Source organism: Peromyscus eremicus, chromosome 8a (genome assembly GCF_949786415.1).
Source record: "Peromyscus eremicus chromosome 8a, PerEre_H2_v1, whole genome shotgun sequence".
NCBI lineage: Eukaryota > Metazoa > Chordata > Mammalia > Rodentia > Cricetidae > Peromyscus > Peromyscus eremicus.
This window is the reverse complement of record NC_081423.1, coordinates 96,626,751-96,754,115: the sequence shown is the minus strand read 5'-3', so window position 1 is coordinate 96,754,115 and position 127,365 is coordinate 96,626,751. Positions and strand designations below refer to the sequence as shown.

The window sequence follows — 127,365 nt, the reverse complement described above, 5'->3', positions numbered from 1 at the left end:
GAGTAAATAAGAAATTCACCCCAGAGTCAGCCGAGAGGTCTGAAGTGAGAAGCTTTGGTTTACAATGGGAAGGCCCTGGAAGGGAGCTGAGGAGATCTGCTCTAAGTGACTCTATATTGAGCTTTGTCCTGGGCGACTTCATTTTACAAAGCAGCATTTGTGCAGATGTAGACGTGGATTGGTTGGTGCTGCATGTCAAGCACACAGACACTACTACCTGTAAGACACAGACTGATAAAGAACTCATCCCTGAAAGTAAAAAGATTCTACCTACAAACCTGTCAACGTTGATTGGGAACCTATGGGCACATGGGCTTATCCAAAACATGTTTGGATGTCCTAGCAGGAGAATGCAGCTACTTGCATTCCCTGGACCCCAAGGCATGCAGCTTTGGAAAGAACACGGGTGAAACAGAGAGGAAGCAAGCAGACACCCGCCTTGACAGCCAGTCAGTGGAGTCACGTGTTGTAGCCAAGTCGCTTTCACATCCCACGTGGACATGTGAAAACTGTATTGGCCTAGGCGTAGTTGTGCAGGCAGATCTCTGTGAGTTTGAGGCCAGCCTGGTCTATATAGTGAGTTCCAGAACAGCCAGGGGTACATAGTGAGACCCTGTCTCATAATAAAATAGAATAAAATTAGGGGCTGGGGAAATGGCTTAGTGGCTAAGAGCACATATTGCTCTTCCAGAGTACCTGGGTTCTGTTTCCAGAACCTATGTTGCGTGTTGGATGGCCCACAACTACCTATAACTTGACTCCAAGGGATCTAACGCCCTCTTCAAGCCTCCATGGGTATCCTCAAATGTATGTGCACACACACAGAGAAATGTTTTTTAAATGAGAGGGCTAGAGAGATGGCTCTGAGCTTAAGAGCACTGGCTGCTTTACAGAGGACCCAGGTTCGGTTCCCAGCCCCTACATGGTGGCTCACAACCTTCTGTAACTCCAGCTCTGATGTCCTCTTCTGACCTCTATAGGAAGCCACATACTTGGCATTCACTCATGCAGACACACATACACATACAAATAAAAATAATAAAAGTAAAACAAAATAAAAAACCAGAATAACCAGGCTAAGACCTTACCAACCACTCCAGACTCAGGAAGGCAACAGCACTCTCACTGGATGCCCTAAAGAAGAAGGCATCAAATACTATGTTGATAACGGCTCCCACCAACGGGTCATGTGAACGCAGGGTGTGTGTGTGAAGGAACCAATGGGTAAAGGCACAATTGTCTAAGCTTTAGTTCAGCTCAGTCCCTACTGCTGATGTGTCCTAGTCAAGTGCTGTCCATCTGCCTGTCCATCCACCTACCTGGATGAAGTTCTATACTTTGTCTTATGGCTCAGCCCAACCTCCAGGGCTGGCTCAACCCATGACCCAGAAGCTAGGCTCCGAGTTTCTCTGTATCTTATCTCCCATCAGCACAGGCGCCTGCCTCCATCTTTATCAGCTCTCTGTCTCTTATAGCAACTTTGAACTCTTTAGGATCCTTAGGCCATCTGTAGCCATTCTGTTACACACTCACACATGCACACATGCACGCATGCACGCACACATGTTATATATACATGAACATCATTACTTTGCATATGTAATCTGTGATCTGAGAATTAATTTAATAATAATTAAGACTGGAAAAAAGAAGTATTGTTTGCCAATGACCAGCTATCGGGGCAAACTGGAACGCCTCAACAAATTGCAGCCGATGAGACTGACGTATTTTCTGAATTTATTTTTATTCAATAAATTCTGACACTGTGGGAAGCCATGAATGCATCCATCTTTTTTCTTTCCTTCTGACATCTGACATCACATCATGTGCTCATGACCAGGGCAGGAAGCAGGGGTAGGGATCACGGGCCAGTGCAAACCCTCATAAACATTTTCTAGTTATCAAAAGCTGTTATCAGGCCTGGGACACGGATCAGTGGGTAAGGGCACTTGCTGTGAAAGCCTGGCGACCTGAATTTGTTCCTCAGAACCAGTGTAAAAGCAGAAGGAGAGAACTGACTCCACACACCGGGGGCTCGGCACAACTTAGACCCTGATGACAATTCAGGGTCAACCATACCCAGTAACCTTTCTTCACGTTTTCCAGGCATACCTGGCTGGGAGGAGTCACCAGAAAGCTGGGAGCACACCTGGAGGCTCTTTGCATCCAGTTTTTATAAGGATCCCAGAGGCAAATGCCACTAACTACTGGGATTTCCTGCCTCTGCCCCCACCCCACCGCCTCTGCCTCTGTCACTCAACCACTCACCGCTTCCTGCTCTTAGGTGGTAGGCAGGAGCCTCAGACTCAGAAGAAAAAAGAGAGTGGGCAGTTTTTCCACGCAGGCCTGAGGCTCCCAGGCCTTGAGCTTCTTCAAGGTCACTTTTATCGCTCACACTAAAGCAGCCAGCCCAGAGCAGTGGAACAGTAGAGATTTACTCCCGACAGCCCTTTCGCCCTAATACCATATTGCATTTCAAAACAGTTGTCTTGCTCACTGGGCCATTTCCTAACTAGGCCCTGCAAACAGCGGCCGCTCAGCAACTTCCCTGTCCTTGGACCTGCTTTGGTGATGAAATGTGATCCAGGACAGCCCCTCTCAGGCTTGGAGGCGCTGTGCCCTCGCTCTCTGCCTGCTCATGCAGGGTATAAAGGGCTCTTTGCCAGCAGCGTGTTAGTTGCTCTTAATTATTTTTGAGACAGGATCTCAAGTAGCCCAGGCTGGCCTTGAACTTGACATGCCGCCAAGGACGACATTGAACTTCCCATCTTCCTGCCTCCACCTCTTGAGAGCTGGTACTGTGAGCGTATGCCACTATACCCAGTTGGGTTTTTTTTTTTTCTTGCTTTTAAAGATTTACTTATTTTGATTTTAGTGTGTGTTTGTCTGCACGTACATCATTGTGTATCATTTGTGTGTAGTACCCACAGAGGTCAGAAGAGGGCATCAGATCCCTTGCAACTGGAGTTACAGACAGTTGTGAGCTGCCAAGTGGGTGCTGGGAACTAAACCCTGGTCCTCTGCAAGAGCAACTCGTGCTCTTAATCACTGGGTCATCTCTCCAGGCCCAGCATCCAATTTTTTTTGCAATACCAGGATTCAAACCCAAGGCTTTGTACATGCTAGGCAAGCCCTCTACCTCTGAGCTACATTCCCAGCCCTATTAGATATTAGTTAGCTCCTTCCAATGGTCCCTTTTGGTGGAGGAAGGGCACCCTTGGAGACTAGGTCTTACTGTGTAGGCCAGGCTGGCTAACATCTCTTTGGCCCTTGTCTCCCTCTGTGTTTCTGAAATCAAACCACTAGCTTTCTAAAAGTTCTATTTTGAGTAGAGTCCACTCCAAGGCACACTGCCCAGACCCTTGTTCCTGGTGCTCACTGACTCCTTTTCAAATGCGGCCCCTAGCCATGTCGGCCTGGAAATGAAGAATCAGAAAGTAGCCTCTGGTGCCATTGGCTGGGGGTTGGGGGAGCTCAGGTTTGTCCTCTTCCTGCTATCATGGCTTCCTGATCTGCAGATAGCATGCATTCTGTCCTCACACAGAGCCACTTCCTCTATGCAGTCAGTCCAGTCCCAGAGTCAGTCACTTCCCTCAGGCTCACAGAGCTCTCCACAGTTCACCCTTTGTACTGGCTGGTTTTGTGTCATCTTGACACAAGCTGGAGTCATCGGGGAGGAAGAAGCCGCAGTTGAGGAAATGCTTCCATGAGATCCAGCTGTAAGGCATTTTCTCAATTAGTGACCGATGGGGAGGGCCCAGTCCGTTGTGGGCGGTGCCATCCCTGGGCTGGTGGTCCTGGGTTCTATAAGAAAGCAGACTGAGCAAGCCAGGGGGAAGCAAGCTAGTAAGCAGCACCCTCCATGGCCTCTGCATCAGCTCCTGCCTCCAGGTTCCTGCCCTGCTTGAGTTCCTGCCCTGGCTTCATTCAGTGATGAACAGTGATGGGAAAGTGTAAGTTAAATAAACCCTTTCCTCCCCAACTTGCTTTTGGGTCATGGTATCTCATTTCGAAAATAGAAACCTTAAGACACCCCCACTTGCTGATGGGGAAACTGAGACCTGGAAAAGTTAACTACTACTAATTACAAGTAATGCCTGAGCCACCACTGATTCCTAGAAGTGATGCCGGTACCCAGAACAACCCTTGTTGTGCTCCTAGCTCCATTCCTTCAATCTGGCAAAACCAGGCCTGCCCAGGTCCAAAACTGCTCCCCACGATGGCTTGGGGATAGCTAGGGTGTTAAGCAAAAGAGACCTGCAGACAGTAGACACACGACCTGGCTCTGCTAGTCCTTGACTGTGGGGCCCATGATGTCATTTCCTGCCCAGGAACAAAGGCAGCCTTGCTGCCTGCTCCCTGTGCTGGTTGTCCTGGGTGGAGTGGACGTCGTCATGTTAAGAGTGCTCAGAAAGCTGCTTAATGCTCTTCAAATAAAAGGTATTGTCAGCCCCTTGGGTTCCTTGGAGAGCCATGAGTGTCTAGCTGCTTTACAAATATTTGTTGGCTTCAATGAAAGGGCTTCCTACCAGGCCCAGAAGGAGCAAGGCCACCCTTACATTCTGCTCTGTAACCACAGCTGGTCAGCAAAGCTAGGGAGACCACTGGGTCAAACCGCTAAGGTGGGACATGAATGTGTTATCCCTCCTCCCTCCCTAGGATCCAGTGTACAAGGATGGCAGAGATGGTAAATCTTCCACATTATTCCATGAATTGGTGGCTATATAAACAAGATATTCTAAATTTAGCACCGTAAAACAATAATATCTATTTATTTAGTGAGATAAACTCTTAGGCAGCCCAGGCTAGCCTCCAGCTCAGCTAAACATATAGTCGAGAATGACCTTGATCTCCTGATTCTCCTGACTGCTAGCATTACAAGGCATTCAGCATCGTGCCTGGTTTTCTATGATGCTGAGAATCAAAATCTAGGGCTTTGTGCATGCTGGGCAAGTAATCTGCCACCTGAGCTGTGACTCCAGCCCCACTGATTTTTTTCTGTCTGTCATGGTCCTACGAGTCGGCAGGACTCAGCAGGTGGGTTCTTCCTTGGGTCACTACGCACTTGCAGTGTGGTAGCAGCTAGGGCTGTGGTCATCTGAAGACCCAACTCATCTGGATGGACAAGATGGCAGCTTGTGGCCTCTCCCCAGGGCCTCTGTCCAACAGTATAGTCCAGACCTCTAAATGGCAGCTCAAGGTCCCGATTTCAGCTAGTCTTCAAGAGGATGTAACTGTGTCCCAAGGTGGCACTGCCACATTCTGTAGGAGGCACTCATAAGTCAGTCCATGTTGAAGGAGGTGGAGGAAGGGACTTCCTCTACCCATGGACCAGTGACAGAGGGAAGAAAGTGAAGTCTGATGCCTTCAGAGACAAATGCCACCCAGAACCAGAGACAGCCTCCATTTCTAAGGCTCCTGAGCTGCCTAGCTTATCAGAGCTGTTGTTATGGCAACATGGAAGCCCTGGCTATGGTGGAGGATGTAGATAAAGGCTGAGTTTCATTTCCTGAACAGAAAAACCATTGGGCATCCCTTTCCTGGAGTCACTCAGGTTCTGTTACCAGGACAATGGGTGTTATGGTCCTGGAGGCACCAAGATGCGGGTGTCTGAAGTTGGGCATCATCACCCTTGTCCCACTTCCGTGTCCTGACGTATCCATTCAGTGTGATAGCTACATGGGTGTTTCCACTGGACAGCTGTGTAGGCCTAAACACCGTGGCTAACCAAATGACTGTCTGGCTTCTCTCTTCAATAAAGAACTTGTCACTAGTTCTATCTGCAGTTTTCAGGGCTGGAGGGGAGGAGCCTGTGCTTGGTCAGCCACACCTCTCCTAACAGTCTCTGACCTTGATTTCTAACTGTGTTGTAGCCTCGGCTTTTCAAGCCACCCCCCTCCCATCCCAGCTGATTTCTCCTTTTCTTTGCCCCCTTTCCTGTTCACCCTCTTATCCTACCAGCATTGTGCATGCTTCAGAGCTGACTGGTTATAAGAGACGGCGGAACGACCCTGCAAAGAGCACATAGAATGTATTAGTTTCTTGCGGCTGCTGTGACACACTGGGTGACTTTAGGCCAGAAGTCAGACAGTCTGGGAGGTGGGCAGAAACTCAAATCAAAACGTCTATAGGACTAGTTCCTTCTGGTAGCTCTGCAAAGTATGCAGTCCTCCCCTCTCTCCCAGCTGCTAGCGGATGCTGGAAGTCTTTAGCATTCCTTGGCTTTTAGTACCACAAAGCATCACTCCCATCTCTGCCTCAGTCATCATGTGACCTTTCCAGGTCTCTAGGTAGCCTCCTAGCCATCACTGGTTCTAATTCAGACAGTCTTCATCACACTTAGGGTTCCTTCTAATCTACTATTATTATTATTATTAGGCTGTTGGTTGCTATTTTGTTTGCTTTTGTTTTGTTTTTTAATGTGCGTTGGTGTTTCACATGTGTGTCTCTGTGAGGGAGTCAGATTCCCTGAAAGTGGAGTTACAGACAGTTGTGAGCTGCCATGTGGGTGCTGGGAATTGAACCTGGGTCCTCTAGAAGAACAGCCAGTGCTTTTAACCACTGAGCCATCTCTCCTCCAGCCTATTTTTTGTTTGTTTGTTTGTTTTTGAGATAGAGTCGAATGTATCCCAGGGTGCCTGGAGCTCACTACATAGTCATTGATGACCTTGAACTTCTGTTCCTCCTGCCTCCTCTTCTTAAATACTGGGAAAACAAGTATAAACCACATGCATGATTTATGCTGGGGAGTCAAAATCAGGGCTTCATACATGCTAGGCAAGCCTTCGAGTCATGGAACTACATGCCCAGCTCAAATACAATCTCTTTTAAGATAAGGTCTCCCTGTGTGGTACAGGCTGGCCTCGAACTCATGATCCCTCTAGACTCAGCCCCCAGGTGCTGGGATTATAGGTGTATGCCACCACACCCTGGGATCCATCTAAGTCTTATCTCAGTACTTAGTTATATTTATCAAGGCCCAGATTCCAATAAGGGTGTGGTGGTACAGGACTGCTATCTAAACATGGCCTAACAGCAGACACTCACACACACTGAGGACCACAGAGGGACACTGTACAATACACAGCCTCTAGGTGTCTATCCCACTAATGTCCAAAGGTCTTTCCACCCAGGACAGTCTCAGCTTTCCCAGGAGAGACCAGTAGCATATGGTGGCTCAGGGGCAGCTGAGTTCTCTGTCCCTGCATGAACTGAAACCACAGTCCCTGCAAGCTACCAATGTGCCTACTATCTGCAGAAGCAGGACCCCGGGTTCCTCACTCCGTCCTTTTCTGGAATATCAGCATTCACAGTTCCCCTCTGATTGTAGTTAAATTTGTGTGGTTTTGGACAACTAACTGCTTCCCTAAGCCTGGGTTTCCTCTCTGTAAAATGGGAACCAAGATCGCTGCCTCATAGCATGGCTACTTAGAGACCCGGAAAGGTCACATGATGACTGAGTTAGAGATGAGAGTGATGCTTTGTGGTACTAAAAGCCAAGGAATGCTAAAGACTTCTGGCATCTGTGGGTTTACACAGTGACTTCTAGACCAGCCAGAGTTACATAGTGAGACCCTGTCTCAAACAAGATGCAGGGCAGGAGCCAGACATGATGGCACATGCCTTAATCCCAGCCACTCTAGAGGCTGAGGCAAGCATATCATTCTAAAACTGAAACCAGGCTGGACTAAGAAGCCAAGTATTATCTCAATAAAAACAAACTATGTGGCTGGTCGGTGGTGGCACATGCCTTTAATCCTAGCACTCCAGAGGCAGAGGCAAGTGAATCTCTGAGTTTGAGGCCAAACTGGTCTTCAGAGTGAGTTCCAGGACAGCCAGGGCTACACAGAGAAACCCTGTCTCAAAAATACAAAACCAATCAACCAAGAAAAAGGATGTAAGGTTGTAGCTCAGTGGTAGAGCACTTGTCTAGCATATGTGAGGCCCTGGATTAAAGTCTCCCAGTACCTCTAAAAAGAAAAAAAAGGCCCTTTCTAGGATGTGGGAGGTATCCAATGGGTAATCTACTACCCTGCCTGTGTGCATATCAGGTATTGTGGTATGTACCTTAGAGGTGTTATCTTTCTCAACCTAGAGCCAAATGCAAATCTTGTCTCCCCCACTGCAAACCCCCCCCCCCCGCCCCGTGTGTGTGTGTGTGTGTGTGTGTGTGTGTGTGTGTGTGTGTGTGTAATTCTGTTGGTCACAGAGATGGGGATCTTTAAAAAAATATTTATTTTAATTTGTGTATGAGTGTTTAGACTACATATATATACATACATATATGTATACACACACACACACACACACACACACACACACACACACACCACATACACGCCTCAGAGGCTGGAGGAGAGGAACCTGGAGTATGAGCCACCACATGGGTGCTGGGAATTGAACTCTGGTCCTCTGGAAGAGGAGCCAGTGCTCTTTTTTTTTTTTTTTTTTTGGTTTTTTGAGACAGGGTTTCTCTGTGTAGCTTTGCGCCTTTCCTGGAACTCACTTGGTAGCCCAAGCTGGCCTCGAACTCACAGAGATCCGCCTGGCTCTGCCTCCCAAGTGCTGGGATTAAAGGCGTGCGCCACCACCGCCTGGCGAGCCAGTGCTCTTAACTGCTGCCTCTGCCCTGGGATCTCTTTTGACACTGTATTCTAGGCTGAATCTGGACCTCACAGTGTAGTCCAGGCTGGCCTCAAACTCACTATGCACCAGAAGATGCCCCCAAACTTCTGACCCTCCTTCCTCCACCTCCGTGTGCTGAGGTGACGGGCACGCCCCACCTCTCCCAGTTTTTTATGGTATGGAACGGAACCCAGGGCTTTGTGCATGCTGAGCAGGCTGAATGACTGAGTCATATCCCCAGGCCCACCATTTGTCCTTACAAAGCTCTGTGGATTTATTGACTATTGACTCCCTCTGCTTTCACGCTACATTACACAGCAGTGGTGGAGATCACCTGACTGGGAAATTAAATATCCTTGCTATCTGGCCCTTTACAGAATCTTTGACCACCCTGAATAAGGGCAGTTGCCAACCTGCCAGGCTTGCCCTCTGCATCAGACCGTTCTACAGTGGGCTTCCATCGGGCCATAGAGGAGCATAAGAGGTTCCTCTTTACAATGGGTCTTGAGGACCGTAATCAGCTGGCGAGGATGTGTTGGTGTCAGGATTTATTCAGGACCAGAGCCTAGTTAGGGCCCAGTTAGCCCAGTCTCTGCCTTCACCGATGCCCTGAGACTGCCACTGGGTACCCAAGCAGCCAAAGTGCAGCCTTGGCCTCTGGGCAGCAACCAGAACAAAACCCAGCCCCCCCACCACATGCCTCATATCCCACAGCCCTGGACGACAGGAAAGGACTTGTTCACAACTCATAGGAATTCCCCAAACTGACTTCCGAGCCTGGGGCAGAAGGTGAATTTTCCCTGCCTGAGACTGAGCAAGGCTGTAACCAGATCGCTGTATTAGTTAGTGTGACCTGGTTGAAGTGCCTGTCTGGCACTCCCCTCCCCCATTCCTCTCCTCTCCTCTCTGTCCACTCCAGGAAGAGCAAGGTCTAGGGAGGCTGCTCTCCTGTTATTGGTCAGAATGACAGTAGGCCGGGATTGCCTGATTAGGAGCAACAGCGATCTTCTTACTTGGTCCCTTTTCTTGCTTCCGGGGTGTCCTGGATTCTCCTGGACTGTGACCCCTGCAGCTTTCCGGAGCTGGCAGAGCATCTGAAGAAGTGGGGGAGGGCCTGCTCTTCAGGGATTTCACAGAGGAAAATCCGAGCACCCACTACCTTACCTGCTTCTGGCTTCAAACAGGAAATAAACAAGGGCATAGACCCGGGGCCCCTCCTCCTCCCTGCCCAGTGAAGTGTGCCAGCCCTGGCTGTGCCTTTGGGTGCAGAGAGCTGCTGGCTCAGGCTGACCACAGCTCCTGCTGAGCCATCAGCGTCCCCAGAACTCCGGCTGCAGCTGGCTCCTGGGGAGGATGCCTTGGCGCCCAGTCCCCTTACTATGGTGGGTTGCTGCTCTAGCCATTGATTTTTTTTTTCTCTAATGTATTCTGTGCTGAGTATTCTGTCCTTCTCTCTGGCACCACAAGGCCTGCCTGCTGGCTGGTCTGGCCAGTTTGCCAGGAAGCAGCATATGTCCCATGCCTAGGAGGCCAAGAGCAAGGAGAGAAGAGCCATTATCCCTCCGGAACATGGGGTCCCACTGGAGCCCATGGCTCTTCCCACCACCCCGGTTCACTGTCACCCTCAGATTTCCAGGGCCTGGGAAGTCTGTTGTTGGCTGTGAAATCAGTCTGATAAATCCCGAGCCAAGCAGTTCTCAGTACAGACTCCAAAGACGAAGGCACAGTTTCACAGGGCTGGAAGCTCCGTGAATATTTACAAATTGGTGTCCGGTGTGTTTTGCTTTTGGCACCAGGGATGGATCCCAGGACCTTCAGTCTGCAAGGCACAGAAGCCACATCCCTAGCCCTACACCACTTTTAAATCATAAAGGGAATCCACACCTGTTTGGAAGGTTGAAACCCAGTCAGATTTTATTGAAGGTAAAAGCAGACATTCCCTCAGCTCCCTCTACTCTCCTGCTGTGTTTCCTGGGAAGCCACCTGAATTTTCAGTTTCAGCTAGTGGTTCTCAACCTATGGGTCAAGACCCCACAGGGGGTCACATATCACACATCCTGCATATCAGATATTTACATTATGATGTGTAACAGTAGCAAAGTTACAGTTATGAAATAGCAATGAAAGAATATTACGATTGAGGGGGTCACCACAACACGAGGAACTGCGTTAAAGGGTCACAGTCTTAGGAAGGTTGAGAACCACTGGTTAGGGCAGTCTCTTTCCAGAAATTTCTTGTGCTTAATTATTTGCATCTTGCAATAATCCCATGAGATGAGCAGGTCAGAACACAGAGTAGCTGGTTTACAAATGAGCAAAGGAGGTTGGGGCTATAGCTCAGTAGGCAGAGTGCTTGCCTAGCATGCATGGAGCCCTGGGTTCAATTACCCAGCATCACATAAACACTCACTTATAAGCTGGGCATAGTGGTGCACGCCTTTAATTCCAGAACTAGGAGGCACTGGGAGGCGGATTTGAGTTCAAAGCCAGCCTAGTCTACAGAGGGAGTGCCAGGATAGCCAGGGCTACACAGAGAAATCCTGTCTCGAAAAACAAATAACAAAAACTATTCACCTATAATCTAAGCACTTGGGAAGTGGAGGGAGGAGGGTCAGAATATATGACAAGTTTGAAAATCCTGTCTATAAACAAACAAAACAAAACAAAAAACCCCACCACAAACAACAACCATTAAGAAAGCAAAAGGCGCCCAAGGAAGTCAAGTTCTCTGTGTGGGCCTAAGAGCAAGCTACAGGGACTAAGTATGTCACTCCAACTACATAACCGAAGCCTGGCCTGCTACCTCTGCCCCTGAGGTTAGTCCTGATGAATGCTTTCATCTCCCCAAGTAGATCATCTGGCCCCACAGCTACAAACCCAGAGACCTTCCTCACATAGCCCAGATTGGCCTTGAACTTGATATGTTAGGATAGTCTTCATCTTCTGATCCTCTGGCCTCCACTTCCCAAGTGCTGAGATTATAAGTGAGTGCCACCAAGTCTAGTTTACCAGTGTAGCACTGACACAGAGTGGCCACCTCCCGGAAGGCCTCACTTAGCAAGCATGGCCAGAGTTGAAGAGTCCTCCCTCAGGCAGAAAGGAAGAGCTGGGAGGCTAGGGGCAGGACAGTGGACTCCAGTGCCAGTAAGAAAGCTGATGGGACCTCTGGTGGCCCTAGCAAGGCCCTCAGAGCCAGCTGTTCCTATTCCCTCTTAATGAGTCCCCTCACCAGAAAATTGGAGCGCATCTAATGAATTCCAACCGGACAATCACAAGACAGGTTGCATTCCCACAGCATCTGTAGGAGAATTGTGCAATTGTAGTCAAGTCATTAGACCTGATGAAAAGCACATTTCAGAGCCAGGCATGGTGGCACACACCTTTAATCCCAGCACTCAGGAGGTAGAGGCAGGCGGGTCTCTGTGGGTTCGAGGCCAGCCTGGTCTACAAAGTTGAGTACCAGGACAGCCAGAGAAATCCTGTCTCAAAAAGAACAAAACAAAACAAACAAAAACAAAAATTAAAAAGAAAAAAAAAAGATGAGTATATTTCCAACAGCTAAGTGATATTCTACAGGACACGACAAAGGACTGCCACCATTTTTGCTGACAAAACCCAAATGCTAACTAACTTGCCACGGCAAACTGGCACAGTGGTTTGTAGTCTGAGTCTTTTTATAAACATGGATCAATGCCAAGTGAGTAGAGGAAAGCAAATTTGCATTTTTCATGGTCCTTCGGGCAAAATACAACCTGCTCTACCAGAGGAAGGTGAGTGGCCATTCCCAAAGAACTTTCCATAAAAAAAAAATCAGCATGTCTCATTCACAACTGTAACTCCAGTTCCAGGGGATCTGACACCCTCACAGACATATGTACAGACAAAATACCAATGCACATTTAAAAAAAAAATCAGCCGGGCGGTGGTGGCGCACGCCTTTAATCCCAGCACTCGGGAGGCAGAGCCAGGTGGATCTCTGTGAGTTCGAGGCCAGCCTGGACTACCAAGTGAGTTCCAGGAAAGGTGCAAAGCTACACAGAGAAACCCTGTCTTGAAAAACCAAAAAAAATAAAAATAAAAAAAAATAAAAATAAAAATAAAAATAAAAAAAAAATCATTGCCAGGTGGTGGCGGCACACACCTTTAATCCCAGCACTTGGAAGGCAGAGGCAGTCAGATCTTTGTGAGTTCAAGGCCGGCCTGGTCTACGGAGTGAGTTCCAGGACAGGCTCCAAAGCTACACAGAGAAACCCTGTCTCAACACCCCCCCCCCAAAAAAAGAAAACCATTAAAAAATTATTTTAGATCAGCATTTCTCTTCACTATATAACTCTGGCTGGCCTCAAACTCACAGAGATCTTCCTGCCTCTACCTCCTGAGTGCTGGGATTAAAGATGTGTGCCATCACACCTGGCTTCTAAAAATATTTTTCAAAAAGAAAATAAAAACTTAAGTTTTGCCCTTGGTCATAACAGATCTCTGTTTAGGTGACCAGCAAGTTATCACCCAAGCTTTTCCTTTAAAAACATTTATTTATTTTTATGTTACGTATGTGGGTGTTTTGCCTGCATGTATGAATGTGTACCACATATGTGCAGTGCTCACAAAGGCCAGAAGATAGCATTAGATCCCCTGGAAGTGAAATTATAGATGGTTGTGAGGGCCCTGTGGATGCTGGGGACTGAACCCCAGACCTCTGCCAGAACAGCCAGTGCTCTAACCACTGAGCCATCTTTCCAGTCCCTTTTTCTTTTTTTAGAGGAAGAAAAGCTCGTGTCTCTTCTGAGCCTGTTCCTTTCCACCTGTTTCTATTTGAGCATAACTTTCAGGCGAAACAAATATTTGAATATTTATGTTGTTGAGAGGGTGAGAAAAGGCAGAAGTAGACTCTGACATTCCTCCCTCCTTCCTGCTCGCCCTAGGGCTGGCTGGGGTCCCTGTCCACAGTCTGAAGCCCACAGTGGTGGTGCATGCCTGTGATCCCGGCACTCAGGAGGTGGCCACAAGACCCTCTGGGAGTGTTCAAGGCCTGAACTGTGTCAAAAAACCAAACTACTGAACCTGGGTCCTCTGCAAGAGCAACTGATGCTCTTCATTGCTGAGTTATCTCTTGAGTCCCCTTAAGACAGTCCTTTCTGAGCCGGGAGTGGTGGTGCACGCCTTTAATCTCAGCACTCTAAGGAGGCAGAGACAGGCCAGCCTGGTCTACAGAGAAAGTTCCAGGACAGCCAGGGCTAAAAAGAGAAACCTTGTCTTGAAAAAAACCAATCAATCAACCAACAAACAAAAAACACTAAAAAACAAAAAGCCAAATTACTACTGAGGAGGGGTCTTGGTGCTTAAAGTGTGCGAGGGTGAGGACCACAGGGCTTTGGATGCCCAGAACCCCTGTAAATGCCTGGTGAATGTGGCTGCACACCTGTGATTCCAGTTTTGGAAGGTGGAGACGGAATCCCCAGAGCAAGACTAGCCACATAGGCAAGCCCTGGGTTTGACTGAGAGACCCCGCCTTAATTAAGTGAGGTGGAAGGGTGCATGACTCCTGATATGAACCTCAGGCTTCCACAGGCATGCTCACACATGTGCATTCACACCTACAACACACACTTGTACCTACACACATGCAAACACACATGTGAAAATGAGGGTGGGAACAGCAAAACAGAACTAACTCAAAGAAACAAACATGAACTTGAAGGTCAGAGAGTCCGTCCTTCAGACTGTGTAGGTCCAGCTGAGGGCGAGAAGAAAGAGCTAAGCGGGAACAAGAGCCGGGGAGGAGAAAAGAGCATCCTGCAGCCCCTGGCAAGCTGACAATGCAAAAACATGCTCCAGTGAGCGCAAAGAATGTTCTTTCTCGTTTCCACAACAGCCCACAGCAGAGCGGGAAACCTGGGCTGTGTGCGCCTCTGGGCTGCTCTTTCCTTAGACTTTGCTCATGCTGTCCTGTGAGGCAGATGTTACTCCTGTTTCACAGATGGAGAGCTATGGAAAGCCTGGGTTTGCCCATGCAGGATGCCAGAACAAATACCTCAGGCTGGGCAATTTATTTTTATTTTTATTGTTTTGATTTTCAAGACAGGGTTTCTCTGTTGTAGCTCTAGCTGTCCTGGAACTTGCTCAGTAGACCAGGCTGGCCTCAAACTCACAGAGATCCACAGGCCTCTGGCTCCCTCCTGAGTGCTGGGATTAAAGGCATGTGCCGCCACCACCCAGCTAGGCTGGGCAGTTTATAAGGGACACGAAGGTAACAGCAGCCACTTCTGGAGGCTGGGAAGTTCAAGATCATGGTGCCCACTGACTTAGCAGCTTGTGAGGACTTTCGGCTTCTCCCATCTCCATATGGAAAAGGGGGACAGGTATTCCTCAGCCTCTTTTTGTCTTTAAAACATTTTTTATTATTTACTTATGTGTATGTGTGTGTGCCTGCATGAATTTATATGTACTAAGTGTGCAGAGATGCCCAAGGAGGCTAGGAGAGGGTGTTAAATGCCCCAGAATTGAGGCTACAGGTGGTGTGAGCCACCATGTGGGTTCTGGGAGCAGAACCAGGATTTCTCTGCAAGAGCAGTAAGTGTATTTAACTGATGAGCCATCTCTCCAGCCTGCCTCTTTTTTTCTTTGAAGAAATCTATTTATTACTACTACTACCGTTGTTATTAGGGTGTGTGTGGTGTGTCTGTGTCTGTGTGTGCCGTGGCACAACAGGTGTGGGGCGGGGGACAGCTTTGTACAGCCAGAAATTTCCTTTTCTCCTTTATGTGGGTTCTGAGAATTGAACTCAGACCACCAGCTTATGCAGCGAGCACTTTACCCCGGAGCTGTCTCTCTGGCTCCTCTCTTCCTTCCTCCCTCCCTCCCCCTTCCTCCCTCCCTCCCCCTCCCTCCCTCCCTCCCTCCCTCCCTCCCTCCCTCCCTCCCTCCCTGTCTCTCCCCCCACACACACACAGGGCCTTAAACTTAGTATGTAGCTGAGGATGACCTCGAACTTCTGATCTTCTTGCCTCTACCTCCTGAGTGTTAGGCTTCTTTTACAAAGACATTGTTGCCTTTCAAATACCCTACCTCTTAATCACATCACATTAAGGATTAAGTTTCAGTCGGGTGGTGGTGGCACACACCTTTAATCCCAGCACTTGGGAGTCAGAGCCAGGCTGATCTCTGTGAGTTTGAGGCCAACCTGGTCTACAGAGCAAGATCCAGGACAGGCACCAAAAGTACACGGAGAAACCCTGTCTTGAAAAACCAAAAAAAAAAAAAAAAAAAAAAAAAAAAAAAAAGAAAGAAAAAGAAAAGAAAAAAAGGGAGGGATTAAGTTTCAATTCATGAATTTGGGGAGACACAACACTCAGATTCTAGCACAGCCCCATTAGGCAAACTTGCCCAGAGTCACTCAGGTAGGAGCCCGCTGAGTTCTGAGGGTCCAAACTCTGGTCCTCACACTTACACTGCAAATACTATATCCACTGAGCCATCTCATCACCCTGGCCCATTTTAAACTAGATTTCAACATTTAGTTCACTTCTCTGTCGCTGTGATAAATACCATGACCAGAAACAGCTCAGGGAGGAGGAACTTACAGGTTACAGCCTACAGGTTACAATTCCACAATTTGAAGGTTATAACAATGTCTGTTGCCAAAATAGTGACTCTTGTAAAACCAATGCAACCTGTTTCTCAGGTAGCCCATGCAGGGATGTTCTTATAACACACAGCGGACATGTGTGTGTGTGTCGCTCTTCTTTGATCCTGTGGAAGCGGCCAGTTTCATTCGTTCCCTGGGACCTAAAGCCGGACAGCCCGGTTCTCCATTACCTCACTTGTTTGATTCGTGGCTTCATTGTGTTCCCAGAACTTGGTTCTGTATTCAGGCCTTGCAGATCTAATTCTTTTGTCTCTCTCTCAATTGCAGTCTTTCACGGGAGTGTAGCCCAAGGGTGGAACCTCCTACCTTTACCATTGTCATAAAAAAAACACCACCAGCCCAATTCCCAAACATGCACACACCAGTGGATGCTTCACTGCGGGAAGAGGAATGCCGGGGTCCTCGAGTTTGTGTGCCCTGGGTAGAATGTGCCAAATTGCCCTCCACAGAAGCTGTATTGGTTTGCAGTCCGGCCAGTGGAGAGCACCCTTTCAATGTGCTGTCAAACCTTTCAAAGTCTTTGTCAATCTTCCCTGTGGAAAATGGGCTCCAGATGAAGTTTCCTTGCAGTTCTTTGACCAACAATGACCCCAAATATCTTTTCAGCACTCGCCCCTCTGACCAGCCCCAGTACCTCCCATACACAGGCGTAAGGCCTTGTGCCCGATTCCACCTTCAAGATGCAGGAGTAGATGTGCGTCGCCATCTCCCAGCCTCTCTCCCAGCTTCTTGCTGAGTCACTCCCAAGAGGGAAAGGGCAGTGGGCTCAGGTTATCTCTCCCCTGGGAACCACTTGAGTTTCTGGCTTGGGGGAAGACCTTGGACTCTGGCATTCCTTGTCGTTTAGTACCCTGGGCAGTGTGCCTGTCAAACCTAGGCTTCCTGGTCGAGGTAGATGCTACAGGAAGGAATCCAGGTATGTTTATGAACCAGGGCATGGAAAGGACCCAGGAAGAGTGGGAGCAGAAACCGATGAGCAAAGTCCTAAGCTGTAAAACAGAAGGAACGGAACCAGACTAAGGGTAGAGAATGGTGTCAGTGGACAGAGAGGCCCTTGGGGAGGTTGAGGAGCCTCTGCGCACTGTTGGGGGTACTTAGGAAACAACTTCCCTGGAAATCCCAGGAGATGCACTTTCCATGCCTGGCTCCGCTGCTCATCACGGATGCAGGGCTAACACTACGAGCTGTCTGCAGGAGGGGACTGAGATGCTCCATAGCTATGTGGGGAGAATTCAAGACCCTTTGTGCAAACAGACCAGAGAGAAGCCTGGTTACCCACTGGCCCTCCCTGAGTGGGTCTCCGTGTCTGTGGGGCAGCCCAGGTCAGGCCCATCTAATTCGACCTTGGTGCTCTCCTATACATCTGGCTGAGTTTTGCCAATGTAAGGACGGACAGGAGGAGCCAGTGGCTGGATTCCTGGGCCCCTGGGGAGTCTGCAGCCTGTCATTTCCTGACTCAAACAAGCAGCAAATTTGCTCTGGAAATTGCTGAGGCAGAGGCCTCCCAGAGCCCCTTGAAGGATGGGCTGTGTCACTTTCTAACCTCGGAGCATTTGACTCTGGAGAAGCTGGGCCTTTGTCTCTGCCAGTTACAGTGGAGACCCTATCTAAAATCCAGCCCTCTGTCAGGTCCAGAGCCAGACTCCGGGAATGGGTGGTACCTGTGGCAAGGGGCCCCATGCTATGCCTGGCCCCATGGTACCCCATGGAGGGAGGGCCAAAGCAGGCAGGGTGGGGCTCTTTTCTGTAGCTGGCTTCCCCAGCTTCCCAAAGCCACAGTTCAAAGCAGAGTTTTCTTAGAACTGCAGGCAGAGATGATCCCCACCCCTTGCCTCCCTGGGGGAAAAGCACAAAACGTTGAGTGGTCCCTGGGGCTCCCAAGAAATGCTTAATTGCTTTCTGAGAGAATTGTCACCTTCTTTTGGTGTCCCCCCCCTCCCCCGCGCGCGCCAACTGCCCTCCCTAGCCCTGCCCCCAACCTCCGGAGGCTCTAGCTTGGGGAGCAGGGCTGAGGTTCACAGATCCTTTGGCTGCCTCCCAAAGTAACCAGCAGCTATGTGCAGAATAGCAGCTTGCTTCTCCAAATACATCGCCGCACCACCTCTGCTGAAAAAAGAACCCTATGTTTGGGGAATAAATGTGCATTTTGCTAGGAGCCAGGCACTCATTGACAGCAGATGGATGGTGGCCCAGGCTGGCTGAGTGGGCCAGACTTCAGCGCAGGCAGACAGTGTGAACCAGGATGGGGATGGGAGCCAGCCGAGGAAAGCGGAACATCGGGCTGGTTGGAGGTTTGCATCCCAAGAGCTTCGTCAGCATCTTGTGAAGCTTGATGTAGTCGAGAGCCACTCAGAGGGATATGTCTGAGGAAGGGCAGGCTAAAGAGAATCACAAAGAGACACTGACTGTGTAACAGTTCAGGTGTCTTAGAATAGTGACTCCCAACCTTCCTAATGCTGCGACCCTTCAGTACAGTTCTTCATGTTGTGGTGACCCCCAACCATAACATTATTTTTGTTGCTGCTTCGTAACTGTAATTTTGCTACTATGAATCATAACGTAAATATTTTTGGAGATAGAGGCTTGCCAAAGGAATCGCAACCCACAGGTTGAGAACCACCACTTTAGAACTTATTTCTGGGGACAGGAGAGATGGCTCAGCAGTTAAGAGCACTGGCTGCTCTTCCAGAGGACCTGGGTTCAATTCCCAGCACCCACTACAGTTCTAGAGGATCCAGTGTCCTCCTCTGAGCTCTGTAGGCACCAAGCACATACATGCTAACAAAACACTCATACACATAAAAATAAAATGCTAATATAATCAAAACTTTTTTTCTTGCATAATAGAAGAAGTGGGTGATGACTTTTCCCCTCACTGTGATTGATCTTGGGGGTTACCCACAACTGGCAGAAGAGGAACTATGGAGGAAGATGCGTTCTTATGGCCTTGGCTCAGAGGAGGTGCGCTTGTGTCTGCTCACAGTCTAGTGAGGAGAACTTAGTCACAAGGGTGCTGGGGATGCAGTCTTTGCTCTTCAGTGAGGACAAGAGTGAGCGTTCTGGCAGATAGTTAGCCATCTCTGCCGCCTGCTATCAGGGCACGAAGGAAGAGCAACTCATGCTGAGGTATTTTGCTGCCTGATTGATGTTATTTTGCTTTCTTTGGGTTTATTTGGGAGCTGGAGAGAGCCTGGGGCCTCACACATGCTAAAGGAGAGCTTTACCTTTGAGTCCTATCACAACCTTGTCCCCACTGTTAAGAAGTGACAGGTCACTCATATACATAAGTGAAATAAGTATTAAAAAAAAAAAAAAGGAAAGAAAGTTTCTCTCAGCCGGGCATGGTGGCACACGCCTTTAATCCCAGCACTCAGGAGGCAGAGGCAAGAGAATCTCTGTGAGTTCCAGGCCAGCCTGGTCTACAAAGTGAGTTCCAGAAGCTTACACCAGCACTGTTGCCTTTTGTTTTGTTTTGTTTCTGTTTTTCGTTTTTTAAGAAAGTGTCTAAGAAGGAGTCTTCTGCTTCAGTTAGGAAGTCCTGTGAAGGATTGATGGAGCTGAAGAGCTGGCTCAGCGCTTGTGTGTGTGGCTTTTTTTTTTTAAAAGATGTATTTATTTATTTATTTATTTATTTATTTATTTATTTATTTATTTATTTATTATGTATACAGTGTTCTGTCTGTACACCAGAAGAGGGCACTAGATCTCATTATAGATGGTTGTGAGCCACCATGTGGTTGCTGGGAATTGAACTCATGACCTCTGGAAGAACAGCCAGTGCTCTTAACCTCTGAGCCATCTCTCCAGCTCCCAGTGTGTGTAGCTTTTTCAGACGACCTAGGTTCAAGTCCCAGCACCTACATCAGGGGGTTGGCAACAGTCTAACTCCAGCTCCAGGTAGTCTAACGCCTTCTTTTGGACTCTGAGGGCATCTGCACTCACACATCCACATATCCACATGTACACATGATTAAGAATAAGCCTTTGAAAGAAAAAGAAATTTATGAGCTCCTGGTTGAGTCTCTAGAGGGTTCTACAGGATCCTTAGGGCATCCCAAGGTCAAGATCTAGGCACTGGTTTGCTTGAGCTCTCCTGGAGCCTTGAGGAATGTGGTGGTTTGAAAGAAAATGACCCCCAAAGGGAGTGGTACTATAGGAAGTGTGGCCTTGCTGGAGGAAGTGTGTCACTGTGGGGGCGGGCTTTGAGGTCTCTTTTGCTCAAGCTTCCCTCAGTGTGACAGTCAGTCAACTTCCTGTTGCCTGCAAGATGTAGGATTCTCAGCTCCAGCATCATGTCTGCCTGACAGCCGCCATGCTCCCCACCATGATGATAATGGACTGAACCTCTGAAACTGTAAGCTGTCACCTCAATGAAATGTTTTCATTTATAAGAGTTGCCATGGTCATGGTGTCTCTTCACAACAATAAAAACTTAATTAAGACAAGGAAGAATCCCCTTTCAAGGTCATTTGGGCATTGACATCTGGTCCCTTGAGATGGGAGGACTGAGGTCCCTGTTCCTGTGTTGACTACTGGCTGAAGAAATAAAATGTTCCATGTGGCCCACTTAAGATGCTTCAATCTCTATTGTTCTTGGGATCTCTTGACTTCTGCTGCTAAAGAATTCACTGCTGTTAATGAAGTCCTGTGATTTGATCAGGCCCACATAAGCAACCATCCTATTTAAAGATTTACGCGATTATTTTATGTGTCTGAGTGTTTTCCCTGTGGGTATAGATGGATGTGTATGTTCATGTTCCTGGTGTCCCCAAGAGATCAGAAGAAGGTGTCAGATCCCTTGGAACTGGAGTTTCAAATGATTATGAGCTGCCGTGTGTGTGTTAAGAATCAAACCCGGGTCCTCTGGAAGAATAGCAAGTGCTCTTAACTGCTGAGCCATTGCTCCCGTTCCAGGACCATGTTCATTAAAGCTAAACTGACTTTTGTTTTCTGCCTGGAGAGCTATTCACTTGGAGTGACAGATGGGCCTGGCCATGGCCTTTGCCATATACAGGGGCCATCTGGGAACAGAGAGGAAATGTCCCTTCCCCCTGCAAGCTCCTCTCTCTAAAGCTTCATAGAGACCACTCCCTCAGGAAGAGGCTCAAGATGGAATAGAACACATTGACCCCAGAGGAACACTCCTGGCCCTGCCACTGGGGGTCTGCTGGACACTCCTTCCTTCTTAGGCAGGCCTGGACTCGGTGTCTACAGGACTTGGCAGCTCCCCGGACATTGACTGGCCTACTTTTGATCTAGTCCGGAGTGGTAGCTGCTGATTTGTTCCCATACACGGTCCAACATAGAAAGGACGGGGAGCTGGATGACCCTGCTTGTGAGGCTCCCCCACAACCATCTCAGCACGGTCTCTTGCCAGACTATTGGCTTCCAGATTCCTTAAAGGCCTTTAGAGCACCTCCAGGCGTTTTCTAAGTGTGATTCTAGCTCCTCCCCCAGCCAGCCCCTGCTCTCCCACTGGGCCTGCCCCCTGTAGTTACACAAGAATGTGGGCACCTGTAGCAACAAGCTCTAGGAATGTTTTCTTAGCTGCAGGGGAGGGGGGTGGAGGGGGCGCTGTCCTGGGGTGCCAGGGAGCTAAAGGACCCCTTTGTGTAGCTCTCTCCTTCCAGCCTGGAGCTGCCTTCTCACATTTATCTTCTTTCTCTCCTCCCTGGGGAGTTTGGGGTCTTGGGGAATTTCAACAAGGTCCCTCTCATTGCACCAAACACCTGATGCTTAACTTCCCATGAGACACCTGTGTGATCTCACGCCTTCCCTTTCTCCTGGGTACCATGGAAAGCAGCAAGAGGCATGGCAGAATTCTCTGAAGGGAATAGGACCAAGGTAGTTGAAGGACCCCAGCAGACCCCAAAGTTCTGCAGGATTGATGCATCGACTGCAGAACCAGACTGGACAGGAGGCAGTACAACCTCAGCAGCGAGGTGTGTGTGTCTTGCCTTTGCTGCACTTCAAAGCCGCAAGGACAGTGGTGGATAGATGTCCTACATGCCGGATAGCTTGTTACCACCCATGTATTTGTCAGGTGCTGTGTTAGGTGCTGAGAATTGTGTGGGCAATCCGCAGGCTCGGAGTCTGTTGGGAGCTGTTTTAGGGAGAGGTGGGAATGAGAAGCTGGGAAATCAGGGAAGCAGGGTTGGCCATACTGAGTTACAGGATTCATCCTGGAGGCCTGAGAAGCCACTAGAAGACTTTATGCTGTGACAGGGTCAGGAATGCTTCGGGAAAGATGACTGACCACAGAGAAGAGGCAACCTGCCACCAAAATGCTGCTGCTGTGACAGAGGCCACAGGCAAGGTTCTCCCCGTAAGCACCCATAATCCACTATCAATTCGTAATGGAAATAGCGTGTGCCCTTTCAGTCTGACTAGGCACCGAGCAACTGGTTTGCCACCCGAGTCTGCTGTTACTGCACTTTGTCATCCTGTCTCCACCAAGCCTTCTGGCTTCTAGACAAACATCCACCCACCCACCCCCCTTCCTGCAATCTGATCCTCTTGGCATCCTTAAACCTCTCCATTGTCTCTCTCCTCCTCTGCCTGTCCAGCCACACAGGCATTTCCCCCCTCAGCCCTCGCTGAACTTTCTGCAGAAAAGGAGAGAGAAGGGAGGTTGAATGACGTCAGTAACGCAGGCAGTTGTAGAGGGAGCTTCCACCCCAGAACCCCCTTGCTTTGAGCTCCATACATGTTCCTTTCCTAACCGAGCACTTAGTACCTGGGATCCTGTTTCATTTCTGTTGATATGATAAAAATAGCTGAGCAAAGCAACCTAGAGAAGAAAGTCCTGTCCCCCACCCCCATCCCACTTCCCGGTTCCAGTCCATCACTGAAGGGTAGTTCCACACAGTGGTAGCAGACAACTGGTCACATTACATCCATAGTCAAGAGGCAGAGAGCAAGGACCGCTGTATTCAGCTCCCTCTCCCTCTTTTCTTTCTTTCTTTTTCTTTTTCTTTTTTCTTGAGACAGCATTTCCCTGTGTAGCCCTGGCTGTAGACCGTAGACCAGGCTGGCCTCAAACTCAGAGATCACACGCCTCTGTCTTCCGAGTGCTGGGATTAAAGGTGTGTGCCACCATGCCTGGCTTCCCCTTTTCATTCCATCCAGGGTCCAGTCTGTGAAATGATGTGATCCATACTCGGGGTGGGGGTGGGGTGGGGGTGGGGTGGGGTGGAGCCTTCCCACTTCATTTAACCTAGTTGAGAAACTCCCTCATCAGTGCATCCACAGGCCAACCTAATACAGACAATCCCTCGTTGAGCCTCCCTTCCCAGGTGAGTCTAGATTCTGTTAAATCGACACTAACTACCACAGACCCCCCCTACACACACACACACACACACACACACACACACACACACACACACACACTCCTTGCTGCATGCTTGCCCAGAGCCCACTGCTTGCTCACAGTGGATCCACTCTGGACTCTCACTTTGCTTCCCAACAAAACCCCCTTAAGGCTTTGCTGTTTGCGAGTACTCCTTCAGTTCTTTGAACTAGACTCCAAAAAATCCCCAAAGAACAGTTGGTCTAGACAGACCACCTCGAATAGCCTCATCTACCCAAGGCTGCATACAATCTCCCTGCTCACCCCAAGCCCTGCCCCTGTGTGATAGTCTGCAAGGCTATGATGGGGTGTGCGGGCACTACACTTGCCTGGACTCACTCAGGTGATGGGCTGCATCCTGTGTAACCAGGAGGTTGGCTGGATGTCCTCAAGCTCTGGGATTGGAGAAGTCTTCCTCAGATTGCCACCACAGCCCTTCTGCATGGCCTGGGGAAGGTGTTCAGCCAGCAGTAAGCAGAACTGGAGTTCTGGAAAAATCCATGGCCTGCACCTGTTGCTCACCAGTATCTTTTCTCCTCCTAGGTGTGGTCCTCTTCCTGAGCTCCTCCCCCCGAGGTCACTCTTAGGGGAACCGGGGAGGAGGTAGCCGGAAGTAGTGAGAATCTAAAAGGCTGCCCACACTGTAGCCACATAGGAAGTGGTTTCTGCTTTTTTTTTTTTTTTTTTTTTTTTTTTTAATTATGTTCACAGAACCAAGGCACCGCCTGCATGCACCTGACCAGGGGAGCCCAGGGGAGCCGGCCTTAATCCTAGCTTCTCTTGGGCTCTAAAGAATTCCGAAGACAAAAGGTTGGCTTAGATTACTTGGGTCAGCGCCTGCTTCTGCTTCCCAGATGCCAAAACTGGGCCTTGAGGAGGGATGGTGGCCTAGGCCACATGGCCATGGCAGGACAAGTCAGGTCACCTGATACCCAGGCACCACCGGCTCCCTGTGGCTGGTGCCTACAGGGTAAGACTCCTTTACTATGTAACCACAGATGAAATAGTCTCAGGAGTCACATGGGTCAGCACAGAGACTATGGGGGCATCACGGAGTTCTGTCCACCCAATGTCTGAGGGTTGAGTCCCTCCCTATTACTGGGGTTATTAAGATCGGAGCCTGGTCCCGGTCAGCTCTCACAGGCCAGTCTCCATCACCCATCCCCACCAGGCCAATTAGACAAGTTGACAAAAAGCAGAAAAAGGAGATTGACTCAATGTGACTACAGTGGGGAGGTAAACTGAGGACCAGTGAGGCTTTTCCCCCAAGTTCACCTTCAGGGTCCCCGCAGGAGGTTTAGTTTAGCTGGTTTGTTTGTTTGTTTTTACTTTCTTTCACTTTTGAGATTATAATACAGTTACATCATTAGATAACTTCCCCTCCCCTTTCTGCTCTCATGTTTAGATCTGAAGAGGGCAAGAGCTGTGTACGGCTAGCAGTCCTGGGTAAGGTGTCGCATCCCTCATCGTCCGGGCTCCGGTCTCTTCTACAAGCTGTCAGAGCTGTGTGAAATCTCTTCCTGGGAAACACACATTCCTCCTCTGCCTGGCACTGGATTTCCAGGGAAATTCCAGTTTCTCAGGGAACCATAGCTTCCATAGTCACAGGGAAGGGCTCACGTAACTCTTTAGAGCAGTGATTCTCAACCTTTGGGGGTGGAATGACCCTTTCCCAGGAGTTGAATATCAGATAGCCTGCCTATCAGATATTTACATTATGATTCATAACAGCAGCAAAATCCCAGTTATGAAGTAGCAACACAAATAATTATGTTGGGGGTCACCACAACATAAGGAACCGTATTAAATAAAGGGTCCCGGCATTAGGAGGGTGAGAACCCCCACTCTAGATTATCTTCTGCCAGACCCCAGGCCAGCACCTAGCAGGATGTGTCCTCGTTTGAGTCGGTCGGGTAGACAGGCCTGTATCTGACTACTTTGGCCTCCCTCTCCCCGAGGCCGGATCCCTTGCCGGGATTTATACTCTTCAGTCTCACTCTGATTAGTCCAGGAAGCCACAAAGGGAGTGTCCAAGAGCAAAGCTGTTTTAATCCCGGGGTTCCCATTCTGTTTGCATTTCTAGCAGGTTCTCTCATTGGGATCATGAAAATCAGGTATTGAGACCTTAGCCAAAGGCCTGGAACAGGAGTAGGGGGCAAGGCAGACGTGGACCTCACCTCCCGAAGCCTGGAGATGGTTTAAAAGCTAACAAGCTCAGAACCAGAGGCTCCTGTGTGTGTGTGTGTGTGTGTGTGTGTGTGTGTGTACTTGCACATGCACCTGCATGTGCACATATACACTCATGTGCACAGTCAGACTCATCAGTCTATCTTCTGAAATGTTACTAGGAACATTTTTTCCATTCATATTCTCTTTCTCTCTCCCTCCTTCCCTCCCTCCTTCCCTCCCTCCCTCCCTCCCTCCCTCCCTCCCTCCCTCCCACACTGTCTCTGTCCCCTGAGGGCCAGGGTCTCGTACTCATGTATCCCAGGCTGTCCTCAAACTTGTGATGTATCTGAGGATGACCTTGGACTTATCCTCCTGCCTCCACCTCCAAGTGCTGTGATTTCGGCTGTACACCACCACACCTGTTTTCTCTGCCTTGCTGAAGATGGACCTCAGAGCTTTATGAATGCTAAGTAAGCACTCAGCAACAGAGGAGCTACATCCCCACCACCAATGAGTTCTTTCTGGAAGACAACACTCAAACCTCCAGAGGCTTGCTCTGTCAGCCCTCAGTGCTGGCACCAGTCCACTCTCCCAAGTTTATCTGTCACCATCACCCGAGCCCCCGCCGGACTCTGGCCACACTAAAACACTCAACCAGTCATCTGACTGGGTTGACATGACCTCTTCCCTCTCTTCTGGATCCCGGCTTGGGTGGCCCTGGCTTCTGTGCCTGGCACCTGGGACTTGGATTCAAGTCCTTCATTTCAGCCTGGCGGTGGCGGCGCACGCCTTTAATCCCAGCACTCGGGAGGCAGAGGCAGGCAGATCTCCGTGAGTTCGAGGCCAGCCTGGTCTCCAAAGCGAGTTCCAGGACAGGCACCAAAACTACACAGAGAAACCCTGTCTCGAAAAAACAAAACAAAACAACAAGTCCTTCATTTCCTGCTAACTAGCTGTGTGTGTGTGTGTGTGTGTGTGTGTGTGTGTGTGTGTGTGTGTACACGCACGTGTGCACACATGCCGTTGTCAGTATGGAGGCCAAAGGATAACTGAGTGTCATTTGTTTCTCAGGCATCACTTGTGTGTGTTTGTTTTAACGGGTGGGTTGGCGAGATGGCTGGGTGGGTAAAGGTGCTTACCACACAGACCCGACAGTGTGAGTTCAGTCCTTGAACTCTGGTGAAGACAGGAGAGAACTGACTCCAAAAAGTCGTCCTCTGAACCCCATCAGCAAGCTGCGGCATTCACATACCGTCTTACAAAATTAATTTTGTATTTATTATTATTGTGTATTTGGAGGATGTAGGTACAAATACACATGCCACAGCCTGCTTGTGGCACTCGGAGGATGATTTTGTGATGTTAGATTAGTTCTCTTACCTTAATGTGGGTTTCTTTCAGGGATCAAACTCATGACATCAGGGTTGTGCCTTTACCAACTGAGCCACCTCCCTGGCTCCCCTCACCAGTTTTTCTTGTCTTCTCTCCTGTCCTCTTCTCTTCTCTTCTCTTTCTTTTCTCTTCCTCCTCCTCCTCCTCCTCCTCCTCCTCCTCCTCCTCCTCGTCCTCGTCCTCCTCGTCCTCCTCGTCCTCCTCGTCCTCCTCCTCCTCCTTCTTTTTGAGATGAGTTCTCTCACTGGCCTGGAACTCCCACCGATTAGGCTAGTCCGATGGCCATGAAGCCCCAGGGATCTGCTTGATTCTGTTTTCCCAGCACTGGGATCACAAGTATAAGCCACCACACCCAGATTTTTCTAACATGGATTCTGGGGAACAAACTTGGATCCTTGTGCTTGCCAGGCAAACTCCTTGTTTTTCTTTCTTTCTTTCTTTTTTTTTTAATTAAGGAATGTTTATTCATTTTACATACTAACCACAGATCCCCTTCTCCTCCCTCCTCCTGTGCCTCGAGCCTCCCCACGCCTCATTCCCTCCTTCGAAAGAGACCATCACTGAGGGGAGCCAAGGCAAGAACCTGGAGGCAGGAACTGAAGCAGAAGTCGTGGAGGAACACTGCCTACTGGCTTGTTCTCTGTGGCGTGCTCAGTCTGCTTTCTTAGACAGCCCAGGATCCCCTGCCTAGGGGCACTGTCTACACGGGCTGGGTTCTCTCACATCAATCATCCACCAAGAAAATGGCCCACAGACGTTTTGCCCACATGCCAATCTGAGGGAGGCGTTTTCTCAGTTGAGGTTCCCTCTTCCCAGATGACCCTAGCCTGTGTCAGGTTAATAAAAAACTAAAAAAAGGTAGATTTCCTTTTCTGGCTCCTATTTGTTGTTATTTTGTGATAGAGTCTCTTGTATCTCAGGCTAACCTTGAACTTTCTGTGTAAGCAAGGCTAGCCTGAACTCCTGAGTGTCCTCTGCCTCCCAAATGCTGGGATTACAGGTATGTGCTCATGTGCTATACTGCACCTGTCTGTTTGGTTTTGTTGTTGTTGTTTTGTTTTGTTTTTTCAAGACAGGGTTTTTCTGTGTAGCCCTGGCTGTCCTGGAACTCACTCTGTAGACCAGGATGGCCTTGAACTCACAGAGATCTGCCTGCCTCTGCCTCCTGAGTGCTGGGATTAAAGGTGTGCACCACCACCCTCTGACTTTGTTGTTGTTTATTTTGTAAAATTTATTTATTTATGTATATGAATGCTCTCTTTGCATGTATGCCTGCAGGCCAGAAGAGGGCACCAGATCCCATTACAGACAGTTGTGAGCCACCATGTGGGTGATGGGAATTGAACTCAGGACCTCTGGAAGAGCCGCCAGTGCTCTTAACCTCTGAGCCACCTCTCCAGCCCTGTTGTATTTTAATTCAGTGCTGGGGATCAAACCCAGGGCTTCTCTTCTTGCACACTAGGCAAGCAGTCTACTGACTAAGCTAAATACCCAGTTCTGTCTGTCTATCTCTCTATCTGTCTGTCTGTCTTTCTCTCTGTTTGTCTGTCTCTCTGTCTGTATCTATCTATCTATCTATCTATCTATCTATCTATCTATCTATCTATCTATATCTATCCATCCATCCATCCATCTTTGCCTGAGGCAGGGCCTTTGTGTATAGCTGAGGCTGGCTTCGAACTCATTATAGCCCATGCACTTCTTGAACTCATGATTCTCTTGCCTCCGTCTCCCCAGTCTCAAGATTGTAGGCATGCACCACCATGCCCAGCCTTCTAGGCTCTTTGAATAGAAGCTGGGGACTCTGGAGCAGGTCTCAGCTGGAGAGGGATCCTGGATGGCCACCCATCCTTCTGCTTGAGTCTTCTTGCAATTCTTTCCCACACAAGGAGCTCTAGAACTCAGCAGCCCACCACAGCCTACAGACTTGGCAGGGTGGGTAGAAGACTCCTTCCTGCTTTGGGGCAAGAGGAAGGGTCCCAGCAGAGACTCTGGGGGCATCTCTAGGGACAACAGTGGTGGATGTGGGATGCAGTGAGTTCAGTCCTTTTCCTACTCACTGTGTCGTGACTCACCTTCCTGTCAGATCAAATCCCCTTGGAGGGCAAATGCCCAAGAGCTGCCCCAGACAGAAATCATTCTCATGGGGTAGGGGTAAAGGTCCTGGTGGAGACGGGGTGGTGTGGAGCAAATGAGACCCCAGAGACATGGACTGGACCTAGATGGACCAAACTCCCCATCGTGGAAAGGGAGACAAGCATTGCTGGGGTCAGCAAGAGGGCCTGGACCCTGCTAGTGAAGAGGTAGTGAAAGGAGCATTCTCCATACAGCCACGCTCAGGAAATCACCAGAGCGCTGCATGTGAGAAAGGCACGGGGACCCTGGGCTAGCCAACCCTGGTGTGGCAGAGGGAATGGGACTTCAGGGTGGACGTAAAGACAGGGGGACAGCGGAACTTTCCCTTCCACTAAGTCTGCTGGCTGTGGGCCCTGAGGCAGTCACTTGGGTTTTCCTATAAAAAGCCAGTTGAAAGGGCCTCTGGCTCTCACACCAGATGGAACAGCCAGACAGTCCTGCAGCGCCCCCTGCTGGAGGAGGTAACAGGGGTGTTGGGTAGCGGGGCTCTCCTGGAGGCCACAGGACAGACCCAATGGGTGACTAAGAGTCCCGAGATACTCCCATGCCAAAGACTGCCCCATGGTCGTTTCAGAACAGCATTCCGGACAGCCAAGTGACTCAGTTCAGAAATTAAGCCTGGGAAGACAGCTCAGTGGCACAGTGCTCACCTAGGATGAATGAGGCTCCGGATCTGAGCTTCAGTGGGAGTAGGACGTGTGGGTGTGCTCCAGGGTGAACGAGCCCATGGGAACTAATTCGGGGTATGCTGGCTGGCTCAAAGGCCATCCTCAACTACTCAATGGATTTGGGTCCAGCCTGAGCTACATGAGTCCCTGTCTCAAGAACAAAACAAAAAGTCAAGGGTCTTCAGAGCTGTGGGAAAATTCACTCCTGTTGTTCGAGCCCCAGACTGTCTGACTTTGTGATGTCAGTCTTAGAAAATGAACAAGATGGGTCCAGAAAATCATTCTCCAGTCAACTTGCAATCAAACGAGCAAAAAACCATATAAAGACTTGGGAAGAGCTAGGAGTGAGGGTCCATGCCTTTAGTCCCAGTACTTAGGAGGCAGAGATAGGCAGATCCCTGAATTCTAAGTCAACCTGGCCTACAGATTAAGTTCCAGGACAGCCAGGGCTACACAAAGAAACCCTGTCTCAAAGCACCCCCTTAAAAAAATGCTTGGGAAGAAATGGGAGACCCTTGACAAGTGACCGTCCCCCAAAGCTAATGAAGCTAAGTGATTGTATGACAGACTGACACATGGTCACCCGGAAGCCAGGACCCCAAGGAAGGACTTTATGACTCCAAAGTGGATTCCCATCAGTCCAGATGTTTCAGCAGGAGTGTGGGCGGGTGGGTAGGGGGTGGGAGGGAGGGGGGAGGACAAACAAACTGTTAGGGGGAGGCCTTCTTCTCCTCTAAAAACCATTTGAGAGTTTATCAACAAGAAAATGCTTCAAGGAAGGTATGGCGGCTCACATGGTGACCTAGGCAACTGTGGCAGGAGAATCGCTCTAAGTTCAGGTCATCCTGGGCTCCATAGTGAGGTCTGGTTCCAATGGCCCCCACAAAAATCCTTAAAAGTTCACAAAGAAGCAAGAACAGATCATTTTGGGAGTTTGTTTTGTTTGTTTTGTTTTTGCTATACAACCCAGGCTGGCCTCAAACTCATGATCCTCCTGCTTCAGCTTCTCAAGTACTGGGGTACAGGTGTGTGTCAACATGCCAAGCTGAGAGGAGATATGTGATGGCATTTATCATTTATATTTCAAGATTACACTTAACAAAATGATCGCTGATTAATTTTTCAATTTATTTTTATTTTATTTTATTTTATTTTTTGAGACAGGGTCTCACATAGCTCACAATGACTTCAAACTCCCTGTGTAGCCAAGGATGACCTTGAACTCTCGATACTTCTGTCTCCACCTCTCCAGTCCTGAGATTACAGGTGTGCACTGTGTCATCACTCCTGTCTATCCGTCTACAAAAAATGTTAAAAGTTGTGACCCAATGCATTTTCTCCTTATTTTGAAATCTTATTTTAATTCTTTTGTGTGTAATTGTGTGTGATGTGCAGTTGTGTGTATATTCGTGTACATGTGTGAGACACACTGAGTCATCTCCTCAGTCTCACATTTTTTTACTTATTTTTAGACAGGGTCTGGATATGCTACCCAGTGGCTCTCCACTTCCTGGACTCAAAAAATCCTTCTCCTTCTGCCTCCTATGAAGTTGAGACCACCGGTGTTTCCCATGGCACCTAGTGTCTAATGTGTTTTATTAGGGAAACATGGTCCCAGGTCCTGAGTCTGTCAAGCCCAGGACTAGAGAGTTAGAGACAGAGCAAAGCATCCCTGAGACACCTTTGCTCTGCATCACAGAACACCTGGCTCGTGCTGGGTGGACCAGGAGCTTGCTGGTTTGAGTCTTAACATTGCTCTGGACCAGCTTTGGGGCTTTGGGCATAGCAGTTAACTGCCCTATGCTTCCCGTTCCACAGTAGGCTAAGTGGTTATGGTACTTCAGTGTTTGAAAACAGATGTTAGCCAGCATGTGAGTACAAATGGGGTCGTCTTTTCATTAACACCCCATTTCTGGTGGCTCAAAGTCGCCACCGGTGCTGATCTCTACCTGCCTCAACAGCACCTCTCCAGCCATTTTGGGGGAAGGTTGTTTCTGGTTTCACCAGTGCTCAGGGACAGGTGAGAGCATTTACTTTCTCTGGTCTCCCTGGGAATGGGAGCACCTGACATTTGGAAGAAGGGTCCTGTAGCTGACCCAGCCCCTGATGTGGTTGTCTGCTGTGGGATGCCCTTCTGTACACTGTGAATATGTGTTGCTCTTGTTGCTAATAATAAAGCTGATTGGCTGATAGCCAGGTGGGAAGCGTAGGCAGGACAACCAAACTAAGGAAGGGAAGAGAGCTGCTGAGTCAGGCAGCCGCCAGCTAGTCGCTAAGGAAGCAAGACATACAAAAAATGAGGTAACAAGCCACGAATCATGTGGCAAAGCATAGATAAGAAATATGGGCTAAGTTAAATGTAAGAGCTAGCTAGTAATAAACTGGAACCATTGGCCAAGCATTTATAATTAATATAAGCCTCTGAGTGATTATTTGGAAGTGGCTGTGGGACGGGGTGGGACAGAAAAAAGCCTCTCTTACAATTGCCGTTGCTGTCTATGAAGACAACTGCTTGTCCCTGATCCTGGCACTCCCTTGTAGGGTTTCAAAGGTTTCCCACCGGAGAGGAAGGAAACCAGTATTCCATTTGGCTCAGTATCAAAGGCAACTTTAGCTTTCTTTCCAGAGACTCCATGTAGGGGATGGACTAGTCTGAGCTGAGACAGACACTATCCATTCCTCTTGGGGTTCCCTCTTCCCTAGTTGCCTGCACTTGCACCCCCTGTACCCTAAGCAGGGAACAGAGCCCCATGTATCCACCCTGCCCTGCACACATCTGTGTGTGCACACTGGAGACTGATGCTCAGTGTGCCCACTGTGGCAGAGCACATGCAGGCTGCTCCCAGATTCCTAGCCTTTTCTCTCATCTCAGCATTGTGTGTGTGTCTCAGAAGCAGACCTGGTGGCTGAGAACATGCATGCATCTGCTCTCACAGGGTGTAGCCAGAAGCCCCCTCCCCCATCCCCAAAGGCCTAGAGCGGCAGCCTAGCAGATACCAGCACACCAAAGCTACATCAAGACTAGAAATCATCTCTCAGTTCAAGTCGCGCTACAATGACATGCTTGTGACATCCTTGGGGACATTTTGCTTTTTCAGAGCTTGATGGCGTTGAGCATGGTGGCTGAGGGATAAGGGTGACAACTCCCATTGTCCTCTTTCCAGAGGTGGTTGAAGGCTCCTGTCTGAGTGCCCTGCTCTCCTGACAGGTGAGAGAGGAAGGGGGGAAAGCTGAGCATTTATTCTGCACCAACTGTGTGCCTGGCCTCCATCAGCTCTTTAGCTTGCATCACTCAGACCGTAGCAATGAAGGTAGGTGCGGCTCAGCACAAAGCACCTACTTAGGAGAGAGGTCAACTCAGCCTGAATGGGAAGCAGCAAAGGGCCCCGGCTAATGTGTTTACCCAAGGCCTGCAGCAGGTGGGCGGTCCATCTGCTGGGTTCTCCCTTCTGAGCCCCAGGACGGGGCGGGGGGGGGGGGGGGGGGGGAGGCAGTGCCAACAAGAGGGGCCCAGCAGGGGTCAGGGAGTGGGGGAGACTTTCCAACCCCATTAGCTCAGCCACTCTGCCTCTGTTCCTGTGCTGGAGAGACCTTCCTCCAAGGCTCAGGGGTTGACGTTACCTGTATACAGGCGCGCGCGCGCGCACACACACACACACACACACACACACACACCAGTTTCTATCACCCTGGGCTGATGATGGCAAAGCGAGACCCATAGACTCACTGTGGTGCTGGTGCAAGGAGACATTCAGAATCAATCAGGGTGTCGGAGACCAAAGGGATTGCTTCTCCCTGACTGGGTTAGGCCTGAGGACACCCACTCTGCTTTAAGACACTGGGAACCTCTCTTTCTCATCTAGGCACCCCCCATTGCTCAGCCCAAAACATGGGCTCCCTCAGCCCAGGAAAGGCCCTGAGTCTCTGCTGATAGCTTCCTTTTCAGACTCCAACTTTACCACTGGACGCCAAAGAGGCCACCAATTTAGGGAGCGGGAGGCAGGCCAGGTTCACATGAATATGTGCATCTGTCCATCCATCCATCATCCCATTCATCCATTCAACTAACATTAGTGTTTTCCCTGTATGTGCCAGGTGGGAAGCCCCTTACAAAGGGGTACCCCAGCAGCTGTTATGATGTGTGGGCCAGCAGAGCCCTGTCCTTTCCCCCAGAAAATGGAAACTGGAATGAAGCTAGCCTATAGGGTGGCTAATTTTTTTTTTCTTCTTTCTACCTGGAATCACCCAAAGGGGGAGCCTTTTCCTCTCCCCAGATTGCAAAGTTGGTGAAATTTTGATGGATACAACCGCAAAGGTCTCAACAGCAGCGGGGGAACACGTCTTTAATCCCAGCACTCAGGACGCAGAGGCAGATGGCTCTCTGAGTTCAAGGCCAGCCTGGTCTACAAGAGCAAGTTTCAGGACAGCCAAGGCTACACAGGGAAACCCTGTCTTAAAAAATCAGAACAAAACAGTTGCAAAGGTCTCTTTGCAAGTGGCCCTGAGGCCCCTGGGATATCTAGCCTGGTCCCCTTTCTCTACAACTCTGTCCCTACGGACTTCAACACAAGTTCTACTACTGTGCCCTTGGGCGGTGACTTTAAGGTACAAGACATGTGGGCGTCGTGGATGACTTGCCGGACTGTGGCTCTGAAAGTCTTGCTGATGAAGCAATAGAGGCCAAAGTTGACAGCTGTGTTGAGCATGGCCACCATGTTGGCTATGTCCAAGGCCAGATGGACCCTCCAGTCCCGGTGGACGGGGGCCACATACAGGTGGTACAGCATGACACAGATGCGCGGTGCCCAAAGGATAGCGAAGAGGGAGGTGACACCCAGGAGGATGGCTGTGCTCTTGCTCACCCAGGGCTGCGGCCCTCGCTGGCTCTTCTTCCGCAGCCGGAGGACAATGGCTGAATTGGTGACCAGGAAAACGTTGCAGGGGATGAAGTAGACGACGAGGCAGTGAACCCACTTGAGAAGTTTGTCCATAGTGCTGGGGGGGTCTGCGTCCCTCCACACATCCAGCCACCAGTAGAACGGGATGCCGGTCAGCAGGGCCGTGCTAAAGACAGCGGCAATGGCGCGGTGGGACCTGCCTGGGGACGAGGTGGCCCGATGGCGCAGGGGGCGGCACAGGGCGTTGTAGCGGTCCACTGTGAGCAAGACCGCAATCCAGACTGAGGCGTGATTGGCAGCAAACTCCAGGATGTTAGCCGTGCGTACCACAGCCTGGGGCACCTTTCGGGCCAGGACGGCTCCCTGCAGGAGGAAGCCCACGAACACGATGACCACTTGCGTGACGATATCTGAGGCTGTGAGTGCCAGGAGGTAGTGGTAGGAGGGCTTCCTGGTCCTGGCAGCGAGGCGGGCCAGGGCCACTGTAGTCAGGACATTGACTGATGGAGCCCCGGGTCATGGAAGGGAGAAGTCAGAAGCATTAGAAGGGGTGTTAGTAGTGGGCTTCTCAAGATGTTTGCATGGCCCCTCCCACCTGGCATGGCCCCTCCCACCTGTGTGCTCTGTTTCTAGTTCCCTCTTTTTTTTTTTTTTAAATTATTTAATATGTATAGTGTTCTGTCTGCATGTATACCTTCAGGACAGAAGAGGGTGCCAGATGTTGTTACAGATGGTTGTGAGCCACCATGCCATTGCTGGGAATTGAACTCAGGACCTCTGGAAGAGTAGCCAGTGCCCTTAACTGCTGAGCCATCTCTTCCGCCCTTCAGGCCCTCTTTACCTCTTCCTGCAGTACTGGAAGCTGAACTCAGGGCCAGACATGTGCTATACTATCGCAGTACATCCTTAGTCCAGTAGCCTTTTTTTACTTTGTATTTTGAGACAGAGTCTAAGTTGCCCAGGCTGGCTTGAAACTCACATGGTATTCTGGTAGGCCCTGCCTGTACTTCCTGTTTCTGCCTTCGCAGATCCAGCTGGCCTCAGACTTCCTGTAGGGTTGAGGATGACTTCGAACCTCTGATCCTTTTGCCTGTATCTCCCAAGCACTGAGATTACAACTGTGTACCATTACACCCAGTTTATGTGGTGCTGGGCTCAAACCCAGGGCTTTGTGCACACCACCAAAGCCCTCTAGCTTGTTGGAAGTCTAGTTTGAGTGGCAGCTCACTTGCCTAGCACACCAAAGGTCCTGGGTTCTGTCCCCAGTAAGCACAGAACCAAGCCAAATGAAAACCAAGCAGACTCTGTCAAGATGGGTGATCTAGTCAGCCTTGCCCCATCGCACCCCAGGCCATGGGCCATGTTGGTAACAGATGGGCTCATCTAGGTGGGCACTGACATGTTGGCATTCCAGCCTACGTCTTTCTCAGGATTGCTATGTCCTTCAGAGCAGAGGGGTAGCCTGGGAGCTAGGTGTAGGTTTATTCACTAGACTTAGGGAGTACACCCTGAATAAGGCCACTGGCCTTTCCTACATCAACACGCTGCCCCCTCCTCTGGCTCCAATCTGCACAGTAGGTTACACAGGGATTGAGACAGCGCTGCACTGATCCTCTCTGACTTAGCCATCTTGAGAGAATCTGGACTGGATGAAGGAGGGCCTGAGGTCCCAGACCCTAGCTCTCCACTCACCAGGCAGACCCAGGCTCAGCAGGACACTGTAATAGATGACAGGGATGATACCAGCCACGCATGGTGATCTCTCTGGAATCTCCGGCCAGTGGCCATCCACATCATCCTGTCTTGGGTTACTCCCATTGAGTGTAGGCAGCAGAGTCACTTGTGGTTGCCCAGCTAGGAAGGATGGAAAGGCAGAGTGACAGCAGTTACTTTTTTTTTTTTAAGATAGAGGCTTGATTGACAGCAGTCCCTGTCTGGCCCTATTCAGTACTGCTCTGTGCAGAGCCCTGGGGCAGCTCCAGTCAAATGTGGCCCCTGTCGCCCGTGGCACTCTCACCTCCTCCACCCCATCTGCTCTCTTATCAATCCGAAGAGCCCTTGGCAGGGCCTACCTCCCCTGCATCATCGTCCCTGTCACTAAGGAAACTGGCTGCCCTGTGGTAGCTGTGGACACCTGGGGTCTGGAATGGGACCAGAGTGGCTGCACCTTTAATAAGGATGCTGCGTGACTGACCGGCGGCTCCCGGCAGCTGCTCAGTTCCATTCACCAGCCAGCCCCTCTCAGGAAAGACTAACTGGGATTCCTTCCTTCATACGCCAAGAGTGTCCCTCTTCACAGGTTACCACTACTGATGCTCAAATGACTCAGCTTGTCCCATGGGGAAACTGAGTCTGAGAGTAAGGTGGCACAGTTGTCTAGGGGCTAGTATGGAATGACAGTCCCTACACACATCTGCTTTGGCCTCTGGTCATCTCAAGTACACTTTAAGTCTTTTTAGAATTTAACTTACAGCGTTTTCTTTCCTCCCCCCTCCCAGTTCCACCATCTCCCCCACCCCACCCCCACCACATGTCCTGCACTTGCCCTTTATCTTACTACTCCTTTCCCCATTGGAAAATATTTTACCTGTCTCTGGTCCTGCAAGCCCCATAGTTTTGGGTCCTGGGCCCCAGGTCACCAGCAGCTTTTCCTTGAGCTCCCCACAGCACCTTGTGGCATCACAGGCTGTGACCCTCACTCTGGCTCTCTGAGGGAGGGTTATTTGCCTCCACACTCCTCCCTGTAGCTCTTAGTCTGTTGGTGGAGAGAGTGGGAGAGTGGGGGTGGGGAAGGAGACGAGGAAGAAGTGGGAGAGAGGGAAGGAAGCGCGAGGGTCCCAGCCATGGAGTCTCCAGCGGATCGATCCAGTGGGAACACAGTGACTTCTCCTATGGTATAGCACTGGCAGAGAAAGTCCGCTGGGTAGGGGGCTTTGGGACAGAAAGGCTGTGGATCAGGATCTGCTTAAAGAGGTATGTCTGGGCTTGGAGGGAAAGAGAAGAGAGGTGAAAAGGCAGGAAGGTGGGCCCAGCTCTGGAGAGCTGCCCTGTGCTCAAGGGCCTGTGGCAAACTGGCCCGACTCAGTGGGGGCAGCCACACCCTGGAGTTGAGGCTCCTGGGGAAAGTTGAAGGATACAAGGGGCTGATTCTATGGGTATCCACATGATGCTTCTAGAAAGGAGGACATTTGTGTGCCGGAACTGGGGGATTAGCACCAAGCCTTAGAGGAAGGCAGGCAGGGTTTAGATCCCCAGAGAGGTCCCAGGGATTAGGTTCAAAAGGTTCTTACCTGTAGACACCACAGTGGGTGGGTAGGATGAGGTCCAGGCTACCTGAAGGAGCAGGGATGTTGGGACAAAGGCCAGCAGGAAGCCATGTGCTGTGCTGCTCCCAGGAGAAGGCTGACCGGACTGCTAGCAGTGTGGAGCGCACAGGACCCTGTGCTCTAGCAAGCTGGCTTTTTTTTTTTTTTTTTTTTCTCCTGGACGTGGCGCAGCCAAGCAGCTCTCAGGAACACCATTCTATGGTAAATAAACACCAGCCGGTGCCAGCAACGCTCCAAAGAAGCTGGAATCTGTGGCCGGCAGCTCCCTGCACCTGGGTGAAGAGTAACCAGGTTGGCCTACCATGTGCATCAGGACACAGACTCCTGGGGGACTGCCTGGGGTGCAGAACTGAGATCTATTCTCTGGAGTCACTTTTCATGACTGTCGTAGTCACTGCTCTGTTGCTGTGAGAAGACACCACGACCAAGGCAACTCTTATAAAATAAAGCATTTAACTGGGGCTTGCTTACCGTTTTAGAGGGTTAGTTCATGGTCATCATGGTGGCAGCAGACAGGCATGGTGGTGGAGTAGCCGCTGAGAGTTTTACATCCTGATCCACAGGCAACAGGCAGAGAGTGGGAGATTGGGCCTGGCCTGGGCTTTGGAAACCTCAAAGTCTACCCCTAGTGACATACCTCCTACAACAAGGCCACACCTCCTAATCCATCCCAAACAGTTCCATTCACTGGGGACCAAACTTGCAAACATATGAGCCTATGGGGGCCATTCTCATGCAAGATACCACAGTGGTAGTGGCTTAGTTTCTGGAAATGTACCAGAAAGTGTGGCAGGGAATGATAGGAATTTTCTGGCTCCCTAAGGTAGAGCCCCTGTCTGGGGCTGGAGCCAACCCACCTGACCCCAAGGCTCACTGTCATACTCACAGCAGAAGTCTGTGCCTCCCTCTGGTGGCCACACAGGGATCCTGCAAGCTTCCACCAAGCCTCCTTGGCAGCAGGGAGACTGGGGCAGGTGCTGTCTGCTCAGGACAGGTCCCCAGATGCGGTGTTGGGAATTCAGCTCAGAAAAAGCACGTGCTGGGGCTGGAGAGGTGGTGGCCCAGAGGTTAAAAGCATTGACTGCTCTTCGAGAGGTCCTGAGTTCAATTCCCAGCAACCATATGGTGGCTCACAACCGTCTACAATAAGATCTGGTGCCCTCTTCTGGTGTGCAGGCATATATGCAGACAGAACACTATATACATAATAAATAAAATACATCTAAAAAAAATTCAAGCGCCACAGACAGGTCCTGAAGACTTCCACCTCCCTGCACATGAGTCAGGAGTGACTTAGAGGCAGACCCTGCTTCAAGATGCTGGAAAGGCCAACCATGTCTGAGGAGCAAGGAATGCTACCTACGCCATTTCTACTTTTTAATTTTTTTTTGAGGGATGTAAACTTTATAGGGAAGCTTAAGTGTTCTTCAGACAGAGTCCAGTACTCTCCATTACAGCTCTTCAATGACCTATACAGATAACCAGAGCCTTTGGATCAGGGGTGAGGCAAAGGCAGGGCAGAGGAGAGATGCTCCATCTGCTAAGGACACCTCTTCATCTGTATCTTCAGCTAGCTTAGCTCTTCCAGCCTGACCTTGACCCTTGGGTCCCTCCCTGTGGAAGGGACTTGCTATACATATATATATATATATATATATATATATATATATATATATATATATATATATATATGTATAAAACTACAGCCTATTTGGTCTTGCAGAGGACCCAAGTTCAATTCCCAGCACCTGTGTCTGGTGGCTCTCAAACTTCAACACCCTCTTCTGGCCTCCAAGCACACAGAGAGAGAGAGAGAGAGGGGAGAGAGAGAGAGAGAGAGAGAGAGAGAGAGAGAGAGAGAGAGAGAGAGAGAGAGAAATAATTAAAAATTTAAAAATGGCCTTGGAACTGGAGAGATGGCTCAGCAGTTAAGAATACTAGCTACCCTTCCAGAAGACAGGGTTTCAGTTCCCAGCGCTCATAAACTCTAGCTCCAGGGGATCTGATGCCCTCTTCTGGCCTCTGTGAGTACTGCACGCACATGGTGCACAGACATACATGCAGGCAAAGCACCCATGGATATAAAATAGTAATAAAATATTTTTAAAAATTGCCTTTGAATCCTCATGGTGAAGGTGTGGCTTTCTAGACAGAAAGTGCTGTAATTCAGGGACATGTGGGTCTCAGGACCCTTCACACCCCATAGAAGATGTCATGCCTGTCGATAGCACTGAGTTCCACACAAGAGCTGGGGTCTGCAGGCTCCACAGCCAGGGGGACAGCGCTCTCAACACTGTCACAGGGGATGGCAGTACTTGACAGGACCTAGGTGGTGGGAGGGATGGGGCCACCAAGTCATCACCAGGCACAGAGCCTGTTCGGAGGTAAATGGCCTCTTCCTGGGGAGGGAGATTCCTTCCTACACTGTGTCTGTGTCAGTGGCCAGGGTGGGCCAGCAGAGGAAGCGACTGTGCCCTCTAGGCAGGTAGCTATGACCTAGCTGGGTAAGGGGAAAAGTGTTACCAACCAACAGCAACACCTCAGTCTCATGGTCCTCAACAGCTTCAGCCACCACCCATCCATCCAGAGCTACCTGGTGGGAGCACCACGTGGGTCACACACCTCTTGCCCCTCCACGGCTCATCCTTATGGCAGCCCCATTAGCTAACTGCCTACCGGCACTAACACACGAGGAGACCAAGGATCAGAGAAGGTAAGCACGTTGGTGGGGGTCACAGGTGTGGAAGCTGGATTCAAATACAGGTTCATTCTTCCTTCTGTCTCCCCCAGGCTGTTCTTTTTTTTTTTTTGGTTTTTCGAGACAGGGTTTCTCTGTGTAGCTTTGCGCCTTTCCTGGGACTCACTTGGTAGCCCAGGCTGGCCTCGAACTCACAGAGATCCGCCTGGCTCTGCCTCCCAAGTGCTGGGATTAAAGGCGTGCGCCACCACCGCCCGGCATCCAGGCTGTTCTATTTACTCCCTCACACAATGTGCTAGGGAAGAGCGGCCACTGTCAGCTGAGGCTCCAGGGAAGAGAGGTCTGTGGACCGGAGGGGCTGACTCTGTTGGATCTTTGGAGGACATTCCAGTCAGGTGAAGGACATGATCAAGGGTGCTGAACAGGAAAGAAGCTGTGACACTCTGATCTGTCCATAGCGTGGTAGTGACTTTAGGGAAAGATCCTCTACCCTTTGGAGATGGGTCTCTCATAGCCCAGGCTGGCCCTAAGCTCCCTAGGTAGCAGAGGCTGACCTTGAATTCCCAACTGCTTTGACCTCACCTAGCCTTTCTTTTGTTTATCTTTAGTGAGCCTACTAGGGGTGTTAGCCTGGGACCCAAACTCATAAGAGTTTCTCTTCCCCAGTGAACTGAGTCATTCGTGAGTGAACAGGAGATATTACGGGTGTGAGGACGCTGCTAGGTAGGGGCAGGCTGGGTCTCGGGTCCACCCTTCCTCTATGTTCCCTCAAGCTCAGTGTCAGAGAGATCTTCACCTTTGTGGTTTCTAAAACAAAACCTCCCTGTCCATGACTGTAGAAGTTTCTGGTTGCTTCTAGACCCTCTTGAGATACCTTGCTATCCACTAAGAAGATTGTGTTCCCAGAAAAGCTATCCTGAGCTTTCGGACACGTATGCCCTGGCTGTGCCAGCTCTGGCTGAGCATAGACAAGTCCCTTAGATGATGCACATGTACCCTGTGCAGGAAGTCACACTCTGCTGGCTCCTCTCTGGGGACTGTTCTTGCTTGTGAGATCTTCAGACTTGTGCTCAAGGAATGACGGAGCTTCAGGAGCTTCAGGTGGTGGTAGAGTGAAGGATGAGGAATAAAATATGGTGGAGTCCGTCTGTCACCTGAGCACTCTGCTGTACATGTCCTGTTCCAGACATGTATGAATACACAGCACGTACATGCACACATGCTTGCACACACTGTGGCAATGGAAGCTTTGCCCGGGAAGTCAGTTTCTAATTCATTAGAAGAGAGGCAGGGATGAGGCGAATTAGAATCATGGGAAGGGCCTGTCAGAGGTGGGGGGTGGGGAGTCTTCTGGGTAGCCTGAGACATCCTGGCTCCTCACACTTGAAATGCCAATCACCTCTTTCTAGTGGGTAGATCATTGCCTGAGGTGTCTGTAACCATCTATTGGTTTGCTTAGGAAACATGACATCCAGGCCCACCACTGGGAACACTGGGCAAGTAGGCCAGACATCTAGAGGGACTGGTGAGGAGGGACTGAGGAGGAGGGACTGAGGAGGAGGGACTGAGGAGGAGGGACTGAGGAGGAGGGACTGGTGAGGAGGGACTGAGGAGGAGGGACTGGTGAGGAGGGACTGGTGAGGAGGGACTGAGGAGGAGGGACTGAGGAAGAGGGACTGAGGAGGAGGGACTGAGGAGGAGAGACTGGTGAGGAGGGACTGGTGAGGAGGGACTGGTGAGGAGGGACTGGTGAGGAGGGACTGGTGAGGAGGGGCTGAGGAGGAGGGACTGAGGAGGAGGGACTGAGGAGGAGGCACTGGTGAGGAGGGACTGAGGAAGAGGCACTGGTGAGGAGGGACTGAGGAAGAGGGACTGAGGAGGAGGGACTGGTGAGGAGGCACTGGTGAGGAGGGACTGGTGAGGAGGGACTGAGGAAGAGGCACTGGTGAGGAGGGACTGAGGAAGAGGGACTGAGGAGGAGGGACTGGTGAGGAGGCACTGGTGAGGAGGGACTGAGGAAGAGGCACTGGTGAGGAGGGACTGAGGAAGAGGGACTGAGGAGGAGGGACTGGTGAGGAGGGACTGATGAGGAGGGACTGAGGAGGAGGGACTGGTGAGGAGGGACTGGTGAGGAGGGACTGGTGAGGAGGGACTGAGGAAGAGGCACTGGTGAGGAGGGACTGAGGAAGAGGGACTGAGGAGGAGGGACTGGTGAGGAGGGACTGATGAGGAGGGACTGAGGAGGAGGGACTGGTGAGGAGGGACTGAGGAGGAGAGACTGGTGAGGAGGGACTGGTGAGGAGGGACTGGTGAGGAGGGACTGGTGAGGAGGGGCTGAGGAGGAGGGACTGGTGAGGAGGGACTGGTGAGAAGGAACTGAGGAGGAGGGACTGGTGAGGAGAGACTGGTGAGGAGGGACTGAGGAGGAGGGACTGAGGAGGAGGGACTGAGGAGGAAGGACTGGTGAGGAGGGACTGAGGAGGAGGGACTGAGGAGGAGGGACTGGTGAGGGTCCCCGTGGAAGGGAGGTGAGAAGCATTACCACTGAATAACAGTCACTCTTGTTGATGGGCATTGTGCGTGGAAATGAGGCTGCCTCCAAGGCTGGACTGCCCTGTTGCACACAGGCTCAGACAGCTTCAGTGGAGCCTAGGTGTGGTACAGTCTACAGGAAAGGTAGGCAGGTAGCCAGTGGGAGATGGATGGTCCATCTGGACAAGGGAGACCAGGCATGAGAGAGCCGGGAGGCGGTTCCGCTAAGCTGGGCAGCTCTGATTTTGCCAACCCGGACAAGGTTGGTGCCAGACCCAGTTCTTGCTTTCTCTGTGGCTCCAGGAGGAGGTGAAGCTGTTGGGTCTCTCTGCACCAGAAAGGGACAGAACTCAGTGCAGAAGCTGGTCCCGGGGATCCAGAAAGAAAAGGCAAGAAGTTCCAACACATCCCCAGAGCAGGATCTGGCCTCCGAGAAACTCAGATTTCCCGGGATCCACTGACTTCCGTATGTCAACTTCAAGGGAGTGTCTCTCACAAGGAACTGGGGCAAATCCTGTTGATTCTATGCAAAGGTGAGGTCTCAACAGCACACACACGCACACACACAAATGAAAACACACATGCATGTACATACACACTACACACTTTTGTACACACACACTCAGACATGAAAACACACATGCGTATACACATTCACCACACACTTTTGTACACACAAAACACTCACACACAAATGAAAACACACATGCATGTACACACATCACACACTTTTGCACACACACACACACACACACACCATCCACACAGACGTGCACACACAAACACAGGACTTTAGACACCCCCCCCCCATCTCCATTGCCTTTGTTCTCAGAACATTTCTTTGTACTGTCTAAGACCGAAATCTAGCTCCCTGCCTTAGTTTCCCTATACATGGACTACCGTGCCAGGTTTGCTGCACAGTTTCTTGGAACTTTGGGAAGCAGGTCGGGGGTGGGGGTGGTGTCACACCCCTTCTAGGGAGGGGAATTCTTGAGACATGGGGCCATGCATAGGGTGAACTGAAGACTTGGGCCACCTGGGTAGGGAAACAGGCTGTGTCTGGGTAGGAACAGAGCAAGGGCCACATGTCCCTGGTAGGAGATGGTCAGTCCCTGTGCAGATTTCCGAAAGGCTCATGACCTTTTCCGGAGCGTGACAGGAACTCTCTTCTAACAGCATGAGAACAATCCCCATTACCCCATGCCCCCATTCAAGGTCCTTATCCTCTCCTCTGGAGCACCGGCCCACCCTAAAATGAGAGTGGGGGAGGGGCGGAACCTGAGCCAGCTTTCCTAGCCTCTTCCAGTCTCTCCCTTTGCAGCCTGCTCACCAGGACACTGCCAAGTATGCTCTGTGCCAGGATGGAGGCTGGGCCTGGGGGCTGGGGCCTGGGGCTGGTGGCTGCCAGGGGTCCCGAAGCCCTTTGCTTGCCCTTCAGAGAGCTTAAAACTTCCCCAGAGAGGAACAGCGAGCCTTGCTGGGTTGTCCAGAGAGGTGGGGGAGGAGGGTGTCCGGATCTCTTCCCCTTGGGGGCCCAGGCCCGCACAATAGCCCCTGGGGCTGCCACACTCTGGCTTAAGTAGTTGCCTAGGCAACAGCAGGGGCCGGCTTCAACCAATCCATGGCAGAGACTGGTAGGGGGAGGGAGGCAGGGCAGGAAAGGGGTGCTGTCCCCTTGCTGGATCCTATATAAGGAGGAGCGATGGGATTCGAGTGCCCTGGACTTGACTGTCCCTGCAGTGGACTTGGGGGCAGAGCACAAAGATGCTTAGGAAAGGCCACTGCAAGCCTGGGTCCTGGGGCAGCTTCTGGGCTACCCTGGCCCTGGTGGGACTGGTCACTCGTGCAGGTGAGTAGGCCGAGGCGGGATTAGGTGCCTGGTAAGGAAAAAGGTAAGGGGTGGGGACAAGAACTTCTTCTAGGAGCTACATAGGGCAGCCAGGAGGTGGCGTGGTCCAGCCAGCCACAGAGAACACTGGGAGACCCGACATCTCCAAGGACAGGTCTTCAGAAGGGAGAGGGGACAGACTGCCTCCAGGAAAAGAGGGGCTGGGCAGCAGGCAGGGGTCTTAATAACAAAAAGGCCACTATTATTATCTCAGGCAGCTGGGTCCAGGCAGAGGCCGCACGGGGATGTCATCAGCATTCAGGTCCTTCAGAGTGACAGCTGGGGAGGCAGGGCTGGGAAATTCACCAGCAGCTGCTCCCTTTCTTCCTGGGTCTCCCTCTCCCACACACAGATGCTCACTCCTGTGAGCCTTCCTTTCAACAATCCACACATAAGCCGCATGTCCACCGTGTGTGTGTGTGTGTGTGTGTGTGTGTGTGTGTGTGTGTGCATGTGTGTGTGTGTGCATGTGTGTGTGCCCACATGCACTGGAGCAGTCTGCCAGTGCCCTTCTGCAGTTCTCAAACTGTTAGACACCCCCTTTTCTCACTTGGCAAGGCTCCCTGCACACTCTGGCTGGGGGCTATCTTTTCTATAACGCAGTTTGTGTCCCCATCTGACCCCATGGCCTCCCTGGGAACACAAGAGACAGGCCTCCCTGGAAGGGGGACACCAGCTTCAACACTCAGTTACCCAGAGAGTCCTGTTCCTTCACCGGTTGGTGTACGGTACTTCCTTAGGTCCCTTATCTGTCTCACAGACCGGGAACCCAGCAGAACAGAGCTGGGGCTGTGCTTCCTAGTTGGGTGTGGTGGTGTGTCCCTGTAATCCCAGCACATGGGTAGGGGGAGGATCAAGAGTTCAAGGCAAACCCCAGCTAGTAATGAATTCAGGGCTAGCCTGAGCTACAAGAGATCCTATCTTAAAAAACTAAAAAGTAAACAAAAGAGGGGGTGGGAAAGGAAAGAAGGGAGGGAAGGAGGGAGGGAGGGAGGGAAGGAAAGAGGGAGGGAGGGAGAGAGAGAGAAAATCCATGCCTGCTGTCTCAGCTTTGATCTCACTTTGGTCTCCCCAGCCCTGTCCCTGACCCCAGCCCCACAAGCCCATTCCCACCAAGGGTCTTTTGTGGTTTCTCCCTTTGTCTCTGTGCACGCTTTCCCAGGCTGGCTTCAGAGCGCTCACTTGTGCATTTATTTATTTTTTAAATTTTTTTAATTGAGAGAGAGGGAGAGAGAGAGAGTGTGTGTGCACGTGCGTGCGTGCGTGTGCGTGTGTGTGTGTGTGTGTGTGTGTGTGTGTGTGTGTGTGTGTGCGCTCGTGTGGAAGCCTGAGGTCAAGGTACGGTTCCTCAGGTACCCTCTGTCCATCTCCCTTGTATTTTGAGATGGGCCCCTTACAGACCTGGAGCTCACTGATTAGGGTGAGCTGGCTGAGCAGAGAGCCTCAGGGGTCCACCTGTCTCCGCCTCCACAGTGTTGGGATTACAAGCATGTGCCACCACACCCAGCTTGTATACCTGGCTTCTGGGGATAGAATTCAGGTCCTCAAGCTTAGATGTTCTCTCTAGGAACCCTCCCCTCTTTAGTCACATTTTATTTGTTTTACCTTGTGTGTGTGGTGGGGTGTGTGTGCTCACGTGCCACTGCACACAGGCGGAGGTCAAAAGAAAGCTTTCAGGAATCCGTTCTCTCCGTACACTATGTGTGTCCCAGTACCAAATTCATGTTGTCAGCAGGTACCTTGACTGGCTGAGCCATCTGGTGTCCCCCACTTTTATACTGAGTCTTGTTAAGCAGTGGCACTTGATCTGATCCTTTCTATGTAGCTCAGGCTGGCCTTGAACTTGGGGCGATTCTTCCATCTCACTCTTTCATTTGTATACTTGTTGCACATCTATTCTGGTCCTTTGAGTTTTCCTGAGTGTGAGAACTGTGTTTGGCTCATTCACTGCCACCCAGCAGCTGCATGACAAGTACTCACTACACAAGAGTGTGCCACTTCTGACAAGTTTTTGAGGAGGTAAGAGAGGTGAGGACCCAGAGTTTTCTTCATCCTCCCCTGGAGGTCTAGTATCATGGACACAACAGCTGTTCCATGACTCCTTCCCAACCAGAGCCCACCTTGCTTCTAAGGACTCACTCCTGAGTCTGCATGGGGCCACTATGCCCAAGCAGGATGGACTCTTGGACACTCATGCACTTCGTGTGTGCACACAGCCCCCTCCCTATGCTGGCACCTATGTCACTGGTTGGTCCCTTTGCAGCCTTAGTTGGAGGCCCCAGGCCGGGTGCCTTCTCAGGCTATTTTATGTCCCTCCTGCTGCAGCTCAGAGAGCCGACGTGGGTGGGGAGGCGGCAGGCACCTCCATCAACCACTCCCAGATGCTGCTCCAGCGACTGCAGGACCTGCTGCGGCAGGGCAACGCCAGTGATGTCGTCCTGCGAGTCCAGGCTGTGGGCACCGATGAGGTCCGAGCCTTCCACACCCACCGCTTGCTGCTGGAGCTGCACAGTGAGCTTTTCCGGGAGCTGCTGAGCAACCAGAGCGAGGTGCTACTGCAGGAGCCCCGGGACTGCGCGGCTGTCTTTGACAAGTTCATCAGGTATGTAGGGGAAGGGCACCGTGCTGCACCCTGTCCACAGTCCCCCGGCTTCTCCACCTCCAGGGTCACAGAGGTCTGGCCTTAGAGGTTATTATGCCTACTTTCAAAAGCCATAGCGTGACACACAACACACACCTCCATTATCCCTGCTTCCTCTGCCCTCCTTGCTGTGGCCTGTGTACCACTTCCTGCCCTTGGTATTCCTTTCTGAGTCTACCCAGGCCAAGAGAACTTATAGAAATGATAGATTCTTGGATTTCTTTCTTTCTTTCTTTCTTTAAGATTTATTTATTTATCATATATAGTGTTCCTCCTGCATGTATGCTTGGATGCCAGAAGAGGTACCAGATCTCATTATAGATGGTGTGAGCCACCATGTGGTTGCTGGGAATTGAATGCAGGACCTCTGGAAGAGCAGCCAGTGCTCTTAACTTCTGAGCCTCCTCTCCAGCCAGAGATCAGCCATTTCTTAAACCTGCACATGGCTTTGGAACCACAGGGCTAAGGAGTAGAAAGGTTATCCAGGTCTGTGTCACCTCTCTGTTTCCTGTACAGGGAAAGACTTGGAAAATAGTCTAAGGAGGTAACCCTATTCTGATGCCTTTGACATGGTGACTGTAGGATTCCAGACATTACTTCCAAGTTCCGGACAACAGGAAGAGGGATAAAACAGAAGGGTTTCCCGTAGAGCCTAGTGGGGTGCTGTGTGCCAGTGGGACTACCAGGAAGAATGAGGGGAGGAGTGGCGGGGGTGGGAGTGGGGGTGGGGTCACTGTAAGAGAGCCAGAGACAGTAAAACAACTAACAAGGAAGGGGAAACCGGACAACAAGAAAGGCCCCACTGCAAAGAAAAGGAGATCTGGTGATAAAAAGTAGCCTGGGTTGGCTGTGTACTCTACAGCAAGACTTTTCACTGCCTCTCACCGTGACAACATTCCTGAGGGGGGCTCTCCCCCTTCCCTAGATATGTTTAAGATTCATCTAAGTGAAAGGACTTGCCTTGTCTAGTGGCATGGAGGAGGTCAGATGGGCATCTAAATCCAGACTGTGAACTCCGAGGTTATCAACAGCCCCTTCTCATAAGCTTATAGTTAGATATCTAGGAGATGCTCAGTAAATCCATGTGATTTCCACAGCACCAGAAGCTAAAAGATATTTGAACAAGCTGTGAGGGAACTTAAGAGGGAAAGACAGGAAGCCTCAGGGCACGTTCATCCTGTTTGTTCCTGGTTACAAAAAAGGCCGTGTTCTGGGAAAGCCAGCTAGGGGTGGAGTGGGTGGCCTTGTCCGGACCCAGCGCTGCCAATCTTCCTATCCTTATTTTTATGTTTTATATTATTATTATTATTATTATTATTATTATTATTATTATTATTATTATGTTTTTCGAGACAGGGTTTCTCTGTGTAGCCCTGACTGTCCTGAAACTCACTCTGTAGACCAGGCTGGCCTCGAACTCAGAGGTTCCCCCTGCCTCTCCCTCTAGTGCTGGAATTAAAGGCATGTGCCACCACCTCCTGGCCTCTATTTTTATTTCTAAATCGTATTATTAACTTGTACGTCTGTGTGAGTGTATGCCATGTGTAAATGGGTGCCCTCCTCCAGCCAGAAGAGGGCTGGATACTGGGGACCCAATTCTAGTCCCCTGGACAAGTGCTCTTAACTGCTGAGCCGTCTCAACGGGCCCCTTCTCCACTCTCTTTTTTTTTTTTTTTTTTTTTCCTTCTCCACTCTCTTATAGGTACTTGTACTGCGGTGAGCTGACAGTCCTGCTGGCCCAGGCTATCCCGCTGCACAGGCTGGCCACCAAATACCGGGTGGCATCCCTGCAGCGAGGTGTGGCTGACTACATGCGTGCGCATCTGGCTGGAGGCGTAGGCCCAGCTGTGGGCTGGTACCACTATGCAGTGAGCACCGGGGATGAGGCTCTGCGTGAGAGCTGCCTGCAGTTCCTGGCTTGGAACCTTTCCGCCGTGGCCGGGAGCGCGGAGTGGAGCGCCGTGAGCCCGGAGTTGCTGGCGCAGCTCCTGCAGCGCTCGGATCTGGTGCTGCAGGATGAGCTGGAGCTGTTCCACGCGTTGGAGGCCTGGCTGGGTCGTGCGCGGCCGCCCCCCACGGTGGCCGAGAAAGCGCTGCGCGCCATCCGCTACCCCATGATCCCGCCCGCACAGCTGTTCCAGCTGCAGGCGCGCTCGGCCGCGCTGGCGCGCCACGGCCCAGCGGTGGCAGACCTCCTGCTGCAAGCTTACCAGTTCCACGCCGCCTCGCCGCTGCACTATGCCAAGTTCTTTCACGTGAACAGCAGCGCCTTTCTGCCGCGCAACTACCTCGCGCCTGCCTGGGGCGCCCCATGGGTCATCAACAACCCGGCTCGCGACGACCGCAGCACTAGCTTCCAGACGCAGCTGGGTCCGAGCGGCCACGACGCGGGTCGCCGGATCACCTGGAACGTGCTCTTCTCCCCGCGCTGGCTGCCCGTTAGCCTGCGGCCCGTCTACGCGGACGCTGCGGGCACTGCGCTGCCTGCCGCGCGCCCCGAGGACGGAAGGCCACGGCTGGTGGTCACGCCCGCTAGTAGCAGTGGGGATGCGGCGGGTGTGAGCTTCCAGAAGACCGTGCTGGTGGGTGCGCGCCATCAGGGCCGCCTCCTGGTCCGCCACGCCTACAGCTTCCATCAGAGCAGCGAGGAGGCTGGCGACTTCCTGGCTCACGCAGACCTGCAGAGGCGCAACTCAGAGTACCTGGTGGAGAACGCACTGCATCTCCATCTCATTGTCAAGCCCGTGTACCACACTCTCATCAGGACTCCCAGTTAGCCTGTGGACCGAGAAATAAAGGCCTGGCCTGGATGGCGCTCCAGGGTCTGGGGAGGGGTAGGCTGGAGGTGGAAGTGACTGTGGATGACCAGGTACAGCTGGTTGGGGCTGGGGTGGAAGGCAGGTGAATGTGGTAGACAAGATGGATGTGGTTTCAGGAACGCCTTTCCCAGCTGATTGGAAAGGAGTGCTCTTGGTACAGAATAAACCGATGCTCAGAGAGGCCAGGGCCTGAAGCAACTCCGGGGTCTCAAAAGTCTGGGGTTCACATGCCCTCCACTGAGCTTTTCCCTGAGAGTTCTCACCCAGACATGAATTAGAGCAGGGAAGACGACCTAATGGTCGGTGATTGACAGCCAGCCTGGGCAATCTCCCTCTTGGATAGGAACTTTCCCATCTTGAGGGGCAAGCTCCCGTGGGCAACCGCCCCAATCTATAGCTTGTGAGGCTTTTTGCCACTGCCTGCATCAAGTCCCTGGCCTCTTGGGGAGGGATCCAGGCTAGTCGAAAGGCCCTTGAGAGATTGCCGCAAACTAAACCTTGATCTAGCTCCATCCTTCTAGGGAGGGACAGTCTTGGCATCTTGAGAAAAAAAAAACAACCCATCCCCCAGTTATTTGTATGTTTGAGCCAAAGGAGAATGGGTGCTGGGAGTGAAAGGGCCAGGAACTGGGTGAATCTTAGAACCAGACACGACACATTCCAAAAACTCCAAACACAACCATCAAAACCCCAGTAGGACTTTATTTAAAAGAAAGGCAGAAAAAAAAAAAAAAGAAGCAACAAAGAATTTACAAAACCCGAGTCCCTCCCCATCCCTTCCTACCCTGTGTGAAGTCCTGTGGGCTCCTTTCCTATCCCCAACCTCACCCTTGCCCAGGGGTGGAGTCCTGTCTCACTAACAGCTCCTCTTCCCCATTGCCGAAGCCAAGATCGACCCCAGGTCTGTGCAAGTTTTGGCAACAAGGTTCTGTCCAAGGCTGGGAGGCCAAGCTGCTGGGGCCCCCTCCTTTCTAGTGGCATGGAGAGCGTGGAAGAGTTATGCAGACAACCCCACCGTTTCCGGGTCACAGGTGCCCAGCTCTCCAAGCTCTTGCTCCATGGAATCTCCATCTGCCTAGCTTCCACCTCCCAGTCCCTGCTGCACCCTGTTCAGTCCTGGGGGCAGAACAGTAGGCGCCAGGGCCCCTCAATTATGCCGGAGGCGTCCGTCTTTGCCAAGAGTGCTTGAACCATGGGGCAGGCTGGGCCCACGCGTAGCTCTGCGGGAAACACCAGCTGGGTTGGGGGGAACAGAAAGGGGAGAGGGGTTTCCAGAGCCTACGACAGGGGAAAAGCCAGGGTCAGTTGTTGAGGAACACCTTCCCTCCCCTCTGGCCTTGAACTTCCTAGCGGAGCAATCCCAGCTTGTTAACCCCACCAATAGTGTTCCCTGAATCATGTTTCCAGTAGGGGCAAGAGCCCTGTAAATTTCCCCTCTGAGCTGGTCAAGGCCCCTCCTACCCAATCCCTCCTTTGTCGGTACTGACCTGTATTCTGGCTTGGAGGAAATTTGATCTTGGCCAGAGGCAGTGTGACCTTTCCCAAACGTCTGACACCAGGGGATGGCCGCCCACACACTGGCATCCTCCGGTCTGAAATGCCCTCTGAGGGATGAGGCCCCAGCAGGTGTGTTTTGGGACGAGACAGCTGTACAGTTGGAAAATAGTGGAACTGGATGGAGAGATGCTCAGCGCTCAGCTACAGAACCCAGTCCCCTAGCTACTTTATCAGGCTGGGGACAGTTGTGTTTCAGATCAGGGCCTCTGGGCGTAGTGAAGGGCTAGAAGTGCCCTGTACCTTCTTGGGGGAGCTAGCCCTCAGGGCCTCGCCCATTAGGAACAGGCGCAGGCATCTCACCCCTGTGTCTTGCCTCACCCCTTGTCCTGTGACCTCGAAGGACCGAGACCTCCGCTTCCTCCTCTTCGCCTCCAGTGACTCCTCCCTTTTCTTGCTGAGGTTTTTCTTCTGACCCCGCACCCAGGGCCCAGTGCCATCACCTCGGGGGCCTACTGCCCGAGAGGGGCCCTCGCCAGTGCTGCTGGATAGATTGTCTTCGCTGACAGCATGTTGCAGTGTGGGGCTGGGCGGCCGCTTGCAGGCCAGTGGACCAGATGGGCGAACATCATCAGCCTCGCTCAATGAGTGCAGGGACAGGCTGCTGCGTTCTGTGGCAGGTGCCAGCAGATGGCGCCCCTCCGATCCCAGGGCCCGAGAGCGCCGCTGGGCGGCCTTCACCGAGATACACTTGGTCCGAGTCAGGATCTCTTTCTTCTCTACAGCAGATACCCAACCCAAAGTCAAGGCCACTTCCCACACCCCTTCCTCACAGGTCAAAAGTGAGCAAGAGCCAGGACTCACAGATTTCACCCCCAGAACTCTAACTCGCTAGCTCTTTGAGAAACTTGGGGCACCCCCTCAGAACCTGAATTTCACTTGTAAATGGGATTGCAAAAATGAAAACTCCAGGGCTACTTCAAAGATTAACTGAGACACCGGGAGTCTAGACTGGTGTCGTAGGCCTGTAATCTTTGCTCCTCAGGAGGCTGAGGCTGGAAGATGAAAAGTTCAAGGATGCCTGGACATGGTGGTGCAACACATCCTTTAATTCCAGCACTTGGAAGGCAGAAGCAGGTGGATCTCTGTGAGTTTGAGGCTAGCCTGGTCTATAGAGTGAGTTCCAGAATAGCCTGGGCTACATGATGAGACCCTGTCTTTAAAAAAGGCCTGCCAGCTGGGCAACTTAGACCGAGTCTCAAAATAAAAAGCGAAAAAGGGACAGGGGATAAGCTTAGCGGTGAAAATGCCTATTGTGTGTAAGACCCTAAATTCAATCTCTATTAACGCCCTTCCTCCAAAAAACCCCAAATGGTTTGGACAATGGTTTTAGTCTATTTGTCTAGGGGGCAGAGATTTGAATAGAATTAGCTAGAATCCAGTGGGCAGGGGGTGACAAGTGTCCCTATTTTAATTTCTGATTGCTCCTCATTGTCTGTGTGTCCTTAGGCAGGTGGCCAGTCCTTCTGGTACAGCCAATGAATACATGGGTACCTTCAGCAGGGGCAGAGAGAAGGAGGGAGCTTGGGGCTTGGTCATCTGAGCAGTCTAGACAATGTCAGGCAGTGGGGGCCAGGGCAAGTGACGTGAAGGGCACACCCACCTTTATGGGACAGAGGGATCTCTGACAGGTTCTCACTGCTGTCCGGGGAAGAGGTGATCTGGCTGCCCAAGCTGTCCCGTGGTGGGGCCTAGGGGGTGAACCGTTTGGAAAGAGGAAGGCCTTGAAGACAGCAGGGACCCCACAATGCACTCTGCAGAGGCTGTGTGGCCTTGGGGGTGCTAGCCATTTTGGAAGACATCTACCCACTGCTGGGCACCCAGAGCTCACCTGCTGGGTCACCAGGGTGCCCACCTGGATGGGAGGTGGAGTGGGCACAGAGGAATTCTTCGCCTGCCAGGCCTTGGGACTGGCCTTGAACACATGGTAGGACTCACTGCAGTTGGCAGAGGAACAGGAGGCAGCTGTTAACCAGGCTAGTCCTACCCAAGTCTACCCCCACCCTAGAGGAGAAACTGTTGGTGCCAAGGGAGAGAGAACCCCCAAATCCTGGCTGCAGACCCATGCCATCACCTCACTATGCTTCTGGCCCCATCTTCCCTACTGAGCCCTTTCCAGGGCTGACATTCTTCACACAGGTTAGGTAGCTATCAGCAAGTCTCACCTGTCTGTGCCAAGTGGGGGTAGGGCGTTGTTTTGGGGGCGCTGGGTCTCAGAACTCAGTGTCTTCACACTCTCCAGGTCAGAGTCCGGGGTCAGTGTGGTCCCTGCTCGAGTGATTTTAGGCAAGGAGCTGTCCTGGGGGTGTATTGGGGTGGTGGTGGTCAATGACAAGCCCTTGTCACACAGAGTGACAAAGGCTATAAGATGGGCTGGGTGACCCGGAGGGCACCAGGCCTATGAGCTGGGTCCCCAGCAATTTGGGGTCTGCTAGGCAGTCTCAGTGGCACAGCTCAATGGCCTGGTCCAACTAGAGCATTAGGTCCATTTTCTTCCTTGATTTTTAGAATCAGTTAATTAATTATTCCATCTGTTTATTGTTTGAGACAGAATCTTGCTGTACAGACAAGGCTGGTTATCTTTCAATCCTCCTGCCTCCACCTCCCGAGTGTTGGGATTAAAACTATTCTATTGACTAGTGATCACTTGTGAGATCTCAGATGGCCAGTCCTGACCTTGTGACCCTAGGTGGAGACAAGTGTCAGGCCAGTTAGTAATGCCCAGAAGTGGGAACACTCACCCAGGTTTGGCAAGGCAGAAGGTGGGAAAGAGAAAACAAAAACAAAAAAACAAAAGCCAACTGTTGGAACTTGGCTGACTTGGTGGGATCCCCATGTCAGCGAATTTAGGCCGGTCCAAGCGCCCACCTGCAGGGCCCTGGAGGCCACGCGGTCCATGATGGTGGCCCGCTCCAGGCTGCCCTCCTCCAGCTCCCGAAGGTAGACTTCATAGAGTTCCTCCAGGTGCCGAGGAACCTCCAGATTGTAGTCTGTACGTGGGGGGAGGGGAGCTGAGGGCTCGGCATGGGCTCGAAGCCCCTCAGACCACGGCCCAGGCCTTGGGGGGCGGGGCGGCCCTACCGTCGATGACCTGCCGCTGGCCCTGGATGATCTCGTCGCAGAGGCTGCGGTGCTGCTCCAGGAGACGCACAGCCTCGCGGCGGTGGCGCAGAGCACTGTCGCGGAGCAGAGCGTGCGACTGCATCTCGGTGTTTTCCACCTCCAGCTCGTGCACTCGGCACAGCAGGCTGAGTACCTCGCGCTGCTCCTCCGAGCCGATGCGCCGCGGCAGCGTCTCTTCCAGGCTCCGGCCCCGCGCTCGCAGCTCCCGGCAGCGCTGCTCCAGCGCCAGCTGAGGGAGGGAGGCACCCACCGGTCAGCGTTGGGCCAGTCCCACCGGCCCAGTCAGGCCCTGCTCTTAGGCTTTCCGACTGGCCTTCAAAACTTATATTTTTTGGGTCTTGCAACTATTCGGCGCTTATGTGCCCACTTGACTCAACCATGCCCTGCGAGTGCCCTTATTCCACCACAGAAGATAAAAACCTGTTATTATATTGACTACCATCTTCTTAATCCTTGCTTTATGCCAAGCATTAACTTAACTTCCAGAGACTCCTTTTGGGCATCACCATGGGTGCTCCCATTTTAGAAACGGGAAGTATGAGGCACACAGAGATGTAGAAACTTGACAAGGTCACCTGGGATCTGTGGCTTGAGCTCTCATGCCTCCCTCTTCCCCAGCCAACCCTCAGCCTCCTCTTCCTCACTCCCTCTGCCTGCCCCCAAGCCGTATACCTTCTGCTTGCGCAGCTTCTTCTGTTCACCCACCAGGGCGGCGATATTTTCCCGGGCTGAGGCCACCTCTGGTGGCTCCAGGTTATCTGGCTCATCTCCTGTATCTGAGTCCTTCTCACTGTCCTCTTTGGTGTAGGACTCCTTCCTTCGCTCCTCCCGCCACTTGAGAGCCCGACGTGACTTCTCATGCTCCCAGCTGCCAGCGGTCCCCACCCAGGAGAGACACAAGATTCAGCTCATGGGGGCAGGACATTGTGTTTCTAGGTTCCAGGCTCCTCCATGACAAACCTGAACCTGGGGTGGGCCTGGAGGGTCCCAGGACAGGGCAAGCATACCCCGCAATGGTGAGTAGGTGACGGGAGGTGTCAATCTGGACTTCCATGGCCTGGTTCTCCAGCTCCAGCAGACGCCGCCGCACATCCATCTGCTCGTGGAAGGCGCTGATGAGCTGCTCCCGAAGCTGTCCCATCTCCGCCTGCCCTTCCTGCCCGCTGTGTAGCTGTACCTCAGCTGAGGAGTGGGAGAGGTGTGAGCTCAGGCGGACCTGGGGCTCTGTCCCCCAGTTCCTTCCCAGATCACTGCTTCCTTTTCCGACTTCTTGGATTCCTCTCCTCCCACCCTTCCCTCCCACAATGTATCTTCAGACGGCTGCCCAAAGACAACTCTGGATCTTCTACATGAATTGAGATTGTGCTAGTACCTCTCACAGCATCCTTGTGCCAACTACAAAAAGGTGTCCCTGTTTCTCTGCTGTCTTTTGGAAAACCATCACAGCAAACAGGCAAGGCTCAGTGAGTGGTACGCCTCCTAGCGGCCCACAGGGCAGCCCTCTGTATAATATCCTCAGATCATCCCATCCCATCTCCAGCTCTGCACAGCAGAGATGCGGTCCCATTTAACGCTGGGGAAGGTTCCAAGAATGTGGAGTAACTAGTCCGAGGCCACTCAGCCAGAGGAGCCAGGGTTAATGCTACTGGTCCTAGGACCTCATAAGGCTGCCCCAAGAGGGCTGCTGGGAGCAGCTCCCACCTCCAGACCCACAGGACCATATGCATACCTTGGATATGGCGGATGTCACCTCGCTCCAGTCGGCCCCGGGCCTGGCCCCGCCCCGCCTGCTGGTCGATCTTGCACTTGAGTCTCTGGATCTCACCTCGCAGGTCAGCAATGATGCTGGTGTACTGAGCGATGTGGTAGGAGACATTGAGCAGGTTCTGCTTCACCTGCAGGGAGTCCAGGGTGAAGGGTGAGGGGGTACGGTCACCCCAGTAGCCAGGCTTGCCTGTGGGACCTCCTTTTCTCTTCCTTCCCCTTTGCCAGTCCTTTTCAGTGGCAGCCATGGCCTCCTTGCCTCCATCACCATAGGCTCCTCTCACATCTGCATGCCTCTGTTAGACTTGTAATCCTAAAATTCCAGCTCTGCTGTCAACCTCAGTGGCTCCCTGTGACCTAAAGAGTCATACCTTCTTCTGGTAGTGAAGTCTTGCCACTGGGATTCTTTTCTCTTTCTTTCCAGATTTTATCTTTTATTCTCACTTTATGTGTATACATGTGTGTCTGTGTGGGAGTACGTGCACATGAGTGTGGGTGCCTGAAGAAGGTGTAAGATCCCCTGGAGCTGGAGTTACAGGCAATTGTTAAGTGCTTGATGTGAGTGTTGGGATCTGAACTCAGGTCCTCTGGAGAAGTAGCAAGTGCTCTGAACAGTTAAACCATCACTCCGGCCCCATGATATTTTTTTCTTCTTGGATTCTGTTTCTGCATGCGTGTCCTGTTCTAGTCAGGCAGTTCTGCTGGTCTCTCCACACCCACAACAGACAGCTCATCTCTACTTCTTCTTTCCCTGATTTGCCTTGGCACCTATTCATAGCATCAATTAAATAATTACCTGCCTTTTTTTTTTTTAAAGATAGGTCTCATGTAGCCCAGGTTAGCCTTGAACTCATTGTATAACCAAGGACGACCCTGAACTCCTGATTATCCTGTGTCCACCTTCTAATACTGCATTGCAGCGTTCACTAGCATGCCAGGGTAAGCTGCTTCTGCCTAACTAGTCACGGTCATGTGGCTTGTCCCTGTGAAGTTCCTGGAGACTGAGTGACAATGTTGGGGGGAGTTGTAGATATTGAAAGAGGGCTCACTGCACACTACTTCAAAGTTGGCCATTCTTCACCCAACACCCACAGAGGCTAAGACTGACTTCCTGACCAGAGAACATGAGTTTGACCATGAGCTTGGGAACCAGGCAGACTCAGCTCCTGTTGCCCTGTCCTCAACTAACTGTGAAGTCACTTTATATCCTTAAGCTTCATGATCCTAAGCTGTATGGTGGGGAAGCTGTAACTCCTGCCTGGCTCTGAGGTCAAATGGCACAGGGTGTTGCAGTGCTCTGAGTGGCACTAGATAGGGGAGCCTTTTACTGTGACCACGGTGATGACATGCTTTGGATATACAGAGGACTGAGTAACCTCTGAAGAGAAGGTAGAAGGATGGAATGGAGACAAGCCTGGGGTGAGAGGCACAAGAGGGTATTTGGGAGCCAAGGGCTCCAGGCAGGGAGTCAGGGGCTGGGGTTCAGGGAAAGGGCTTGGAGCAATGTTGGCCTGGGTAAGGAGGTCAGTGCAGAGAGAGTGGAGTGGCTGGCAAGGATCCCCACAGGACCTCAAATCTCAGTCCAGGAGGGTGTGCCTTGGGGGTAGTCCAAGGGCCCTCACCCGAGTCTTAATATTCTTGGCTCGGCCAGCGTAGGTCAGGGTATTCCGGGACTCCTCAAAGGCAGTGCTCGCTGGACTGATGTGGGCGATCATCACTGTGCGGCTGTTCCCCCCTAATGAGTCCTGGGGGGGACAGAGATGTAGCTAGAAGGCTTCCCTGGGTATACATACATGAACACACACACACACACACACACACACACACACACACACACACACGTGTGTGTGTGAGTGCGTGCATGCACGCGCAACATGAACACATGCATAGAGTGGTAGTCCTTTTCAATTATGCCCACTTCCCTGGCTTGTGGATGCAGTCCTCATGGTAGGCCGATGTGGGCCTTCACAAACCACAGGCCTCTGCTGGGATCTTGTTTCAGCGATTTCAAAGTTTAAGCCTACAGGGAAATTCTTTAACCTGTCTGTGCCTGGGTTTCCTCATCTGTAAATGTAATACTTCCTAACTCACAAAGCCACTGGGGAGGCTTTTGGCCTGGTGGGAAGAAGCCCTTAAACACAGCAAAGCATGGGAACTCATCGATATCAAGCCTATAACTGAAAGCCAAGAGTGGCCCATGTCATGAGTAAGCGGTCCCCCAAAGCAGCTCCATTGGTAATAAGGCTGACCACCACAAAGGTCCCAGATCTAGGTTCTCTTTGACTCACAGCTCTGGGAGGAGGTCCTAGCACAGCTCTTATTCCTTCTCTACCCATGCTTTGGTTAAAGTTGCCAGAAATATAGACAGCACCTGCTTGCAATCAAATTTCAGATTGTGAAACAGTGAGCAAACTGTTTTAGCTTAAGAGAGTCTCAAATATGGCATGAGGCATACTGATACATAATAAACTTGGTGATTCATCTGAAATCCAAGTGGGAATAGCTGTGCATTGTTTATGTATGGTCTGGCAGGCCCACTCTTAATGCCAGTGCCCAGGCCCAGCTTGTTTGGGTACCTTCAGGAGCCGGGTGAGCTTGCTGTCCCGATAGTTGATGTACTTATTGCCACCCTTGTCGCTCAGTGCGTTGATGCAGTTGCCCAGGGCTAGCAGAGAGCGGTTGATGTGGGCCCCCTCCTTCATGCGCTGCCCCCGGTTCTGTGTCTGGGGAGACAGCAGAGGATATGGCTATGGCCTTGGGGGATAACCTACTGAAGCTTCGTTCAGCTGCCTAACAACACTCCAGTGACCCTGGTTATAGACCGCGGCCTCTCTACCGAGAGGTCCCTGAAGGTGGAGGTGACAGGGCATGGAAGGAGGCTTTTCTCTGCCTTCTCCCCGTCCTCTCTTCCCTGAGCAGCCTGTCCCTTCAAGATGTCAGGCCCATTGCTCAGCCCCTCACTCTGGGGACTCCACTTGTACCCGGACATCCTTGAGACACCCTCCCTTCCCAACTGCCCCATCCAGCTAGCCTCTCCCCGAAGACCTTCCTCCTCTGAACTCTGGCCTCCCCTGGAGGGCTATCACCCCTGCCCTGATTGCTTCTCTCTGCGGAGCCCTCACCCCTCTGCACCCTTGGAGTAGGCCTCACCTGGGAGGCACGCTCGGAGCCGGCCAGGTCAATCATGAACAGGCGGCCTTGCCGCACCTCCTGTAGGATGTTCCTGACCCGGCTGCGCTGGCGTACTGCCACCTGGAGCACCGCGTGGGAGCGGGAGGATGTCTGGTTGGCAGCCGTGGGCTCCTGTGTCCTCTGCCGGTTCCCCTTCATCAGCAGCTGCATGATCTGGGAAGGAAAGATGGAGGTGACTTTGGGGGACCCTGTAGAGAGAAGCCTGAGGTTGGTGGGAGAGGTCCAACCTATTAGCTTTCCAGGGTGGGCTAAGGGGCCTGGACAGTCCTCTGCAGACAGGTCTCTGTGCAAATGGAGAAGCTGTGTGGCCTGGCTACTTACTAGAGTGAGCATGCTAGGGTGTGATGAGTATGTTAGGGCGTGATGAGGGTTGTGACTTCTCTTGCCACCACTCAGGGCATCTCTGTACCAGTAGCTCCCTAGGTTTGGTCCCTTGTCCTGCTCCCCTTAGAGTGATTGTCCTGCCTACAGTCCCTAGCCAGTTGCTGGAGACTTGCCTCCTTGGCATTGATGGTAGAGACTTCAGTGATTCCGGCCACTTGGATCACCCCTTTGGAGTCCTCCCTCAGCTCCAGGTACCCCAGGGCGGGGTTCAGCAGGTCCCGGATCATCTCATTGTAGATCTGATGGGACAGCGGGGAAGGGGGAGGGAGATGAAGGACAAGAGGTCCAGGCCTGGAGCAGCCGAAGGGTTCCCTCTCCCCTAAGAAAGGAAGGACCATGTGCTTCTGTTTGCTGGAGCCCAGGCCCTGTGTGTGGGAGAGAAATCCTAAGGGGGGGGGGGAAGCACCTCCCTTCCGTGACGGTAGAGGCTTCAAAGCCAGTGATGCAGGGGGTTTCAGAATCACCCGGGGCTGCCTTTGCAGAGAGGCCGGTTCTGGGCTGGACACACGGACCTGACCCCTGGCCAGATGAGGGAGCTCAGCTTGTTTGCTAGGCAACCTTCGGCTGCTTCTCTTAGGAGTCACCATCCCCCACCCCAATCAAGGCAAGCCCAGCTGGCTGAGTCAACACCTGCTGGCTGCTCCCCTCGCTACTCCTTCAGAGCCATCGTCATCCCGTCACCCTGGAGACTATCAGCACCCAGAGGAGCCAGATGGAGGCTGGCTTGCTGGCTTAGATATCTCCCCCCACCTCCCGCCCCCTTCTGTGACCACCTCTCAACCCACGAAGTCCTTAATGGGAAGACGTTTGCTTAAGGCAGTTCTCAACCTTCCTGATACTGTGACCCTTTAATATAGTTAGTTCCTCATGCTGTGGTGATCCCCAACTGTAAAATTATTTTTGTTGCTACTTCATAACTATAATTCTGCTACTGTTATGAATCATAAATACCTGATATGCAGGATATTTGATATTCAACCCCTGGGAAAGGGTCATTCCACCCTCAAAGGGGTTACGATCCACAGGTTGAGAACCACTGGCTTAAGGAATGGGCTCAAAGGATTAGGGCAGGTGAGCTTTTGAGGATGGTAGCCCAACTGCTTGCTGCCCAGGCTACTGTGAAGTGCAATACCACATTAGAGCCACAGGGCCCCAAGTTGGAACCTCTGCTCTGTCATCACCGTGTACCACAAAGGCAGTTGCTTAACTCCATGTCTCTCTTTTTTTTTTTTTCCATGTATTTATTTATTATGTATATAGTGTTCTGCCTGCATGTATACCTACACGCCAGAAGAGGGCACCAGCTCTCACTACAGATGGTTGTAAGTCACCGTGTGGTTCCTGGGAATTGAACTCAGGACCTCTGGAAGAGCAGCTGGTGCTCTTAACCTCTTAGCCATCTCTCCAACCTCCTTGTTTTTATTTTTTGAGACAAGGTTTCTCTGTATAGCTCTGGCTGTCTTGGAATTTGCTCCGTAGACCAGACTGACCTTGAACTCAGAGATTAGACTGCCTCTGCCCTCCAAGTGCTGGGATTCGAGGCATGCACCACCATGCCTGGCCCTTGAGTCTCAATTTTTATCAAGTGGGGCTAATGCTATACATGTGGGGTGGGCAGCAGACATACTGAGCACCCCAGGAACTGCCAGTGACCTGCTCTAGGGAGGTGGACCCTCCTATCTTATATGCCTCCTATCCAAGCCTGGTGGGGACTTACCTCCAGGTAGGACATGGACACCTCATATTCCATGTCATTGCTGGTCTCCTCGATGGCTCGGAACAGGTCATTCAGGGTCCGAACATAGATGCCCGGCTCATGGTCAGTGCCCAGCATGGTGTAGGTTTTCCCACAGCCTGGATAGGACAGGCTGGTGGTCAGCAGGGCAGGGGCCAGGGGTGAAGCCTTATTGGGGAGGTACTCTGAAAACCCTGAGCTGTCATGTGTGAGGACGCACCCTCCTAGATGGCGGAGGAACGGGGCCTTTGTGGGAGAAAGGGTCTGGGTGAGAAAAGGTTTGGATCATTCCCGTGCTCTGTTCCTGAGCCTACTTGGCCAGGCCTGGTGCTCTGACGAAGGGTGAAGGGCTCGGTTTTCAGGGGAGACAACAAGGGTGCTGCAGTCCTTGACTATGTCCGAGTTTCCTCCTCACCTGTAGGGCCATAGGCAAACACAGTGGCATTGTACCCTGAGATGACACCTTCAATGAGGCTCTTGGTGGTGGCCTGATACACCATCTCCTGCAGGGGAGAAGAGACGTGTTGGAGGTCTGAGACAGGACCAGGTTCTGTCTGGGAACAGGTAAGTGTCTGTCTCTGGAGCCCTCAGCTAGAGGTAATTGAGTGGGGGAAATGGAGGAAGGGAGTCTCTGCTTACACCCCTCAGGGGTGACACCAGTCTGCAAGAGGGTTCAGGACACCGGAGAAGCATCTTTTACAGGCGGCTCCCCCACCCTACCCCTGCTCTGAGGGTGCAGAGTCAGCCCCTGGGAGCATCTGAGCATCCGGAAGATAGACAAGATGGGATCCCTGGGAGGGTGTCAGCTTTCTTGAGTCTCTCCTACACCTGCTCTCTCTGTACAGATGGGCTGCACAGTCCTTCTTCTGGCCCACGGAGGCCAGCTGTGGGGTGTCTCAGGTGGCTACTGTATGCAAGTTGGTATGCGAGTGCTAACCAAGCATGCTTCTGCAGAAAGCCAGGCATGTGGCCCTACAGGTGTACAGGCAGTCTGTCATGCGGGGTCAGGCCACGCAAATGTGCAGGCGAGGTCACGCAAGTACTTGTCGACTTTCACAAGTGGGCAAAGTTCCAGAAAGTAGATCATTGAGTAAATGTTGGAGAAAAGGTGAGCAGGGTCCCCTGAGAATCCTCCCTTGCAGGGCCAAGTGTGAAGGGGTCTCTCCCGTGTTTCCAGACCATGCTCTCCCTCACCTGGGTGGCAGTGAAGTCAAAGGCCACGTCAAAGAGGTATGACTTCTCCCGGGACCGGTGTGCCCGCAGGATGTCATCAGGGTCCTCCATCGGGTCCATGAGAACCACCATCTGCAAATGTCCCCGAGGGGGGAGACCACAGTCACTCGGAGTTCCCACAGTCTGGAGACCTCTCCCAGCACTGTCGGCTCTCCAGGCTTCAGGGAGACAAAGCCTCTTTGGTGATGAGTGACTGTCGCCTGAAGAAGGCAGCAGAGAATGCTGTGTCTGTGTGTGAGGGGTGGCATGTGAACCCCAGATCCAAGGCCTCTTCCACAAACCACAGTACCACGTCCCATGCTGTCTTTACTGGCAGAAGAACTGCAACACCGCTTGTTGTCACAACACACCTTTTGTGACAAGATCCATGTTGCCTACCACACCCCCATCTCTAGCACAGCCTTGCTTTATCCCATTTCAATAGCAGCAAAGCACATGCTCCCGCCTGCCAGGTGAGGAATTCAGGGTCCGGAGATACTTTTCAGGCTACACACTAGCTTGTGGAGGGAACTCAGAACCCAGGACTTGGGTTCCAAACCAGAAGACTTTTTTCCCTCCTGAGACAGGGTTTCACTGTGTAGCCCTGGCTGTCTTGGAACTCTTTTTGTAGACCAGGCTGGCTTTGAACTCAGAGATCCATCTGCCTCTGCCTCCCAAGTGCTGGGATTAAAGGCATGCACCACACTGCCCTGCAAACCCCGTAGACTTAGCCGCATCTCTGCAGCTCGGTGGCCCTTGGACCCTGCCTGACCCTCCTGACCCTCCACGACTAGCCTCTAGACCATTGTAGAACAAGGCAGGTTAAGAGCTGCTGACAGATGCTGGCATGTATGAAAAGAGCAGGTGGGCTTGGGTCCCTCCTATGTGAACTTAAAATAACTGCATCCCTGGCCAGGACCTAGGGCTAGAAAGAGAGACTGCAGGACCCTAGGCTGGCATTCTATCCTTGTGGGGTTGGGGTAGCTGTGTATACACATGCATTAAGGTGCAGAACGGGGCTGGGTGGGTTTCTCCCCTGTTCTAAGAACAATCTCTGAGCCCATTTCACTCTGCCCAGGTCCCTGTGCTGAGCTTTGCTGAGGGCTCTGAGGAGGAATACAGGGCAAGCGGCTGGGTTCTTGCTAGGGTTCCTGGTCTAGGGTAGGGTTTGAGATAGGAAACATCAGAAAACACTCAGGTACTCTGGGGTGGGGGGTGTTTGAGTTTCAGGGGAGGACAAAGGGAGTAGGCATAGAAGAGGACACTAGGGACATGCTCTGGATCCTAGCCCTGCCTCTCATTAGCGGAGTGGCCTCATGCCTGCATGGGGACCTGCCTGAGCCTCTGTCCCCTCCCCAGGGGAGGAAATGGTGGTGTCATCTCCTTCAGGGCTGTGCAGATCCCATGAGACAAAGTGTGTGACACACGCCGAGTCTCAGTGACCCTCTTTCAAGGAGCTATGAAGAAGGAGAGTGGGCGTGGAGGCAGGGGAGGGGCAGGGAGGGTAAGTCACTAACTGCCTTAACCCAAGACGCTGCTGTCAAGCGGAGGGTGGTAAAAGTGAAATAAACAGAAGACAGGCTGAGAGCAGCAACATCGGTGGCTCCCTTACACAGTATAGGTACCCCTGAGAGCTGCCTGGCACCCGGAGTGCCTGGCATGGTTCCCTAGACACCAGACTCTGCCAGACAGCCAGGGGAAATAAGCCGTCCCATGATCCTTACTTAATGAGGTGGGGCTGTTCCCAGGGGCCAGATGGTGTCTTGCCTTAGAGCCCATCCTCTACCAGGGAGGGGAGGGGCAAGGAGAGAAGAGGGGGCACCTTCACTCCCAGTGCACACTGCTAGCACTCCTGGTGCACACTAACATTCGGTCTTGGGCACACTAACAAGCACTGTTTCTTTCTTTTTTTTTTTTTCGTTTTTTGTTTTGTTTTGTTTTGTTTTTGTTTTTTTGAGACAGGGTTTCTCTGTGTAGCTTTGGTGCCTGTCCTGGATCTCGCTCTGTAGACCAGGCTAGCCTCGAACTCACTGAGATCCACCTGCCTCAGCCTCCTGAGTGCTGGGATGACAGGTATATACCACCATACCCAGCCCCTCAACATGGATTTCTCATTATTACTCTTGGCCAGGCGTCTCATTGCTTGGAAACGGCAGAGCCAGAGATGGGGATTCTGGCTACTTGACTCCCAGGCTGGTATCAGCGCATCTTCTGAAACTTCCCTAACCTCTCCTGCTTCCTCTGCTGTCACAGGGCTGGTGGGTGCCTTAGCAGTTTTCATGGTCTAAGTACCCCCCCATCCCCCACCCATTTCTGCTCACATTAGTGCTCATTCCACCTGAGGGAATATGATGCAGTACAAGTAGGTAAACTGAGTCCTCACAGAGGGCCAAGCAGGAAGGGGCTGGATTTCACAGGCAATTGAGAGAAGGTGGAGACAATAGCCATGCCCCCAATCCACCCCTCCCAGGGAACAGCAGGAGAGCCAGGGCTCATGACTTTTCCAAAGGCCTTGTGAATAGGCCGGTCATGGAGATGCAGAGGTGACCGAGGTTGATGATGAAATTGAAGATGAGGCTGTAGGAGACCAGCCTACATGCTCAACTGAACCCAGGAGCTTAGGAGGTCCCAAGTGGATCCCTCCGAGTCCCCCAGTCAGGCCTGAAGATTTAAGAGGACAAGGGCCTTGGGATTCCCAATAGACTCCACTCCACATTCCATGTGCTGGGATCAATAACACCCCCCCGCCCACACACACACACATGCCCCACACACTAGTCACCTGGAGCCGCCTGCACATGGGCTCTCTGAATTCACCTGACCTCAGACATCTACAGGACCCCTTCTGTGGTTCTCCAGAGGAGGGTGACACCCCAGAAGACAGAAATCTCTGCCAGTCAGATGGGGCTCCTAGTGAGCTGGCTGGAGGGGAGGATCACAGACAGGCTGGGTGACGGCTTTGTGCAGGGAAAGGCCACCAACTCTGGCCCTTCCCAGGTGGCCAAAGGCTAGCAGCCACTGTGATCTCTGTGCAGAATGACTGGGCTTGCATTGCTCCCTGGGGACTCCACCTGCCCTCAGCCGTAGGTCTCTCCTCAGGGCATCAGCCCTAAGGCTCTCCAAGCCTTCTGTAGGGTTTGATTCCTATCCCAGGCTATCAGCAGCTTGAGCCCTGCTCAGATTTCAGACCCAGGTGAAGATAAACCCTGGTTCTGAGGGCCCTGGCATGGGTCTCCAAGGGCCGCAATGGGAGCAGAACCAGCTATTACAACCGTCATCTTGGGTACTGGGGTTCCTGTGGACACAGAGCCTCAAGGGGTTTTCATTAGGGAGGGTGAACAGCATGTATTGTCCCCCACCATAACAGATGGCCTTTATATAACTTTCAGGCATTGCCAAGTTCACCTGGACACCCAGTTTCTTTGATGTTGGAATGTTCCTGCAGCAGAGCACTGTCATCCCACCCGCCACCACCCCATTTAATGAGGGCTTTGTTTGGGCTCCATCTGTCAGGACCCCCCTCCCATGCTAAGCACCAGAATACCACTGTTGTTCCTGGCCACTACAGCACACAATGGAGCCCTTGTGCCCCTTGACCAGGTGAACCAGAGCTGAGCCAGTAAGGATTGGGCAAGAAGTCTGGGCTGCCATGGAGACTGGCTTGGGGTGTTCAGACTACAGCAACTCATTTGTGGAGCACCTACAGTGTGCCCTAAATGTGGGAAAGGCCTTAGAGAAACTGAAAAGTGAGGCCTGGTTTCCTGCCTTCTGACACTCTCAGATTCATGACTAGGAGAGAGCTGGTGTATAGAGGAGAGACCCCCAAATCCGGCCAGGACAGGAAGGCGGCCTGGAAGGGATGACATTGGTATTGTATCTTCAAGGGTGAGCGGAAGCAGCCAAGAGAGGTGGTGGCGGGGGTGGGGTGGTGGTGGTGGTGGTGGAAGAAGAACATTCTAGAGAAAAACATGAACAAGGCCAAGAGGAGCGAGGCCAGACATGGTCTTCGGTCTCTAGAGAGAAATGTAGGGTGGAAAGGAAGCCTTTGGTCCTTTTTGCCTTTGGTCCTTCTTGCTGGGTATCCTCACAGTGCTGACCCAGGGCCTGCTGTGAGCCTGAAATGACCCTCTGAATGTCACCCTGGCTGGTACACAGCGTATGCCCAAGGACATTTGCTGAATAAGGCTGCTCTTGGAGGCAGTCTGGGGTGTACCAGGCACTACGCTAAAGGCTTGGCATCTCATTTTCTATGGCTTTCTTTCCTTCCAGACAGGGTTTCTCCATGTAGTCCTAGCTGTTCTGGAACTCTCTACATAGACTAGGATGGCCTGGAACTCAGAGATCCACCTGCCTCTTCCTCCTAAGTGCTGGGATCATAGGTGTGTGCCCCCACCGCCCAGAACCACCGTACTTACTATGACCTCATCCTCATTTAAGTAACTACATCCATGGGTATGTATTTCTTGGAAAAGCCCTTGTTTAAAACCCTAGAGTTAGGACTCCAACATACGAACTTGGAGTGGAGAAGGGGGACACAATTAAACCCCTAGTGAGTGGGCTCCCCCCTCCACAGCTGTTTTCCCAGTCACTCACTGGGGGCAGCAGAGATGGGTGGGCTGAGGAGGAGGAATCCGGGTCCTGGAACTGAATTAATTTGCATCTAACCAACCACTGCCCTGCACCGAGAGCACAGTTTAATGCGGTCCACGTCTCCACAGCCCAGCCACAATGGACACCTCATCACAAAGTGCCAGGGAGCCAAACCTGATGGCTCCTACCTGTCATCCATGAAGGAGGCAGAGGCAGGAGGATCACAGGAAGTTTGAAACCAGTCTGGTCCACACAGGGAGACCCTGACTGAAAGAAACAAACAATACAACCACAGCTCTGCCTAGGTGGAAGGTGGTTTGGAGAAGCTGGAAGACACAGCTATCTATGAGCCCACCGGAGGGGTCTGCACAGCCTTCTGGCCACCAAGCCTGGGAGACAATAAACTGTCATTAAGGCCACACAGCCCCCAGGCACCTCCTTGCACATGGCAAGCTCTTGTATGGGTTCAGACGGTAAGAGAAGTCAGGCAGCCCACCGGTCTCCTTCCCCATCAGTGAACCCCTGCCCGGACTTGAATGACACTCACCTACACACCCAAGTAGCCCCCTCCAGGCTCAGCTGCCCTGCAGCCCTTGGGCTTAACTAGGCAGAGGCCCGGGCAACTGTGGGCCTCCTGCCCTGCACTTTCCCCTCCCTCATTGTTCTGGCCCCTCTGAGGGCCCCCTGGAGAGCCCTTGTGTGGTTCCACAAGACTCCAGAAACAGGCAGTCGGACAAGTGCTAATTATGGGATTATACATATTACTGGTTGATTTAAATCCTGCAGATAAACACAGTCTGGGGAGCTGGGAGGAGGCTTTGGGAGGGGTGTGTGGGAGAAGAAAGTGGCTACTTGTCTTGAGCCCCACCCCTACCTGGCATACTTTCTAGACCCCTTCTGATTTCTTGGCCTCCTTGGTGGAGGGGGGGCAATTTCTGACTTCAGGATCCATCTCAGGAGGGCACCCACTGGGAGGCAGCCACAGTGGACTGAAGAGAGCTCAGGCAGGGGTTTACTCAACCCTGTGGCCAGAGCCGCCCCACAGTTCAGCCTTTGAGAGAAGTAACTCTTATGCCCCCTTCCTCAGGGCAGCCACCATGTTTAAGCATTCACACAGACCCTCCGATGAAGACTCTTCTAACAGGCAGGAAGATCACTAGGGCTCTGTGATTTCAGGCCCTGGAAACCACTGGAACCAGCCCCTTAACAAATCCAAGACCCGCTTTAACTTTCCCAGAATCCAGACATACATTGGCCTGCTGTCTTCCTTCCTTCCTCCTTCCTTCCTTCCTTCCTTCCTCCTTCCTTCCTTCCTCCTTCCCTCCTTCCCTCCCTCCCTTCTCTCTCTCTCTCTCTCTCTCTCTCTCTCTCTCTCTCTCTCTCTCTCTTTCTCATTTTAATTTATAACGAGACAGAGTCTCATCATGTAGCCTGGGTTGGTCTCACATTTGTTATTCTCAAATTTGCTATATCCATGAGCTTCTGATCTTCCTGCCTCTACCCCTCAAGTGCCAAGGGTACAGATGTGCCACCATGTCCAGTTTCTGTGGTGATGGGGATTGAATCTACGGCTTTGTGCGTGCTAGGCAAACACCCTAACAACTAAGATATAGCCTTGGATTCACACTGGCCCCTTGGTGTTCAGGGACTTTGCCTGCTGACATGCCCTCTTCTGTTAAATCTCATTGCTATAGGTACCAAGCTCCAGATGTCCCAAAAGGATATGCTCAGTCCTAAGGCAGGCTCAGGACCCCTCACAGTGATGAAATCAGTGAGTAACTGAGTCCCCTCCACTTCTCCCTACTTAGGACCCATGGACACGTGGGCTATGGAAGTACCCACTATCTGCTGATGACCAATGGGCTGGCTGAGCTCCTGGGAGGGACTGTACTATAGCCTTGGATCACCTTACTCTGAGATGATACCCGCAGAGGAACCCACTCAGCTCTGAGGAGAGACAGGAAGCGAGAGGCAGGACCTACCACCCAAGGCCCTAAGGAGTCTGCTTGGCAAGCCCCTCAGAGGGGCCAGGACACAGAGGCCATGACAGCCCCAGCCCCGGGGATAACCACCCTACCTGACCTCTTCTTCAGAAGGGGCAGGGCACTGTGCTGACCACATGAGCCCAGCCACATCACCATTGCCATACTGTCCCGGGTTAGCTCCCAGCTCACCCCACTGTCCAGCCATCATGCCCGATGTCTTCAGAGAGAAGAAAAGAGAGAAAACTGCCTAACTGAGCTACAGCCCCGAGCCCTCCTCTGGGCCAGGCATCCCTGGAGAGGGACAGACGAACAGCAGGGTTCTGAGAGGGGCAGGACCAGGGTGCTGATTAGAGCAGGAGGCAGTGGAGTTTCTCCTCCATGTTGGTTCTTGGATTCCCGTGACTTAAACACCTAGTTGCCAGGGCCTATGTGCCAAGGGCGGCTTACTCAGGAGGCTGTCAGCTTGGCTATTGTTGGAGCCACTCCCAGGCAGCAAGGAGAGGGGCTAGGCCAGGCCCTCCCGTACAAGCCCCTGGGGAGCTGAGGGCAAAGTGTGCAGGGGCAGGGTGGAGAGCCCATAGTGCTTAGACAGCGCTCTGAGAGCCTCGGCTGACAAAGAAACAGACTGTTGGGTTGGCCCAGCTCTGGCCTGGTGGGAGGTGTAGCTCACTGGGGTAAGCTCGAGCCAGGCCGGGCCGCCCTCCCTCTGCCCTCATAGACAGAAGGAGCCAGTGTCTGACAGGCGTGGGTACTTAACAGGGACTGTTCCCATCACTTCATATTGATCAACCCCCAAGGTGGCCCGGAGCCAGGAGCAGCCGAGAGAGACACCATTGTCCCAGACCACGAACCTGATATCCTTGGAGGCCGATGGACACATAGGGAGTGGCCTTGTCCAGGAGGAGGCTTCTCCTCCCAAGTGCTTTGACTCTTCCAGCCGTCCCCTCTCAACAGCCCACACAGCAGCTCTGGGGGACCCCCTCTCTACAGACCAGAACTGACATCCATGGAGCTCTTCCTGTGCACCAGGCACTGGGCAGGCACAAGCAAAGACCTTCCAAAGAAGTCCTTTCGGGGGGGTCTAGAAAGAAGGCTCAGCTGGTGAAGTTGCTTGCTGCCAAGTCTGATGATCTGAGTTCCATCCCAGGGAGCCACAGTGGGAGAAGATTACCAGTTCCCAAAACTGCCCTCTGACCTCCAGACATGCACCGTGATGTGCGTGTATCCGATCCCTAGCCCCACTCTAGGATAAAAATAAAAGTTTTTTTTTTTTAAAGAAAGAAAGAGAGAGAGAGAGAAAGAAAGAAATCTTGTTGTAGAGTGTTTGCCTAGCCTGCACAGAACCTTGGGTTGAATCCCCAGCATTTCATAACCTGGGAATGATGGTGCACACCTATAAATTTAACACTTGGGAGGAAGAGTCAGGAAAATCAGGTCATCTCTGGTTATGTAGTAAGCTCAAGGCCAGTCTGGGTTATATGAGACCCTGTCTCAAACAAACAAACACACAACATCAAATACCACAAACCAGTGAAAAGGAAGGCAGTGGGCTGTCTTCCACACTTAGAGTTGAGACTCTTACACTGTCTACGCACATTCTCTCTGCCCCTGCTCACCATATGGGGTGCTTCCAGGCACCTCCATTTCCCCCAAGGGCTTTGAGGAAAGGAGCAAAGGAGAAAATCATTTGGGCCTTGCTGAGCCCAGCCCAAAAGACCTGGCCCGCGCAGCATCTGTCCACAGCCTTTCTCTGCAGCTCTCACCCCATGCTCCCTGACCCCGGAGCCCACCCCACCGCACGGGCAGTGAGCCCTGGCACTCAGAGTGGCCAGCCACGCAGCTCTGAAGCACAGGCAAGGGCCACTGTCAGGCTGCCACACCAAACCTGTTCCAGTCCCCACCATTGTGCCCAGGATCACTCTAGTATCTGAGTCTCAAAGTACCTACCCGAACCAACACAAAACAGACATCTTGACCATGGTGACCAAGAGTTTGGTTTGGGCCCTACCTATACCACCCCACCTCATGCCTCTTACCCCCTTCCTGGAGCCACAGTAGCTTTTTCTCAATGATGAAGTTGCACTGTGGCCCCACCTCAAGGGTCTTGCACACTGCAAATCCTTCTGGTTGCAATTTTCCCTCTTGAATACATCCCTAAAGATCTCTTCATCATCATCATCATCATCATCATCATCATCATCATCTTCATCATCTTCATCATCATCATGTTATTATTCTCATTATCATTTTCAAGACAGGGTTTCTCTGTGTAGGCCTGGATGTCCTGAAATTCACTCTGTAGACCAGGCTGGCCTTGAACTCACAGATCCACCTGCCTCTGCCTCCTGAGTGCTGGGATTAAAAGTGTGCACCACCACCCAGCAAGATCTCCTCTTTATAATTCACTCCAGTTCCAGTTAAGACAGGATGTTGATTTGAAGCACATGGTAGCATAGGATTCCTGATCCTCCTGCCTCGGCCTCATGAGTGTTGGGATTATAGACACATGCCACCACATCTGGGTTCATCACTACCTCTCCCTGTCTTTTTCTTTCTCCTTTTTCGTGTGTGTGTGTGTGTGTGTGTGTGTGTGTGTGTGTGCGCGCGTGCATTTGCATGTATGTGGGTATGAGTGCATTGAATGAGTGCATTGAATGCACGTGTACACGTCTAAAATTGATGTCAAAATTTACTGTATTTCTCCTGAATTACTCTTCAGCCTTCTTGGATCACTCTTCCACATCATACATAAAGACAGGGCCTCTCAATCAAATCCAAAGCTCACCAATATGGCTACTCTTGTCAACTAGCTCACTCTGCAGGTTCCCTGTCTCTGCCTTCCAAGACTGCCACCACACCCACAAACATTTTTGTAGCATTTTATGTGGGTTCTGGGGATCCAAACTCCTCATGCCCATGAGGAAGCGTTTTAACCATTGAGCTGCCTCCCTAACCCTCAACACTGTCTCTTAAGGGAGCCTCGGTCCAGTGCCCCTTACTCTTTTCCTGGCACCAGGCTCTTTTTTTTCTAGCCCTCCTAGGCTGCAAATCTTCATTTGTTTTAATTCTTATGAGCGCCTTGTCCCCATAGTAAACTTCTGCAACAGAAGAAGGACAGGGCTTTTCATGTTGGAGGGCTTTCCTAGTTCCCAGCATGCTTTAGGTTCCTTATGAATAATTATTGCCGCATATGCCCTCCCTCATCATGGTGACATGAGGACCAGGAGAGCAAACGGTGAAGGACTTTGCCAACTTTGCGTGTTCTATAGGTGAGCTTCTGATAGACCACCTGAATATGTGCTCTGTGGATAGCAGGCGTGTTTGATGGGAAAACTCACACCATGCGCACCAAGATATATTTTATGTTCTAGGCCCATCCAGGCTCTGAACGCCCTTAGCTTTTCTTGGGCTGATTTGGGAAGTCTTCCTGGGAGAAGAAAGCTTGGTGATGCTGTGGATAGCCCACCCAGAGGTTGCTGCGGTGAGATACAGAGCTCTTGCTGTCCTGCCATGTGTGCCAAGCAAGCTGAGCAGGGCTCCACCCTGCAGTGCCTGGCTGTGGCCCCAAGTACCTGCTCGTCCACCTTGTGAGCGATGAGGGTAGCTCCCTCCTCCAGCTCAGCCACGTTGATGGGCCGGACCCTTAGTGCCACCTGGGAGGAAGATTAGAGCCTTGGGTTAGGAGGACCACACATGGCCATGGAGGGAGGGAGGAGGTCTTTGAGTTCCTTCCCCAACAGCCCTCTGTTCTCCAGCATCTAGCCATCTCTGACTCCTTGGTTCTGAAGAAAACTGTGAGTCGAGGGCATTGCCTAAGGCAGAGGGCAGCAGGTCCATAGGGTGTCTGGCTGAGTCTGAGTTTATGTCTTGTTTCAAAAGCCTGTACCTCAGGGGGAGCCCCAGGGGAGAAACTGTCTACACAGGCTGCATCAGTCACATGCCCAAATTAAACACTTGCCACTCCCTTGGGCTTAAATCTGGAGTCTTGGGGACCAGGGCCACCTGTCTGCATCTGTGAGTGAGGTGCTGCTGGGAAGCGTGGTAGGTTGACAGGAATGGCTTGGAAATTATGATGGAATAGACATCTTCTCCTTGTTATCCTAACAACCTGAGATGACATCCTAACACTCCCAGGAGAGTGTCACCAAGGATTTTCTTTGCTCTTTATTTCCTGGCCAGTGAGAGAGATGGTGGGTCTTCGCCCTATACATGTGTCTCCCAAAAGAACAGAGTTGGCGGGGGTGGGAGTGGGGGGAGCTGGAGAGATGACTTATTGGTTAAGAGCACTGACTGCTCTTCCAGAGGACTCGGGTTCAATTCTCAGCACCCACATGGCAGCTCACAGCTGTCTATAACTCCTCTTCCAGGGGATCCAATTCCCCCATACAGACATACTTGCAGGCAAAATATTTATGTATATAAAATAAATATTTTTTTTTAAAAAAGAAGAACAGAGTTAAGAGTGGGGAGATTCTCTTCTGCTGGATGCTGGCTGGGTAGACCTAAAGGGTCCTCAGTTCATTTCATCTGCACAGGCTGTCAGATTGTCCTTATCAGCCTCCTGGCTGGACCTCCTTGTAGGAGGGAGAACCCTCATCCCTGCCCTAAAGACAACGAACATTCTAGAGCAAACGCTTTCAAAGAAGCCTTTTTTGCTGCCAGTGAGAGTGCCACAGAGTCTGGGACTGGCCCCTGGGGCTGGGTCCAAGCTTCCCTTTTCTTTGCAGAAGTAGGTTCCCTACATAGAGTGGGCATTGTAGTAACATTGCCCTGCATCTGGCTATCATCATCTTTGGCTGCTGCAGGACCATTTGCACAGATCAAAGGCTAGGGGCTAGGAGAGGGAGCTCTCCACCGGTCTCCCAAGTACCAAGGCTTCTCCTCGTGGTTTCAACCTCCATCCCTGATAGCCAGGAATCTCTCTCTGTCTATGGTCCTACCCCTACCCTTCCTGCCATATTTTCATCCATCACAGGCCAGGAGACCCTAGAGACTATCCAAGTGGCTTCCAGCATTTCTCTAAAATATCTGGAGTCCTGATTTAGACAGAGCCTGGGTTACAGCGCATAACTCGCTACTCCAGACGTAGTGCTGGCTCTGTTTTAGCGGGGGCTTTTGTCTTCCTCATCTGTGGCTCCAGCCTTCTTTTAAGCAAGACCTGGCTGGGTTTAAGTTCTCTCGTTCACTGAATACTCCCAGCTTTTTTTCTCAGGTCAAGAGCTCGGGCCTCTTTTGGGTCTTGACCTCTGAGTCTTGGCCCAAAGAAGGCTCTTCTTGGAGGGAGGGAAGTGGGGTGCTAACTTCTCAGCTTCAGGAGGTGCCATCATACTTTTGGCCACCTGTTGTCTAGAACTTGGGCAAAGTTGTTCTGCACAGTCCCAGACCCCCGTCTCTCACGTGTCCTCTTAGTGGACATTAATGTATGAGGCTGTCAGGTCCCAGGATTGGTGGAGGGGACCAAGAAGGAGCTTGGTAGGGGGTCTCACCATGAGTTGCTGGTCCTTGGAGTCGCCATTGTCCTTCATGATTGCGGCAGGTGGAGAGCCTCAGGCCGCGACAGCTGGCATGGCCGAGACGCACCTCCACCGTGGTCACCTCCTCGGGTCGCTCTTCCGCCTCCGCTGCCTGACAACCCGAAACCAACAACGCGCCTGCAGCCCGGGGGCTGACCAGGAGGCGGGGCCGGGAGGGCTCGGCCGGCTCAGCCCCGCCCCCTGTGCTCGCTCCGCCCCCTGCTTTCCGCCCCCTGAACCTGGGTGAGCAAGATGTCTCCACCCAGAACGCCCCTCGGGCTTGCGCTGCTGCGGCAGTGACTGCTGCTGGTGCTGAAGCGCTCTGTCAGACTCAGTGGACTCCCGGCCTCAGCGTCCGGGCCTCCTTCCGGCCCAGCGGCGTCCGTTTGGTGGCTCCTCCGCACACACCCGTGCCCAGGCTCGCGGCTCCTGGCTTTGTCCTCTGCGCTCCCGGCATCCGCCTGGCACGCGACTCGCTGGGCGGACGCACCCTTGCCCCGATCATCTGCTGCCCTCCTGACTGTTGCTGGGCGTCTCCACAGCGCTCCCGGCAGCCTCGGGTTTCCAAGAGCGATGCGGGCATCGCGGCTGTGGAGGCTAGTGCCCTAGGGTGTGGATGGCTGCACTCACTGTCCAGAGGCAGAGAGGATGAGACCGCGGTTGGAGAGCTGTGCCGGCACCCTGTGGCACCTGGCTTGGTGGGATGTGTCTTATGGAAAAGTCCCCTTGGTGTTGGCCCACTAGCAAACCACGCCTGAGGCATAAACCCAGAATCTAGGTCAAAATGGATGGACCCAGACTGCCTGCCAGGCTAGCACCACCCAGGAGAGACCACCGTGGCCCCAGGTTGCATTTGACTTAGGTTAGTTGTGGATGTGGGTCAACACAGTCATAAGCTTACTTAAAACATTCTGCGGGCCTTCTAGATGGCATGTCCTGTAAGGGAGCTTGTCCTGTAAGGGAATTTGTCCTGTAAGGGAGCTTGCGATCAAGCCTTACTACCTGAGTCCAATTCCTGAGACCCACGTGGTGGAAAGGCCAGAACTGACTCCCAAATGTTGTCCTCTGATCTCCACATGGGCACTCTAGTACATATGCATAATACATAAAGGTAATTTTTTAAGTAAAAATATTTTTGTGGGGGGAGGAGGGGGTTGGAGTTAAGAGCTCAGGAGTTAAGAGCACATGCTACTTTGGCAGAGGACCTGAGTTCAGTTCCCAGCATTGATATCAGGCAACTCACAACGCCAGTAACTCTAGCACCAGTGAATGGATGCTTCTGACCTAGGCACCTACACACACCACCACTACCACCACCACCACCACCACCACCACCACCAATACACCATTAAAAATGAGTCTTTTTTTTAAATGACAAGTTTCTTAATTTTTATTTTTTATTTTTTAGGCAGTGTTTCTCTGTAGCCCTGGCTGTCCTGGAAGACCAGACTGGCCTTGAACTCAGTGATCCCTCTGACTCTGCCTCCTAAATTCTGGGATTAAAGGCATGTGCCACCACCCAGTTTGTTTTTTGTTTTTGTTGTTGTTGTTTTTCTGGGTTGGAGAGTTTCTTGAAATTAAAAAACAAACAAGCAAGCAAACACACACACACACACAAATAAAAAGTGCATCGTACAGTTCTCCACTGTGAACTTTGTAGATGACAGCATCACTTTGCAATGTCAAAAGGCTCGCCAGGGGGCCAGATGAATGGTGAAACAATGGATAAAAAGTTGTAATTGTTCATAACAGTAGCAACAATTCCACACTCGGGTGGAACAATGGATAAACAGTTGTAATTGTTGGTAACAGTAGCAACACTTCTACACTCAGGTGGAACAATGGATAAACAGTTGCAATTATTGGTAACAGTAGCAACAATTCCACAACTCGAGGAGCCCAGTGGAAAGATTCCTCCCCTCAGGAGGCCTGGGCAAAGCAGGATTCTAGTCCTAAGGCTTTCTGCCTTGAACCGGCTTAGCTACGGGGAGCCTGGTTTTCCTGTCCTCATTGTGTCTTCTGGATAGTGCTGGAACTCTTCCCGAATATAGTGATGTCCTTTGTGTCGTCTGTCTCCACTGAAGCTGAGCCCAGAACCCCTGCAAAGAGCAGAGAGGGAGATTCTGTGGACTTCCAATTCAGGGAAGAAGCTGGAAAAGTCAGCACTCCCATCCCTCGGGGCTGTGGTGGCCGCCTGGCATACACCCAGAGGCAGAGCACGATGTCAGCCCGTGCCTTGGGACTGGTTTCCTGGGCTTCCCCCAGGAGCTTGTGTTAGGGATAGTTATTAATAAACAGCAGCAGGAAGCAGCCGGCAGCCCTGAGTTTGATAAATATATAATCCAAGCTAAGCTTGGAACCCAGCGTCTGTTGCAGGGGGTCCCCAGCTTTGCCCGGTTCTCTGGCCCCAGCAGCCTCGGAGACTGGCCAGTTTGCAAATGGGAGGTATGGAACAGAGAACCGGCTGTGAGTTCAGAGTGTTTCCTACCTGTTCATTTTGTTCTGAGATGCAGAGCCAAGACTGTTAGTCCAGGCTGGCCTCAAACGCACAATCCTCCTGTCTCAGCCTCCCAACTGATAAAATTACAAACATGTGCCACCACTTCCCACTCAGCTAGCATTTTAGACCCTGAACCAACTCTTTGGGTCACTTAGGAAAGTCTCTGTTGGTCTTTGTCTAGTTTTCTTTTTCTTTGTTATTCCTCCACACCTATAAACCCCACCCAAGATGGCCCATCGTGACTGATGAGTAAAAAATAAGCAGATTTGGAGGCAGGTATGGCTGTGTCTATGTGTAATCCCCACACTCAGGAAGCTGAGGCAGGAGGATTGTAGTGAATTTGAAGCCAGCCTGGCTTACATAGAGAGACCTCATCTCAAAACAAATCACTTCAAAGCTAGAGGTCTCAGCCCATCTGACATGAGTCTTGTCTACTTGCAAACATTCTCTTCTGTACTGAAGTTGTAGTCATTATTTTTCAGTTATTGTGACCAAACTCCTGGTGACAGAAACTAAAGAAAGGTTTATTTTGGCTCAAAGTTGGGGAGTTCAGTTCAACATGCAGGGCCAGGCGGTGGTGGCACACACCTTTAATCCTACACTTGAGAGGCAGAGACAGGTGGATCTCTGTGGGCTACAGAGAAAGTTCCAGAATGGCCAGGGCTGTTACACAGAGAAACCTTGTCTCAAAAAAACCAACAAAATGAAAAAGAAGAAAGAAAATAAATGGGGTGGCTGTTGCATGAGGCAAAAATTATATCCCCAATAAGGAAGAGGGAGGAGGAGGAAGAGGAGGAGGACAGGGGAGGAGAGAGGAGGGGAGGACAAGGAAGGAATAGTGTTAGCTCACTTTTTCCTTATCTGGTCCTGAACTCCAGCCCTTGGGGATGGTGCTGTCCACATTCGTGGTGCTTCCTCTCCACTCTGGTAAACCTTTCTGGAAACATCTTCAGACTCAGAGGTGAGTTTCCACACTGACTCTGATGCTGAACCCATTACACCCATCACTAACCCCCCCTCCCCCTCTAGGGGATGTGGATGAAGCTCATGACAACACTCTCTCCTGTTTTCATGAGAGTTCTCAGACTGGGCAGTGTTGGGATGCTCCAGATATCAACGGTCATTATGAGCCGACTTGAGCTCAGACTTTGTGAGTTCGTTGAAATCTTCGCCCACTTACTTACAAGGCCTGCCTTTGCTAATGGAAAAGGCACCATGGTTGATGTATGATTACATGTCTACACAGGTGGACAGGCACACGTGTGCAAATGTGTACAGAAATATGCTGTATACCACCTGGCTGCCTCACACTTCCCCTTGGGGTCTCAGCTTGTCAGTTTCTCATGGAGGGCACCTGAGAGCTTCTCCCTATACTCCTGAGAATCTAGGACCTTTCCTCTTGTTATCCCTCCCATAATGCCCTGTATTCCTTAAAAATGTCACCCCAGGGGGCTGGAGAGGTGGCTCAGAAGTTAAGAACGCTGGTTGCTCTTCCAGAGGGTCTGAGTTCTCAACAACTACATGGTGGCTCAAGACCATCTGTAATGAGATCTGGCGCCCTCTTCTGGTGTGCAGGCATACACATAGGCAGAATATTGCATACATTAAAAAAAAAGTCACCCCAGAGGCTGGGGATGTTGGTCAGTTGGTAGAGTGCTTGCCTAGCACTCATAAAGCCCTGGCTTCCATCTCCAGCACTGCATAAACAAGCATGGTGGTATGCACCTGTAATTCTAGCATTCAGTGGAATTAGGAGTTCAAGGTAATCCTCAGCTACATAGAGAGTTCAAGACCAGCCTGGGCTGCATGAGACCCTGTCACAAAGCAAAACAAAACTTCATTCTTTTGCCACCATTGTGTGAGTTCTAGCCCTCGGAGGGTGGGCTCAAATCTGTTTTTTTCAACACTCCACGGCAAGGACCCGGCTCAGAGCTGAGCGAAGTTACTGTTAGCCAGGCAGTAAGCACCCCACTTGCATTTATTCCTGTCCCATCTGTAAACTCCCGGTTGTCCTTGGCTCCCAGCTCAGTCTCCCAGCTCATCAACAGACCCTAGCACTCAGAGGTGCTTCTCTTAGCTTGGATAGGGATGACTATCTGACCCTGGGAGGGCACTAGCAGGCATCCCCTGTTTCAGCGCTGTGCCCGTTCCATCAAGCCTAGGGGCCGCTTTGTTTGGTTAAAGATGAAGGGTGACAGGGTTTTCCCTCAGCATCCTGCTCTGGGACCCCAGCACCCAGTGGCCTCATGGAAGAAATGGTGGGCAGATTGACCTGGTAGTCACAGGGTTGTGGTGGCTGCAGTGACACTCTCACAGGCATAGGATGGGGACATATAACTGTGTGGACACAGGGGTTTGGCCACATTTCATGCAGCTTACTATGACTCTCCATAACTAGCCTGGCGTTGGCATTTCCAGACCCTCTTTTGACCTCTGTGGGCACCAGGTATGCCTGTGGTACATGTATACATAGACAACACTCATGCCATAAAATAAAAATAATAAATCTTTATATATATACATATATATATAATTTTTATAAGGCAGAGAATGTATAGCAGTACAGGTGGCTTGTGGCTGCGTCAGCATGTATGCGAGGCTGCTTGCTCACAGCTGGATGGACCAGGAAGCAGAAAAGGGAGATGGCATTGGGTGGCTTTCCCATGTTTCCCTTTTCATTCACTCTGAGACCTGAGTCCATGGGATGGTGCCACCCACCTTCAAGGTGGGCCTTCTCTCAGTTACACCTTTTCGAAAACACCCCCATGGATAAATCTAGAATTGTGGCTCTTAGGTGATTCTAAATTTAGTCAAGTTGACAGTGAAGATTGTAAGCATTGCAGCCTGAATGGAAAGGGATCCTGGCAGTCGGGAGCCAAGGAATACCATAGAGTTACTATAAGACATGCCTACAGCTCTGTTCCAAAAAAAAAAAAAAAAAAGGTTTCCCCAGTGTAACAACTCTGCCGGGCAAGGGAGAGTTTCCAAGAGAAGTTGTTACAGCTCTGCCCAGGTCTGGTGAAGTGTTTCAGCACTGCTCCACCTAAGCACTTAAGGGAAAGTTTCACCAGCAAAAGTGTTACAGCTCAGGTTAAGTCCCCCAGAGTGTAACAGCTCTGCTCTGCTAAGGGAAAGTCCCTTCCCATCCCGGGTCTCCTCCCCATCCCCAGAGCAGAGTGTTTCAGTTCTGCTCTGATCTAGCTCCAGCGAAAGTTGTTATTTCTCTGCTCAGCTTCACTCCTGTGCAAGAAGGTCCTCACCCAAATCTCAATCAAGAGATTTATTGGGAGGGAGGAATCCAGGAGGGTGGCTGCCTCTAGGGTAAGGCCTCAGCGAAATGAACAGGGTAGTGCAGAGCTTATATAGGGTTCCTTGTGGGGGTGGGGGTGGGGGTGTGGGAGTGGGGTGGGGGGGATGGGGTAGAGTTTTTAGAGTGGCTTGGGATTGGTGGGTTTTTGTGCTCAGGGATTGGTAGGATTTAGTGCTCAGGGGGCTCAGGGATTGGTGGGATTTCAATCCCTGTTCCCAAGTCAAGGTCAGGGTGTTTGTCCTGGGCCCTTTTCATCCTACAAAGATTGACGACCACAGAGGGAAATGGACAATTGCTGTCAGGTGCACAAGGCCAAAGAAGGTCATTGCGGTAAGGCTGGCAACAGGGACACCATGTGCACAGAGCTCTCCAGCCCCTTGCCCAGCACTGTCCGCAGGCTTTTTTCTTCCTACAGTTCGTTCTGGAATGCCCTCCTGTCACAGTGGCACCCTCTGCACCCACAGGAAAGGATTTTCAGGCCCTAGCAGGTGGCCCGCTTTTGCAAGCACAAAACAAAGGCCAACATTCCAGAATGGCCAAAGAATGTTCTTCTGCCTTGAGTGCAGAGCGGCAGCCCCTCAGAGCGGCCCATCAGTGCCCACGTCAACAAGCAGCTGCGTCTTCCCCCAGAGCACCCCATTTGATGGATTTACTCTCCAAATTGGGTTGCTGCACCCTGACTCCATCTCATTTTGCTTGTTTGTGTGAGAGTCTCTTGTAGCGCAGGGTGGCCTTGAACTTGGTATGTAGAGACTGTAAATGTCTGATTCTTCTGCCTCTTCTTTCTGAGTGCTGGGATTGCTGGTGTGCCACCCACCCCCTAGTTTCTCTAGTGCTGGGGATTGGATCCAGAGCTGAGGCAGGCTCTACTCCAGCCTTCTACTGACACTTTGGACAAGACCATTCTTTGTGGTGGGGGTCTAGAATCCTGATAACCCTAGAATGCTGAGCAGTACAATACCCAGCTCTTTCTGTGTGAAATGCCAGGAATAACTCACTTACCAGGTGTGTTAATTCAAAATGTCCCAGATGTTGCCAGTGTGGCAAAATCCACCCCACAGGGAATCACACCTTTGAGAAGAGAGTCCCTTAGGGCAGCATGGGTGGTCCCCGTGTCTCCTCTCTTCATCTTACGGTGAGGAGCCTTCTGCTTCCTCCAGTCCCCTTTGCCTGCTGATGCAGCAGCAGGTATGGAGCAGGGCCCCTGCTGTTGAGGCTGGAGGGAGGAGCTCAGAGTGCAAAGTGTGTGATACATGCTTAAGGATCATGAACAACCCTGAGCTGAACTCTCAGCTCTATCGTTTGCTTTTACAAGACCCAGCAAGTTCCTCTGCTCTCTGTCACCTGCTACACCGGGGATGTGTGAGTGGAAGGTGGTGAGGCCGGCTCTTCCTGGATTCCTGTGAAGATTGAACCCTCAGTAAACACGAACAATGACTACTGACATCAAAGCCAAATGCAACAACTCAATGTTTTCCCTCTACAAAATATCCAAATGCTAGCATGTGGAGGTCAGAGGTCAACTTTGAGTGCCATTCCTTAGGATGGCATCCATCTTATTTTGAAACAGGGTCTCTCACTGAACCTGGAGCTCACTGATTCATCTAGGCTGGCTAGGCCGTGAGCCCCAGGGATCGGCCTGCCTCCACCTCCCTAGGCTAGGATTACAAGTGGCATCATGGCTGGCTTTCTTTCGTACATGGGTTCTGGGGGATCAAACTCAGGTTCTCATGTCTACACAGCAAGAACCGTACTGGCTAAGCTAGCTAGCTCTCAGGCCTTTGTTCTGTTTGTTTATTTTGTTTGTTTTTGAGACAGGGTTTCTCTGTGTAGCCCTGGCTTACTGGAGCTCACTTTGTAGATCAGGCTGGCCTTGAACTCACAGAGATCCATCCTACTTCTGCCTTCCAGGTGCTGGGATTAATGGCATTATGTGCCACCATGCCCAGCCAATACTATTCTTAATGCAGGCACTTTGAATCTCTGCTGACAGCCACAGAATCCATGACCCTCTGGGACTTGTATAGGGACAGAGCTGGTTCTGAGGTGTCCTCTACCCACTTACTACTGTATGGAGCCATGGCTTTGGGGCCCAGCCCAGTGGTTAACCCCAAAGGGCCTACTGCTCTGCACAGCACCTGGCCCACAGTCAGCTGCCTGAGCTCTTATCCCTGCTCCATTCCTCAGCACCTGTGACCAGGTAACTCTCCTAGAGCCTCAGTTTCCTCTTTGGTAAAAATAAGGACTGATCAACACAAACCTCCCAGGAACTTTGGAAGAATTGTATGAGATCAACGAGAGGCCCCGAGTGTGGGATTCATGACAAACACTGACTGCTATTATCACTGATTTAATTTTCATAAGATACATAGCAATAAAAAGCATGCATGCATGTACAAGGCGAGCCAGGTTTACCCTACCTACTCTCTCAAGATCACCCTCTTGCAGCTGCATGTCAAGATACCCCCTGGAGGTTGCTGGGAGAGGCATTGGAGAAGGGACAAAACTTGGGTTCCTATTTGAAAGTAGGTGAGGGAAGTGGAGAGGGAGAAAGAAACTTGCCCCTCTGTAGGTGCCCCTGTACCATGAGGGCAAGCTCAGCTGAGCTCTGGAAGCTTCTAGAGAAAGGCGTTGGTAACTACTAATTGGAGAACCTGTGATAAGCAGAATAGGGATCTATCTAGAGTCTAACTGAAGGCTGTGTGGGCCCTGAGTCAGAGTGAACCTCAGTGTAGCTGAGGCCAAGGGAGCTAGCACAGAGACAAGCCCTATCCCCCAACCCGAGAAAGGGGTGCACTTGGGCCTTGGCCCCAGTATGGGCTAGTGACTTGTCCCTGATCTGTCTCCGTCAAAATTTATCGAAGAAAGAAACTCAGCTTGCACTTGTCAGAAAAGGTGGCATTGAGAAGGCCAGCAAGGGACACAAAGGGACAGGGCTGTGGGCAGAGGCTGCCCTAGGTGGGTAAATCATCTTCTCTCTCTTCACCTGCGTCTTCACCCGCTTCCTCCTCCTCTCCGGCATTGTGTTCCAACAGTTCCTCTCCATCCTCTATCTCTAAACTTGCCTTTTTCTTTTGAAGCAAAAACAGAAATGCTGGTGAGGAGCAGGCCCTCCTTATTTCCCAGAGGTAAAACCCTGAAGGCCAAGGGCAGGGAGCTGTCGGGAGCCCAGAGAGTAAGTCCCTAGGTGCCTGTAGTGCTCGCTCCAGGCTGGCCCAGCAGGTGCTCAGAGCCATGGGATGGGGGAAGGCAGGCAAGACTTTGGGCATCTAAGAGCCAGTCTTCTGCCACTTGAGGAGTGGGTGACCTTGAGCCACATGGTCACCAACCCCCTGCTCCACATGGGGCACCTTGCCACCCTCACCTGTGATGTAGGCATGACATCTTGAGGGCTAGGCTTACAGATAAGATGAAAGGAGACAGCACCTAGAGACAGCCTCCATCATGAGGTAGCCTCCCCCCTCCATCATGGGGTAGCCCCCCCCCCCGGCCCCTTTTCGTTCTTTTGAGACCAATTCTTGTAGTATAACAGAGGCTGGCCTCAAATTTTTGGATTCTCCTGCCTGGGCTCCCCAAAGTGCTCAGGTTACAGGTATGGATTATTCTTCCTAGCTTCTGAGTGATGCTCTCTGACACCCCCAGAATTTCAGGCTAACTGCAAAGACCAAGAGAAGAGGAGGTACGGGATAGGCAGAAGAGGGGCTGAGTTGGTGAACTTCAACACCTTCTCCAGTTCAGCTTCATCTGGAATGTTTAAACTTGGCAAGGAAAGCACTGGAAAGCATTTCAGGATGTAGGGCACCAAGTACACGCCTGTTGGCCTCCTGGAAGGCGCTGTAACCTTTGCTTTCTGAAGGATGGGGTGGATCAGGAGTGGCAGCTGGGAAGAGCCTGGGGCTTCAGGTCAGAGAGTCAGGACTCTGGTCCTGCCTGCCTGTGCTGTCAGTGGGGGCTCCCCTCTCCGCTCACAGGTGTGGCTCTCAGTCAAGGGCTTTCCAAATACAAACTGCGTCACAAAATCCCTCTCTGTCCTCAAGCAGTGGGAGAGAGACAGAGCAAGTGTCACCAGACAGAATGAGGGGGTACTGGAGAGATGTCTCAGTGATTAAGAGCACTCTTAATCTGTGTTCAGTTCCTAGAAGCCATGTCAGATGGCTTGTAACCACCTCTAACTCCATCTCCAGGGGTCTGACACCCTCCTCATGTGACATCACCTTCCTGCCTGGATCTACAGATGTTGGCATGACAAGTGTTCGTGATCCCACCTGGCTTATGGTATGGAATTAAAGATGGAACCCAGGGCTTTGGGAATGCTAGGCAGGCAGTCTAACTAAGCTACATCCCAGACCCTTCTAAATAGTTCTTACATTTATCCATTTGTGTGTGTGTGTGTGTGTGTGTGTGTGTGTGTGTGTGTATGTGTACACATATGTGATCATGCACAGGACCTGAATTCCACAACATCTTGTTGCAGTCAGAGGACAACCTGTGGGAGTTGGTTCTCTACTTTCACCACGTGGGTTCTCAGGAATCAAACTCATCATCAGGCTTGTAGTAAGTGCCTTTACCCATGAAGCCATCTTGTTGGCTCCACTAAAACATTTTTATTTGTTTGTTTGTTTATTTTTAATGCATAAGTGTGTTTTGCTTGCATGCATGTCAGAGTACCACATGCATGGCTGGTGCCCACAGAGGTCTGAGGAAGGCATTGGATCCCCTGGAACTTGAGTTGAGTGAGACAGTTGTCTGGGGTCCTCTGGAAGAGCAGCCAGTGCTCTTAACTGCTAAGCCATCTCTCCAGCCCCTCCCCTAAATGCTTTTTAAACAAGGGCCCCACATTTTCACTTTGTCCTTAGACCTCATGACACAAGTTAGAAGAGCAGGTGCTGGAGTAGCCTGGCTTCATTGTTTTCCTGTATCTGACCCTCGTCTCCTTCCTACCTGGACCCCTAAGAACAATGATGTGGACGGAGAAGATTCTTTTTCCCTCTGTCCCCAGACAGTGACCAGGCACCATCTTTACAGTGCTTTCTTACTTCCCAGCTGGCAGCTGAGGGGCTGAGAAGCAGAGTGAGAAGCTGGAGGACAAAGGCAGAAAATGCTTGCGAGCTGAGGCTAGGGGCAGGGGAGCAGTCACACTTCACGCTCCTGTCACCTGCTAAGCCAGAGCAGTGCACACAGAGTGCAAATGTCACAGCCCTTTCCTCCCCTGGGCCTCAAAGCCCTCACTCACAGATTCCCAGGGCCCTGATCCGGGAGGTACCGATCATGTTAAGATGAGCCTACCATGAGGAGAAGGCCAGCAGGAGGCATGGAGCTCCGGCCCTCAAGGAACCTGGTGTCTCTTGGGAAACAAATTTCCTCAGGAGATAGGAGTGAGTTTGCCCTCTTACCAGTGGATAGTCAAGATCCATCCAGGAAAGCTACTGGCTCAAGGTCACCCAGGAGGTCAGCAGTTGGGCAGAACGCAGGCCTTAAGGCTTTCTCCCAAACCCCAGCCCACCCAGGCCCCTTGCTGAGGTCCTTACGGGCTTGGCTTTCTTTTTCAAAGCCTCCGCTTCCTTCTTCTTCAGCTCTGCGAAGATGACCTCGAAGAACTCCTCCTCGGCTTTGGCGACTAGCTCATTGAGGTCCAGGGCCAACTCCTCATCCTTCTGGTCGTCATCCTTGCCCTCTGCCTTCCCTTTCTCCTTCAGCCGCATCTCACGGTGTCTGGCCTCCAGGATCTTTTCCCGCCGGGTCTCACGTTCAAATATCTGGGACAGACAGGGATAGGCTGGTGGCGAGGGAGGCAGGGAGACGGCTGGAAACCCCAGAATAGTCTGGGCTTCTATGGAAATTTGTCCCTGATGAGGTCTGCTGGGGGTCATATCAAGAAAGGAGGGCTAGGCCAGGAATGGCGGTGCATACTTACGATCTCAGTGCTCAGGAGGCTGAGGCAGGAGGATTATTGGAAGTGTAAGCCAGCCTAGGCTTGTTGCAGGGTATTCTGCCACACTGTGTGAAGATGTGTCTCTGTTTGACCTCGCCTGCCTAAGGTTTAATAAAGAGCTGAACAGCCAATAGCTAGCTAGGCAGGAGAGACTAGGCAGGACTTCCGGGCAGAGATTGGAATTCTGGGATGAAGAGAGGTGGATTCACCAGCAAGTCACTGAGGAAGTTGGACATACGGTACTAAGGAGAGGTAAGAGCCACATGGCAGAACATAGATTAATAGAAACAGGTTCATTTAAGTTATAAGAGTAATTGGGAACAAGCCTAAGCTAAGGCCAATCTCATAATTAATAATAAGTTTCCATGTCATTGTTTGGGGAGCTAGTGGTCCCGAAAGAAAGTTTGACCACATCGGCTACTTAGCAAAACCCTGTCTAAAAAAAAAAAAAAATCTATGCCAGAGCTGAGAGATTTATTGTGTATTGAACTATTTTCTATGAAATTAAAAAGATGTCAGCACATACTTACACATCAAGTAAATTCGTGACTGTGAAAATACAACTCCAATTATGTAAACTTTTAACATCCGCTTTCATTTATTTGTATTCATGCATTGGAAAAAACAAACAACTAAGCCAGATATGGTGGCGCACACCTTTAAACCCAGCACTCAGAAGGCAGAGACAGGTGGATCTCTGTGAGTTCAAGGCCAAGCTAAGGCTACAAAGTAAGACCCTGCCTCAAAACAAACAAATACACACTTACTCACAGCCCTAGAGATGTAGTCAGTTGTTAGAGTGCCTGCCTGGCAGAGATCCAGCTGCGTAAATGGTATGGTGACACACACCAGCAACCCCAGGACTTGGAGGCAAACGTTGGTGAATCAGAAATTCAAGGTCATCCTTGAGCAGGGCCACTGAGCTACTCAGTTCCAAGGAGCCCCACATACATAGGCTACAGTGAAGAATGCCTTTTGGGATAGGCAAGATGGTCATTTTGATCCCCAGCTCAGGGGTGAGGCCTCAGCCTCAGGCACAACTAGGAGGCTAGCCTAGCCTCAGCATCAAGAACTGCAATCCTAGCGCCCCCATGCTGCTGGGGAGTGAGCCCCAGGGTAGGGAGAGGGGTAGCACTGGATCTATCATCAGGCAGGTCACTTCCATTGTCCTTTGTGTGGGCAGCCATCAAACCTTCCACTGAGAGGCTTTGCTGGCCAAAAGTCTCATTGTTATACTCCGTCAAACTGCTTTGATTTACAGCTGAGACACCAAAGCCTGGGCACGCTGAGTGACCTGGCCGGGACTTCTGAATGCTAGCAACGGAGCAAGGGCGGATCGACAGCTGGGTGACGCTACGCTGCCCTTGCCAACAGTGGCAACCCATTTTTCCTGACTTGGTCTCTATGTGACCAGCCAGGTCACAACGTGTACAGAGTGGGCCTCGCCTTGGCACTCACCGAAGAAGCTATGTTCTTCTCATTCCTCTGCAAGGTGGAGAGGCTGCTGGACACCTCCAGCAGAGTGGTCGTTCCAAGCTGGGAGCCGCAGGCGATGAGACACCCGGTGTCCTGAACCCGGAGGCAGAAGAGGGCCTCGTCACACACCTGTGGAAGGGGTCAGCAGAACCAGGTAGGGTGGGAAAGAAAACCAAGTTCACGAATATCCTGTTATCTGGCCCTGTTGGAACATCCCCAGTGATACACGCTTCCACGGCGGATGGAGTTCACTTGCTGCCAAGACCCTTGGTCTCCAGCCTCGTTGTTGGTCTAGCTCCATGCTACAGACCGCTGAGCTCCCTGGCTTTCCATGGCCCCAGCCAGTGGGTCTCAGCTACAATTTGCTAATATATGGTGATGGGGGAGCTTCAGAGAATCTGAGTATTGGGGTCACTACTGGGGTGGGAGAAAATGTTTACTTCTCTTGAATTCCTCCCCGCTTTATTGTTGTTTGAGTCTGGGTCTCATGTCAGGTTGGTCTTGAACTCACTATGTAGACTAAGAATGACCTTGAACTTCTGATCCTCTGGCTTCGCCACCACACCTGGTTTCTACACTGCTAGAGACAGAACCCAGGGCCTGTGCACACCAGGCGAGTGTCCTACCAACTGAATGAACTTGTTTCTTGTGGTGCTGGGCATGGAACTCAGACTTGATGCACACTAAGCAAGTGCCTTGCCACTGGCTGACACCTCCAGCCCTTCCCTTCTGTTTAAATTCTCTGGGACGATTCTTCTACATCATCGCAGCTACAAGTGCCCTGGCCCCTCACTTCTGCAGGAACCCATGCTCCCGAGGCCAGAGTGCAGCTGGGCAGCAATCAGATTACCCAGAGTGACCCTGTCCAAGTGTGCCTACCAAGAGCAGCAACAGGATACACATACACACACCCAACCCTGGACCCATCCAGGAAAGACCCCAGAGGGAGGGGGGACATGTGACCTTCAGGCTGAGGGCAGGGTCACACTGCTTGAACACCAAGTCCCAGATGTCCAGGGTCCCATCCATCTTGGTGGTGAAGAAGACAGCTGGTCTCACAGGGCTCCAGGCTCCATCAGAGAGGTAAGCCATGTGGTACCTGTCGGAGCCGGTGTGGTGAGTCAGAGCCTGTGGTGCGGGAGGACTGAGGCTCGCCAGCCCAAGGCTCCTCTCGTTGAGGCTCTCCGGGATCCAGGGTCTCTGAGTCTTTCTGGGTCGGAAGTTCTCTTTGGGGGCTGACTTCTAGCCTGCCAGCCTCATTTATCTGTGGTTCTCAGGCTGAACTTTACAGGGATCTGGGGGTGTGGCTCTCCCCCACTGGCTGGCAGGGCATCGGTATTTCTCACAGTGTCAGACCTGCTGGAACTGGGATCCTTGGTGGGGTCCCAGGAAGGATGTGCCCAGGAAGTTCACAATTCTAAGATGGGGGTTGGCTGTACTTCCTTCTGGCCCTCATTTGGATTTTCAAAAGCTTGTTTGGTGGACAGGAAATAACTCTGTTTAATAATTTGAAAACATATATTTTAACACGTATGTTTGTGTGTGTGTGTGTGTGTGTGTGTGTGTGTGTGTGTGTGTGTGTGTGCATTTGATTTGGGCCACAGCACCCATGCGGAGGGCAGAGGACAACTTGCAGGAGTCAGTTCTCTCCCTTCCCCAGGAGGGGTCCGGGGCTCAAACACAGGCTGACTGGTTTGGTAGCAAGTCTTCATCCACTGTGGCATCTTCCAGGCCAAACAAAGAGTCATCCCTCAAAGTGGGTCAAAGTGAGTGGAATATTTTTAAAATTCTCTCTCTGTGGTGATATTTTGTTTGTGCCCTAACAAAGCTTTCCTGAAGGTCAGAGGGCAGAGCTAGCCACTCACTAGATCACCCTAGAGGCCCACACCTTTAATCCCAGCACTTGGGAGGAGGAAGCAGGAAGATCAGGAGTTCAAGGCCACCCTGGACTACACAAGATTGATCCAGTCTAAAAGAGAAACAGAATCGGGCAGTGGTGGCTCACACCTTTGATCCCAGCCCTTGGGATCTCACGCCTTTAATCCCAGCACTAGGGAGGTGGAGATGGGAAGTGATATGGCTGGGTGGAGAGAGGAATATAAGGCAGGAGGAGACAGGAGCTTGGCTCTTTCAGGCTGAGGATACAGTAGAGGTAAGACGTCTTCCAAGTGGCTAGCTGCTCTGCTTCTCTGATCTCTCAGCTTTCACTCTGATATCTGACTCTGGGTTTTATTATTAAGACCAATTAGAATTCATGCTATACTCTCTGAGTTTTCTTTCAAACTCATCATTCTCCCTCCTCCAAAGAGGTATAGCTGAGGCAGTATCTTAGGGCTTCTACTGCTGTGGTAAAACATGATCAAAAGCAGCTTGAGGAGGAAAGGGTTAATTTCCTCTTTTTGTGGGCAACAGCCATCATCCATGGAAGTCAGGAACTCAAAACAGGAACCTGGAGGCAGGAACTGAAGCAGAGGCCATGGAGGAACAAAGCTCACTGGCTTACTCCTCATGACTTGCTCACTCTGCTTTCTTTATCCACCCCAGGACCGCCTGTCCAGGGGCAGCACTACCTTCAGGGGACTGGGCCCTGCCAGATCAACCATTAATCAAGAAAATGTCCTATAGATTTGCATACAGGCAATCTGATGGAGGCTTTTTCTCAACTAACAGTCTCTTCTCAGGTAACTCTAACTTGTGTCAAGTTGACAAAAAAACCAACCAGGACAGGTAGACTGATCTCTGTGAGTTTGAGCCCAGTCTGGTCTACATAGAGTGTTCTAAGCCAATCAGGTCTACATAGTAAGAACCTGTCTCAAAAAAAAAAAAATCTGCATTGTTAACCAGGCATGGTGGTACTCACCTCTCCAGTACTTGGGAGGTAGAGGCAGAAACACTAGGAGTTCAAGGTCATCATTAGAACATCCTTTAAGAAAAAAATCATTTAAATGAAATTTAAATTTCACTGGGAATGTGGTATATGTACAGGCATTAGTGGTTTTTATTTTTGCTTGTTTATTGGCTTTTTATTTTTGTTTTGTTTATAGTTTTTGTTTTGTTTTGTATTTTAGAATAGGCCTTTCTATGTAGCTCGGGCTGCTCAAACTTTCAATCCTCCTGCCTTAGCCTCCAGAGTGCTGGGATTACAGGCATGAGCTACCATACTGAGCCTCTGAAGTGGGCCCTTGTGTCCTCTCTGCTCCTCTGTATCCCTCCCTTCACCTGGTCCACATGATAGATGACTCCCGACTGTCCTCAGACCAGATGCGGGCTGTCCAGTCACCAACAGTCAGGAAGTTCTTTGGGTAGAAGGGGTTTCTCTGGAGGGCGTAAATGGGGCCATGGTGGCCTGAGAAGGTACAAACGATCTTCTCGGCTGATGTCTTGGCCTTGCGGTTGCAGGAGACAACGATGCCCTGCTCGGTGCCCACCATGAACTTGGTTGGCTGTGGAGGGAGTGACAAAAAGGGCAGAGGTATCATGAGACATTAGCTCTAGGCTGGACCCACATGGCCTGCAGCCTGCTTCAGCTCTGTTCAGGCTGAGTCCCATCCCACTTCCCAGCCTCACTGCAAGTATTCTTGAGGCCTTCATACTTAATAAGGGCTTCCTTAGCTCTTCTGGTCTCTAGAGGGTCATTAGGAGGCCCCTCCACAGGCATCACTGCATGTGCTCTGTGTGTGTGTGTGTGTGTGTGTGTGTGTGTGTGTGTGTGTGGTGAATGTGCATTTGTATATGTTGGTGTGTAGAGTCCAAAGGAGGCTTTGGGTGTCTCTCTCTATCACACTGCCCTATTCCTTTGAGGCAGGGTCTCTCACTGAACTTGGAGTTCTTGTTTTTCCGATTGGCTGGCAGCCAGCAAGTCCCAATCATCCTCCTGCCTTGGTTTCCTCACAGCACTAGACTTAAAGGAGAGCGGGTGCTTTTAGCCACCGAGCCACCTCTCCAGCCCCGGTAAGCATTCTGTCATAAGGATTTTGGATGTTTGTTTATGTGTAGAATAAACAAGGCCCAGAGTGGACACAGTGTGGCTCTGATCGTGCAGAACCCTTCTCTGGCACCACAGTGGCATTGGCTCAAGTATTGTCTAATCTGATGTCACTGTGAACTCAGAACAGGTGCCAGCCAGCACTCAGAAAGCCACCTGGAGGTCAGTGATGCAAGTTGTCTCCCCTACTCTGTGAATTCCAGGAGTTGTCTCTCTGTGCAGGGTGCCTCCTCCCACCAAGCCTGGAAACGCACCTTCAACCATCTGGGGCAAGGCTCTGTCTCAAAACAAAAAAAAAACAACCGACAAATCAGGGACCGGAGACGGGGCTCAACAGCACTTGCTACCAAACCTGACAACCTGAGCTTGGTGCTCGGGGCCTATGGTAGAAGGAGAGACCAACTCCTGCAAGCTGAGTCATCTCTGAGACCTCCACAGGCGCATTACACACACACACACACACACACACACACACACACACACACACACGTTAAAGTGAACTTTAAGAAATAAAAATAAAAACAAAGCAAGAAAAGGGCTAGGAATGCAGTGTAGTTGGTAGAGTGCTTATCTGGCAGACACGAAACCCTGGTTCAGACCTTACACAGCAGACATGTGGTGGCTTCCTGAACTTCTGTAGTCAGGAGCAGAGGCAGGATCAGAAGTTCAAGGTTACCCCCAAATACTTAGCAAGTTTGAGGCCAGCCTGGGCTAAATGAGACATTGCTTTAAAAAAAAGGAAGAGAAGAAAAGAAAGACAATTGCTGTATGACTTCTCCTTAGATGCCCCCAGAGTAGGCAAGGCCATTGAGGTAGGGTGATGAGAATTGCTGGGGTCTCCGGGAGAAGGAAATGGGGAACCATTTTTCTCATAGGCACAGGGTTTCAATTTGTTTTATATTTGTTCTGGCAGGAAAGTTGGTTATTGGGGAGGAAATCACATGCTACATTTTGAACATTTGAAAATCAGTTAAAATGAGTGCTAGGAGCCGGGCGGTGGTGGTGCACGCCTTTAGTCCCAGCACTCGGGAGGCAGAGGCAGGCGGATCTCTGTGAGTTCAAGGCCAGCCTGGGCTACCAAGTGAGTTCCAGGAAAGGTGCAAAGCTACAGAGAGAAACCCTGTCTCGAAAAACCAAAAAATAAAAAATAAAATAAAATAAAAAAAATGAGTGCTAGGCAGTGGGGCTTGATGGGATTTTTTCTTTTTCTTTTTCTTTCTTTTTTTGAGACAGGGTCTCACTATATAGCCCTGGCTCTCCTGGAACTTGCTGTGTAGACCAGGCTAGCCTTGAACTCCCAGGGATCTGCCTGCCTGCACTGGGATTAAGGCATAAACCAAGTCCAGCTTTACTGGAAATTATAAAAATAACCAAAGTCTTTTGAGGAAGAGCCATGTTAAAAGTGTGAGTCACCAGAACCCACACAGCTATGAGGAAGTACAATTATATTTATCCGTAACACAGAGGGCAGGGCTCCTGCCCACCCAGGTTCTTTCTATTCTGTCTGGCTGGTAAATAAATTATCACAATTTGATAAAGAGCTTCAGCTTTGAAAGACGGGAAAATTCCAGAGCCAGAGGTGGGATGGTTGTGTGACCCTGGGTGGAACGCTGCTGAATGGCTCTTCGCAGTGGTTAAACCAGCCCAGACCTGGCAGAGCACACCTCCAACCCAGCCCCAAGTGGTGGAGGTAAGGGCATCAGAAGTTCAAGGTCATGGGTCTAGGAGATGGCTCAGCGCACAAAGGCCCTAACTGCCAAGTTTGACAACCTGCACTCAGTCCGAGACTCACACAGTGTAGGAGAGAACTGACTCCAAGTTGTCCTCTGACCTCCACAAGCATGCCCCCCCCAACAAAAAATAAACACTTAAAATGTAATATCTTCTTTTTTTAAGTTCAAGGTTGTTTTTGGCAAAATAATAAATTCAAGTCCAGCCTGGGATACAAGGGACATATCCAACATAAAAAGTTGACAGGGGCTGGAGCACTTGTTGCTCGTGCCGAGGACCTGGGTTTGACTCCCAGCGTGGATGTGGTGGCTCACAAACATCTGGAACTCTAGCTCCAGGGGTGCTCTCTTCTGACCTCTTCAGGTACCAGGATTGCATGTGGTACACACGAATTCAGGCGGAAGACTCACACACACACACAAATAAGTAAATCTTTAAAATAAATGAATAATAATAAAGAGTTAAGAGAGTAAATGGAGCCGGGTAGTGGTGGTACATGCCTTTAATCTCAGCACTCAGGAGGCAGAAGGAGGTAGATCTCCGAGTTCGAGGACAGCCTGGTCTATAGAGCCAGTTCCAGGCCAGTCAGAGCTACACAGAGAAACCCTGTCTCAAAAAATCAAGAGAGAGAGAGAGGGAGAGAGAGAGAGAGAGAGAGTATAGGTGGTAATTTTATGAGTTTTTACAAAGAAAAAGAAAAAAAAACTAAAGCATGCATAGACTGGAAGATGGCTTAGTGTTAAATGTTGGCCCCAGATTCAATATTCAGTAACAAGAGAGACAGACAGACAGACAGACAGACAGACACAGGAAGAGAATGAGGACACAAACTGAGCTACTAAGTTGGGCATCAGATAAAAAGGCCAAATTTGGGGGTTCTGTGAAACAAGCCGTTAACCCAGCCACAGGGAACCTGTAAGTGGTCAGGGACAGGCCACCCAGCCTGCTTGTCTCAGACATCACATTGGGGTGCAGATAGGATCAGAGCTGGGGGCTCAAGTTCCAGCTTTACCGTGTGCCAGGGTTTCCTGTCACCAAGACTTCTCTTGTTTGTGGGGAAACAGATAAAGTCAAGATCTCACGGGAGCACGGTGGCTGCCCATGTCTGGCAAAGGCTGTGTACTCAGGGACTAGCATGGAGAAGAGGGAACATTGCATTCAGCATGTGGCCTAGAAATCCCAGCATTGGGGCACAAGGTCTTACTGAGCCCCCCCCCCCCCCAGAGAGGCCCTGAGCCCAGGAGGTCCTCCTATGCCATGGTGGCAAGGCACCTGGGTTGCCTTCCACCTTATCCTCCCAGCGTTAAACTCTGGTCAGTGGCTGAGGGTCCCCAGGGCAGGTGTGAGGTCAGAGCCACCCAAGGTCCTAGAAATGATATGATAGGACCCTGAGCAAACAAATGACACCCCCAAGGTGCAGGTGGGGGAACAAGCCTGAACCGCAGCAAGATACAGAGGAGGAACCAGCCCAAGCCAGAAGCCTCCTGGAAACAGGATTTTCTTGCCTTATTTAGTGAAAGAGTGTTCATTTTCTGCTTCTGACTCCTTCCTATGATTGATTCACTCAACTTCAAGCTTTATGATTTTATTTTATTCGTTTTTGGTTTTGTGTATTTGAGACATGGTCTTACTGTGTACTCTTGGCTGGCCTAGAACACTCTATAGACCCAGCTGGTCTTGAATTTTCAATGATTCTTCTGCTTCTGGCTTTAATTTTGAGTTTTTATTTCATTATTATTTTTTCCCCCGAGACAGGGTTTCTCTGTATAGTCTTGGCTGTCCTGGAACTCGCTCTGTAGATCAGGCTGGCCTCAAACTCAGAGATCCACCTGCCTCTGCCTTCCCAGCACTGGGATTAAAGGTGTGTGTCACCAAGGCCTGGCAAGTTTTAAAATTTTTATTTACCATCATCATGATGTGTGTGTGTGTGTGTGTGTGTGTGTGTGTGTGTGTGTGTGTACATGAATACCATGGCATACTGTGTATACATAGAGGTCAGAGGACAACTTCCGGGAGTCAGTTTTCTTCCATAGTGGGATCCAGGAATTGAACTCAGGTCATCAGGTCTGTGTATTAAATGCTTTCACCCACTGAACCCTCTTCACCGGCCTCTTGTTTTCTATTTTCTTGTTGTTTTGTCTTTTTTTTTTTTTTTCAAACAGGACCTCCAATTTGTTATGTATGACTTCGAACGCCTGATCTTTCTGCCTCCAGCCCAGAAGTGCTGGGATTACAGGCATACACCACCCACCATTCCTCGCTTATGCGTTTTCCTCCTCATTCCCTGTCACTTGAGAATTGCCTGTGCAGTTGAGAATTGTCTGTGCTCTGTTTTCCCACCAGGCTCCGCTGCTCTTCCTTCCTTCCCCAACAACTCTTTCGTTCCCTGAGGAAGGGAAGTGATCATCCTAGGGCCTCAAATGAAACCAAAGCTGTGTGGATACTGGTCCTGGCCAGCAACCTTCCTCTGGAACTGCTTTTCTGGTTTTAAAGCTTGCCCCTGCTGGGAAGGGCCAGCCTCAAGCCAGTGAGAGTGGCGGTCTTTCTGGAGGTGTTCTGCTGCCCCCTGCTGGAACATCACAGTAAAGCCTCGGCGTGGAGTAAGGCTGCCTCGGGAGGGAGGGGCCTCCTTCCTGCATCTCCTACACCAGTCCCGACCTGCCCATAGCCCCAGCAAGTGAAGATGAGGAAGGAAGAGCAAGAAACACCCACCAACGTAGACTCGAACTCCAAGGAGATGGCTCCCAGGGCATTCTCCAGCTGCTCCTTTCTGGAGATGTCCATGATGACCACCTCGGTGGGCTCACTGATCTTGCGGATGTCCCACCACATGACCTGGAAAGGGAACATGACTGAGACCTGGAGGACCCTGGATTTTGTCCCCCAAGCCATCCAGGGCCTCAAAGGATGTGGTACCAATGAGAAACAGACGTATCTGTAAGACTCACAAAGGCAAACTGTACAGTTCAGACGCAGGCACAAGTCACCTCCTATATAGCAATATCTAGCAAGATGAAAACTATACACAGGACCCAGGCATGGTGATACGTGCCTGTAATTCCAGCATCCAGGAGGTAGAGGCAGTAAGTCCAGCAGTTCAAGGCCAACCTGGACTACATGAGACCCAATCACTAAACAAAACAAGAACAAAACCCAACTAAATCAAGCTAGCATTCCCACTGCCAGCAATATATGCTATATATGCAATATAGTATGCACTATATGCAATATAGTGTGCAAGGATCTAGGCACAGATGCACTTTTCACTGTTCCTTTTCTGAAAATCTTCTTAAACAAAGCATGATACACCAAGCCGTCAACAGGTACAGAATCACGCTTCACAAAAGTTGAAGCAGCTGCTGAGTGGGCTCACGGAACACAGCAGGTGCACACAGGTGTAAAATGTGCAAGTTGGGGAAGGAAGAGAAAGATGGGTGTTTGCTGGACTATGCAGAGAGCGTATCTCAGGGCAGACACAGAAAACTGACGTCCCAGGGAGGGGCTGGGAGGCTGTGGATAGAGGAGGCAGTTCAGAATCTTTGGGATTAATCACTACTCAGTGTTAAAAAGGGGAGAATTTAGGTCAGTGAGATGGCTCAGCAGGTAAAGGTACTTGCTACCAAGCCTGAAGACCTGAGTCTGATCCCTGGTACCCACATGGGCACCATGGTACACACCACGGCCCCCAAATAGGCTCACAAGTTCTTTTTTCCTTTCTTTTTTTAAAGGGGGAGAGGGCTGGAGGTATAGCTCAGTGGTAGGACACCTCCCATGCATGAGGCCCTGGGTTCCAGCCCCAGCACTAGACAATAAAAGAAATGACAGAAAACAGAACGTAGGGCAACGTTCTCTGGATGCTTCTCAGGGGCCCTCCTCTCCTCTCCAGGGTCCAGCCAGGTGGTACCTGCCCATCCGTGGATGCTGAGAAGCATTCGGTGCCCGTCTTTGACTGCAGCCAGATGGTGCCGTACACTGGGTCTCGGTGGCTGAACTCAATAGTGGACAGCTCTGCTACCAGGCTGCCCTTCCGGGTGTCCCAGCAGGCTGACAGGGGAGAAGACGAGGCTGTGAACTGAAGTTCCCAGAAAAGCAAACCAAACAAACCTACGGTAAAGCTTTTCTGTGACTGAGGAGAGTTGAGACTCTGAGCTCGAGGCCAGCCTGGTCTACATAGCAAACTCCAGGCCAGCCAGGGCTGCACAGTGAGACTCTGTCAGAAGAATATCATCAGATAACATGTGAGGTCTGTAACAGGCTTCCTGTACTGTTATAACCCACCTGCCTGTTAGTTTCACTGATACTTGGCAGAGGGAGGTGGGTGTTCATTTGTTGTGTTTTTGGCTCCACAGCTCTCTCTGAAAAAAGCCTTGGTTAGTGGTTTTCTGTTGTGCAGCTCAAAGAACTTTGTAAAACTGTTTTCACATTGTTACTTAGTATCTGGTGTAACACATCCATGCTTCTGGACCATGGTCATTCATATTTGACTCTAGAACTAATTGTCTCTCATTTCCTTTTGAGGTGAGAGCTGTGTTTGGCAGTTGGGGTCTGTGTGTGTGTGTGTGTGTGTGTGTGTGTGTGTGTGTGTGTGTGTGTGATGGGATTCTTTCCCCAGTAAGGAGCTGAACTGGAGGAATGCTGCTTCTCTGATTTTAGATTTTTAGAATTAGGGCTACATTCAAACCAGCCTACATTTTCTACCATCCCCACATAATCTATGCAGAAACTCCTGGAGTGTAGGCTTCATTCACTCCATTGTGCCCCAGGCATGTCCTAAGATCACCCTACACCCTGGTGAAGCTCCTGGGAATGGACCAGGCTCAGTACTGGGAGAGGCAGAAGTCAGGGCAGGAGGTAGAGAGGCTGGGCTGGTCAGGAAAGGTCAGTAGGGGAAAGTGGCAGGGAGTTAAGGTTGAGGTGGAGCCAGCCAAGCAAAGGGGTGAGGCAGGATCCAAGGCAGAAGAAGCTCAGGTAGTGGTCCCCAGGTAAGAATGTGGGCGGATCTCCCTACTGCGTGAACATGATGCTGCAAGAAACTCACGCAGGGGCCACTGAAGAGATGGGTCAAGGTTGTCACAAAGCCTGACCACTGGGTTTGATTCCCAAAACCCACCTGGTAGATCACAACCATCTATAAATCCAGTTCCACCAATACCTTTTCTGGCAACTAGACATACACATGGTGCACAAAATAAGATAAATAAGTCTAAAAAAATTTATAATGAACAATAATAATAAACAAAGGGCTGGTGAGGTAACTCATCATCAGGTAACTACGACAGCCTGACAACCTGAGTTGGGCCCCTGAGATCCACAAGGGAGTACAGAACCAACTCCTTCAAGTAGTCATCTGACCTCTCCATGTAGCTGTGGCATACATGTACCTCTTCTGTCTTAGTCCATTATCATCATGGCGGGGAGCATGGCGGCATGCAGGCAGATGTGGTGATGCATGAGAGTGCTACATCTTGCAGGCAACAGGAAGTCAACTGAACTCTGGGCAGTATCCTGAGCATAGGAAACCTCAAAGCCCGCCCCCACTTCCTCCAACCTCACTTCCTCCAACAAAGGCCATACCCACTTCAACAAAGCCACATTTCCTAATAGTGCCACGCCCTATGAGATTATGGAGGTCAATTACATTCATTCAAACTACCACACCACACCCTCCAACACAATAAATTTTAAAAATGTAAATTAAAAGTTAAAAAAGAGGCCTGGAGAGATGGCGCATTGGTTAAGAATGTATGCTGCTCTTGCCGGGCAGTGGTGGCGCACGCCTTTAATCCCAGTACTCGGGAGGCAGAGGCAGGCGGATCTCTGTGAGTTCGAGGCCAGCCTGGGCTACCAAGTGAGTCCCAGGAAAGGCGCAAAGCTACACAGAGAAACCCTGTCTCGAAAAACCAAAAAAAAAAAAAAAAGAATGTATGCTGCTCTTACAGAGGACCAGAGTTCTGTTCCCAGTATCCACACTGAGTGGCTCACAACTTCCTGTACCTCTAGCTGCTGAGGACCTGATGCCCCTGACCTCCACAGGCACCTGCACACCCGCACAGAGACAAACACACATGTACAGGATTTTAAATGCTAAAATAAAGGCAGGGCTGGGAGGTGGCCCAGTGGTTAAGAATGCTTACTGCTCTAGCAGAGCATTGGAGTTTGGTTCTTAGGACCCACAAAACACTAATGCACATACAATTAAAAATAAATAAAAGAAAGAAAGAAAGAAAGAAAGAAAGAAAGAAAGAAAGAAAGAAAGAAAGGAAGGAAGGAAGGAAGGAAGAAAGAAAGAAAGAAAGAAAGAAAGAAAGAAAGAAAGAAAGAAAGAAAGAGAGAAAGAAAGAAAGAAAGAAAAGCTCACGGGCATGCTCAAGCCTCTACTGTGACTCCATCTTTCCCATAAAGCCTGTCTGCTTCCTGCCCTGATGTATCTGGCTTTCCCCTCCTCCTGAGGGCCATCAAGGGCCCACATGCTTACTCAGAGCTGTTTCTGGGAAAGGTGATTTCCTGAACCAGCAAACGTACTTATTTGCTCATAAGCTTTGACCTGGTAGCCCCCAAGTCCAAGACTTTTGTCCCTGGTCAGGCCAGGCCCAGAAATGCGCTTCTTTGACTAACTGCTCTACAAAGCAGCACTCCAGGGTGGGTCCTGTGATTCCCAGATGTCACAGCTGGAGTCTCCTTCCTCTGGTAGCAGGACCCCAGAGCTGAGCTGTTCTGAGCCAGTGTGAAAAGCCACTGAAAGGGGTCATGAATAATGAGTGAGGAGGGCTGCTGAATAAGTCATGACAGCAGCTTGGCTGTGGTCTTTATGGTGCAGACAGTGGATGATATGGCAGGGAAATGTATGGAGCCCATAGCTGTGACACAGCCTGGCTGCTCCCCGGGGGGTGCATTAGGTCTGAGAGACAGACCAGGGCTTTTTTTTTTTTTTCCCTCAGGGAATCAGGAGTTTAAGGCTAGCCTGGGCTAGAAAGTAAGACCCTGTCTTTAAAGCAAAAATACACCAGGAAGCTGGGGAGATGGCTCAGTGGTTAAGAGTGCATACTACTACTCTTGCAGAGGATGGCACCCATCTGCCTGTAACTCCGATGCCCTCTTCTGGCCTTCAAGGGTACTGCACTCATGGGCACATACCCACACTTAAATAACAAAAGATAAAAGTAAATCAGAAAAACAAGAGCAATTAAACCCAAAGCAAAGCTGAGCATAACTGATCAGATTTATAATCCCAGAGCTCAGAAGCTGAAGCAGGAGAATTAATGCAAGTTTGAGACCAGCCCAGGCTACACAGCGAGTTCAAGTCCAATACGTGTTTCACATGGAGATCCTGTCTTACCAAATAAAATGATAAAATAATAAAAACCAAATAGCCAGGAATGGTGGTGTGTGCCTTTAATCCCAGCACTCAGGAGGCAGAAGCAGGCAGATCTCTGTGAGTTCAAGGCCAGCCTGGTCTACAGAGTAAGTTCCAGGGTCAGCAAGGGCTACCCAGTGAGGTCCTGTCTTAAACGAACAAACAAACAAATAAACAAACACAAAAGCTGGAAGCGAAAAGCGAACCCAGAGCTTGGGAGGTGGAGGCAGCAGAATCAGCAGCCTGGGCACGTGTGTACACACAGACACACAGACATAGACACAAACAGACATACACACACACAGACATACACACACAGAGACATACACACACACACACACACATACACAGACATACACAGAAAAACACACACACAGACACACACACACATCTGAAACAGAAAATGGAATAACAATTGAAATAAAGTATAAAGGAAGATTGAAAAAAAAAACTGAGAAATTTAATAAAGCCAGAAATTGGTTCTTAAAAAAAGAAAACAAAATTGACAAATTGACAAACCTCTCTTGATTGACTAAAACAAAAATAAGAAAGCTCCAGCGACTAAAAGCATACAGGAATCATGGATGGCGGATGATGTGTCAATGAGCTGGGTAACCTAGATGAAACGGCAAAGTCCTAGAACAACAGACGCCACCAAAGCAGATTCAGAAACAGAAACCTGGCACATAGTAGGTGCACGCCTATAAGCTCAGCACTTGGGAAGTGGAGGCAGGAGGATCGTAAGTTCAAGGTCAACTTAGGCTATACAGTGAGTTGAAGTCCAGCTTAGGCTACATGAGACTCTGTGTCAAGAAGAACACAAAGGGGGAAGAGGAAGAGGAGGAGGTGGGGGAGGAAGAAGAAATGTCAAGAACTGTAACAAGTGAACGACTGAATTCATTCATTAGCTTCCAATAAAGAAAAGCCTGGGGGCTGAGAGATGTTACCGGGTAAAGGTACTTGCCACCAAGCCTGAGTTCAATCCCTAGAACACACACGGTGAAACCCGAGAACGGATTCCCACATGTTGACTCTCACAGACTCACCATCACACCCAAGTCGCCATCCCCCCCCTCACCCCCCCCCCCCTCCTCATCAGAGCCACCTTGGGGAGTTCAGCTGTGCCCCCTTACAAAAGGGTTATACCAGCTGGACTTGTTGACTGCTTATACTCAGGGGAGGGAGTCAGGAGACCCTCCCCTAAGAATCCTGCTGCCCCCACTGCCTGTTGTATTCAGCTCCGCCCTAACTGCTGGGGGTAGGGGGTGTGGGGTGGGGGATGTTCTGGGAGGCTGGAGTATATAGCCAGGGGGAAGAGTTGGGGAAGGGGCTTTCTCTGTGAAGCTATGGGGAAGTTCTCATCCTTGCTGGGTAAAGGCTTTCCAGGGGTGGCTTGTTGGGGGAAGAAGCACAGAGCACCCAAACTCCCTATAGGAAACCCCTCTCCTGTGCTCCGCAAGGAAGCCCAATAAATGTCCCAGATTGTGCCTCAGGTTATCATTGGGACCGTAGGAAAAGGAATCTCTCTCTCTCTCTCTCTCTCTCTCTCTCTCTCTCTCTCTCTCTCTCTCTCTCTCTTTCTCTCTCTCTCTCTGTAAATGTAGCATAAATAAACAAAGAAACAAACATGCCCAGGTGTTAATGGGGGACCTAGCTGGAGGAAGTGTGTGTGTTGCTGGAGGGACCGCCTTATGTAAGGCCCAAACATCTGCTTCTCCTGTGGTGAGAAGCCCCCTTTGCAAGCTCCTCCCACCACCAGGAAGCAGCCCACTCCCACTGCCTTGCTTCTCCCAGCACCAAGTACTGTTCCCTCAGGAACCCTTCTTCCCTTAAGTCCCTCCTCTCAGATGTCACAGCAATAGGAACTGTAGCTAACACAGGAGGTGACGCTTCCCAACAGGTGGGCGTGTGCAAACCCAGCGTCACCCACACTCATCCCACCTAAGTTTTCCAGACACCTCTCCCTAGATGAGACTCCACAATGGCCCTCACATTCCTCCATGGCGGGTCCTGGTCCTTGACTTTATTTGAGCTTTTAAAAAAAACCTCAAAACCAAGGGGTTGGGGATTTAGCTCAGTGGTAGAGCGCTTGCCTAGCAAGCACAAAGCCCTGGGTTCGGTCCTCAGCTCCGACAAAACAAAAAAAACACAACAACCCAAAACTACATTTGCTGGGTGGTGGTGGCTCACTCCTTTAAACCCAGCACTCGGGAGACAGAAGCAGACAAATCTCTGAGTTTGAGGCCAGCCTGGTCTACAAGGCAAGTTCCAGGACAGCCAGGGCTACACAGAGAAACCCTGTCTTGAAAAACCAAGAACCAAACAAACTAAAAACCCCTACATTTTATTTATTTATTTATTATGTATGTATACGTGTGTGGGTGCATATGTGCCATGGCATGCATGTAGGTCAGAGGGCAGCTATTCTTTCTGTCCACCATGTGGGTCACACAGGTCAACTCAGGTCATCAGGTTTAATGGCAGGCACCCTTACCAATGGAACCATCTGCTGCAGGATATTTGATCACACTGTGAACCCCAAGATTGCATTATTTACGGGAAAAACCTGTTTCAAGTTGTGATGTGGCTCAGCCCTAGCACACATCTTTAACCCAAGAGCTTTCTGCTCATTGTAAACGGGATTTAATGAAGTCAATCATAGGTCAAGAGGCAGAGCAAGCAACCAGTTGGCAGGAAGTGAACATAGGATTATTAAGAAAAACCATAGAGAGTAAGAGGGAGTCAGGAGGATGGATAGAGAGACACACAGGAAGTAAAAGGGGGGCATTCAGTTTGAGGAGTCTGGTTGGACAAGGCAGGAGGCTTTGGCTGAGGAGGAAGGTCAGCTGGGTACTTTCTCTGCCTCTCAGAGCTAGCAGGCTTTTCACCCCAGCATCTGGGGTGGTAAAATCTAACGACTGAGATTTTGTTAAAAACAGCTGTCTTGGGCTGGAGAGATGGCTCAGCGGTTAAGAGCACTGGCTGTTCTTCCAGAGGTCCTGAGTTCAATTCCCAGCAACCACATGGTGGCTCACAACCATCCATAATGAGATCTGGTGCCCTCTTCTGGCCTGCAGGTGTACACGCAGGCAGAACATTGTATACATAGTAAATAAATAAATCTTAAAAAAACAAAAAACAAAAAAAAAAAAAACCAGCCATCTCCCTGGCCTGAGTTATGATTTTTAAAACCTTCTTACTGCCTGCTAACGTTAGACTTACCTGAACAATTATGACTGGAGGCTAGCCCAAAGTGTCAGCAAACCTTGACTCCCAGGGGACTGCAGTGTTAGCTTCCCGAATGGCCTGCTAAGTCCAGGTTGAGTCCGGTGGACATGTGGGTTAGCGGCGTCCTGCCTGGCTGCTGGCCGGGGCAGGGGTCTCCTTACCTATCTGCCCATTGTAGCAGCCCCCTAGGAGGACGTGGGAATCCTTGGGGTTGTACTCCAGGGTGACAAGAGGAGAAGATGGCTTCAGGACAATTTCTGGTCTGTTGGGGTTTTCTAAAATAAAGAGGGGGGGGATCCATTAGGTCTACACAGAGGAAGGACCGGGCCGATCAGTTTAACTGATTCTATGGGCTGCAGGGGTGATAAAGACAGCATCGGAATCCTTCCTCTCCTTCTGGCCTCTCTTGCCTGAATCTTGGCTACTAGCTTTATCTGGGGGCAGTGAGGGTGAGAATCAGGATTTGGGTGTGTATTCGTATACTGAATTCCAGTTCTAGTCCATTCCCCAGGTTGGTATGAAATGAAATTTTGATCCTAAGGCAGAAGGAGTGGAGGAAGTCCGAGTGAGTGAAGTCCTGAGTGAACGTGTGTGTGTGTGTACTGTTGACATAGGCACAGCCATGCCCAGGACCCCAGAGCCTCAGATCCAGGGAGGAAGGGCAAAGCCTCACCTCACCCCCATCCCCTGCTGGGAGTGAGGCTCAGAGGGAAACCTTCAGCAGACTGAGAATGAGTGTTGATGGTGTGTGCAGAGAATGTCTGCCATAGCTTTCTCCTCACTAGGTATTTACAGACTGAAGACGGCTGACCTACAGCGATCGCTCCTACCAAGGTTACCTAAGCCTGCCTCTTTGATTCATCTGTATGTGCTAACCCTGGATCTGCTGTGGATATCACTCTGTATAAATAAAACGCTGATTGGCCAGTAGCCAGGCAGGAAGTATAGGCGGGACAGAGAGAGGAGAATTCTGTGAAGTGGAAGGCTTAGGCAGTGAGACGCTGCCAGCCAGCATCGTGACAAGCCAGATGTAAGGTACCAGTAAGCCACAAGCCACATGGCAACTTATAGACTAATAGAAACAGGTTAATTTAAGATATAAGAACAGTTAGCAAGAAGCCTGCTATGGCCATACAGTTTGTAAATAATATAAGCGTCAGTGTGTTTATTTTATAAGTGGTCTGTTGGACTGCTGGGGCTTGGCAGGACCCAGAGAGAAAACTCCAGCTACAAATGGCGCCCAACGTGGGGCACGAACCCACGACCCTGACCCTTGCTCAGCCGTATGCAATAACCTCACGTCTCTGTTCAACTCTGTACAGCAAACACACTGAGCTTCCTGGACACTGCGGTTTCCCCAGCAGAGAGTCCAGACTGCCCGCCTCAGCTTTTCAGTGTGTGTCTGTCTGTCTGTGTTTGTCTTTTCATCATTCCTTGGCTGCTTCAGCCAACTCCAAGTCCCCAGGTCCGTGATTTAATGGCACTGGGGTGTTATATCAACTCTACTCTTGGGGCCAGTGAGATGGTCTAACAGGTAAAGGCACTTGCTGCCCAAGCCTGGTGTGACCTGGTAAGTCCTCCAAGATAAAAGTCGAAGAGAAATGACCTCACAAAGTTGTTGCCTGACCTCCACAGGTTCACTGTGACACACATGCCCTCCCCACAAACAGTATTGATCTGTTTTTGTTTTGTTTTGTTTCGTCTTTAATAATCTACTCTCGCCGGGTGGTGGTGGTGCACGCCTTTAATCCCAGCACTCGGGTGGCAGAGCCAGGTGGATCTCTGTGAGTTCGAGGCCAGCCTGGGCTACCAAGTGAGTTCCAGGAAAGGCGCAAAGCTACACAGAGAAATCCTGTCTCGGAAAAATAATAATAATAATAATAATAATAATAATAATAATAATAATAATCTACTCTCTGTCAATTTCTTCCACCCAGGTCTGAGGACCAGGGTTGAAACTAGAGCGACTCTGGGCGAGGGTGGCCTGCTGTCAGAATTTGATGAGCTGCAGAAAGGAGCGGAGTGTCAGTTCTGAGTTGTGCCTACACATTTACCGTCATTACCGTTTCTGCCTGTAGAAAATGGTCTTTTAGTCGCTGTCTGCCACATGTGAAAGGCAAGTATCAGAAAAGGGGGATAGTTTCCCTCCACTAGGGCCCCCTCTTGGTCAAGTAGGAATCCTTCTGGTATGGGGAGCCTATGGATCCGGGATCCCATGCCGGGATCCCATGGATCTTAATGCCCCAGATTAACAATCTGGAGTTGGGCTGGGGAGTAACAACTCCTAACACTCACAAGGCTGTAGAGTCCATCCCCAGTGTGGAAGGCAAATGTAGATGGATGGGAACTTTGTGGGTCTGCTTTGGCTCTGCGGAGGTGTGCCTGCCTGCTCCCACACAGGGAGGAGACAAGAGCCTTCCTCCTGCACCTGGTCCCCACCACGGAGTGTCTTTGATCCCTTGTTTGTGCTCTCGGCTCCCTGAGCTTTGCTGACCTCTGACCTGGCCCCTCAGCCCTCCCTGGCCTGTGGATGGAACCATCGTTTCTCACCCAGGTCCCAGATGTAGGACTCGTGGCTCATGCCCAAGGGGGGTCGCTGGAAGTTCAAGCAGGAATAAGCTATTGCCAGCTTCCTGTTGCCATCAGGGTGCCAGGAGAGGTGTGTGGCTGTCCGCTTGATCTCCTGAGGGTCCCTGGAGGAAGAGCAGGGAAGGCAGGGGATTAGAGGGTAGGGTTCCCCCAAATCTTTGTTTATCAGACTCCTTTTCAAAAAATCCAAGTGGACCTAAGCAACCACATTCACTTAGGAACTTATTTTACAAGGTTAAGCGGGCCGACAGGTGGCTCCTGCCTGTAATCCACAACCTTAGTTTAGTCTTCAGAGTAGACAGGCCTTGTCTCAATAAACGAATAAGTAGATGCATAGATAAATAAATACATGGATAAATAAATAAAGGCAAAACCCACAAAAACGCCAAAGTTGACAAGACTCCCTTAAACAGAAAGCCAGTCTCAATGGTTCTACCTAGAATGTAAGAGGAAACAGCCAGGGAAGCAAATGAATGAAGTTTAGGCTAATAATACATACATATTTTGGAGGCAAGATCTCATGTACCCCAGGCTAGCCTTGAACTGAGGATGACCTTGAATTTCTGGTCCTCCTGCCTCCACCTCCCAAGTACAGAGATTATAGGCAAGCACCAGTGTACACAGTTTACAAGGTACTGGGGATTGAACCCAGGGCTTTGTACATGCTAGGCACGCACCAACTCAGGCTGTGTCCCTAGCAAGGCAGTGCCTGTACAGCCCTGACTGATCTGATACTCCTGTGTGTCACCATGGTGAGCTATAGTTTAACACGTTTCTTTTTTCTTTTCTTTTTAAAGACTGTGTAGCCCTGGCTGGCCTGAAAGTCACTATATAAACCAAGTCAGAGATCTGCCTGTCTCTGCCTCCCAAGGGCTGGGATTAAAGGTATGTGCTACTATGCTGGCCTAGTTTAAACACTTTTACCTGATGAAAGTTTTGACTGGGAGCCTGATTCCACAGTTATCAGCATAAAAGAGGTAGAGAATCTAGCCACTTCACTACTTGGTTTTTGCCCAAATGAGTTCAAAACTCCTGTCCAGCTAGACACGGCAGTACACACCTATAACCCTGACCCCAATCCTAACAATACAAAAGGGGGAGCTGGGAGTGGAGTTCACTTGCTAGAGTTTTAGCCTACAAGCATGAAGCCCCGAGTTTGACCCCCAGCCCCACATAAAACAAGGGCTTTAATCCTAACACTTGGGAGGCAGACAGAGGGATCAGGAATACAGGGCTAGCGTTGGCTACATAGTGAGTCTAGGCTAGCCTGAGCTACAGGACACCCTGTCTCAGAAAGAAAGAAAAGAAAAGGAGGGAAGGAAGGAGGGAAAGAAGGAAGGATAAGGGGGGAGAGAAAGAAAAGATTCAGAGAAACAAGCTCATTAGTGAGTAAAGAAGGCAGACTAACCAGACCACAAAGAATACGGCATCGTGTGTCTTGTAGAAGTGGGTGATGATAAAAAGATCAGTGGGCGCCAGAAGTTGGAAGGCAGAAGAATGAACAGGGAAAGCAGGAAGGACTTTTTAGGGCAGTGAAAAACTGCTCTGCATTGGACCTTGGTCCAAATCCACAGACTGAGGTCCAAGATTGCCCCCTAGTGGAAACCATGGCCCCTGCATAGTGGACATTTGGTTGATTGGTTAGCTGATTTTATTTATTTATTTATTTATTTATTTATTTATTTATTTATTTATTTATTTATTTATTTATTTATTTATTCATTCATTCATTCATTCATTCATTTATTTATTTATTTATTAAGACAAGGTCTTATGCAGCTCAGGCTCACCTCAGACTCCCTACATATCCAAGTCTGAGGATGACCTTGAACTCCTGATCTTCCTGCCACTGCTTCTCAAATGCTGGGAATACAGGTGTGTACCATCTTTTTTTTTTTTTTTTTTTTGTAACCCAGACTGGCCTAGAACTTTCAATCCTCCTGTCTCAGCCTATTGAGTGCCAGGACTACAAGTGTGTGAAACGTCACACTGGCTTGATAGAAATTCTGAGGTTTGCTGTGCGGTCAGGGTGGGGGTTACGTGAGAGCTCTCTGCACTCCTACTCAATTGCTAAGAGCAATGACTTTTTAAAATAGTTACTTTGCCGGGCGGTGGTGGCGCACGCCTTTAATCCCAGCACTCGGGAGGCAGAGGCAGGCGGATCTCTGTGAGTTCGAGGCCAGCCTGGTCTCCAAAGCGAGTTCCAGGAAAGGCGCAAAGCTACACAGAGAAACCCTGTCTCGAAAAACCAAAAAATAAAATAAAAAAAAATAATAATAAAAATAAAATAGTTACTTATTGTACATATATCAGTGTTTTCCCTGCATGTACGTATGGGCCTCACATGCCTGGTGCCTGTGTATGCTAGAGAGGGTATCAGATTCCTGTAGAGAGCCTGAGTTGGTTCCCAGCATCCTCATATGGGCAGGTCACCTGTACTCCAGCTCTGGGGGACCTGGTACTCTCCCTCTGGGGCTACCTGAAGACATTGATGGTCTTGGCTGACGGTGCCTCTTCGGTCACCTCCACGCCATCCTCGTCATCAAAATACTCCTCGTAGATGTCGATGGCATTGTTCTGTTTGATGCAGTGTTCCATGATCTGTGGAGACACCCGGATATCTTAGGGGTGAAGAGAGCTCTCTTCCAGCCAAGAGGGCTATCTTGCAGCCTGAGAAGGACAAGAAACACGGAGTGGTCCCTGCCCTTGTTCCATGGGGGAAGCATCACCTCCAAAGAATTACAATTGGTTCTTGGGGACACAGGCATACAAGCATGGCTCACATCACACTTATGTCAAGGACAAACCACCCCAAAGGCCCGCCCTGTCATTTCTGATGTTCAGCAAGGTCTAGCCCAAGCCTGACACCCTTCTAGGAGTCTTCTTTGATTCCTTCAGCAGGAAATTCATTCCTTATGGAGCAAATGGGCAAGCCTATGTCTCCGACAGTGTTTCTTTTAATAGTATCTGGCAAAATCTGTCTGTCTGTCTTGGACTCTCAGAGTGAATTACAGACTCTTTGGGGACAGGAAGCATGTGAGATTCAGTTTACAGTCTGCTGTGTCTGGCAGAGACTTAAAATTCAGTTCTGTGCATGAGTGAGCATTACTGACTGACAAGCTCTTTTGGGGTACCCTTTACCAAAGGTTCTCCCTGCATCTTTTTTATTATTATTGCGCGTGTGCCTGTGTTTTGGGGGATGTGCTCTCCATTGCACATGTGTGGAGGTCAGAGGATACTTTATAGGACTGAGTTCTCTCCAGCTATCATGTGGGTTCCAGGGCTCCAACTCAAGTGATCAGCCTTGGTGACAAAGGCCTTTACCCGCCAAGCCATCTTGTCAGTGCTCTTCCAGCACTTAGACTCTTTTCTAAAACCTGCTTGGCTATAGGCCTTCATAGCCAGCAGTGAGGTCCCCCTTCCCTGGCTGGAAGCCACAGAAGCCTACATGGGGCTCGGCACAGCCTGGGCACAGTCCAAGCTGTGGGAACTGGAGTCGGACAGCTGGAGCTGGGGGAAGCCTAACCGAGCCCAGCTGCATGACGGCATTGATGTAGTTCTCATCTTTCTCCACTTTCTTCCGGAAGCGGATGGTCTGCTCCAGCTCCTGGGGGTTCACATCCTTGGGCCAGCCCCCCTCGACATGGTTGACCCCGCAGCTCTCCATCTCAAAGCGCTCTGTGTTGGCCTAAACGGAGAACCACAGATGAGATGTCACAGGTCTAACATTCAGCCATTTCCGCAAACTCAGATCCTGGGGGCCCAGGACCCTGAGCTCTTAAGGGGATACTGAGGAAGAGGTGCCCTGACCAAAGCCACCAAGTGAGGCCCTCTCTGGTCCTCAGGTGACAACAAGTGGCCTCAGCAGCACTACCTTGATAGCTTTGCAGGGGGCAATGGTGGTCATGGAAAACCCAGTTCCATCTTCATCTTTTTTTTTTTTTTTTTTTTTTCCTGAGACAGGGTTTCTCTCTGTAGCTTTGGAGCTTGGCCTGGATCTCGCTCTGTAGAGCAGGCTGGCCTTGAACTCACAGAGATTCTCCTGTCTCTGCCTCCTGAGTGCTGAGATTAAAGACATGTGCCACCACCACACCCAGCCCATCTTTCTCTTGAATAGGCTCCGGAGCACATCCACCCATCCTGGGAGATAAAGTAACAGTGATTGGTCCTCTATCCTTTAGCTTCAGAGTGCAGATCAACAGCAACTCAGAATGTGGGCTTGCCTGGTGCATTCTGCTGAGCTGGCCGGACAGTTTTCCCAGCAAAAGTTGTCTTCATTCATTCATTCATTCATTCATTCATTTTATATTTGAGACAGGGTCTCATGTAGCCCAGGTGGGCCTCATACTTACTGTGTAGCTTGAGTATGACTTTGAACTTCTGATCCTCCTGCCTCTGTTTCCAGGGTGCTGGGATTACAAGCATGTACTGCCACACTTGGTTTTATTTTTATTTTATTTAATTTTTAAAAATTTTTTTTTTGGTTTTTTTTTTGTTGTTGTTGTTTTTTTCAAGACAGGGTTTCTCTGTGTAGCTTTGTGCTTTTCCTGGAGATCACTCGGTAGCCCAGGCTGGCCTCGAACTCACAGAGATCCGCCTGGCTCTGTCTCCAAGTGCTGGGATTAAAGGTATGCGCCACCAACTCCTGGCTTTTTATTTTATTTTTGAAACAGGGTCTCACTATGTAACCCTAGCTGGCCTGGAATGTGCTATGTGTCGGTCAAGTTGGCCTGGAACGTGCTATGTGTCAGTCAAGTTGGCCTTGAAGAATCACCTGCCTCTGCCTTCTGAGTGCTGAGATTAAAGACATGCACCACCATGCCTGGCTCACACTTGGCTTTATACAACATTTGGGATGGAACCCAGGGCTCTCTACATATGTTAGGCAAGAACTCTACCAACTGAGCTACATCTCCGGAAAGTGTGGTGCAGCCATCACCTCTCTGTAGTTCCAAAGCTTTTCATTATCTTGCAGGGAAGGAATCCCCATGCCCATGAACTGGTTGCTCTGTCTCCTTTCCACACTTTAAGCCAGCTCTCCTAGAGTGAGATGCTCTGAAGCGCAGGGCTACAACTGGAAAGCCCTGAGGGGTGTGCTGTGCCATGAGCACCGTCATCCTGGGTCCGGAAGCAGTAATTAGGTTGAAAAAGCAGGAAGCTCATTCATGTGAGTCACCAAGATCACTCACGCCCACAAGATGGTGAAGGTGTTTGGGCCAAATCAAGTGATACTTTCACTGGTTGACCCTGGGCAGGGTAAGATGGGTTAGCTCATTCCACATGATTCTCAGTGTGGCTGAAAGAATTGGAGTTTGATCCCTTACTTCACAGGGACACAGTGTTCCTGAGGCCCTGACCCATTCCAGTGGGAATTTTCTAGGTAACACTTCCTTTTACTCAAGCACCTCTGGGTAGTTCTCTCAGAAGGGTCAAATGCCCAGAATGACTCCAGTGACATCTCTGAGGCCTTAGAAGCCTTGGGAGGAACATTTCAGTTCTAGACATGTTCAGTCTTTTTGATACTGTAATAGGACCCAATACTGTCATCCACAAAGTTCATTTCAGTAACCACATGATTGACTCTCTGTCTCTCCGTCTTTCTGTCTCTCTGTCTCTGTCTCTGTCTCTCTGTGTGTGTCTCTCTGTCTCTCTCTCTCTCTGTGTCTCTCTGTCTCTCTCTCTGTCTCTCTCTCTGCTGGACAGAGGAAATAGATGTAATCTTTAAAAATCAGACATGTGGCCGGGCAGTGGTGGCACATGCCTTTAATCTCAGCACTCAGGGAGGCAGAGGCAGGTGGATTTCTGTGAGTTCAAGGCCAGCCAGGTCTACAGAGTGAGTTCTAGGATAGCCAAGGCTACACAGAGAGAAACTCTGTCTCAAAAAACAAACAAACAAACAAACAAACAAACAAACAAAAAATCAGACTTGTGAGATGGAGGCAGGAGGATCAGAAACTCAAAGTCATTCTTGTCCTGGCAAGTTCAAGGCCAAGCTGGGTGTACACAACCCCTCTGCTACAAACTTTAAAAAAAAAAAATCACACATATGAAAAAAATCATCATAATGCTTTAAGTAGATTTGCCAGTTTGTTTTGCGCCACATTCACAGCTATCCTCAGCCATGTCGGGAGGTGACTGAGCCCTGGAATCCACCCACCCATGCTGGGAGATATCATATTAACTGTGACTAATTATCCATCCTTCAGCATCACAGAAACTGTGCATCAACAGCAATTCAGAGCGTGGGCTTGCGGTGTGCACTCCGTGGACCCACCTGCTCTGGCCCAAGAAGAGTTGGTGTTATCTACTCCTGATCCTGGCACAGGGGTGAGTCTTGGGGTTCATCTACCCATACACCTCCAGCACCAGCTCTCGTCCACTCTGTCTAGTTTCCAGATAGGCCAGTTTCCCCACTGACCACCCTGGATCTCCAGGGTAGGCACTCACCTCGTGTTCTGACATACTGGCCGAGCACTGGATGCCCGTGTCCACTGGGTTCCGCTCCACATACAGTGTGGACAACTCAGGATTGGGCGGGATGTCGATGTTCAGCTCCGCCTGGCGGTCTGAGAAGTTGCACTGTTTCCCAAACTCGCTGCGCTTCTTGACGTACACGTAGACGATCTCCATGGTGATGGCTGCGACCACTGCGGCAGGATAGAGGAGAGTCTGAGACTGGTGAGGGGTCCCACCCAGACACCGCTCATCTCCTCAGGTCCCACTGGACGCGGGGCCACGCTTTGCATCTGGTTTGCAGGGAGCCAGGTTAGGGAATCCTAGGGGATCTCTCCAGAAGCTACACTTGTATTTTTAAAAAAATAATTTAGGGGCTAGAGAGATGGCTCAGTGGTTAAGAGTACTGGCTGCTCTTCCTGAGGACCCTGGGGTCCATTCCTGCACCCACACAGCCGCTCACAAGCACCTGTGACTCCGGCCCCAGGGGACCCGACATCGCCCTCTTCTGGCCTGCATGGGTAGTGTACACACACTGTGCACAGCTATACACGCAGGATGCAGGCAACCCCACCCCACCCCCCACACACAGACACACACTTGTAAAAATAATCCCATTCAGCAGGGCACTTTGAAGGTGGAGGCAGGAGGATAGGACTTTAAAATCATCCTAGGCTACACAGCAAGTTCAAAGCCAGTCTGAGCTACATGGGACCCTGTCTCAAAACACAAAACATAGAAGCAAAACATACAAACAAAACCAAAACCAAAAATCTCTCCTCTGAAACCAAGTATGGTGCTTCACACTCGTGCTCCCAGCCCTTGGAAGACTGAAGCAGGAGGACTGCCGTGAGTTCAAGGCCAGCCTATGCTTCAAAAGCAGCCTGTGATATATAGTAAGACCTTGTCTAAAAGGGGCCTGGAGAGATGACTCAGTGGTTAAAAGTACTTGCTCCTCTTACAGAGGACTGGAGTTTGTAACTCTAGCTCCGGGAGATCCAGGGCCACCTTCTGGCCGCCGTGAGCACATGTGTAAATGCCAATCCCTCCTTCTCCCACACTTTTCTCTCTCTCTCTCACACACACACAGAGCTAAATACATCTTATTTAAGACAGGGTCTCACTGTCTGGCCTGGAACTAACCATGTAGACCAAGCTGCCTTTAAACTTGGAGATTCACTGGCCTCTATATCCTGAATACTGAGATTAAAGGCATGAGCCACCACGCCCAGAAAAAACAAAATCTTTAAAGAAACAAAATAAACCAAGACAAAACATCAAGAAAAACTTAATTTATCTGAGTGCTGACTGTATGCTAAGTATAAATTCCATTGTTTGGTTCTTGCCCTTGTCCTCTGAGGTGAGCAATGAAATCACCATTTCACTTGAACATTCGTACCTTTAGGTGACTTTCCTGGGGCCACATCACTGACAAGTAGCCCAGGTGGTCTGCCTGGCTTCAGAGTTCTTACCCACAAAATTACACACTCTCTACTGAATCAATACACTTGCTGGGAGGCAGGAAGTGATATTGGTGACCATGACTTTGAGCTAAACCCACCACCACACTCGAGATTTGAACCACATGGTACACAGATTAGAGAAACCTGAATCTCTTAAGAACTCCTAGCCACACTCACAACTGTTCAAAGGCTCATCCAAGCCAGAGTGCCAGATTCCCAGGCTCTACACCTCCTCTGGTGGCCGCAGAGGGAATCTATGTCTTCTGCATAGCTCTATGCAGATGTGTGAGCCACTTTGAGAAGGGACAAAAAGCCAGGCGTCTTCTTCAACAAGCAGAACTAGACAGTCACTGATTTGTGCTCCTTAGCCATGAGAATCAAGAATTGGGACCAGCAAAACGGGTCAGCAGGTAAAGGTGTTTGTGGCACAAGCCTCAAGACCCGGGTTCAATCCCCGGAGCCCATGGTGGAAGGGGAGGACTATTTCCAACATGTTGTTTTCTGTGTGTGCATGGTGGCTTGCACAAGCACATGCACCTGCACACACTCACTCTAAATTAAAAAAATAATAATAATTATAAGGAAGGCTGGTAAGACCCTGGAGTTCTGGCCCTGCCTTCACCAGCAGTGTGTCCTTGGCTGGGTCACTCAGTCTTTCCAGGGCTGACCTGCAGCTGCAAAGGGGCTGTAGAGAGGCTGGCACACAAACAGGGTGTGAGGAAAGGCCTCCTTATCAAAGTCCTGAGAATACAGAAAGACAATGCCAACTGCCCTCCACTCTACACAAAGGGAGCTTCTGACCCTGTGCTTTAGGAGGCTGAGTACAGGTGGCTGGTCATCTGGCCGTCTGGGGCATTATACTGTGGACTCTGAACTTCAGTTTGAGCTATGTCAGACTCTGTCTGGTGCTGAAGGGATGGCTGGGTGGTTAACAGCACTCACCGACTGCTCTATAGAGGACTGGAGTGTGGTTCCCAGTACTCGCATGTCACAATACAGACAAGAGGGCAAGCACACATACACATATATAAAAATCAAACTTTCAGCCCAGCAGTGGTGGCGCACGCCTTTAATCCCAGCACTTGGGAGGCAGAGCCAGGCCGATCTCCGTGAGTTTGAGGCCAGCTTGGGCTACAGAGTGAGTTCCAGGAAAGGCGTAAAGCTACACAGAGAAACCCTGTCTCAAAAAACAAACAAACAAACAAACAAACAAAATTAAACTTTCCCAGAGGCTGGGGAGATGGCTCAGTGGTAAAGAGAACTGGTTGCTCTTTCAGAGGACCAGGGCTTGAATCCCAGCACCCACATGGCAGCTCTCAACCATCTGTAACTCCAGTTCCAGGAGATCTGATGTCATTCTCTGGCCTCTGAGGGCACCAGGCACACATGCAGGTAAAACATACACATAAGATAAACATTTTAAAATCTTTAAAACAATGTTTTTAAAAATTAAAAGATCCTATCTCAAAGACACACATACAGAGGAGAGAGAAGAAAGAGGAGAGAGAGGGGGGAGGGGGGAAGGGGAGACAGACAATAAAACCTAATTATGCACTAGACATGGTGTTATGTCTATAATCTCAGCACTGAAGAAGCAGAGGCAGGAGGATCACTGCAAGTTCTAGGCCAGCCTGGTCTACAGAATGGGTGTCAGGTCAGTCAAGGCTACACAGTGAGACTTAAACTCAAAACACTTTTTAAAACCAGTCAACCAATCAATCAATCAATCCAACCACAAGTAATGAAGGCAGCGATGTCCTGATGCAAAGAGACACATGACCGAAGAGACGGACTGAAAGCTCAGGAATAAACCTTCGTGTTTATGGTCAGCTGATCTCTGACGAACCATCAAGGGATGTAACAGGGAGGGAACGGTCTTTCAGCAGATGATGCTGGGACAACTGGGTGTTCCCAAGCCAAAGATCAGAAAGAGCCATACCTCACACCATATGCAAAAATGAACTCGAAATGGCCTGTGTGGACCTAAATGTAAGAGCAGAAACTATAAGGCTCCATGACTATAAGACGTCAGACCCACGGCTCTGGCTGGCTACTGAGTCCTGGAAACTGAGAGGCTGAGAGCTGGGCATGTCCATCTAGAAGCAGGTACCAGAGTGGAAGGGAACAGCTGGAGCAGGGGGTGAGTGAGAAGACGGGGGTGGGGTGGGGTTAACTGCCCAGTCTCTTGGCATCCATATATTGCTCCTTGAAGGCAGCATGACCTGCTAGGCATGGTGACACATGCCTGTAATCCCAGTACTTGGGATGTAAAGGCAGAAGAATCAGGAGATAAAGGCTAGCCTCATAGTTCAAGTCCAGATGGAGCACGAGACCCTGTCTCAAAAACAACAAAAACAATAAAAGCATGCTTCAAACCACCCCCAAAGCCAACACAAACTATACTCTTGGAGAAAGTGGTTTGGAAAGTCTCCCTTATGGGCGGGAGCGATGGCTCAGAGGGCAGAGGGGTGGTCAAGGCAGCAAGTCTGCGTCAGGGTGCCCCGCTGTCTTCATTCTGTGTGGATGAAATCGAAGCCTTGGAGAAAAGAATGCAAAGTCAATTAAATTCTCTGTCTTCCACCAATTGTGAAAAGCACCCGTGCCTCCCAGACCCGGCAGCTGGATTCAGGCAATTAGGGGCTGTCTCTCTCCATCTCCAATTGCTGTGGCACAGCTGACTCCTGGGGCAACACAAGGACACTTAAGAGAATGGGAAAATTCTGGGAAGGAAAAAAAAAAACCAGTCTCTTCACCCCCCCGATCAGATTCTAACAGCTTTGCTCTCTTCCTTGGTGTTTCCCAAGGCCAAGCCCGCATGGAGAACGGAGGCATTGTCTGGAGGCAGACAGAGGGGACATTTAAAGGCCAGCCTGGTGACAGGAAGATAGAACATTCAAGGACCCAGCAGCACAGGCTTTTCTCACAAGCTAGCACAGTGCAAAGATAAGTGACAAGGTCATCCAAGGGTGTCACAACAGTCTTTCCCCTCTTTTGGGAGATAAGTGCTGCAGGGTGGGGCTTCCCCAGGGTCTGAGCAGAGTGTCTGCAAGGGCTGTGTGTGTAGCACAGGGGACCAAGAATATTATTGTTGCCTAGGAGTGTCAGGGGGAGATTGCCTCTATTCTAGAGACCCAGAAGCATGAAAAACCGCAATCTCCCCCTCCACACACACTCTGTGTGTAATACGGACTCTAGAACCTCACACATACCCGTGCTCTACCACCTTGCTACACCCAGCCCCCACAAATCTCAAACCCAGAACTACAAGGAACCTCCATAGCCCTGTCCAAGCACTAAAACATGTGACCACTTCCTGTATCCTGGTGGGTCATATGAGGATGATGAGCAAAGTCATTCCTAGAGAGAACCCTTGTGGTTAACAGAAAGCATGGCACACAGCTGGGAGGGAAGCCCAGGGAATGGCAGGAAGCAGGGGTGGCAGCACCGAAAAGAGGCCAGGAGGAGGGCCAGCCTTTGTCCCTGGGGGCAGCTCATCTGTGTGCCTAGAACTGAGGAGCCTTGCTTGAGGGAGGAACGCAGAGGGAGGGCTCCTTTCGTCCTTCCCATGTCTTTGAGAAACTTCTGGACTAGGTTAATGTTTCAGGACCCTAGTGGGCATGGTAAGGCCAGCTCTCAGACCGAGGGGCAAACAAAAGGATGCATTCACATACAGTATCTGTACCCAGATCACAGTACTCTTGTGATCTCCCACAATTACTCCCCCCACCTCACTTTTCTTAAATTGACTTTATTTTTAAATTTAAACATGTGGTGTGTGTAGGTATGTCTGCATGTGGGTATGTGCACACAAGTGCAGTGAGGTGGAGACCAGAAGTGTCAGATGCCCTGGAGCTGGAGTTACAGCGGCTGTGAGTCACCTGAACCAAACTCTGGTCTTCTGCTAGAGCAGTGCTCGCTGTTAACTGCTGAGCCGTCCCTCCATTCTTAGTCCAGATGGCCTGGAACCTAATGAGTAGTCTAGGCTGGCCTCAGACTCTCGGCAATCCTCCTGCATCTGCCTCCGAGTGCAGGGATCATAGGCGTGTGCCTTTCCCTCTCCCACTCCCTTCTCTTAATTGAAAGCTCTCTTAACAGCCCCATCCTCCCCGGGTAGAACGTTTGCTTCAGTCACCTGAAAGCCCAAAAGAAGTCCCGCCCACTCCGGGACACGGTCAGGGTCAGGGCCTGGTGGGGTAGTGATGCAGAAGGCAAGGTGCTTGGGGGTTGCAGAGGTCCTAGAACTTGAAGAATATTCCGGGCAGCGAGGATTAATGCGGCGGGAAGAGCGCTAGGGAGCGCTGGTCCTGATTCCAGCATCCAACAATTGTCCTAGAAGGAATCTATCTCCTAGTTTTCTTGCACTGTTGGTGATTATTACCCTCTGGGGCTCTTTCCTCCTCTCGCCAGGTTTCCTTTCAGGCTTGGACGTCCTCCTGGGCTCCAGTCCTTTATTTAGGCTCAGTTTCTCCTGCTACACTGCGCCCGGGAAGCGCCCAAGCCACGTCCCGGCTCCAGCGCAGCTCAAACGGCTGGGAGCTGTGGAGTTTACCGGTTGCCTAGCAACCCCAGCCGGGCCGAGACACAGACGGTTCGGAAGGCGATCTGGAGCACGTGACATAGGTCCCCCTGGTCGGAAGCAAAGCCCTTCTTTCCTCCCTTTTCTGGAGGAGGTCTGCGGAAGAGGTGGAGGAAAGTTAGCCAACTTTTGAATCCCGCTAGTGGTCATAAGGGCTTGGCCAAAACCCTTACCCAAGGCTATAGTTATGCATCCGGCGAAGTCCCTTGAAAACGCAAGCAAAGTGACCAGTGCGTGGGAAGGCCTGCGCCTGGGTTAGTGAAAGCCTGCTCTGTTCAGTTCTGATCTTGTCTGATTTGTCACTGTTTGCTGCAATGACCCGGTCTGTTCTGCTGCCATATCCCCTGCACCACCACCCTTCTGAATACAGATCCAGAATGGAAATTCCTTGAGGGTCAGGCTGAATGCATGCATGGCTTAGCTGTGTAGTTGGCACACTGTAAACATGGTTTCACTGCATGAATGAAAGAGCTGATGGATGATGAATGACACAGTGAGAGACGTTTTTCTCACCAGCTCAAGGCAATGAAGTGAGAAAACACAGGAGGGATTAGAAAACCATACCAAGGGCCAGCAAGATGGCTAAGTGAGTAACAGGCACTCGCCTCCCAAACCCGACAAACGGAGGTCAAACCCTAGAACCCACGTCAAAGTGGAAAAAGAGAATGGATTCCACAAAGTTGTCCTCTGACCTCCTACACCCGCCATGGTGCACACCCACAGTAATAATAAGTCAGTAATTAAAAAATTAAAGAAGGGAAGTTTAGTCCTATATAGAGGCTGACGAGATGCTCAGTGGGGAAAGGGGCTTGTCACCACTTTTGATGACCTGGGTTGAGCCCCTGGACACACATGTGAAGGGGAGAACTGACTTCCCAAGCTGTCCTCTGACCTCCATACTTGTGCTATGTATGGCACATGAACACACACACACACACACACACACACACACACACACACACATTGTGATTTTTAAAGAGAAAGAAAACTACAGAATCCCAGACAGCTTCCCAGAAGACCCTAAGAGCATTTGGAGCTGGAGACCCTATATTGTTCATTTATTTATCATGTTATTTTTAGCAAGTTGTGTCTCCCCTCCCTCCCCCATGACGGCTTGAATGAGATTGGTCCCCACAGGCTCATAGATATGCACGCTTAGTCCGAAGTTGGGCAAGCTGTCTGGAAAAGATTAGGAGGTGTAGCCTTGTTAGAGGTGTGTCAGTGGGGGTGGGGGTGGGGGTTTCAAAAGCCCACACCAGGCCCAGTGTCTCTCCCTTCCTGCTGCCTATGGATCAGAATGTAGTTGCTCTCAGCTACTTCTCCAGGATCATACCTATCTACATGCAACCATGTTTCCTGCCGTGATGATTATGGACTAACCCTCTGAAATTATATAAGCAAATCCCCAATTAAAAGCTTTCTTTTATAAAAGCTGCCTTGGTCATGGTATCTTTTCACAACAATCCAACAGTGTTAAGACATTCCTTCAGTATTGGGATTGAACCGTTCCTTGCATCTGATAGGCTGGAGCCCTACCACTGAACTGCATCCCCAGCCTTAGTTTCCAGTTCTGGGACTAAACTTTCTACATCTTCACAGTAGGAGAACAGTGACAGTTCTTCAGGGTAATGGGAAGATCAGACACAGAGAGTCCAGCCCACATTGCGGCCCGGCCAGCACATGCTTGCTGCTACAGGCTACAGAGAATGAGGTGAACCTGAGGCCAGGCGTGGGCACTGGAGATTTGGATGAAGCCAGGCAAAGCATGAGTCACCAAGATGTGGGATACGGGGTTGGAACCGGGCCCTAGTGGTTTGAGTTGCAGGGGAAGGACTCCGGGCGTGGGGGTGGGGCACAGTGCGAACCACAGGAGTAAACTGATCTGTTCCGGGATGGAGCAAACGTGGCTGGCTGGGATTGCAAGCTGGGGCCTCTCTGACGACATGTGGGCAGGGAAGCGGGGGTGGGGTGCAGATAAGAAAAGGGGGAGGGGGAATTTGGAAAGGAAATGGCAGTCATTTTTATTATGACAATGATTTTGTTCCTGGCTCCCCATCCCACACCACCCTACCCTAACTTACCCTACCCTACCCTCACTCAGACCTGTGTAAAGCCAACCAACACTGGAAAGGGTTACCTTGCTCGCTGGCTTGCCCCCTCCCTCACTCGCTCTTAGCTCTTAAGCTCTTGGCAGGTCCAGTTCAGCCACCATGGGAGGCCAGCATGAGGTCATATAATTAGGAGTATTCATAACGTCCTGGTTTTTCTTTTCTTTTCTTTTTTTTTCTTGGCTTCTCAGATTTCCACCCAATCACAGTGTAACTGGCCACAGAAGTTCCTGCTTAGATCAGCCCCTGCCCTGGTCAAACTCCAGGTGGGTCCCTAGTCCATTATACCACTGGCTTTCTCCACCCCCGCCAACCCAACCCCGTTTTCATTTTTTTAAGACAGGGTCTCATGCAACTCAGGCTGGCTTTGAACTTCTGATCCTCCTGCCTCTGCCTCCTAAGTGCTATAAGTACAAGCTCCACCACACCAGGTCTTAGAACTCTTCTACAGAAAGATTAGTTAGTGATTTTTTTATGAGTGTAGATTATATAAAATAGTACAGGATAAGGGCTTTCATTATACATACACACGTGCACATATGTATAAAATGTGCTTTGATGCTATCCACTCCCCAATACCTTCTGCTTTCACCTTTGTTGTTGTTGTTGTTTTGTTTCCTGTTTTTCTAATTTTAAAATTGAGTGAAAACATAATAACTATGCTTTTGAGCTGAAAGCAAGAGAATCAGAAGTTCAAGGTCAACCTTACATACTAAGTTTGAGGCCAGCCTGGGCTATATGAAACAGTCTCAAAACAAACAACAAACAAAACTAGATCAAGTTGGGTGCCTTTTGATCCCAGCACTCCTGATGTAGAAGCAGACAGGTTTCTGATTTCCGGGCTAGCCTGGTCCATATGGTAAGTTCCAGGTTAGCCAGGACTATATAGTGAAACCTCGTCTCAAAGCAAAACCACCAAACCAAACACATAACACACACACACACACACACACACACACACACAGAGAGAGAGAGAGAGAGAGAGAGAGAGAGAGAGAGAGAGAGAGAGAGAGAGAGAGAGAGAGAGAACTAAAACAGGAAGCTCAAGATCATGGGAGTTTTGTCCACAAAAGCTACCCTGTATCCAAGCAATCAGAACTGGTTCTGTTAGATGATCATTTGTAAACTCCTTCCCAGGACCGTGACCTTGACTTCCCAGATACCTCTGCTACTCTTGAACTGAGAGAAAGTAAGGGGATATCAAATGTTTAGGCTTTGTGGGTTAGGAGGCTGGTAAGGACAGTTCTGATGGGGGAATGTCTTTCTGAATGCTGCGAATATGTGTTGCTCTGATTGGTTGATAAATAAAGCCGTTTGGCCTATGGCAAAGCAGCTTAGAGGCAGGCAGGAAATTCAAAGAGAGAGACAGGAAGAAGGTAGGGAGAGACGCCAGCAAGCTGCCCATGTGGGACGCAGGTAAAGCCACGGAACATGTGGCGATACGTAGATTAATAGTTATGGGCTAATTTAAGATATAAGAGCTAGCTAGCAAAAGACTTGAGCCATGGCCATGCAGTTATAATTAATATATAAGCCTCTGTGTGTTTACTTGGGGGACGCAATGGGAGAGATATGTGGACACAGGAAATCTTCCGACTACACAGTTCGTCTTATCTGAGTGTATTGGGCAGTGAACATGGCTGGCCTCTTGAGCACTGTATGGAGATAAGAGGTAGTGCTGAATTGGGAGTGTAGCCCAGTGGTAGAGCAGTGACGTGGCATGAGCAAGGCCCTGGGTTCAGTCTGAAGCACTGGGGGCCTGTGGGAGTAGAGCTAAGCATCAGGGTATTACATCCGTTCCCAAGGAAGCCTGCGCCCACTGAGGGCCTCTATGGAGTCCTGCTTTTCCCCAGGGAGCAGGCTAAATAGCAGTCCTCTTCCCACAGCTGGCTCTTTCTGGGTCTGCAGTTATGTCACGGCCAGATGACAGTCAGATGAGCCCAGCAGTGGGCAGTGACACAGTGACCTCGCAACACCACACCACTTTCCCTTGGTGCTCAGCTAGCGTGTGGTTCTTCCTCAGAAAAGAGAGGTGACACAGTGCTGACCTGCTCACCCCTGGGCTTGCGGACTCAGAGTCACCTTCCTATTTTTTTTTTTAAATGAAAGAACTAGAGTTTTGAGTTTATTTTATTTTACGTGTATGACTGTACTGATTACATTTCTGTCTGTGCACTATGTGCATGCAGTGCCCACGGAGGCCAGAAGAGGGCGTAGGACCTCCTGGAACTGGAGTTACAAGACAGTTGTGATCTACCATGTAGGTGCTGGGAATTGAACCCAAGTCTTCCGGAAAAGCAGCCAGTGCTCTTAACCATGGAGCCATCTCTCCAGTCCTGACCTTCCTACTTCTTACAGGCCTTTTGCAACTCAAGTTTCATCTAGTTTTCAGAGACCATAAAAGCACCCACAGCCCACGTCACCTGGGTGCTGAGCCAGTTTTCTCCAAAAATCAGAGTGGTTATGGGAGTTCCCACACTGTTCTTACTCATCTCCCCAAGGCTGTGGGTTCCCTAGGGTAAGCAGAGCACAGGAAAAGCCACAAGACCATGTGACCTCCTGAGCTGCTGAGGTCATCTGCATATGACTCTCAGCTTCTCCCCTCAAGCACTCCCAAAGGTTACAGTAATTTACCCACGACTTCCACTATGTTCCAGGGAGTTCTGGAAGCTCAGCTACACATGGGTATGAGCAGCTACTTGGCCTGTGGGGTAGCACCAGAGCCGGTGCTGCTGAGCTAGGAGGGGTGGGGTGGGGTGGCTGCCCCAGAGACATTGTGTTCAGGCATCCCTGGCCCAAGAAGCAACCTATGAAGGTGAGGTGCTCAGGAGTACAGCATGGACCCATGAATTGCTAGTGGAGGAGCACAGTCTGGGTAGCTCCTGCCTGACCACTGCCCCATCCCATGCCCGCCCAGAGGCACCCAGCACAGGGTCCAGGCTCTGTGTGAGACCCCCTGGTTCTGTCCCCAGTCCAACCAGGTCCTGACCCTTGATGCACCTGTTAAAGCAATGGTTTTATAGATTTATTCTGAGGGTTAATGAAAACTTAATATCAATACCAGAGAGAACTGCTGGCCCCTGGTGAGCACTTAATAAAGACGACTTACTGTTAGCAGCCCAATGAGCAATGGATGACCTTCAGAGAGACCTTTGGAGAAAGCCCAGAGTAGAAATGAGGCCTAGCCCTGGTTCTGTAAGAGGAGCTACAATAGGGAGATGGCTTCTGAATAAGAGCTTTGCTGTGCAAGCACGAGGACCTGAGTTCAAATCCCCAGCACTCACCTAAAAAGCTGGGTGTGACTAGGTACATGACTGTAACCTCCGTCCTGCAGTGGGGGGAGATAGGAGGATTTCTGGCTGCCAGCCTAGCGAGAGACCCCCCATCTCAAGGGAATAAGATGGAGGGGGGGCATGGTAGAGCAGAAGAGCCAATGTCCTTTGTCCTCTGGCCTATGTGTGTAACACACACATACACAACACCACTCACACACATATACATGCAAGTAATCCCACACACATACACCATCACCACCACTACCATCACTATTACCACCACCACCAAATAAACAAAAAACAAGAACAAAACAAAACAAAACAAAAAATAGGTAAAGGCCACAGGCACCCGTGACTTTACATATTCACTCATAGCCCCCTTCTTTTTCTTAAAAAAAAACAAAAAAACAAAAAAAAAAAAACGATTTTATAGTTAGGTGTGGTGGTGCATACCTTTAGTCCCATCATTTGGGAGGAAGAAGTCACCAAGGCTAGCTGGTCTACAGAGTGAGTTCTGAGACAGTCAAGGCTACATAGAGAAACCCTGTCTCAAAACAAAACAAAACAAAAAATGTTTTTATGCTGAGCATAGTGGCACATACCTTTTAGTCTCAGCAGTTGGAAGATGGAGGCAGGCAGGTCTCAATGAGTTCTAGGCCAGTCTGGTCTACACAACGAATTCCATGTCAACCAAGGCTTCATAATGAGACCTGTGTACAAGTGTTTTCCTTCGTGTATGTGAATATGTGTGGGTGCCCATGGAGACCAGAAGAGGGCATCAGATCCTATGAAACTGGAATGACAGATGGTTGGGAGTTGTCATGTAGGTGCTGGGAACCGAACCCAGGTCCTCAGCAAAGGCAACAAGTGCTCTTAACTACTGAGCCATCTCTACCACCCCAAGCCTTGCTTTTTGATTTCTGTTTCTGTGTATATATGTCTCTCTGTACGTATGTCAGATATATGTGGTTATCCTCAAAGATCAGAAAGAGGGCAGTGGATCTCCTGGAGATGGAGCTACGGGAGGTTATGAACTGCTTGGTGTGGGTGTTGGGAACCAAACTCAGATCCTCTGGAAGAGCAGCAAGTCCTCTTACCTGCTGAGCTGTCTATCCAGCCCCTCATAGCCCCCTGTCTCACTTCTCATTGAAATCTGATACTGCTGCTGGAGAAGTCTCTTGTACACCCTCCCTCCATGACCTCTGTGGAGGGACATACACCTTCGCTAGTCCCCAAAGCTTAACAAGTAAGTGACCCAGTCAACTGCGCATCTTAAGAGAAGTGGTTTATTCTTCTTGGCTCAGGTGGGCGGGGGACGAAGGACATGTATCAAGCATAGCTGCATTGCCCACCTGACTCCTGTAGAACCCGGAGGCATTTTAGTTTAACATACATGCATTAAAAAGTCCTCCAGCTGCTGTGGAGGAAACATTAGAAGCAATGCCTTGACGTTGCAGCCCAAGGTCTGCACAGGACACAGCCATGGAAAGGGGGCTCACAGTATGCACAGGTTAGTATGAAACACAGTGAGGCTGGTGCCTGGTG

At 50.6% G+C, this 127,365-nt stretch overlaps 4 protein-coding genes across 4 annotated transcripts; 1 reads left to right on the top strand and 3 right to left on the bottom strand.

Annotated features, from left to right (window-relative positions):
* Positions 1–34,524: 34,524 nt before the first annotated feature.
* Gpr142 (G protein-coupled receptor 142) lies at positions 34,525–37,544 on the bottom strand. The gene is made up of 3 exons (XM_059269809.1): positions 37,472–37,544; positions 36,577–36,738; positions 34,525–35,384 (listed from the first exon to the last, which is right to left on the bottom strand). The coding sequence occupies exons 1-3, from the start codon at positions 37,494–37,496 to the stop codon at positions 34,525–34,527; spliced, it is 1,047 nt and encodes a 348-aa protein (XP_059125792.1). The 5' UTR covers positions 37,497–37,544.
* Positions 37,545–45,204: 7,660 nt separating this feature from the next.
* Btbd17 (BTB domain containing 17) lies at positions 45,205–50,746 on the top strand. Its single transcript, XM_059269808.1, has 3 exons — positions 45,205–45,289; positions 47,654–47,930; positions 49,672–50,746. Exons 1-3 carry the CDS (start codon positions 45,205–45,207, stop codon positions 50,744–50,746), a joined length of 1,437 nt encoding a protein of 478 aa, XP_059125791.1.
* An 803-nt stretch (positions 50,747–51,549) lies between these two features.
* Positions 51,550–76,247, bottom strand: Kif19 (kinesin family member 19). The gene is made up of 20 exons (XM_059269807.1): positions 75,814–76,247; positions 73,900–73,980; positions 63,735–63,845; positions 62,956–63,043; positions 62,523–62,659; positions 60,919–61,044; positions 60,380–60,574; positions 59,806–59,952; positions 58,852–58,974; positions 57,195–57,360; positions 56,473–56,647; positions 56,138–56,333; positions 55,424–55,694; positions 55,211–55,332; positions 54,508–54,641; positions 54,174–54,279; positions 53,946–54,033; positions 52,664–53,061; positions 52,276–52,435; positions 51,550–52,066 (listed from the first exon to the last, which is right to left on the bottom strand). Exons 1-20 carry the CDS (start codon positions 75,850–75,852, stop codon positions 51,936–51,938), a joined length of 2,994 nt encoding a protein of 997 aa, XP_059125790.1. The 5' UTR covers positions 75,853–76,247; the 3' UTR covers positions 51,550–51,935.
* A 7,744-nt stretch (positions 76,248–83,991) lies between these two features.
* Dnai2 (dynein axonemal intermediate chain 2) lies at positions 83,992–120,406 on the bottom strand. The gene is made up of 13 exons (XM_059272067.1): positions 120,240–120,406; positions 114,393–114,592; positions 111,472–111,633; positions 110,425–110,546; positions 107,907–108,049; positions 105,518–105,631; positions 98,679–98,818; positions 97,487–97,609; positions 92,278–92,501; positions 90,022–90,157; positions 89,041–89,187; positions 87,179–87,406; positions 83,992–84,721 (listed from the first exon to the last, which is right to left on the bottom strand). Exons 2-13 carry the CDS (start codon positions 114,573–114,575, stop codon positions 84,605–84,607), a joined length of 1,839 nt encoding a protein of 612 aa, XP_059128050.1. The 5' UTR covers positions 114,576–114,592; positions 120,240–120,406; the 3' UTR covers positions 83,992–84,604.
* Positions 120,407–127,365: the final 6,959 nt, after the last annotated feature.

Excerpts from the sequence above, each read along its gene's own strand:
- Gpr142 (XM_059269809.1), bottom strand. The coding sequence starts at position 37,496 with ATGGGGCTTGCAGGACCAGAGACAG. Across the intron at positions 36,739-37,471 it reads GCTTGCAGGACCAGAGACAG|CTGGGCAACCACAAGTGACT; the intron begins GTAAAATATTTT and ends CATCCTTCCTAG. Across the intron at positions 35,385-36,576 it reads GCTGAGCCTGGGTCTGCCTG|TCAATGTCCTGACTACAGTG; the intron begins GTGAGTGGAGAG and ends GGGCTCCATCAG.
- Btbd17 (XM_059269808.1), top strand. The coding sequence starts at position 45,205 with ATGCTTAGGAAAGGCCACTGCAAGCCTGGGTCCTGGGGCAGCTTCTGG. Across the intron at positions 45,290-47,653 it reads GGGACTGGTCACTCGTGCAG|CTCAGAGAGCCGACGTGGGT; the intron begins GTGAGTAGGCCG and ends CTCCTGCTGCAG. Across the intron at positions 47,931-49,671 it reads GTCTTTGACAAGTTCATCAG|GTACTTGTACTGCGGTGAGC; the intron begins GTATGTAGGGGA and ends ACTCTCTTATAG.
- Kif19 (XM_059269807.1), bottom strand. The coding sequence starts at position 75,852 with ATGAAGGACAATGGCGACTCCAAGGACCAGCAACTCATG. Across the intron at positions 73,981-75,813 it reads CCAAGGACCAGCAACTCATG|GTGGCACTAAGGGTCCGGCC; the intron begins GTGAGACCCCCT and ends TCTTCCTCCCAG. Across the intron at positions 55,695-56,137 it reads AGAAGCTGCGCAAGCAGAAG|CTGGCGCTGGAGCAGCGCTG; the intron begins GTATACGGCTTG and ends TCCCTCCCTCAG.
- Dnai2 (XM_059272067.1), bottom strand. The coding sequence starts at position 114,575 with ATGGAGATCGTCTACGTGTACGTCAAGAAGCGCAGCGAGTTTGGGAAA. Across the intron at positions 97,610-98,678 it reads CAGCATCCACGGATGGGCAG|GTCATGTGGTGGGACATCCG; the intron begins GTACCACCTGGC and ends TTCCCTTTCCAG. Across the intron at positions 92,502-97,486 it reads TGGAGTTCGAGTCTACGTTG|CCAACCAAGTTCATGGTGGG; the intron begins GTGGGTGTTTCT and ends CTCCCTCCACAG.